The following is a 144,179-nucleotide window of genomic DNA, read 5'->3' as shown; positions in this document are numbered from 1 at the left end:
GCCCATCCGTGTGACTCAGTGGTTGAGCTTCGACCTATGAACCAGGAAATTTCAGTTTGATTCTCGGTCAGGGCACATGCCCGGGATGCAGGCTCAATCACCAGTGTGGGGCGTGCAGGAAGCAGCCAATAAATGATTCTCTCTCCTAATTGATGTTTCTATTTCTCTTTCTCTCTCCCTCTCCCTTCCTCTCTGAAATCAATAAAAATATATTTTTATATTTATAAAGAATCCTAGGAAAAGAAACTAAATAGTCTAGGACAGTGGTTTTCAACCTTCCTAATGCCGTGACCCTTTAATACAGTTCCTCATGTTGTGGTGACCCCCAATTTCATTGTTACAAATTGAACATAATTAGAGTATAGTGATTAATCACAAAAACAATATGTAACTATATATGTGTTTTCTGATGGTCTTAGGCGACCCCTGTGAAAGGGTCATTCGACCCCCAAAGGGGTCGCGACCCACAGGTTGAGAACGGCTGGTCTAGAACAATGACTCCATAACTAAAATAGGCCAACATAATTATTTAAGTTCCAGCTTTTAAGCCTTCTAATTTGTCTATCAATGCAGTATTTTGTTGTTGTTGTTGTTAATCTTCACCCGAGGATATTTTTCCATTGATTTTTAGAGAGAATGGAAGTGAGGGAGAGAGACACAGACAGAGAAACATCGATGTGAGAGAGACACATCAATTGGTTGCAGCCTGCACACACCCTGACCAGGGCCAAGGATCAAGCCTACAACCAAGGTACATGCCCTTGACAGGAATCAAACCTGGGACCCTTCAGTCCACAGGCCAGCACTCTATCCACTGAGCAAAACCAGCTAGGGCCTATCAATGCAGTATTGATTTCTGACAAATTAGGGAAACATGGTCTTTACCCACAAGCTCCTGTTTATAAATACCAGATGTTTCAGGAACCACTGCTTTTGTTAGGGAAGTTTAATTTTTGCCTTGTAATTTAATAAGAAATAAGAATTGCAATAGGTGGAATATATTCTCAAAGCTGAAGTATTCTTGAATTTGTGGGACAACTAGTAACAAGTACAGTATATTCATCTTAAAAATTAAAGTTTTGTGCTACAGGATGTTGAAAAAAGAGATAGAGGAAGACATAAACAGATGGAAGAACATACCATGTCCATGGATTGGTAGAATCAACATCATTAAAATGTCCACACTACCCAAAGCAATCTATAAATTCAATGCACTTACCATTAAAATACTAACGGCATATTTCACAGACCTAGAACGAACTCTCCAAAAATTCATCTGGAATAAAAACAGACCCCGAATAGCTCCAGTGATCCTGAGAAAGAAGAACAAAGTAGGTGGGATCTCAATACCAGATATCAAGCTGTATTACAAAGCTACTGTTCTCAGAACTGCCTGATACTGGCACAAGAACAAACATATAGACCAGTGGAACAGAACAGAGGACCCAGAAATCGACACAAGCTATTATGCTCAATTAATATTTGACAAAGCAGACAAGAGCATACAATGGAAACAAGACAGTCTCTTCAATAAATGGTATTGGGAAAACTGGACAGATACTTGCAACAAAATGAAACTAGACCACCAACTTACACCATACACAAAAATAAACTCAAAATGGATAAAGGACTTAAATGTAAGAAGGGAAACCATAAAAATACTAGAAGAATCCAAAGGCAACAAAATCTCAGACATATGCCGAAGCAATTTCTTCATTGATACAGTTCCTAGGGCATTGGAAACTAAAGAGAAAATAAACAAATGGGACTACATCAAAATAAAAAGCTTCTGCACAGCAAAAGAAACCATCAACAAAACAACAAGAAAGCCCACTGCATGGGAGAACATATTTGCCAATGTTATCACCGATAAGCATTTAATCTCCAACATTTATACGGAACTCATACAACTTAACAAAAGGAAGATAAACAATCCAATCAAAAAATGGGCAAAGGACCTAAATAGACACTTTTCAAAAGAGGACATTCAGAAAGCCAAGAGACATATGAAAACATGCTCAAAGTCAGTAATCATCCAAGAGATGAGGTATCATCTCACACCTGTCAGAATGACTATCATCAACAAATCAACAAATGACAAGTGCTGGAGAGGATGCGGAGAAAAGGGAACACTCGTGCACTGCTGGTGGGAATGCAGACTGGTGCAGCCACTATGGAAGACAGTATGGAGTTTCCTCAAAAAGTTAAAAATGGACGGCCCCAGTGAGGTTGAAATTGCCCCGGTGAGGTCGGGACGGCCCGGTGAGATTGAAACGGCCCCGGTGAGGTTGAAACGGCCCCGGTGAAGTAAGGATAGCCCCGGTGAGGTTGAAACGGCCCCGGTGAGGTGAAGATGGCCCCGGTGAGGTTGAAACGGCCCCGGTGAGATTGGGACAGACCCGGTGAGGTTGAAATGGCCCCAGTGAGGTTGGGACGGCTCCAGTGAGGTTGGGACAGATAATGGGGACCAGTATAGACTGATGAACAGGGGTAGATGCAGAGGCAGAGCAGCATTGAACAGACTGTCAAACTACAGTGGGAAGCCTGGGGAGGGTTTGGGGGGGTTAAGAGATCAACCGAATGACTTATATGGATGCATATAAGAATAAACAATGGACAAAGACACTAAGGGGTAGGGGCCAGGGGAATGTCAAAGGGGGGCGAAGGAGACATATGTAATACTCTTTTTAATACTTCAAGAAATGAAAATTATTTAAAAAAAGGGGGAAAAAGTTGAAAATGGAACTCCCATTTGGCCCAGTGATCCCACTTCCAGGAATATATCCCAAGAAACTAGAAACACCAATCAGAAAGGATATATGCATCCCTATGTTCATAGCAGCACAATTTACCATAGCTAAGATTTGGAAACAACCTAAGTGCCCATCAGCAGATGAATGGATTAGAAAACTGTGGTACATCTACACAATGGAATACTATGCTGCTGTAAAAATGAAGGGATTCTTACCATTTGCAACAGCATGGATGGAACTGGAGAGCATTATGCTAAGTGAAATAAGCCAGTCAATGAAAGAAAAATACCACATGATCTCACTCATTTATAGATAATAAAGACCATTATAAACTGATAAACAAAAATAGATACAGAGACAGAGCAGCATGGAACAGACTGTCAAACTACAGCGGGAAGGCCAGGGAGGATTGGGGGGGGAGGGGTAAGAGATCAACCGAAGGACTTGTATGCATGCATATAAGCATAACCAATGGACACAAGACACTGGGGGGTAGGGGAGGCCGGGGGAATGTCAAGGGGGAAAAAAATGAGACATGCCCTAACTGGTTTGGCTCAGTGGATAGAGCATCAGCCTGCATACTCAAGGGTCCCAGGTTCAATTCCAGTCAAGGGCATGTACCTTGGTTGCAGGCACATCCCCAGTGGTGAGTGTGCAGGAGGCAGCTGATCGATGTTTTTCTTTCATCAATGTTTCTAACTCTCTATCCCTCTCCCTTCCTCTCTGTAAAAAATCAATAAAATATTAAAAATGAGACATATGTAATACTCTTTGTAATACTTTAAGCAATAAAACAAAATTTAAAAAATAAAATAAAATAAAAGCAAAAAAGTAAAAACAAAAAAAAAAGTTAAAGTTTTGTGGATAAGCAATTCCATGAATATTAAATGTCTTTTTAACCTATAAGAATATACCACTCTTGACTGATTTTTTTGGAGGCCCTAGGTTCAATTTAAAGGATTTCAGCATGAGGTATATCAACTGATATAAAGAATGTTTTCTTATTTTACTTTCACTGCATTTTTCTATTCCTCTGTGTGTGTCAGTGTGTGTGTATATATACACTCACCAATATCTTCTCTTAGAATAGAAACCTGGATAATACCAATAAAAGATGAGCTATTTTTGCTTTCCTTGTAAAATATATTTAGTTTGTTTTTCAAATAAAAGTTAGCAACGCTATCTTGTTGAGCAGTCACAGTCGTGACGTACTGAATGACAGAAGTCATTGTGGTTTCATGCCAGCAGAGCTTGCTGGAAACCCATTCTAACTTGCTGAGAAAAAATCAGTCCTCTCAAATTCCTGAGGAGCTGTTCACAGAGAGGTGCTTCATGAGAGGTACTATGCTATAAAATTACCCAAGGTGGGCCCTAGAGGGTTTGGCTCAATGGATAGAGCATCAGCCTGTGGACTGAAGGGTCCCAGGTTTGATTCCAGTCATGGGCACATGCCCAGGTTGCGGGCTCAATTCCCAGTAGGGGGCATGCAGGAGGCAGCCAATCAATGGTTCCTTCTCATCATTGATGTTTTTAGCTCTCTCTCCCTCTCCCTTCCTCTCTGAAATATATATATATATATATATATATATATATATATATATATATATATATATATATAGTAACTACCTTACAAGTGCTAGCAAGGATGCAGACAAACGGGAACCCTTGTGCACTGCTGGTGGGAATGCAGACTGGTGCAGCCACTGTGGAGAACAGTATGGAGTTTCCTCAAAAAATTAAAAATGGAACTCCCATTTGGCCCAATGATCCCACTTCTAGGAATATATCCCAAGAAACTAGAAACACCAGTCAGAAAGGATAGATGCATCCTTATGTTCATAGCAGCACAATTTACCATAGCTAAGATCTGGAAACAGCCTAAGTGCCCATCAGCAGATGAGTGGATTAGAAAACTGTGGTACATCTACACAATGGACTACTACGCTGTGGTAAAAAGAAGGAATTATTACCATTTGCAATAGCATGGATGGATCTGGAGAACATTATGCTAAGCGAAATAAGTCAGTCAGAGAAAGATAAATATCACATGATCTCACTCATTTGTGGATTATAATGAACAACATAAACTGATGAACAAAAACAGATCCAGAGACAGAGAAGCATCGATCAGATGCTCAAACCTCAGAGGGAAGGTAGGGGAGGGTGGGGGTAAGGGGGAGAAATCAACCAAAGGACTTGTATGCATGCACATAAGCCTAATCAATGGACACAGACATCAGGGGGGGTGAGGGCATAAACGGCGGGGGGGGGGGGCAATGGGGGCATAAGGACACATAGTAATACCTTAATCAAAAAATAAATAAAATCCTGTTGTAATAAAAAAAAATAACTACTCAAGGTGGGTGCCAGGGGAAGCTTCTGGACAATAGATGCTGTTGGCATCTATGCACTGGGTTAAGGAAGGCCTTTCAATGAGTAAACTTGGTTAGGTAAGGTAGGGATCATGATATAATCATTTAGGATTGGTAATGAACACAGCAAGGGGAGGATTTTTAAGACCTAGAATTAAAGAGTCTTGGAGGGTAATGTGTCTTTCAGGAAGTTCCCAGAATGAACAATAAAGTTACTTGCAACTGTTATCTTCTTCAGCAAGCATCTGCTGAGATCATAAGTTACAGTGATGAAGACAGTGGAATATGGAGTAATGAAGGGACATTATGATTGTAGACAGCAAGCTCTGTGGGTATAGATCAGGGGTGGGCAAACTTTTTGACTCAAGGGCCACAATGGGTTCTTAAACTGGACCGGAGGGCCGGAACAAAAGCATGGATGGAGTGTTTGTGTGAACTAATATAAATTCAAAGTAAACATCATTACATAAAAGGGTACGGTCTTTTCTTTTTTTTTTTAGTTTTATTCATTTCAAATGGGCCGGATCTGGCCCGCGGCCATAGTTTGCCCACGGATGGTATAGATGGTCTTGGTTATTATCCATAACGGGTTTATTTCTTCATGGTCAAATTGAAGCATGATATGTGGCAAATTATCAATGGATTGATCATTAACCACTTTCAATATCGAGACCACGCTTAACATAATAACTAACTCTTACATAATATGTGTTCTTCACAGACTTGCTCATTTAATCATCATAACTATGAGGTAGGGGCTATTTTCATCCACATTTTATACATGGTGAAGTGATGTACAGAGAGGTTACATAACCTACTCCAAGTCCAGAGTCCTTTCTCAAGACCTAGCCTGGCTGGTTTGGCTCAGTGGTTGAGCATCAACCTATGAACCAGGAGTTCGCTGTTCTATTCCTGGTCAGGGCACATGCCCAGGTTGCGGGCTCAATCCCCAATGTGGGGTATGCAGGAGGCAGCCAATCAATGATCCTCTCTGAAATCAATAAAATATATATTTTTAAAGACCTAATTAGTATACTAATTATTCCATGTTAGGGTTTTACAGCTACCATTCCCTCAATTCATGTGCGACTCATATGAGTCAGATCAGAGAGGTGTTGCAGATCAACCTGTGTCCCAGGTCAATCAGTTAATAAGTAATGGCCTTAAACCTAAGTTTTTGGGCTTTCTTACCTGAGTAATTGTTTTCATCATCCCTCACTTGTTCTTCTATGACAACCTATTAATTTCCAAAGAACAATGAACAAATTCATTAAATATTGCCCAACAAAGACAAACACACCCCAAAATCTGGTTCTTTTTTTATATTTTTTTATTGATTTCAGAGAGGAAGGAGAGGGAGAGAGAGAGATAGAAACATCAATGATGAGAGAGAATCATCGATTAGCTGCCTCCTGCATGGGGGGCCCACAACCCAGGCATGTGCCCTGGACTGGAATCAAGCCTGGGACCCTTCAGTCTAAAGGCTGATGTTCTATCCACCAAGCCAAACCAGCTAGGTCAAAAATCTAGTTCTTTATTCAGTAGGGGTCACTGAAAGTTAGAACATTGACTGAGCTTTGATTCCTGCTATAAAATAGAATAAGAAAGCAACACAGAATTTTAATGTTCTGTTAGCTCTGAAGTGGCTTCGCTTAATGATTGTCATTAAAAGAGGTAACTAAAAGTAATACTCTTTTACTTAAAACATTTAACTCTTACAGTAGAATTGTAAATAGAGTAATGACCTGTGATTTCTCAATGTTCTTCCTTGCTGAAGAACATTTAACTACTTTTGATGTATAGTGAGGATAAATATAGTGAAAAGCTTAATTTTCCAACAATGACACACAGACAGGAAAGATAAGCCATGACACAAACCTTATTTGGAAGAGAAAAAAATAAATCATGGAGCCATGAAATGTCTAATGCTAATGATTTTTTCCATTAACTCAGAAAATAGAGCTTTATTAAAAAATATTTTTGTTGACTTCAGAGAGGAAAGAAGAGGGACAGATAGAAATATTAATGATAAGAGAGAATCACTGATTGGCTGCCTCCTGCACGGCCCACACTAGGGATGGAGCCCGCAACCCGGGCATGTGACCTGACCCCAGATTCTGGAAATCGAACCGTGACCTCCTGGTTCATAGGTCGATGTTCAACCACTGAGTCATGCCAGCGGGGCAGAAAATAGAGCTTTATAAAAGTCACTAGGGTTGACCTTTTTTGGATTGCAACAGAATAAAAACTCTTCTGTCTTTCAGTTGATGTGGCCTTTTCTTCTGGATTCTGAAGTTAATGGGCAAGTTGATATACACTGTGAGTGAAGGGGAAAAGGGTAGGTGTACAACTTACAATTGTCAACGACGATATTACCTTTCTTTGTGTTGCATTTCACAAGCAGATTACATACCTGTTCGGGATATAGCAGCAACAGCAACATATTTGAATAACATGTGCTAACTACACAGAGGTGCTTGGCTTTTTAGTAAATGTAGTTTGGAGTGAGCTTTGGTGTTCCTGTGTTTTCTCTTGGTGAGTAGAGTGGGAGATGGGAGAGAGAAGCAGGGGTGACAGGAATGCTCTGTAGGCTTGCTTGCAGAAAGGCACACACGTGTTCCCTATTTAAGCCCCCAACCCAGCACATACACCCACATTATATGCAGATGAATGAGGCTCTTTATAATGCCTTGAAAATGACTCAGCAACTGTGTATCTCTCACCCTCCCTCCCCTGTATTTACATGCCCAAAGTCATGCATAATTTCCACTTTTTATCCCACCCAAATGCCTCCTCATCCCACACTCTCCTGACATTTCCTTGTGAACCAACCATTTTAGAGGCTGTCAACTGGTTTCTAATATTGTGTACCTTTCAGACAGGTTAAAAAGAATATTACACTACAGAATAGACCATGTTAAGCAGCAAGTGAACACTTGCTGAGACCCTGCTGTGGGCCCACCCCTTTACCCAATACCAGGTAGAGCAAATACAGGAAGTGCCCTCCCAAACAGGAGTGTCTAATTCTGTCCTGTGCCAACAATGACGGATTCTCCTATTTAGACAGCCACTTCAGCCTTGAAGTTTTGCCCATCCCTCCGAAATGCAACAAATCAGCATTTTTGTCTCCACTTTAAAGAGTAAAACTTGCCCTAGCTGGTTTGGCTCAGTGGCTAGAGTGTCGGCCCGTGGACTGAAGGGTCCTGGGGTTCAATGCCAATCAAGGGCACATACCTTGGTTGCGGGTGTGCAGGAGGCAACCAATCGGTGTCTCTCTTACATTGACATTTCTCTCTCTGTGTCTCCCCCTCTACCTTCCACTCTCTCTAAAAAACAAAATCAATGGGAAAATATCCTCCGGTGAGGATTAACAACAACAAAAGAGTAAAACTTCTAGAACTGAAAGTTGGAAGGCCTGCACTTAAGTTCTGGCTTAGTTCCCTCATAACCCATACCACCTCTCTAGGTAGGTCACTCTTGTTCATGATTAATCACTCTCATTTTGATTCATTTTGGCTGCATTTCAGATCCTGACTCTTTTTCTGACCTGGTTTTCAAATTCTGAGTTCTTCAAGCTGGGCTAATAATGAAATTAACAGAGACAGATTAACAGGAGAAAATGTCCAAGTTTATTATACAAATGCACATTCAAGGATGCCATAAAATATGACCCCAAAAGGCATTGGGCAGTTGAGGTTTATATGCCATTATGGAAAAGGAGGAAGGGGGGAAGACATCTGGGATTTTGAAATAGGGGGAGGCAAAGATTCTTTTGTTTCTTAATAACCAGCTTAAAATCAATACCCCAAAAGGCACAGTTTTGGGGTGACAAAACTTTGGTCCCCTTCACCATGACACCTGAAGGGAGGATTAAGCTTCAGGGTGAAATGACATAATTGTTCATGAAAAGGTACACTTGAAACCTTAGAAAAAAAGTGGTAGCCCAGCCAGCATGGCTCAGTGGTTGAGTGTCGACCTATGAACCAGGAGGTCACGGTTCAATTCCCGATCAGGGCACGTGGCTGAGTTGCAGGCTTGGTCCCCAGTGTGGGCATGCAGGAGGCAACCAATCAGTGATTCTCTCTCATCATTGATGTTTCCATCTCTCTCTCCCTCTCCCTTCCTCTCTGAAATCAATAAAAAATATTTTTTAAAAAATAAAAGAAGTGGTATTCTTAAACAGTATGATTTTCATTATAGAAGCAATTTTTCATATTATCCCAAAACTTTTACTCCTGAATTTTGTATGGGATTTCTACTTCCAGTCAAATTGTAGTCTCCTTTTCTTTTCCTACCTAAAGTTGCAGAGTAAATTTTGTGTAAGTGTGTCTGTGTATGTCACATATATCCAACTCAAATCAGTGCTACTAATTCATGCCTTTTGTCTAGGAAGAGTGGTGATGATAAGTGTATTTCAGCAGGGGCACTGGAACGATAAAGGTTTCTCGGGAAGTGTTAAGAGCAGAGTACTGTGGCAGCAGTTTCACATTGAGGATGTGACTATTTTAAAATATCACCAGTAGATGTAAATAGGTAGAAAATCGATATTGTAGAGATTGGCACAAGATATTAAATGAAAGCTATCCACTTTCCCTTCCATCATATCATTCTCTCCAAAGGCAACTACTTTTCAAAGTTTCTTTTGTTTTCTTCTAGAATTTATTGTGTGTGTGTGTGTGTGTGTGTGTGTGTGTGTGTGATACACACCAGGGATTGTTCATGACTGGATAACTTGGTCTTATTCTCTTAATTTATTTTACAGACCGCTGTTGATTTGACATACACAATCTCATTTTTACTGGTTGCATAGTACTCCACCTTCCATCTGATGGATATTCCCAATTTATTTAACCAGTTTCCAATTAATCAATGCCTTTGTGCTTTCTTTTTCTCTATACAATAATGTTGTAATAAACATCCTTTTGAACAGACTTTGAAAAACTTTTGGAAGTATATCTCTATTCCTAGCAGTGTAATTTCTGGATGAAAAGTTGATTTTTTTTAATGTGTTTCTTTATTTTAGAGACAGAGGAAGAGAGAGGGATAGAAACATCGATGAGAGTTCCCTAGCCGGTTTGGCTCAGTGGATAGAGTGTCAGCCTGCAAACTGAAGGGTCCCAGGTTCAATTCCAGTCAAGGACACATGCCCGGGTAGCAGGCTTGAACCCCAGTGGAAGGCATGCAGGAGGCAGCCAATCAATGATTCTCTCTAATCATTTATGTTTCTACCTCTCTCTCCCTCTCCCTTCCTCTCTGAAATCAATAAAAATATATTTTAAAGAAAAGGAAGAAACATTGATGAAAGAGAAACATTGGCTTCCTCCTGCAAGCCCCCTACTGGGGATCAAGCCCACAATCCCAGCAAGTGCCCCGACCTGGAATTGAACTTTTGACCTCTTAGTTCATAGGTAAATTCTCACCACTGAGCCACACAAGCTGGAAAAAAAGTGCATTTAAATGATGGGTAGCTATTGCCAAACTGTCCTCCCAAAATCACTTTGTTAATTGACACTCCCTCCAACAAAATATGGCAATGCCTATTTCCCCAAACTCTCACCATCACTAGATATCATAATATATATGTGTGTGTGTATATATATATATATATATATATATATATATATCTTATTACTAATCTTGTAAATGATACATATTACTTTATTATTTTGATTTTCATTTCTTTAATTATGAGCAAGGTTGAGGTAATAAGACTTTTAACATTGAGTTACTCTGATGGATCATATGCTCATTTGGAGATACGGCAAATCTGTTTATAAGAAAACTAGAGGCCCGTTTGCAGGAAGATTCCTGCAAGAATAGGGCTTCGCTTCCGTCTCTGCCGCTCCTACCCGGCTCTTCTCTGCTGCTCCTACCCCGCCCATCTCTGCCGCTTCTCTCCGCCTCCACTATCTCACTCGCTCCGTTGCTTCCTTCTACAGTGTCTTCAGTCTTCGCTCCCAGCCAGTATATGCAAATTAGCCGCCATCTTTGTTGGTGATTAATTTGCATATCACTCTGATTAGTCAATGGTGGGCATGGCAAAGGTGCAGTCAATTTGCATCTTTGTCTATTATTAGATAGGATAAGTCATACCTGTATATAATCTAAAAATTAATTTGCAACTGAGAAGTTCTGTGACTTTGAGAAGTCCTTTATCTCTCTGGGCCTCAAATATCAAAATGAAACGGTTGGGCAAGATAATCTCTAAGAATACATGTAGTTCCAAGTCTACAAGTTGAGTTAAATTTTTTTTTTAAGTATCAAAAGAATCAAAAGGGCCCAGCCAGTGTGCCTCAGTGATTGAGCATTGACCTATGAACCAGAGGGTCATGGTTTGATTTCTAGTCAGGGCACATGCCCAGGTTGCTGGCTGGTCCCCAGTGGCGGGTGTGCAGGAGGCAGCCAATCAATGATTCTCTCTTATTATTGATGTTTCTATCTCTCCCTCTCCCTTCTTCTCTGAAATCAATAAAAATATTTTTTAAAGTATCAAAAGGTATCTTCTACATATATAAAAGCCAAGCAACCAGAATGGCCAGAATGATCAGAATGACCGGAACAACCGGTCACTATGATGCACACTGCGGCAGCCAACCAGCCAACCAGCCTGATTGGGACCCTGATTGGCCCCCCAACCTCCTGCGGCCCCTCCCCCTGGCAGGTCCAACCCCTGATTACCCCCCACACCATGATAGGGGGCAGGGCCAGCCGGCCAACTGCCCATGGCCCCTCCCCCTGCCTGGCCCTGAACCCAATTGGCCCCCACCCTCATTGGGAGTGGGGCCAGCCAGCCAACGTAGCATGTCTCCTCCCCACTACCGACCGGCCCCCATCAGGGCAGGCCAGCTGGACCCCACCCATGCACGAATTCATGCACCAGGCCTCAAGTCACATATAAATAGTGAATGTTTTAGCCCAGTCAGGCTGCTATAACAAAATCCCATAGACAATGGTCGCTTAGGCTTTTATATATATACTAGAGGCCTGGTGCACAAAAATTTGTGCACTCAGGGGGGGAGGGAGGGTCCCTCAGCCCGGCCTGTGCCCTCTCGCAGTCTGGGACCCCTCAGGAGATAACAACCTGCTGGCTTAGGCCTGCTCCTGGGTGGCAGAGGGCAGGCCGAATCCCTAGGTGCAGCCCTGGTCAGGCTCAGAGCAGGGCCGATTGTGGAGTTGGGGTGCCACCCCCTGTTACGCACAGAGCAGGGCCCATCAGGGGGTTGGGGCTCCTTACCCTGTCACGCACAGAGCAGGGTCGATCAGGGGGTTGGGGAGCTCCCCCCTGCCACTCACAGAGTAGGGCCGATAAGGGAGTTGGGGCACCGCCCCCTGTCACACACAGAGCAGGGCGAATCAGGGGGGTGGGGAACCGCCCTCTATCACCCACAGAGCAGAGCCGATCAGGGGGTTGGGGCGCCGCCACTCTCACACTCAGGGCAGGGCCGATGGGGAGGTTATGGCTCTACCCTGTCACACACAGAGCAGGGCCTGTGGGGCGGGGTTGGGGCACCGCATCCTGTCATACACAGAGCAGGGCTGATCAGGGGGTTGGGGTGCCTTCCCCTGTCATGAACAGAGCAGGGTGGATAGGGAGGTTGTGGCCCCGCCCCCTGTCACACACAGAGCCGCAGGGCAATCAGGGGGTTTTGGTGCTGACCCCTGTCATGCTGATCCCGGTGCCGGGAGGCCTCTCAGCTCTGCTGATCCCGGTGCTGGGAGGCATATTACCCTTTTACTATATAGGATAGAAGTCTGGTGCATGGGTGGGGCTGGCTGGTTTGCCCTGAGGGTGTCCTGGATCAGGGTGAGGGTCCCCACTGGGGTGCCTGGCCAGCCCGGGTGAGGGGATGATGGCTGTTTGCAGCTGGTCACACACCCTTCAGGGTGGGGGTCCCCACTGGGGTGCCTGGCCAGTCTGGGTAAGGGGCTGAGGGCTGTTTTCAGGCTGGCGGGTGACTGAAGCTCCCAACCGCTCCTTTTTTTCTTTTTTCTTTTTATTCTGGGCCAGCTTTAGCTCTGGCTCCTGCTCTGAGGCCTCTGCTGCTGAAAGCAGGTATCTGGTTTGTTTGGGTTCTATAATCGAAACAATGTATAACTCCAGCTCTGAGATCCCGGCTCGGCTTGCTGAAAGCAGGTTTCTGGGGTTTTGTTTAGCTTCTATATTTGTTACAATGTTTCAAACTGCAGGCTCAGAGGCCGGCAAGGCAAGCGGGGAACATTGGTTTCCTCTGTCACTGAAGCAAGCAAGCCTCATGTTAGTTTCAAGCTGCCTGGCTGCCGGCCGCCATCTTGGCTGGCAGTTAATTTGCATATTTCCCTGATTAGCCAATGGGAAGGGTAGCGGTCGTACGCTAATTACCATGTTTCTCTTTCATTAGATAGGACTAGAGGCCTGGTGCATTCATGCACCAGTGGGGTCCCTTGGCCTGGCCTGTGGGATTGGGCCAAAATTGGCTCTCCGACATCCCCCAAGGGGTTCCAGATTTCGAGAGGGAACAGGCCAGACCAAGGGACCCCACTGGTGCACAATCAGGGCCCGGGAGGGATGTGGGAGGTTGACCAGCCGGGGAGAGACTGTGGGAGGGCTCCAGGGTGTGTCCAGCCCATCTTGCTCAGTCCTGATTTTTCCAGACCCCAGCAGCAAGCTAACCTACCAGTTGGAACATCTGCCCCCTGGTGGTCAGTGCACATCATAGCGAGTGGTTCAGCAGTCTTAGCATGTCATTAGCATATTGTGCTTTGATTGGTTGAACGGATGACTGGACACTTAGCATATTAGGCTTTTATTATATAGGACTAGAATTCGTGCATGGGTGGGGTCTCTCTGGGTGGCCTGCAGGGATCAGGCGGAAACCCACAATCCAGTGCCGCCTGCAGCTCCTACTTGCCACTCCCGCTCATACTGGCTCTACTGTGCCTGCCGTGGGCTCGCACTCAATCAGTCCCAATCGGGAGAGGCTTGCACTGTCCAGCCATGAGCCCTGCATCTGGCACCCTCCCAAGGAGAGTGGCCTGCGGGATCGGGCTGAAACCAGCTCTCCGACATCTCCCAAGGGGTCCTGAATTGTGAGAGGGTGCAGGCCAGGCTGAGGGACCCCACTGGTGCACAATCAGACCAGGGAGGGACAGCGGGAGGACTCCAGGGCATGTCTGGCCCATCTTGCTCAGTCCCGATCGATTAGCCAGACCCCAGCAGCAAGCTAACCTACTGGTCAGAGCATCTGACCCCTGGTGGTCAGTGAATGTCATAGCGACTGGTAGACCAGTTGACTGTCTGCCCCCTGGTGGTCAGTGCACATCATAGTGAGTGGTTGAGCAGCCTTAGCATATCATTAGCATATTACACTTTGATTGGTTGGTTGGTCGTTCTGCCTTTTGGTCTATTTGCATATTACCCTTTTATTGTATAGGACTAGAGGCCCAGTGCATGAATTCGTGCACAGGTTGGGTCTGGCTGGCCCAGCTCCAATCAGGGCGGATTAGGGTTGGGCCTGTCAGGGGGAGGGGCCACAGGAGGTTGGCCAGCTGTCCCTACCCCCATTTGGAGAGGGGGCCCAATTTGGGGTGGGGCCAGCTGGGGGGAGGGGCCATGGGCTGATCAGGGTGGTGGGGGCCCATTGGGGGCAGGACCAGTTGTGGGGAGGGGCCGCAGAAGGTTGGCCGCCCAGCTCTACCACCTATTCAGGTGGGGGGGTGATCAGGGGTGGGGCTGGCCAGGGGGCGGGGCCACAGGGGGTTGGCTGGCTGCTCCACCATTGATTGGGGTAAGGGAGGCCAATGGGGGTGGGGTTGGCCAGGGGGTGGGGCTTCAGGAGGTTGGCTGGAAGGCCCCGCCCCTGATCGGGCCAGTTGGCAGGCCACAGTGGGCATCATAGCAACCGGTTGTTCTGTCGTTATGGCATTCTGGTCACTGGCTCTTTAGATAGATAGGTAGATAGGTAGGTAGATAGATAGATAGATAGATAGATAGATAGATAGATAGATAGATGATAGATAGATAGATAGATATCTCTCTTGCTTACATATTTTAGGTTTAAAATTTCTGTTCCTACATTTGAATTACCTTTCTCACTCATTTGTTTTCATTTTATTATTCATTGTTGTGGGAAAACATTGCATTTCTTATTATATCCATTTTACCTCAAATATTTTTATTATTTTAATTATCAAGAAATTATCTCCTTTCCACAACATATTTAAGATTGATGATTCCACTTTCTTCTAGATTTGTTTGTAGATGGCTTTTAAATTTAACTCTATAACTAATTTGAATTATATTTAGGATGTGATACAATATATTGCTATAAATTTCTTTTTCTCCATATTCATATCTGTTTTCTTTAACACATTTATAAGTGATTCATTTTTATTACTTTATGTCATTTGATTTATAATATATTATCTTAAAATGTTATTAATCTTTTTTATATCTATTCTACTTCATCATTGTATTTTCTCTACTTAAGACAGTACCAGAAAATTGCAACAATCATTTCAAAGCTTGGCAGAGTTAGTCCTATGCTGTTACCTTATTTTCTAAAAAATATCGCTTGGTTGCATGTTTTTCCATAAAATGTTCACAGATAGTTAGGTTCTGTTAAGTACTCAGTTGAGATTTTAATTGGTAATATATTGAATCTGTAAATTAACTTGTGAAATACCGCCCTTATTATATTGTCTTCCTGAACAGGAACCCAATATTTCTTCTTGTGTCTAGGAATATTGTTTCTGCTGTTAAAGTTGTCGAATCCTCCTTTATAAATTGCAGATGCCCCTCATTGGATTAATACTTAGACCATGTTTTTATTATCCCCTACATTTCTAAAGCTTGGGTGGTCCAGAATTTGTTTTCACCATATAATCACTTAACATTTTGTTGTTTACACAGTCCTTTCCCAACCATTATCTCATTTGAGCCTCACACCAACTCTATGAGACAGGTCAAGTTTCAGGCTTATGACTTCAGAGATGAGCACCTGTAAGAAGTTAGCCCAAGATCACTCAGCCAGTAACTGCTGGAAATAAGTCTCAAGCTCTGATCTAAAACACTTTGCACCTTGTGATTGGATTACATAAGAAAACAGTGAAAATGCACGTGCTTTTTTGTTATTGTTCCTTACTATCATTTCCTTCAGAATAAAAATTCATGAAGGGTCACATGGCACAGGAAAACACAAAAATCCTGGCATGGTCAATTATTACCCTTATGCTAATTACCAAGGCTTAAACTCTTTGAGCTTTGTTTTCTTATTTGTAGAATTGGAATACCACCTGTCATGTTTACTTCAAAAGGTTTCAAAGGTAAAATGGCATCATGTATATGAAAATCCCAAAGAAATGTTACCTGGCAAAGTCACCAAATTTCTTGCCCTAGCTGGTTTGGTTCAGTGGATAGAGCTTTGGCCTGAGGACTGAAGGGTCCTGGGTTCGACTCAGGTCTAGGGCACATGCCCAGGTTGCAGGCTCGAACCCCAGTAGGGGGCGTGCAGGAGGCAGCTGATCAATGATTCTCATCATTCATCTTTCTATCTCTCCCTCTCTCTTCCTCTTTGAAATCAATAAACATATATTTTAAAAAGTTACCAAATTTCTTTTAATTTAATATTTAATGTAGAAAATGAGGAGTGATTTCCAAAGTTTCTTCCAACAAAAATATTCCATCATTCAAGGCTGCTAACTTAGGGGAGCAATTTGCATTTAAGGATCTGAGTCCTACTTGATCACGCATTTTCCACCTTTTACTGAAGGTGGCAGTGCTGGTCTCTGTAGAGACCAGAATTTTTAGACTTCCATCAAGCTTAGATTTTACAAAATTCTTCTTACCTCTCCTAAATGTCATATATAGCACATGTATATGTTTTAAGTAGAAATGAAATGAAACTTTGTTTCAAATTAAAATATAGTGCTATTCTTTTTTTTTTTTTAATGGTGCACCATTAGGATGCCACTGGTACTGAAGTTAGAATTTCACTCTGGTGATTTGTGCAACTTCAAGCCAATCCTTTACACTTGAATGTTATGAAATTCTTGTGGGCTACCATCACTGCATCCACATCAGTTCTTTAAGTGGGTTAGAGGTCCTCTTGCACCTCCCTCTTTTTATTACCTATGGGAATGGCAATGTCAAGCATTAAAAGTAGAGGAGAGTCCATGGGAAGGAATTAAGGCACTCTGATTTACCTGCTAGACATTGGATTTTGTATACTTTACTAAGCGGAATTAGTCTCAGGCAAAAACTGTGAGGGTTATGTCATTTATCCTCCAGCTCCTAACTTTTCTTTTATAACCTCTCCTTGACCTTTTGCCCAGTTCTCTCCTACCAGGAGCCAGATCTGAGAAGCAAAATGTAGAGGAAAGAGCATGGCTTTGGCATGAAAAACCCTATGTTGTCACCCTTACTCTTCTACTTTGGATTTGATTGACTCCAGATTAATCATTAAACCCTGAGCCTGGGTTTCCTCATTTATAAATTGGGATTAATGATAGCTTATTGAAGGTTGTCAGAATATTTAACAAATAGGAAAGTATTCATGTAATATATACATTTAGGTTATTAATTTACCAAGATCTAAATATAAACATTTAATGTGTTGCTCCTTACAGCAATTTGTGAATAATCCCAGGGTCTTTGCTTATGCTACTGACTCTGCTAGAAAGACTTCTTCCCATTACCCTCAGGATCTTGACTCTAAAAGGCTGGTTAAGATACCCCCTTCTTGGCCCTGGCCAGGTAGCTCACTTGGTTAGTGTGCTGACCCAATATGCCAAGGTTGTAGGTTTGATCCCTGGTCAGGGCACATGCAAGAATGAACCAATGAACACATAAACAAGTGGAACAACATTTCAATGTTTCTCTCTCTAACATCAATTTTTTATAAAGCTTTCTATTCTTAGAGGCTCCAACAGTACTTATGCTTACTTCTGTATCATCTTTACCACATGTTACAATCCCCATTTACCTGTTTCCAGCTCCCTTTGCAGGGGTGGGCAAACTTTTTGACTCGAGGGCCACAATGGGTTCTTAAACTGGACCGGAGGGCCGGAACAAAAGCATGGATGGAGTGTTTGTGTGAACTAATATAAATTCAAAGTAAACATCATTACATAAAAGGGTACGGTCTTTTCTTTTTTTTTTAGTTTTATTCATTTCAAAAGGGCCGGATCAGGCCCGCGGGCCGTAGTTTGCCCACGGCTGCTTTAGAGTCTAAACCAGTGGTTCTCAACCTTCTGGCCCTTTAAATACAGTTCCTCATGTTGTGACCCAACCATAAAATTATTTTCGTTGCTACTTCATAACTGTAATGTTGCTACTGTTATGAATTGTAATGTAAATATCTGATATGCAGGATGGTCTTAGGTGACCCCTGTGAAAGGGTCGTTCGACCGCCAAAGGGGTCGCGACCCCCAGGTTGAGAACCGCTGAACTAGAGTCTTTTGAGAGAAGAGACTTTGAGGACATACATTTTTATAGGCCTAGATAAAATGTAGGATGTCCAATAGATAACTAACACAGAGGGAAGAGGAAGGAAAGGATGGATAAAACAAGTACAGTGGGGCCTTGACTTACGAGTGTCCCGACTGTTTCTCGGCCAATTTTTTGCATTGAGTTGATAGAATAATTTGAGTTAATGAGCTCCTTAATGAGCTCCTTAACGAGCTCGGTCTCAGAACGAATTAAACTTGTAAGTCAAGGCCCTACTGTACAGGTAAAATTATAATACAAAGCAGACTATGAGATGGCCTATGGATGTTAAAGTAGGAACAAGTCATATTTGCTTAAGTAATCCACTTCATGGAAAAAGTGGAATTGAAGATTGGGTTGAAGGATAAGACTAATTTGAGCTCTAACCGGTTTGGCTCAGTGTATAGAGTGTCGGCCTGCGGACTGAAGGGTCCTAGGTTCGATTCCAGTCAAGGGCATGTACCTTGGTTGCGGGCACATACCCAGTAGAGGGTGTGCAGGAGGCAGCTGAATTGATGTTTCTCTCTCATCAATGTTTCGAACTCTCTATCCCTCTCCCTTTCTCGCTGTAAAAAAACAATAAAATATATATTTTTTAAAAAGACTAATTTGATAGGCAAAAATTGAAAAGACATCATCTTAGGTGGTAGGAACAGCACAAAGATACAGAATAGGGAAAGAATGGGATGACTTTGGGGAATGGAAAGTACGCTCATTGGCAATAGGTAGAGTACAGATGGGGAAGTTGTGGGGCATGAAGCTGGAAAGGTAAACAGGAGCTTACTCTGAATTCAGAGATGAGGAAGTTGAAAGAGTTCCCACTGTTGTTTGGCCTATGTCCATTTCTTCCTCTAAGTGCTTAGAGCAAGCACCTCCCCCATTTTTCCTAACACTTACAGTCAGGCCACAACCTCCTTTTCTATCATTAGTAGCTAGATTGCATTAGGAGCCTCTTCTAGGGCTCTCAGAGTAAACCCCTGCTAATGATTCACTTCTATTGCCTCTCCCTCCTACTATCAGTTTACAGTTACTGGGTCTTCTGACCTTGTTACCCTGATTTCTACTCCTTAAACAATCAGAATTAACTATGTGGACATGGGCCTCCTCTGAATTTTGTTTTTAAAAATAGTTATATGATTGTGTGGCTCAGTGGTTGAGTGTCGACCTATAGACCAGGAGGTCATGGTTTGATTCCCAGTCAGGGCACATGCCCGGGTTCTGGGCTCAATCCCCTGTGTGGGGTGTGCAGGAGGCAGCCAATCAATGATTCTCTCTCATCATTGATGTTTCTATCTCCCTCTCCCTCTCCCTTCCTCTCTGAAACCAAAAAATATATATTTTAAAAAATAGTTATATGATTTTTCACATGATTCACACATGACAAATTAAGGAAACAGATAAAGTGAAATATGATGAATTGCCAACTGAGTCATTTAGACAAGTGGTACGGTGGGTTAAGGGTGATAGGCAATGGGTTTAGAAGACAGAAAAGGCACTGTGAGCTAGCAGGATCAGTTCATGGTTGTTTTTTCTTGCCAGGCCCTGAGTACCTTCAATAAGCTTTCATCTCTGGCCCTAGCCAAGCCTGACCAAAGCAGACCTTCTGGGGCTTGAAGTAGTCTTGTCTATTAGTCTTGGGCCAGTGCTTGCTGTCATGCTAACACCTTGCCTCTGACCTCTTTTGTTGGCCACTTATATGACTGTATATCTGTGTGGCTTTCCTGATGTGCACAGCAACTTTCTCATTCCAGGGAATATAGCTCTGCCCTGAACAACCTGGCTGGCTCTCTCCATTGTTGGGCCATGTTATGGCCTAGAGATTGCAGCTATAGTACCATATTGGACCTCCTGGAATAATAGCATTGATCAAGAGCAAGCCCATATCCATCATGTCCCTTTAAACTCTGCCACTTTGACAGCCTTAGAAGCCATTCCTATAGACAAGTTAGTTCCCGTAAGCTTGGACCCAGCTCTTTAACATTAGTCAACAACACTACCATCTCTGCTCATCCAAAAATGAGCATATCAAAGACATGAAAAGAGGAAAGTGTACTAGCTTGCATTACTGGCCCCAATTCTTCAGCCCTACCCACAGATAGACACTTGTCATGGTCTCATCATGGGTCTCTGCTTATGTCATAGCTACTATTGCTCCCTGAGGCAAAACAAGTCACCCGGTCAAGTTTAGACTAAGCAAGGTCTGGATACAAGGAGGAGTGAACACATTGGAAGCCATTATTGCAACAATATACCAAACGCTACAATGGACAGGGTGGGAGAAAGGAGCACAGGTAAAGAAGAACCTGTGAGCAAAAGCCAAAGGTCCGGGCAGTGGTATTTTTAAGGGAGTGAGTCTAAGAAAACCTTTACTTTGCTATGACTTGATCTACATACCTTTGGAAGACTACAGACTTTAATTCAGAGACTTGTGACTCTAAAGCCATAGAAATACTGATCTAAATAGTTATGAAACATACAATAAGTATCTGTAGTATTTTCACTCTCTTTGGAACATATAATCTGCCTTTCCTCTTTTAGAAAAAAGAATTTCAGTAGAATTAGCAAGGGGGAAAGTAACACAAGAATGAAAATGAAGTCTTTCCTGAATGTATTCCTCATAACAAGCTCTCATATACTTGATAGCAGAAAAGGTTCCCAAATATAAATGCAATTATAGGAGAAAAAATTATTCTGCTGCAAAACATTTCACTGGGCGTGCCACAGAAGGCACCAAACCCTTACTTGAAATGCAGCCTGTTCCTTTAAGCTTCATAACCACAGAGCTGTGAATCATAAGTTAAAAGTGATCACTCTGTTCCCTTTTCCTGAACACATGTGCCAGTCTGGGTGTACACATTGGAGAGACTGGAAGACTAGAGATCTCCAAAGATCACAGCAATATGGACTTGATCAGACCTGTGGGATATGCAGGCATCCCAAAGAGTCTAGGCATAGGCACTACATCAGATCCAATTCTCTTTAATAGGCAGAGAGATCATATCACCCCATTCAGAAGAAGATAGAGCCATGAGAGGAGAGTCAGACAAACTTATGGTTTCTTCATTGTACAAACACTAATTTACCAATAGAAGTTATTTCCCCTTTAACAAGGTTCCTCTTGCTGTGTTGCCTAACTGCCAACCAACGATTATGACACCACCTTCATTTCCAGGCAGCAGACAGATATAAACTACAAAGAAAAAAATTTCCATTTGTAGACTGTAGTGTCAGTAACCAGCAATTAGGGAAAAGGGCATGAAGGGGAGTAGAGAATTAAGGTATATTTGAAAATGTTAGTACAAAGTGTACTTGAGATCTTCCTGAAGAGCAGGAATTTGGGGGCCAACTGTTTTAAAAAGGAGAAAAAACCTCTGATCTCCATAGTTAGTGCTTTCATACTATGCCAATATTTGACAAAATATTTTCAATAGACTTAACTTTTAAAAATTATTAAATTCATAAGCTTATTTAAATAACTAAAAATAATCCTAATAATTTGATCATAATGCAAGGAAATATAACAATAAAAGCAATGTGGTCAAAAGTAAAGGAAGTCAAGGCCAGAGAATTGAAATGGCAATGGTGTTGTAATGTAGACCGCGAATCACACAAGGACGCCTCAAGAAGTTGAATTAAAGAGTCACATTTACTGCAAATCCTGGACTATGAGGGAGCATTTCGCTCTCCCACGTCTCATAGTGCCCACCCCAGCATCAACACCAGATCTATTTTTTTTATTTTTTTTATTAAATATTTATTGTTCAGATTATTACAGTTGTTCCTCTTTTTCCCCCCATAGCTCTCCTCCACCCAGTTCCCACTTAACCATCTGCCCTTAACCCTCCCACTGTCCTCATCCATAGGTGTATGATTTTTGTCCAGTCTCTTCCTGCACCCCCACACCCCTTTCCCCCCAAGAATTGTCAGTCCACTCCCTTTCCATGCCCCTGGTTCTATTATATTCCCCAGTTTACTCTGTTCGTCAGATTTTTTATTCACTTGATTTTTAGATTCACTTGTTGATAGATATGTATTTGCTGTTCATAATTTTTATCTTTACCTTACTCTTCTTCTTCCTCTTCTTAAAGGATACCTTTCAGCATTTCATATAATACTGGTTTGGTGGTGATGAACTCCTTTAGCTTTTTCTTATCTGTGAAGCTCTTTATATGACCTTCAATTCTGAATGATAGCATTGCTGGGTAAAGTAATCTTGGTTGTAGGTTCTTGCTATTCATCACTTTGAATATTTCTTGCCACTCCCTCTGGCCTGCATAGTTTCTGTTGAGAAGTCAGCTGACAGTCGTATGGGTATTCCCTTGTAGGTAACTGACTGTATTTCTCTTGCTGCTTTTAAAATTCTCTCTTTGTCTTTTGCCCTTGGCATTTTAATTATGATGTGTCTTGGTGTGGTCCTCTTTGGATTCCTTTTGTTTGGGGTTCTCTGTGCATCCTGGACTTATAAGTCTATTTCTTTCACCAGGTAGGGGAAGTTTTCTGTCATTATTTTTTCAAATAGGTTTTCAATATCTTGCTCTCTCTCTTCTTCTGGTACCCCTATAATTCAGATGTTGGTACGCTTGAAATTGTCCCAGAGGTTCCTTATACTATCTTCATATTTTTTGGATGTTTTTTTCTTTTTGCTTTCCTGGTTGGGTATTTTTTGTTTCTTTGTATTTCAAATCTTTGACTTGATTCTTGGAATCCTCTTGTCTGCTGTTGTATCTCTGTATATTATTCTTTATTTCAGTCAGTGTATGCTTAATTTCTAGTTGGTCTTTTTTCATATCCTCCAGGGTCTCACTAAATTTATCAGCGGTTTCTAGAAAATTCTTGAAAAACCTTATAACCATGGTTTTGAACTCTATATCCAGTCGTTTGCTTTCCTCCATTTCTGTCATTTGTGACCTATTTGTCTCCACATTTTTTATGCTTCCCTGTGTTGGTAGAGTGGCTTTGTGTGCTAGGCATCCTATAGGGCTCAGTGGCTCAGCCTCTCCAATTACCCGAGGTGGACACTCTTGGTGCACCCCTTTGTGGGCTTTGTGAACAGTCTTATTGTAGTTAAGCCTTGATTGTAATAGGTATCACTGGGAGGAATTGACCTCCAGGCCAATTGGCTGTGAGAATCAGCTGTGTCTATGGTGGGAGAACTTCTGTGCTGAAGACACCCTTATGGGGCAAGACTTGCTTCGTGGGGCTTTGGTGCTCACTGAGTCTGCCCCCTGAGTGTGTCCCTTATGGATCTGAGGAGTTGTAATCTGGATGGTCCCACTCTGACCACTGGGTACACTGGCTCTTGGATCTAAAGGGGTGCTAATTTAGCCTCTGCCTGAGGCTACCCAGCAGGAGGTACGAAGAGATCTGTAGATTCCCCTTCCTTGTTTGGGGTTTGGAGGTGCCCAGATGAGGCCCAGCTGTGAAGCAATGCAAGCTGCTGTGGGGCCTTGGGCCTTCTCTTGGAAGTTCTGGGTCTGTCTGGCCCAGCTGCAGTTTGTTAGGTAATTTTCAGATTGCAAAGGGCCAGGACATTCATATGCAAAAGCCTCTGCTGCAGCTTGGGAGGGGCGGGGTCTCAGGGAATCAACAGGGTGGAGCAAACAGCTATGGGTGATCCTCAGCCCTTCCTAAGAGGTCCCGCGTCTCAGCGTCCCGGTAATTGCTGCAAGCACCACTGAGGGAAAGCCGCCCTCGAGTTCCGAGTTCTGCCTACTGCCAGACAGTCCAGTTTCTCTCTGTATGAGTCTGGGTCCCCAGAGACTTCCCGGAACTGGAGTTCAGAGCAGTCGGGGGCTGCTTCCCGATTCAAAAAGACAGCCGCGTCCTCAGTTGCCAGCCCTTGCAGCTTGCGCACACCTCCGTACCTCTGCACTCCACCTCCGCAGCTCCTCTGAGCCTTAGTGTGCTTTTCTCTTTCCTTCTAGTTGTAGAATTTCCACTCAGCCAGCCTTCCTGTGGTTCTGGATGATGTCCATTTTATCTTTTAGTTCTATTTTTGAAGTTGTTGTGGGAGGCAGCGATTTCCGGTGTTTACCTATGCCGCCATCTTGGTTTTCTCCCAGGGTTCATTCTTAGTGTTTGCATTCTATGGGTCTAGAGCAGCCGTGGGCAAACTATGGCCCGTGGGCCAGATCCGGCCTATTTGAAATGAATAAAACTAAAAAAAAAAGACAGTACCCTTTTATGTAATGATGTTTACTTTGAATTTATATTAGTTCACACAAACACTCCATCCATGCTTTTGTTCCCGCCCTCCGGTCCAGTTTAAGAACCCATTGTGGCCCTTGAGTCAAAAAGTTTGCCCACCCCTGGTCTAGAGTCTAGACAAATATGTAATGACATATTCTGGAAGCAAATTCCATTAGTTAGCATAATAAATGTGAGAAGTTCATCAGATGGCTGATGGACAGCTTTAGCAGGGCTGAAAATCTGCATATATTATTGCCTGCGGCTGGAACAGCCCAAGGCAGTTCCCTCAATCTGATAATCTTTTTATTGTTTACCAAACCTTACCTTGGATATCCATATCTGCTTTGCTTGAGGGCAAAATGTATAAATAAAAGCCCTGGGTGCGGAGATTAGGACAAAGTTCCTCGAATCTCCCATGTATTCCAAATTTATATTTCATGTCTAGTCTCTTTTTTAAAAAAAATATTTTATTCAATTTTTACAGAGAGGAAGGGAGACAGAGTTAGAAACATCGATGAGAGAGAAACATCGGATCAGCTGCCTCCTGAACACCCTCTACTGGGGATGTGTCCGCAACCAAGGTACATGCCCTTGACTGGAATCGAACCTGGGACCCTTCAGTCCGCAGGCTGATGCTCTATGCACTGAGCCAAACTGGTCAGAACATCATGTCTAGTCTCTTCATTCATTTATGCACAGTCCCTTTTCTAGATTCCTGAACCCTTCTAGATGTGGATAACACCCCGGCAGACATATATCCACCTTGGTAGTATCAATACATAGTAGTTTCACTGTCCTAAAAATCCTCTGTGCTCCACTTATTCATCCCTACCCCAAAGCAACTGCTGGCAAGCACTGATGTTTTTACTATCTCCATAGTTTTGCCTTTTTCAGAATGTCATATGGTTGGAATCATACTCTATATAGCCTTTTCAGATTGCCTTCTTTCGCTTTGTAATATACATTTAAGATTCCCCCATATCTATTCATGGCTTGATAGCTCATTTCTTTTTAGCACTGAATATTTCATTGTCTGTACCGCAGTAAGTTTATCCATTTACCTACTGAAAGACATCTTGGTTGCTTCTAACTTTGGCAAATATGAAAAAAGGTGCTATAAATATCTGGTGCAAGTTTTTGTGTGGACATAAGTTTTCAACTCCTTTGGGTAAATACCAAGTAGTGCAATTGCTGGATTGTATGATAAGAGTATGTTTAGCTTTGTAAGAAACTAACAAAGTGTCTTCCAAAGTAGCTGAACCATTTTGCATTCCCAACAGCACTGACTAGGAGTTCCTATTGCTCAACATCCTCACTAGCATTTGATGTTTCAGTGATAGCTTATTTATACATATAATGTTTATATATTTACAGTATATTTACTAAAAGAGTACGATTGATTCATTGTAGGTTGTGTTTTACTCTGAGTTGTTTATTTTTTTTTCATAAATAGTGACCAATTCAGAAGATACACATTTACATCTCACCAATGATGAGAAATTTCATACATTTGAGTGACCATGGACAAGTTACCCATTCTGTCCTTTATTTTCTTCAGCTCTAATAAGTGCCATTGAGCTAGATCATCTATAGTGCTCTTCTAAAGCTTTAATTAAAAAAAATTAAATCTGCATGGTCCTTCACAAATAAGAAGTGCCCCCAAAGATACATGTGATTTCAGTCCAATGTTTCAAAAATGAATAGAGTTGCCCATTAAGAAGGCAATGAATCCTAGCCAGTGTGGCTCAGTGGTTGAGTGGCGACCCATGAACCAGGAGGTCACAGTTTGATTCCCGGTCCAGACACATGCCTGCGTTTTGGGCATGATGCCCAGTAGGGGACATGCAGGAGGCAGCTGATCAATGATTCTCTCTCATCATTGATATTTCTATCTCTCTCTCCATTTCCCTTCCTCTCTCTGAAATCACTTAAAAATAATAATAATAGTAAATAAGTCATTTTTTTAAAAAAGAAGACAATGAATATACTTGAATTAAGATCATTGTTCCTCTCTCTTTACAGGCCATTATTGAATGATAAATGATAGATTATCTTCCATTTTTTTCTAATCAAGTTTAAGTATGGGGCCTAAACAAATAAACTGTGAAGTTACCTTTACTCTTCAAGAGCATACATTTTTTAAAGAGTCTGAAAATGAATGATTGTAATCTCATTGAGATTAGTGAATTCCCTTCGTCCATGCAACATATATTCTGTGCCTACTTTGTGACTTGTCAGAGAAGGCACTGAATAATTTTTTTTGTATTATATAATGTGTGAATTGAGCAGTTGAAACATCAGTGCCCCAGGATTATAAATGTAATACAGAATTGGAATTACAAACATAATTGAACATAATTGTGATTACTTTGGCTAAGTGGGGGCGGGTAGGGAGGAGGGAGGGAGGAGAGAGAGAGAAACATGGCTGTGAGAGCCACTATCAACTAGCCACCTCCTACATGTGCCCTGGTCTGGGGGATCAAACCTGCAACCGAAATACGTGCCCTTGACCAGGAATCGAAGGCACGACCCTTTCATTCATGGGCTGATGCTCTAACCACTGAGAAAACTGGCCAGGGCTACTTTGGTTTCATTTTTGTTGGTATCCATATTTTTAAATATATTTTTATTGACTTCAGAGAGGAAGGGAGAGGAAGACAAAGATAGAAACATCAAAGCTGAGAGAGAATCATTGATCAGCTGCCTCCTGCACGCCCCCTACTGGGGATTGAGCCCACAACCAAGGCATGTGCCCTTGACTGGAACAGAACCTGGGACCCTTCAGTCCACAGGCCGATGCTCTATCCACTGAGCCAAACTGGATTGGGCAAGTATCCATATTTTTTATATATCTATATACAGTGGCAAAAGGCAGAAAATAAAAAGAAACATACATCATTGTGTCTCTGCTATTAGCCACTAGAGGCTTAGAGGTGGACATATAAGAAAAGAAAGACAAAACAAACGAGCACACAAAACAGAAAACCTGAGGAAAATAAGAGGAATGTGAGACTGGAAAGCCAAGGGGATGCTGAGGGAAGGAAATAAAAACAGCCATAGACAATGGTCCAGCCTTAAGCACCACTTTGCCAAAATAGCCCAGGAGGAAACCAAGATGGCGGCATAGGTAAACACCGGAGTTTGCTGCCTCGAACAACCAATTCAAAAATACAACTAAAAGACGGAACAGACATCGCCCAGAACCACAGGAAGGCTGGCTGAGGGGAAATTCCTCAACTAGAAGGAAAGAGAACAGCATACGAGACTCAGAGGAGGCGCAGTGCGGAAAATACAAAGGTGTGGAAGTGCGCGCGGAGTGGGCTGGTGGCTGAGGGCACGGTTGTCATTTTCAGTCGGGAGGGAGTCTCAGATTCTGAGCTCCAGTTCTGGGTGAGTCTCTAGGGACCCAGACTCAAATGGGAGAAGCGGGACTGTCTGGCTTTGGTCGGAACTCGAAGGCAGCTTTCTCTCCGAGGTTTGCAGCGGTTGCTGGGACTCTGAGAGGCAGAGCCTCTGGGGACAGGACGGAGAGCAGCCATAACTGCTCCCTCCACCCGCCCTGTTGATCCTGTGCTACCCGCCCCGCCCAAGCCCTGCACAGAGCCATTTGCCAGATAGCCTCCGGCAAAGGCCGGATTAGCACCTCCCCAGAGGACAGAAGTTTTCCCACTGCAGACACAGCTGATTCTCACAGCCAGTTAGCCTGGAGGTCAAATCCCCCTAGTATTAACTACAACAATCAAGGCTTAACTACAACAAGACTGCACACAAAGACCACTAGGGGGTGCACCAAGAAAGCATAAAAAATGCGGAGACAAAGAAACGGGACAAAATTGTCAATGGAGGATATTGAGTTCAGAACCACATTTTTAAGGTCTCTCAAGAACTGTCTAGAAGCCGCCGATAAACTTATTGAGATCTACAAGAAATCTAATGAGACCCTCGATGTTGTGATAAAGAACCAACTAGAAATTAAGCATACACGGACTGAAATAAAGAATATTATACAGACTCCCAACAGCAGACCAGAGGAGCGCAAGAATCAAGGCAAAGATTTGAAATGCGAAGAAGCAAAAAACACCCAACCAGAAAAGCAAAATGAAAAAAGAATACGAAAATAGTGTAAGGAGCCTCTGGAACAGCTTCAAGCGTACCAACATCAGAATTATAGGGGTGCCAGAAGATGAGAGAGAGCAAGATATTGAAAACCTATTTGAAGAAATAATGACAGAAAACTTCCCCCACCTGGTGAAAGAAATAGACTTACAACTCCAGGAAGCGCAGAGAACCCCAAACAAAAGGAATCCAAAGAGGACCACACCAAGACACATCATAATTAAAATGCCAAGAGCAAAAGACAAAGAGAGAATCTTAAAAGCAGCAAGAGAAAGAAACTCAGTTACCTACAAGGGAATACCCATACGACTGTCAGCTGACTTCTCAACAGAAACTTTGCAGGCCAGAGGGAGTGGCAAGAAATATTCAAAGTGATGAATGCCAAGAACCTACAACCAAGATTACTTTATCCAGCAAAGCTATCATTCAGAATTGAAGGTCAGATAAAGAGCTTCACAGATAAGGAAAAGCTAAAGGAGTTCATCACCACCAAACGAGGATTATATGAAATGCTGAAAGGTATCCTTTAAGAAGAGGAAGAGGAAGAAAAAGGTAAAGATACTAATCATGAACAACAAATATGCATCTATCAACAAGTGAATCTAAGAATCAAGTGAATAAATAATCTGATGAACAGAATGAACTATTGATTATAATAGAATCAGGGACATAGAAAGGGAATGGGCTGACTATTCTTGGGGGAGATGCAGGAAGAGACTGGACAAAAATCGTGCACCTATGGATGAGGACAGTGGGGGGGGGTAAGGGCAGAGGGTGGGGTGGGAACTGGGTGGAGGGGAGCTATGGGAGGGGAAAAAGAGGAACAAATGTAATAATCTGAACAATAAAGATTTAATTTAAAAAAAAGCACCACTTTGCCCTTAACAATATCTCAAGGGCATTTCAGGTATCATCTGGGCCCCAGAACCTTAAAAAACCTCTCAATTTGCATCAGTTTCAAGTTTCCAAACATGTTTGCAAAGTGAGAAAACCTCCGTATGCTCATACTTTGATTTTTCCCAAAAGAACCAATGCCTTCATTGTAACCAAACATGACCAAGAATCAAACTCTGTGAAGAATAGAGATCACACCAAAATGTACACATCATGTCATTTATCTGTTGCTGAATAACAAACCACTCTGAAACCAAGTGGCCATAAACAACAATTTCTTATTTATCATGACTTTGTAGACAAGCTGGGCTCAGCTGAGTGGTTTTTATGCATGCTACGTGATACTGGCTTAGGTCACTCATTCAACTAAGTTATTGGTTTAGCAGTTACAATCAGCTGGTGTTGGTCAGCTAGGTTTCCTTAAACCAGTGGTCGCCACCTTTCACACCTTACGAACCACCAGTTGCCGACCGACCACTGGGCTAGAGTGCTCCTCCACATAGCTTCTTATTTGCTAGTAGATTAAATTGGCTTTTTTACAGCAGGGCAGCTGACAGCTAGGTTCCAAGAGGGAGAGACCCACTTCTGTACATGCAGGTATCAATTTTCTGCTTGCATCATGTTTGCTAACATCCTATTGGCTATACAGGTCACAAGCCCAGTCTTCTCTGCGCCTGTGAAGGGACAGAAATGAGTTGTGACTAATAAGAGTGGTTGAGACTAGACCAGGTAGAGCAATTACAAGGAGATGGGAATGTGTGCAAGGTAATGAATGGATTTTGTCTGCTTATCAAGGGAAATGTTACTGTTTTGTACCAAAAGTATTCATATGGGCAGCCTTTGACACAATGTATTTCAAAAATCAGTTTATATTTTGAAATGGTTTTTACAGCTTAGACTTTGTAGGTACTGCCCTACTGTTGACAGTTTTATGCCTTTATTTTGTATCCAGCAGCAAAACCTACAATAAAACTTGAAAACAATAAAACATGTGTGTGGTTACAACACAAGGACATTATTACCAGAAGGCATAATTCATCAGGAGCCACCTATGTAACAGTCTAGCACATTCATTCATTCATTCAACATTACTTATATAACACCCAGACCCTAGGGTTATAATAATGATCAGGACATCTTTGTCATCAAGGAACCTAGCTCTTTCATTTGAGGGGACGGGGTAGGGAGAAGGTAGCAGGGATTTGTATCCTTAACAAGTACCCTAGGCCAGTGGTCGGCAAACCACGGCTCGCGAGCCACATGCGGCTCTTTGGCCCCTTGAGTGTGGCTCTTCCACAAAATACCACGTGCGGGCGCGCACGTACAGTGCGATTGAAACTTCGTGGCCCATGTGCAGAAGTCGGTTTTCGGCCTGGGCGAGTCTATTTTGAAGAAGTGCAGTTAGAAGAAGTGGGGGGCGGGATATGCAGCTAGGGGGAGGCGCGCGGGATTCATGCAGGAGTTGAGGATGGGAGAGTTGGAAGGGGTTGACCTCAGCGAACCTACCTCAATCAGATTGAGGACGTTTTTAGCAAAGGCCAGTTTAGGAGTACCCTAATTAAGTTAATAACAATGTACCTACCTGTATAGTTTAAGTTTAAAAAATTTGGCTCTCAAAAGAAATTTCAATTGTTGTACTGTTGATATTTGGCTCTGTTGTCTAATGAGTTTGCCGACCACTGACTGACCTAGGCGATTCTGACATAGACTAATGTTTGAGAGTCTCTGCCTTAAGCCTTTCTCTATCAATATTCTAAATAGATTACTTGTTAGCAGAGAAATAAGTTTTGTGACAAAAGAGTACTAACACATATCATAACACAGATTTCTCTAACCACGCAGTTTTGTCAACTTCTAAAAAATAGGGCCCTAGCTGGTTTGGCTCAGTGGATAGAGCATCAGCCTGAGGACTAAAGGGTCCCGGGTTGGACTCTAGCCAAGGGCACGTGGCAGGTGGGATGGAGGGATTTGCAGGCTCGGTCCTCAGTAGGGGGCGTGCAGGATGCAGCCAATCAATGATTCTCTCTCATCATTGATGTTTCAATCTCTCTCTCCCTCTCCCTTCCTCTCTGAAATCAATAAAAAAATTTTTTTAAAGAGTAGCACCCTTGAAGCTTATACTGTGGTTTTGTTTTGTTTTGTTTTGTTTTGTTTTTTTAAATAGAGATTCCAGCTCAATGGTTCTCCAAGTGCAGTCCCGGTAACAGCAGTATCAGCATCACTTGGGAACTTGTTAGAAATGAAAATTCTCAGCTCTCACCTACTAAACCAAAAGTTCTGGTGTTGGGGCCCAGCAACCTGGGCTTTAACAAGTCCTCTAGGTAGTTCTGATGTAGGTAAAGTTTGGGAATCATTGCTGTATTCTAACTCTATTACAAGTGCAACATTACATAAAGTGACACGTAATTTTAGGTCGGTACACTGAGATTTTTAACATACATGTGAGTCAATTCTCCAGTTTGCATGCAAGGAGGGGAAAGCTCCCAATTTGGCTATTTTTATCAACTATATTTAAATTCTTTAATCTTCTTTAGCCCCCTCTGCTAACTTGGGCAAATCACTTCTTTTTTAAAAAATACATTTTATTGATTTTTTACAGAGAGGAAGGGAGAAGAATAGAGAGTTAGAAACACCCATGAGAAAGAAACATCGATTAGCTGCCTCCTGCACACCTCCCCACTGGGGATGTGCCCACAACCAAGGTACATGCCCTTGACTGGAATCGAACCTGGGACCTTTCAGTCCACAGGCCGATACTCTATCCCCTGAGCCAAACCGGTTAGTGCAAGCAAATCACTTCTTATGTCTGCCTAAATCATCCCAGTCCCATAAAATAAAGGAGTGCCTGTACTTTTTATTGCAATCCTTTCCAGCACTAACTTTTTGTTATGCTTTCACATCAATATGAATCCATAGCCAAGTTGTCATTAGAATAGCAAGGAGATATTAAGAAAAGGCTAACTTTCCAAATAGACTAGACTAGAAAGAATAAATCAGGCATATATAAGACCAAGAAGCGCTAGTGGACCAAAAAAAAAAAAAATTCTCTAAAGATTCTCTAGGGAAATGTAGTCTTCTTGCTTATATAAATTCTGTGTAAATTAACAAAGAACAGGTAAAGCCAGAGGATAAATAATAAATGAAGATTAACATTGATTTCTTGAGCTTTGGGTGACTCAAACTGCTTAAATCATTTGCATGAAAGACCTCGGGTCTTCACCACTGGGTTTCTTTGGTGAAAACAAACTTGCCAGTGAGACTGCATCTTGCCTTTCGTGATTAACCATGCTGCTTGTAGAATGCTTTCACAGGCGTTAAGTCACTTGCCTCACATTAACCCATCCACATCAGTGACATTTTCCCTATTTTACAAATGAGCAAAAGGAAGCCATGGGAGGAAATTAGTTACTTAAGGTCAGGAAGATCAAGTGTTGAATGACAGGACTAAGATCAGATCAATGTCCTTAGCTTTCCAATCCAGTGTTTCTTCCACTGCTTTGCCTTCAGATCTTAGGTGGGTGGCGGGGAGATCAAGGTGGACCAGCATCCTACTTTCTTCCTTCTTATTCATTTTCCTTCCTAATTCTCCTCAGCTTCCATTCCCTCAAGCTGCTGTAAAAGGGCACTAGGCTTGATGTCAGGAGATTGAAATTCTAGTCCTGGTTCTGCCACAGAAGGAAGGAATGAGAAGGAGCAGACAAATGAGAATAATTCCAAAAGGAAAAGAGGAAATAGGTCTATGAGAGTCAGAGTAAATATTTAGGGTGTGAAGTTAAGATAGGCTGAGTTAGACTCTTCCCTTTGACCTTCCCTGAACTCTGAAAGAAAGCTGAGGCGGTGTGATTCCCGAAAGCTCAATATTTTGACCTCTCAATTTTGTTTTGGTCAAAGAAATGAAGATGTGGAATACAGACTGTTGTGGGATCATAGGATCAATGCATTTGAGCATCTCTCATGTACATCTAGCCCTACTTATTCTGAAATGTCTGAATTCTGATTCCACTCTACTGCCAAACAAATAATTTGCTCTCTTGCTAGAATCTGAGAGTCAAAAGTGTGTGAAAGTTCAAACATGGTCAGGAATTTTTTTAAATGAATCAATGTGGCAAAATTGGTGGCTTTCTCTTCACTGCCTGCTAAAGTCTCAGAAATCCTTATCTATCTATATCATTCAGTTACTGCCTTTCACGGTGTTTAGAGGCATGCTAGCCTAGTTCCTTTATCTTTGCCTATATGCCTGTCTGTGTCTTTTCCTCTTCCAGGAAATTCAGAAAGAAACGATTCATCTGCATTCCTGTCCTAACACACACCAGCTTATCAGCAGTTATCAAGTCCAGCATCGATTTCTGAACAGAGTATAGAAAAAGTTATTTGCAGAGCAAATGTGGTAAAACTATAAACACAGAAATGGACAAGTGAGGTAGTGTAGAGTAAAGCTAGAAGGGAAAAAGACAGAGCTGATATTTCAGAACACTGAAAGATTAGGGAAAGGGATTAAAAAAAGTGAGAGAGTGGGAACAGTAGACTGCTTTAGAAATTCATAGAGAGCATGGTGGTTTACAAAATCAGTTCAGTGGTTTTCAACCAGCATTTTTAAAAAAATGCTATGCAATAAAAAGGGGGAAAGTAATTTAAAAAACAAAAAAGCTATGTGATAGAATAAAACAATGCAGAATGCATAGCATGGAAGGATAAATATTGTTTTGGAAACATTTTGCAATATATGTAAATAAAAAGGTTCAGAACAGTCTTCCTCAAGGTATGCCACGTTGGCATGTACATGATTTTTTTTAATTTTTTAAAATTTTCTTTTTATTTAGGTATAGTTGGTATACAATATTAGTTTCAGGTGTAGAATATAGTGATTTGACAATATGATCACCACACCAAGTCTAGTAAACATCTATCACTGTGCAAATTTATCACAATATTATTAACTACATTTCTCTTCATCCTTTTCACCCATCCCTCCACCCCGCCATCACCCTCCCCTCTGGCAACCATCAACATGATCTCTGTTTCTATGAGTCTGTTTTTGGTTTGTTTGTTCATTTGTTTTTTTGTTGTTGTTGTTTTGTGTTTAGATTCCACATATATAAGTGAAACCATATGGTAGTTGTCTTTTTGTGACATGTGAATTATTTTTGGCTGAAGGCAATGGAGACCCTGCCAGTTCAGGAGAAACTTTTACCTCTCCCTTAAAGAATTCAAATTGGGGGTCTTGCCCATTATGAGTTATCAGAAATATAACCTATGATCTATATATAGAGAAGGGCGAACTTTGCCCTCCTTCTGAAGCCTCAAGCACCTTACCTCATCCATTGCTCAAAATGCCATAGATATCTCATTTTTCCTTTGTGTCTCTGAACCTCTCATGTATGTGGGTCTCTGACTCGCTCATGTGGAGTTCCTATTAATACGTATGTAATGAAATGTAGTTATTTTCTCTTGCTAATCTGTCTCATGTGGATTTAATTATTAGAGTAGCTGAAAGAACCTAGAAGGGTAGAGAAGTTTCTTTCTTGTCCACATAAAAATATACATAATGTATTTTTATAAATGTAACTGTAATACATATTATCAACAAATGAATGTGGTCACACATGCCTGGGTCTGTTTTTGTAAACCATTTCCTGCGGTGGGTCTTGGTCCAAAGTTTGAAAGCCCCTGAAACACAGGACCGGAAAGAATACTGGCAAGGTAAATTCAAGGTCAAACGCGAAAGCCCCTTTACTCTCCATTGGCCGCCCACAGAAGTAAAGGGAGGAAAAGGAAATGGTGTGTGAGGGAGGGGGCACCTGAGTGAGGTCAAGCGACAAGGAAGGGCGCATCCGGACAGGGAGGTGCTTTCTGCCCGGACAGTCAATTGAGGGAGGTCATTTTGAGCGCTTCCTTTAAATGCTAAATCGAAAGGACTTCCGCGTTCCTTGACCCTGAAAAGCCTACAAGGTGAGGGATTCTCCTTGCTTCTGGAGGTGACACTGCTTGAGGGTCATTCCTGTCGATTATTATTATTTTCCAGGGCGAGCAGCGGAGAGGGTGGGCGGAGCATGGGAAGCGCGGGAAGGCCGGGTCGGTCCAAAGAGCGATTTACCTCGTACTCTGCCCGGCCCTTCCGAGGAACACGCAGTTCTGCACTTTGGGACCATCCACAGGCAGTAAACCCAGGGCGCCCAGGGCGCGGGTGGGGTTGTGCCCTTGCCTAGGGCCAGTGGCCCGCCCTGCCAATGGGCGGCACCGGCCTCCGCCCCCCGGCCCTGCTGCAGGTTGGCTCGGGCGCTGGAGCGACGGGCCCCACGTGATCCACCGCGCGGGCCACCGCCCCCGCCGTTCCCAGGCCCCGCCCCGTGACGTCACAGAGTCCTCAGTCCGGACGTTCCGCGCCTTCTGCGCTCGCCGATTGGCTGGCCCGGCAGACAGCGCCCCTCCCGCCACGCCCCCGGAGTCCTGGGGAACGCTGTTGGGGCGGGCGCGGGCCGGAGGGGCGGAGTGAGCAGGCTCCACGCGCGTAAAGGGGCTGCCTGGTGCCGGGTCTGGTCGATTTGCGGTCACACGCTGCCTCGCCCTCCGGACTGGGTTCTGCGCCTCCTCCGCTGGCCGCCGTCACCCGGGAAACCAGTCGCGACCTCCAGCAGATCCGAAGCTGGTTTCATGGCAGCCGCGAAGAAAGCAGTTTTGGGGCCGTTGGTTGGGGCAGTGGACCAGGGCACCAGCTCGACGCGCTTTTTGGTGAGCCCCGGGGTGACATTTAAGGAGCTGAGCCGGCGCGGGAGCCCCGGGATGCCTGCATTGGTTGTAGCGTCCCCATCCCGGGGCTCCCGGCCTCTTGGCAAGGGAAGGAGGCCAAGGCCCCCTAAGCAGGACCTGCCACGCTGTAGCTGTCCCACGCGGACTTGGGGGACCTCGGCCTCTCGAGACCCTGGTGGCCGAACTGAGCAGCCCCCGCCTCGGTGGTGGAGCCGGGTCACCTCCTAATGGGGGAACTCCTCCAAAGGGATCTAGGAATTGCTGAGCATCCGTGCGGAGCTGCCCGCTTGCAGCCAGGGACAGGTGGTCACATGGACCGCTGCTGCGGTCTTCCCCGGAGCATTTGGCCTGTGGGGCGCAGGACGTCCTTGGATGGGGGGAAAGCTGTGTCACGGCTGTGATAGCCTAACACAACGTCCTTTGGAGCAGTAGAATAAATATAGTATTAGCGATGATGCATTGTCATCCTCTCCCACAGAAATTGTAGAAGGTACAATGCTCCGGGGGTGGGGTGGGGGGCGCAGAACATATTCGGAAAAATACAGTACTCTGTCTTTATCAATCGGAGACTCGCAAATTTCAGTTCTGATACTTTGCCTGTTACAGCCACTTCATGCTTCACAGCTTAAAGTGACAGGGAAATTCTGTTTCTCTTTTTATTTACCGTAACAGAGTGCTATTCAAGTGACTATTCCGCTAGGAATCTTGCTCTTAAAGTGATTTAGTACCGAGTTCAGTGAGATAATTTTAGAATAATTTAAATAAATGGTTGTTGGTTAAGAGCCCATGAATGCTTCAATGGATATTTGACTAACCTGGAAAGTTGATGTAAATATTTAATGATTATTTAGCTCCATCTTCACGACTTTACCTCAAATCATTTTTCATGAACCTTTTTTTTACTATACTATACATTATCATACAGTGTATATGTTGTTCCAAACTTCTGTTTAGCTGACCACTGACTAAAACCTTCACATGTGCCTTCATTTTGATACTCCTCTCTTGTCTACACTGGAAAGCTTTCAGTGCAATTTTAGTTTGAATCTTATTTCATGACTTACCCTAGTTTGTGCTGCCAAGGCATAGTTCTACAGTCTCTTACATTGTTTATCTTTTGATCACCCAGGGCAGGTTTCACTTTGTCTTATTTTCATAAATGTTTATATAGTAACCCTGAATCATAAGTAAGAAAGTCTGCCCAACTGGACTTGATTAATATATAAAATATATAATCATCAACTGTGTATTTAATCCTTACCTGAGGATATTTTTTCCATAGATTTCCACATCCCTACCACCAGAGAGGGGAAAGAAGGGGGGGGGGGGAGAGGAGAGAGAGAAACATCAATGTGAGAGAGACATTCATTGGTTGCCTCCTGCATGTGCCCCTGGGGGACAAACCTGCAACCAAGGTGTGCCCTTTGGCTGGAACTGAACCCTAACCTTTTGGTCTGCGTGCCAATGCTCTAACCATTGAGCAAACTGTCCAGGGCCATCATTGTGTTTAAAATGAAGAAAGACCATTAAGACACACATACTGAGTCATTTGTAGGTTGAGCTTTGAAGCCATACTCAAGGACTGCCCACACAAAATGCCTGCAGGGGCCAGGCAGGTAGAGGTTGGAGGGCCGACTGGAGAGAGCAGACCCAGGCCAAGGGGTTAGTCTATAGTTGCCAAACAGGAACCCAAGCCCAGTGTCGCCAGGTCTTCAGACTCTCAAAGAAAAGGTGGTCATCTCGAGTTTTCAGTGTAATCTTCCTATGGAATGTTGGCAGCTAGTTCATAAAGCACCGTGGGGGCTAAATAAACATGGGTGATTGCTTTCAAAGGCCATTGTCTTCCATGAATGCTTTTTAGAAGACAGCCTGACTATGCTTATCTTCCTTTGGACTCTTCGCTCTTGCTTTCCCTGTAGCCCAGCGATCTTTATCTACTGCAGTTTGTTCCTGGTCCCTCGGATTCTGTTGCCCAAGAGACATCTTTCTGCACTGGTGGGGAAGGAATACGTCAACTTCATATTCTCACAATCAGCTGTTCAGTATGTGACATGAATAACATGAGCCTTCGAAAGTCAGTTTCTGTTTATTGGGCTCTGTGTGGCATGATCTCAATTAACAAGCTAAGGTGCAAATTCAGGAGATACCCATCCTGCTTATAGGATGATGTGTGAAAGTGGACCAATAATGTTTTATGATTCCTGAGAAACAACTAAGAAAGAATTCTTCAGAGGTAGATAGAGGACTTAGAGATCCTGTGCAAAGTCAAAGACGGGGATGGTTATAAGGAAAGAGCTTGTTAAACCACTCCCTGCCAAATGCAGATAATAGATTTGCTGAATAAGTGCTTCAATCACAAGGTGATTCCCAGGAGTTCCAGTCATACTGTTCCATGTTGTAATTATGACTCAAAAATAATTGCTTAGTTTCTCACAAAGATTTCAGTGGATAAGAACTGTCATAAGGAAGCTTATAAAGTTAAAGGTATTTAAATAATTTCCCGGACATTTTTCATTCAATTTGCATATCCAGTTCAACTTTCACAAGACCAATAACCTGCTAGTGATGTTAACTCATGGTCTTTCATGCCATGGAAATGTCTCCTCCCCCATTCTCTATACCTTCTTAAAATTCTACTCTGCCTCCAAATTGTGGCTCAACTGCCTGCCATCCCTTAGATCAGTGGTTCTCAACCTGTGGGTCGCGACCCTTTCATAGGGGTCGCCTAAGACCATCAGAAAACACATATATAATTACATATTTTTTGTGATTAATCACTATGCTTTAATTATGTTCAATTTGTAACAATGAAAATACATCCTGCATATCAGATGTTTACATTACGATTCATAACAGTAGCAAAATTACAGTTATGAAGTAGCAATGAAAATAATTTTATAGTTGGGGGTCACCACAACATGAGGAACTGTATTAAAGGGTCGCGGCATTAGGAAGGTTGAGAACCACTGGTCTAGAGGGAACACTTTATACAGATTAACCTTTAATAAGTCAGCTGAATTTTAATTCTGGTTATCGTTTTTACCTAGTCTGAATTTCTTTTATTTTAGTAGTAGATCTGCAATTTTAAAATATTCTTTTCTTCCTCCAGTTATCAAAAGAATTACTCTTGGCAACCTATGAATGTGCTTTGTACTAAAGGAAAAATTTCCATCTTGTCCCATAGGAAAGCGAACTGCATTGGCACATGATTACTCAGATTGCCGAATAACAACTTCTTGGAAAGATAATTACTGTAACAGGTTTTAAGGAGGGGCCATTTCTTTATAAGACAAAAGTTGCAGCTTAAACAGTCAACTTCTCTCATTGGGTAACCTCGTTTTCCCCCCATTAAGTTGAATGTTAAAGAAAAAACAAAGGTTTAGAATGTGTTGTGATTTGAAATGTGTCCGGTACTTTATAGATGACTTTTCCAGCATTATCTCATTTAATCTTTATAACAACTGTGATGCTGGTAGTATTAGTAAGCTCCTTCCCACAGGTAATTAGACCGAGCTGGCGATGGTGCCCAAGGTTGCAGAGTAACTGGTGGAACTAGGATTCAAGTCCAGGTCTGTAGTACTCAGAAGCCTGTCCTCCTAACTCCTGCCTTGGCTCCCTGGCTGCCTGGAGTATGTTGAAGGGAAGATGAGGGGCTGGAAAAGGCCACATACCCACCTGTCACTCAAGTGTCAGTTCTGATTATGATCATAAATGAATCTTCACCAAAAAAATATACTTAGAGCTTAGTTTTGCAATATCTTAAAAATTTTTGCCTTTGAGTAAGTACTCCTGATTTGACCATCTTGTGACTCCCTGGGTCCTGGGCTGGGCTCGGGTGTAGTCACTGTGGATAATGGTTGCGTAACCATTTAGTTCCAATAGCCAGCATCTGCGAAGAATGACTAGAATTGTAGTTCCATGCTTGTTTTGGCAGGAAACACTGCCCTGGCCCCAGTTGTCTCATTATACTTAGAGACCTCATAAGGCTCAAGGATGTATTTCCGCCTTCTTTCTTTCATTTATTTATTCAATACATATTTATTAAGCACCCGTTAGGGGCCAGAGACTAATGAACAGTAAATTTGGTAAAAAACTAATTTGAGTCACAGCAGGAATGAGGCCACTCTTGTGATAACTAGAGCAGTGATTCTTTTGTGGGATCCCCCCCCCCCACTAAGTTGGTTTGCTTTCTCACCCATCACATTATACAAATGGCAAAAACATGTTCTCACCAGAGAGCTGCCACCCTCTTTTGTCCTCTTGTCTCTCACAAACAGAAGTGTCAGGAGCTTTCAATTTTGAGCTCCTTCAGGGACAGAATGGTGTATTTTATTCCTCCCCAAAGCCTAATACAGCATCTGGCATGTGGTCGGTGCTCATCACGTGAACAGACCTCAGCAGAGGGTCCTACAGGGCTCCATGGTGTTGATTAGAACTGGTTTGGAAGACGAGGAAGGAAAACCTTGTTGGGGTCTTGGAAAGAGGGAAATTTGGCAACTGTAGATGTATTAGATGTCTGTATAAGCTATTTGATACAATTTCATTTTGAAGAAAAATACAGTGCTGTTTGCTATGTTCTGTGGGCTTATTGGAATATGCCATTATGCCTTTTGTGAAATTTGCAATGTAACATATTTTTATCTTCAGTCATTCACATTTATGTAGTAGAGTGTCCTAAAGAGGAACTTTACATTCCTGAGAATTGTCTTATCACATAGTAGAGTTGAGTGTGGCGTAAAAGAGTAGGCTGATGGGGAAATGAATGTGCATGTTTATGATGGGAATGGCTGACATTTTACAATGAGCGAGGTGGGCCTAAAGGACAGTTACTGGGTAAGGACAGCATTTTGTGTCTCCACTACTCTTCTAAGACAGAGAAGACATGTGTTGTTTCAAAAAGTTCTTTTTAATAAGAATAACTTTGCTTCTTTCTTTAACAGTGTCTCAGTATTTTATCATATTTGGAAATGATCTGCATATTCAGTGAATTTAACTTCACTCATCATTAAACTTGGCAAAACTCTAAGGTTTCAAGTTACCAAAAGATTTTGGGAAACTAAGTAAACTTACCATAAAACGTAACTATTGCTGAGTTTACTAAGAAACTTTGTAGCCCATCTACATCTATTTGTTTGACTTGTTCTCAAAAATTATCTTTAGTTACTTATGAAATTTCATCACACTGAGTTATTTTCCTTGGTGACAAATTTTGTGACAGAGAACACATGGACTTATTGGACCAATAAGCCTAGGTAGAATAAAAGTATTATACTTAAAAATGATACTCTAAGGACATGACTATTCAACCAAACCAAACTCAAACCAGCTTTCATATAAAATATTTTCTCACCCTAGCCAGTGTGGCTCAGTTGGTTGGAGCATCGTCCATATACCAACCGGAAGGTTATGGGTTCGATTCTTGGCCAGGGTACATGCCTAGGTTCGGGTTCAATCCCTGGTCGGGGCTGTACTGGAAGCAACCAATTGATGTTTCTCTCTCACATCAATGTTTTCTCCCTCCCCTCTCTAAAGTCAATAAGCCTATCCTTGGGTGAGTATTAAAAAATACATATGCATATTTTTCTTGTATCACATGATTCTGAAATAGCATTTGGATTAGTTTTCTATTTTTGAGAATTTTTTTAAAATATATTTTATTGATTTTTTTACAGAGAGGAAGGGAGAGAGATAGAGAGTTAGAAACATCGATGAGAGAGAAACATCGATCAGCTGCCTCCTGCACATCTCCTACTGGGGATATGCCCGCAAGCCAGGTACATGCCCTTGACCGGAATCGAACCTGGGACCTTTCAGTCCGCAGGCCGACGCTCTATCCACTGAGCCAAACCGGTTTCGGCTATTTTTGAGAATTTTTAATATAAGCATTTAATTTCATTAAGCCAATTAACTCTATAAACCAATTCTAGTAATATTCTCTCAGAGGTAGACATACATACACTAATACTAGATGTTACCAGAGACCTGATAGGTTTTCTTTTTAAATTTTAGTCATAAATAAAAGTTTAGCCATGAGACAGGTAAAATAAGGCAAAAACCCCACTCATTTATAGCAGTTGTGAGACCAGACAAGCAGTGAGTGTGGGCTGCCTGTCACTACTTGAGCCAGTTAAGCAGATACAGGGTTGAATCATATATGAGCATTTATTCCAATAATCCCAGCAGTGTTGGAGAGCAGCAGGTCATCCACAAAAATCTGCTCTGCACCCCACCATGAGTCAGCCGCTTATGTGAGGTAGGAGGACAAAGTTTACTTGGGGAAGTAGGCAAAAGGAATAAGAATGGGTATAATGGTTACAGATTATAGGCAATGTGGGCTGGGGGATTGCAAAGGGCAATGACAAGGTTAATCTTTCCATGATCATAGGTAGTTCTAGGATGTGAATAGACTTCATTCCAAGGTTAACTTCCTTGTCCTGGGGCATACTACTCTCAGGTTAGAATGTGCTTTCTCTAATCAGAACGGAATAATCCCGGTTAACAGAGCATGATTAATATTTCTTATAACTACAGCCAACAATCACGGTTAACAGATCATGATTCATATTTCTGCCCCAACAGTTGGAATAAGTTTATTTGTTCAGATTTTTTCTTATTAATATTTGTGGAGAAGATGATTAAGATTTGTATTTGTTCTTGGCAGGGAGCCTTGGAGCCAGAGTAGCAGTTTGGGCTTTAAAAATCAAACACATAAATAACTGCCACTTGTCTTTTTATTTTGATGGTAAAAATAGGTGGGCTCTGAACTACTTCTTGAGTTGCATTTCTGGTTTCACAAAGATTTGTAAGATATGGACAACTGCTCTCTATTCCCCCAAGAATTTGTTTGTAAGTCAAGTGACATCATAGGTTGACCTACTGGCCCAACTACGTCATTCCACATTTGCTGCTTTCCCTCTGGATGCATAATTTATTTTACCTTGGGGGAGGAGTCTTTCTACAAATTTTATTAGGCCCTGAATCTTTAGCTCCTAATTTTGCCAAGTTTCTGATTCAAAGTTATTAAGTCCTCTCAACTATGTTGTCAGGTTTCCGGTAGGAGAAACAGTGAGAAATTTTAAAGTGCCAGTTCAGATGCTACAAGTTCCTTTAGGATCCTTAGAGCTGTTTTGTTTTTTAAAGTCATTTGTCTCAGAAACTTCTGCATATCAATCAAAGCGCGAGATTCCTTGTCCCTGGGAGGTTTGGAATCCTCCTCTTTAAGGGGGATGGGGGGTGCCTTGAGATCAACTTAAAGGTCTCCCTTTAAGTTTTAAATTGTTTTGGCTAAGTTGGTCCATTTTATTTAAAAAGGCAAAAGAGGAAGGACAAAAAATGTTTGTACATATAACTTAACTAGCTAGAGTTCCCAAGGAAGGAACTTTTGGGGATCTTTTAGAGCAGTGGTTCTCAACCTTGGCTGCACATTAGAATCACCTGGGAATCTTTTTAAAATCCTGATTTCTGGGCCTCATCCTCCGGAAATTCTGTTTCTTTGTTACTAATGTTGTGGCCCCACCCCATAACAAAGAAACAGAATTTCCGGAGGATGAGGCCCAGAAATCAGGATTTTAAAAAGATTCCCTGGTGATTCTAATGTGCAGCCAAGGTTGAGAACCACTGTTTTAGAGGGTGAAGATCCATGTTCAAGATAAATTCCCCTAAAAGCTGTCAGGGGACCCCAAAAAGACAAAAGAAATGATAATAAAAGCCCCAGGTAGTTTGACTGCAGGGTTCAAAAAGCCTACTCTTAGATGAGAGGAAAATTCTTGTTTTTGTGTTTTACATGGACATTAACAGCTTTAGCTAAGCCTTGGGTCTGTTGGAGCCAGACTAATACCTAAGGGGGATGTGCCTCTGGGGTGGGGATTGTGTGCCATTTTACAGCATTCCTGGATGCAGGGAAATTTTTTCTGATGTTGGTGAGTGACCTGAAGTCAACCTAGGTCCTAACCAGTTCTGTGGCCAGACTTCAAAGACTTGATACTAAAAAAATGTAAAAGCTCCCATTAATAATTTTTATCTTGATCACATATTGAAATGATAATTTTATATTGGCTTAAAATGTTATTAAAATTAATTACACCTGTTTCTTTTTACTGTCTTTTTTTTAAAAAAGTTTTTAATTGGTTTTAGAGAGAGAGAGGAAGGGAAAGGGAGAGAAACAACGATGTCAGGGAAAACATTGATCAGGTACCTGCCACAAGCACCCCTACTGGGGGTAGAACTCACAACCTGGGTATGTGCCCTGACCAGAACTCGAACCAGGGACAACTGAGCCATACCAGCTAGGGCTCTTTTTACTGTTTGTTTGTTTGTTTTTTTATGAGAACATTTAAAATTACATATGTGGCTTGTATTGTATTGCTATTGGATGGTGTTGTACTAAGAAAGTCACAGAGTCTAAAAACATTAAATCTAAAAAGTGTTGACAAGTTTGGGAGTGGTGCACAGGATCAAGTCCTAAACAGCTAAAGGTGGTGTCTGTTAGGTCGAAGCCAGAATGGTGAGGGATTACGAATTTACTCGATCATCTGCACACCAGGTGGCTGAGCCTGGATGGCTCCAGCCCCCAATGACGGGAGTCAGCAGCTTTTAAAGGACTTTTGGTGGGCTTTTTCTGGGCGGAGACTTCTTTATGCATACCCGGAGGGAGATAATGGAATGTAGCCACAGCAAATAAAATGTAGTCTCAGCAAAGGGAAGGGAATGTCCATAGTGAAATGACCTGAAAAGTTCCTGGGGGACGGGTATCAATTCAATTACTTGATCAGAGGTGTTCTAAAGAAGTAGGAAGGTCCAGGCTCTTTCCTGTTATATCCAAACTAGAGGCCTGATGCATGAGATTCGTGCATGGGGGGGAGGGGGCGGGGCCCTCAGCCCGGCTGGCACCCTTTCCAATGTCCGACTGCTGGTTTAGGCCCTATCCTGAGAAATCAGGCCTAAACCATCAGTCAGACATCCCTCTCAAAATCCAGGACCGCTGCTTCCTAACCTGCCTGTTGTCCTGATCCCCCTAACTGCTTTCCCCTTCCTGCCTGATCATCCCTAACCACCTCTCCTTGGGCCCCCCACCATGTCTTTGTCCCAAAGGTAGTCCGGAAGATGTTCGGTCTAATTAGCATATTACCCTTTTATTAGTATAGATGCTGTGTGATCAGATGGCATCATGCTCCACATAGCAAATAGAATTTACCCAAATCTCTGCCTATTTCAAAGGTCTGTAAATCCATTTTTATTGTGAGGGTCCTGAAGCTAGTCTAGTTAAAACTAGGTGATGGAAGAAGGGTCGCACTCCATTCATAGCTCCAGGTCTGCTATTGAGGTTTTTCTAAATCCAGCTTGCAAAAAAGGGACATCTTGTTATGATATCAGTCCCTTGGGGATTTGAGAATAGACCCTGGGAGCAGCAGTAATATGAATAAAAAGAACACAACTGTGATTTCCTATTAGAGTTTAGGCCACATAACCGTTTCTCAATGATAATTCTTCTCCAAATAAGTACCTGATAGACCAGCGGTTATGTTCAATTTGTAACAATGAAAATACATCCTGCATATCAGATGTTTACATTACGATTCATAACAGTAGCAAAATTAGTTATGAAGTAGCAACGAAAACAATTTTATGGTTGGGGGTCACCACAACATGAGGAACTGTATTAAAGGGTTGCGGCATTAGGAAGGTTGAGAACCACTGTGATAGACCATATTTTTTCAGACATGCAACACATTTATTGAGCATTAAAACTGTCAGAAAAAAAAATTAAAAAAATAATACTCTGTCAGGCACTAGTCCAGGCCCTAGAGATGCTTCAGCAAATAAAATAGGACCAATGGAGCAGGCATCCTAAAGATACTCTAATGCTAAGTTGTGAATTACATGGGCTTCTGCCAAGTGCCCTTTACTTATGATGTGTTAAGTTAACCTTTGACTTGTAAGATATTTTATCTCCTCAAAGGGCTTGAGAAATTGCCTTCTTGCTTTCATTATGTTTATCACTTCCTCCCAAAAAGGAGGTGTATGTGTGGTGGGAAGAGAGTGGAGCAGCAATTCGCCGTGTATTTTCTCTTATTTCTTTCTGTTTCTGAGTTTTCATTGAGCAGATAATCTTTTCCCACAGGAAACCTAGGCATGGAAACACTTCTTCCCTAATTGGATAGGACTCCACTGCTGCAATTACAGTGATTTGGGAAGTTAACTTTAATGAAACTACGAATCTTTACTCTAAAAGACTAAGTACTTTGGTACTCAAGTATAGGTACTCCCAGGTGAAAACAATATACAGTTGACTCCTGAACAACACGGATTTATTTTAAAGTGGCAGAAGTTCAGTTAACCCGCGCTGTTCAAACCTGCGTTGTTCAATGGTCAACTCTGTGGTTGAGAATCCAACTATGTGGGTGTAGTTATACGTGGATTTCCCACTGCACGGGGAGCAGGGGCATTACTCATGGGTCAACAGCAGATGAAAAAAGTTTGCTAAGGTTTTTTTAAGTGTTTCAGTAGTATTAAATTTGTGGAAGATTGTAAAGCCCTTTGTCAGTTTTCATCCCTTGGGTTTTACTGTTTTATATCAAGGGTCAGCAATTCATGACAAGTATGTCACAGAGAGCCCTCAGCTGGTTGCCAGGATACACTTCTCCTATTTGTCTATTATAAGAGCTAGATGCATTTGCTGCACTTCCCTTCAAAGGAATTCCCACAGTATGCTTCCCTGCTTAGGCATCTGTGACTCTTTCTGTCTCCACATCCCAGATGGATGCTAAATGGACCATTTACGCCATCACTATCAGCATTTTGCCAGCTCTTTTATTCTTGGTTTTCTTATTCTCAAGAAAAATCTATGCTATTAATTGGTCAGCTCCTACATCTGGAGCCATTTTTGTTTTTTAAAAATAATTGCCTCTTTAGCTTTATCTTCAAGAGTTTTTTATTTATATAAAGGGAAGTTATTTCTGAAGCTACCTTATAACTCTTATGTTTCTATCTGAAGAGAAAGTAGGACATCTTATGGTATTTCATCTGATTGGGCTTTTTCTATCCGTAAATAAGAACTTCAGTTGCTGAATAACTTTAACACCTTTGCTCTTTGCCTGCATTTTGAACACAATATTGCAATATATTTTTCAGGTTTTCAATTCAAAAACAGCTGAACTACTTAGTCATCATCAAGTGGAAATAAAACAAGAGTTTCCAAGAGAAGGGTATGTTTCCTAATTTAATATGTAAACATATATCGCATTTCTTGGGCCATCTCACCCCACCTGCCCAGGGGCTTTTTAAAGTAAACTTGACCAAACACCTTCCTAAGAAGACTTGAGAGATGAAATAGGTATTAGTCAGGAAAATGAACAAAAACGTGGTAGCTCAGCAAAATATCTGGGTACTTGATGGCTTAGGAATTCAGTGACAGAAAAGAAGTGGATGATAAAGTAATAAAGCAATGATGTATTAAATATCAGAAATCCTACATTAATTTTGAAGTCATTTAATTCTGGGTCTGCATCATTGCCCAACCGCTGTTTGCTCATTAGAGTGTATGTGTTTTTTTAAATAAAGATATGTTTTTCTAAAAAGCACTCACATATCTAATACTAAAATTGTCCTTTTTTACAGTAATGTTCATATGTAGTAATTGTGATTAAATAGAATGTTGAGTATATTAAACAGCCATTTTCAACCGGCGTGCTGCAAGACTTTTTAAAACATGAAATACCTGACTATTTAGTCAATGGCACTGACCTCTTTTCCCTTAGATTGTCAAATTAAAAAATGACAACAACCAACACAATAAATGAATCAAAATCATACCTAATTTTTTTTCTCAGATTGGCAAAAAATATTTATTGGCGTGCTGCAGAATTTTAGTAATTAGTTTATGTGTGCCATGAGATGAAAAAGGTTGAAAATTGCTGGTTTAAAATTTTATGATATGTATGATACAGCCACTTTGAAAAACTGTGTGGCAGTTTCTTATAAAATTAACCATACTTCTGTAGCATTGCAACCTTAGGAGGATTTAATCCAAGAGCAATGAAAGCATATGTTTAAAGAAAGACTTATAGATGAATGCTTATAGCAGCTTTATTCATAATAACCCAAACTGGAAGCAACCCAAATGTCTGTCATCAGTAGAACTGGTAACAATGAAATACTATTCAGCACTTTTTAAGCAGTGATCTGATACATGCTACAGCATAGATAAATCTGTTGATATCATGGAAAGTGGAAAAGGCTGTACATGAAAGAATGCATGCAGCATGGCTATATCTAAAATTCAAGAGGCTAAACTAATTTAGAATGGCAAATCTAAAAATTTGTTGCCCATGCAGTATGTGATTGACATAAGAGAGCCATGAAGGAATTTCTAGAATGATGGAAACTTTCCATATTTTGACTGGGGTGTTGGTTAGATGAGTTGTATACATTTGTTAAAACTCAACCAATTGTGCACTTTAGATCTGTTCATTTCACGATAAAGTTTCCTTCAATTTAAGAAAGAGAAAAGATTGGTGTCCTACCAAATTTTATAATTTCTTTCTATGAATTCTTTCTGTTTTAAAGAATTCCTTTGTTTCGTAATAAAAGCTATTGATATGTTAGCTGCATTAGAGTGACTCTCCACAGGCCCGATCCCAGTACAATTTGGAGAGAGGATACATGTGTCTTGGAGGGACGAAAATTAGAAATATGTTGAGAGATTGGGTTTCTGGAAAAAGAGTTTAGAGACAGAACTCAAAGCTCAGGGAAGCTAGGCCAGCCTGATGAAGGCAGAGAAGAAAGGCATTTAGAACTCTCTTGCTACTTGCAGATCCTAGGGTAGTATTCTTGTAACTTGTGTCATTTCTGCTTTTGGGGTTTCCTCAATCACCATTGTTTCTCCCAGGTTTCTCTGCCTCATCATTTATTATGAGCCTTTCGGCCTTCCGAGGCCCTGGTTCCTTACCAAAATTGCACTGGGATTGGGTCTGACCAATTGCTTGTCTACTTGACATAGTTATTAGAACACATTTCCAATTTTCCCTAAATACTAACAAAACATTTTGAGGGGAAAAATGGCAAAATAGATTAGTATACTTATTTGACTTTTCAGAATTCCTTTTAATAGGTAGGTAGATATCAGTCTACTTAGAAATAACTAAGAAAAGAAAGAAATAGTGACTAATGAAACATGCAGATAGCTTTATCAATTTATCAAATCCACAGGATATAAAGAATTGGGGAACTAATTTCTGACTGGATTTGAAAAAATAATTTTAAAATAGGTAGAATATTTGTTATTTTGTGACCTGTTATTACTTGCTTCCTTTCAAATGATTGATTACTATATGAAGAATAATCAAAATGCAAATGAATATATGCAATAGAAAGCAAGTCAGCAATTGGCAGGGTAGGAAGGAGGGATTTCAAAGGGGCATGAGGCAACTTTCGAGCATGATGAATATGTTAATTATTGGATGTGGTGGTGGTTGTGATGGTTTCATGGGTATTTGCATATGCCCATGGTACATATGAAATGTCCACAGCTTACTGTATCAATTATAGCTCAATAAACTTTTTACATTAAAAAAAAGGTAAGGGAAGTAAAATAAGCTTTTCTTTAAATCATTTCTTTAGAGTATTGAATACGCTTTGCTTTGCTCATTTGATTTTAATTTATGCAACAGCCACACTGTCTTAAGTGAACATTTCTAGAGATATAAATGTATTGCTTTCTTGTGGACTAACCAAATGCATTCTTTTGTTCAAAGATGGGTGGAACAAGACCCTAAGGAAATTCTGATGTCTGTCTATGAGTGTATAGAGAAAACATGTGAGAAACTTGAACAACTCAATATTGACATTTCCAACATAAAAGGTATTTTTAATAGAATATTTTTCTCCGTGGTATGATTATCTCAATAAAATCTATTAATTAATTCATTTCATTTATTCGGCGCATAATTGAGTACCTATCCAGTGTCAAGCAGGTCCCTGTTCTCATGAAGCTTTTATTTGTGGGGGGAGGGAGGTTTTGACATCAACAATAAGAGCAAATACAAGCTAATTTCAATTTGATAAGTTCCATGCAGAAAATGAAACTGTTCTATGGTAGGGTGTGCCTAGAGAGGCTTTCTTTAGATTGGATGGCCAGAGAAGGCCTCTTTGAGGAGATGACACTGTTACCGAGGTCTCAAAGGCCAAAAGGGGCCAGCCATGCAACTATTTGGGGGAAGAGTAGTTGAGAAAAAGGAAGCAGCACATGCAAAGGTCCTGAGGTAGGAATAAGCTTGTGGCACATTGCTGGATCAAAAAGAAAGCCAGCATGTCAAAAGTGGAGTAAAAGATGGGTGAGGGGTAAGGGTGGGTATATAGGTAAGAGGTTTCAATAGCAGTTGAAACCGGGGAAGTAGCTAGGGCTTTAGGAGTTTGGATGTTATTTTTTCCTCACTGAGGCTATTTTTCCGTTGATTTTTAGAGAAAGTGGAAGGGAGGGTAAGAGACAGAGAGTGAAACATTGATGTGAGAGAGACACATCAATTAGTTGCCTCTTGCATACACCCTGATGAAGAGGCCAGGACCTAGCCTGCAACCAAGGAAGGTGCCCTTGACCTGAATCAAACCTGAGACCCTTCAGTTCGTAGGCCGACACTCTATCCACTGAACCAAACCGGCTAGGGCTTGGATGTTATTCTTAGGATTACAGAGAGCCATGAAAAGGTTTCAAGGGATGACAGGATCTGACTTGTGGTTTAAAGACAGCTTCCTGACTGCTATGTGAAGCCGTGTGGAGAGTGGATAGTAGAGGCCTAAGTTGGATACAGGGAGACCACAGTAGAGCTTGCTGTGGAAGTTTTGAGAGAAAGGATGATGGCAGTGAGGGTGGGGAGAACGGGCCAGAACTTCTTGATGGATTGGCTGTCAGAGTAGTAAAGAGAGGATGGGGAAGATGGGTCAGAAATGATGCTTGGGTTTTTGCTAGAGCTTTTAGATAGATAGGGATGCCATTTCCTGAGGAGAAAGACTAGAATGAGGAGCAATAGGAGGGAGGGGAGGTTGTTTGAAATAAAAACACTTTGCTTGTAAAATCTCCCTAAAAATAATGGTTTGAGTGTATTAGACTATTACAGATCTCTTTAATTCCTAGTAGTTTTAATAGAAAAACTACCTGTTTGGCTTTGCATCATTTATACAGTGAGAACAAAAATAACCCAGTCATCCAAAATTGAGAAAGTAGTGTAAAGGGTAGAGCATAATGTGGTAATCGCCATATCTTTGTAGTTTAAACTTTTCAAGTTCATCATCCAAGGGCTATTTTTTTCATCAACTCAAGGTGGATGAAACCATCAATTGGTGATGGCAGTGTCTTGAGATTCACATTATCATTCTTGGCACTGAGATTTACCAGCATTCCTGAGATGAAACTTTGATTTTTTTTTCAGACTTTCCCCTATTGGTATATTTTTAAAACTCACTAAAAAAGACAAACATAATCAAACCATTCATTCAGCAAACCTATGGAGTGCCTACTGTGTGCTGGGTGTGCTAGGGAAACAATGGAACACAAATAGTGTTGTGCAGCTAACCGTCAAGTGGAGGAAACATGTGAATCCAATAATCAATAATTATAAATTAATGGAAAGTTGTAACAATAAGATAGTTATGTCTGTTATTGTAGACTTTTTAAAGAGAAACAAACACCCTTGTGTAGATTTGCTATTTTGTTAAAATATATTTTAATGATTTCAGAGAGGAAGGGAGAGGGTCAGAGAAATGGAAACATCAATGAAGAGAGAGAATCATTGATCGGCTGCCTCCTGCATGCCTCACACTGGGAAGGAGCCCACAACCCAGGCATATGCCCTAACTGGGACCTCCTGGTTCATAGGTCGGTGCTCAACCACTGAGCCATGCTGGCCAGGTGACATTTTTTTAATATCTTACCCTCATTTTATCCCTCTAAGTGGCAGTGTTTCAGACTTTTTGGAGTTGCAGTCATTAAGTTTCAGATGAGTTGTGCATCGAAGTGATTGTTGGTCATTTCCTTGAATTGTTCTCACAGCTTTCATAGTCTAAACAGGGCGAACATATAAGAGGCATTCAGCAGCACACTCTGATGTCAAAACATTCAAAATCACCTAGGTGGCCATGCATTGGATATAGATTCCAGGGCGATTGGCCATGGTTTTGACATCATTGTACCTCCTTTAAAGGTAAGGTAGGCAACTTATTGGCCCCCTGTTTTTTGTTTTTATTATTATTTATTTTGTTGATCCTCACTTGAGGATATTTTCCCATTAAATTTTAGAGAGAGAAAAGGAGGAAGACAGATAGAAAAACATCGTTGTGAGAGAGATACAGTGATTGGTTGCTTCCTGCATGCACCCTGACCAGGGCCAGTGATCGAGCCTGCACCCTAGGTACATGCCCTTGACTGGAATCATACCTGCAACCCTTCAGTCTGCAGGCCGACACTCTATCCACTGAGCCAAACCAGCTAGGTCTTCCTGGCCTTCTGTACCCACTCAGGTACCATTCCCTTTTCGCTTGTTTGTGGTGTATGTGAAGATGACATACAACTCCAATCCAAGTGACTTGTCTTTCACTTGCAGTAACTGATCTGGAAGAACACTGAACATGCTTCTATCTGCTCTACACTCCTGTCTGGCCAGTGAGAAACCCATAGCTGAGCCAAAGTGACCCAGCACTTTCTTCTCAGCACTATCAGCCTACGGCCAAGGAAGAGAATGTCCCACAAGCCCCTCCATACCAAGCCAGTTATGCTCAATGACCCACCCCCACCCCTGCCAGATAATTTATTAATTGGCTCTGCCAAGGACCAAGCTTTTGCTTGCCTATATAGAACAATACATCACAGAATGCTAATGCTATAGGATCTTCGGTTACTAAGACCTAGCTGCAAATGAGGGAAAGGGACTTATTGCAGGTCATGTGGCTGTGCAGTGGTTAGATGACATTAAATCACAGCTCCCCTGTCTCACGGTCCCGTGCTTTCTTTCCTGAGCCACACTGATAACCTCACAAACTTTGTTTTATTTTTTTAATATATTTTTATTTCAGAGAGGAAGGGAGAGAGAGAAACATCAATGATGAAAATCATTGATCAGCTGCCTTCTGCATGCCCCCTACTGGGGATTGAGCCCACAACCTGGGCATGTGCCCTGATCAGGAATCGAGCCGTGACCGCCTGGTTCACAGGTCAATTCTCAACCACTGAGCCACGCTGGCTGGGTATGAGAAGCTATTTCACTGGACTTTGTAAGAAAAACAATTTCACTTGGCACAAAGGAATTAAGATAGAGGGAAAAGGAGTGGTCAGGGAGGAACCTGTGACCAACGAATCAAATGGAAATAGCTCCAGATTACATTCTGAATCCTAGTTAGAGTGAGCCAATAAAGGTAATATGAGGGACACAGAATAGTGACTTATGGATTGTGGCTAAGGGAGCAGCCAGCCTGTAGTGGGGAGCAGTGGGAGATTTTAGTAGACCATGAATTCATTCCTAGCCACCATTGTAAAGTTGTCACATTCACAGTAGTACGCTTTAGCAACCTGTGACTGAGGTCCCACTGAGGTCTCTAGCCTCTATTGTGCCCATAGTACTATCAGGGAATTCATTCCTCCTTTGCCTAGTCCCCATTCTCTGTAACTCTTAATCCACTCGCCTCAATAATGATGATGATGAATAGTAGCAGTAAGTAACATTTATTGAGTGCTTACTATGCGCCAGGCACTGTTTTAACATGCAAATCCTGTAAAGTGGGAACTGTTATGCCCATTTAACAGAAGATAAAACAGACCCAGGGTCCCCTTGCTAGGAAGCAGAGGAATTAGAATTTCAACCCCAGCAGTCTGGCTTCAGAGCCTGAGCTCTACTGAATAGTGCCCCAAACTTGTGATACAGCTTTTTCTAGGTCCCATTTGAGCAAATAACCGTAGCCTTCTGCCCTACTTGAGGCTCCTCCCTCCACCTGTGTATTAATCTCATCCCCTCCTGTCATTAAGAGGATCAGAGCTATGTCCCATTGATTCCCAGCCTTGCTCCTGCTCCCCGTTCTCCTTTCTCTCTTATTTAAAATATATTTTTATTGATTTCAGAGAGGAAGGGAGAGGGAGAGATAGAAACATCAATGATGAGAGAGAATCATTGATTGGTTGCCTCCTGCATGCCCCATGCCCCCTACTGGGGATAGAGCCCACAACCCAGGCATGTGCCCTTGACTGGAGTCGAACCTGGGAGTCTTCAGTCCGCAGGCCAACGCTCTATCCACTGAGCCAAACCAGCTAGGGCCGTTATCCTTTCTCTTAAGTCTTGTAAACATTTGTGCTTTCTAGTTTAAAAAAAAAAACAACCCCAAATCTCTTCCTTCCTTGGAGTAGAATCTCATTCATCTTTGTCCCTTTAGAAAAGGTTCAATAAAGTAAATCATTGGATAAAGATTATTTAGAACAAGGGAGCCGCTGGTCCCCCTCAGCTCTGTGTTGTTCAGAATGTTCCTATTGTGTTTTATTCTGGATGGACAATTTGAGTAATACAGATCATTGTATGTTCCTGGAAGAGGAGGAATATTCCATATAGAGGTGGGGCAGTGTAAGGAAATTGGGTTGTTTAGACTAGACGGGAAGAGAAGATTTGAGGGACAAAGTAGCTGCTTCAAGTATGAAAGAACAACATGGAAGAAAGATTAACCTAATTCTGTATATCTCCAAAGAATATTGCTAAGACCTAAAAGTGGAAGCTACAAAGAAAATGATTTGATTTTTTAATAGCAAAGCTATGCAGTAGACATCTTCTGCCTGGAGAAGAGGTAGTATCTTGTCACTAGACGTGCTGTCTGAATGGTCACATGATAGTGATTCTATAAATTGCCTTTAAGGTCTGTCCTTATCTTAAATTCTGGAAGATCTTGATACATATAATATATATCTATATATCTATATCTATCTATATATATATATATGCACACACACATATATACACACATACACACACACAGTGGGGCCTTGACTTACGAGTTTAATTCGTTCCGAGTAACTCAAATTACTCTGTCAACTCAATGCAAAAAATCAGCTGAGAGACAGCTGGTATCTCAAAAAACTTGTTAGTCAGGACACTCGTAAGTCAAGGCCCCACTGTATATATATTTAGCCCAGTGGGTTCAACCTGGGCTGTACAGTAGAATCACCTGGGAAATTTTAAGAAAAAATATTAATGCTCAGATTCCCCCCTAGGTCAGTTAAATCAGAGCGTTTGGGCCAGGGTCTGAGCATTGGTATTTTTTAAAAGCTTTGCAGCCGATTCCAATGTACAATCAAATCTGAGAACCTCTGATTTAGCTGAATTGAAAAAGATGGTATGGATTTGTATTTTACTTATAGTAACTTACTGTAATTATAGCACTTGAGTTGTAACTATAGGTCAGTATAATGTAAATGCCATTTCATATTGTATTTATGCTGATTAAAATTCATATGGCCCATATTATATTATTAAAAGACAGAAATAAAATTGAATTACAAACTAACCATAATGTGCATCTGCCCAGCATGAGGGATCTAATCTGTGGCTATTTTCTTAAAATGTAGGTGTGTGTACACACACACACACACACACACACACACACACACACACGGAAATTTCTTGTACCAGTTAGTAAATAAACGAATGAGGTGATTGTTGGTCTCCTTAGAATAATAAATTGGGTATTGTAAATTTGGAAAGGTACTGCATTCCCTTTTTAAGGCAACCTGGAAGCCTTTCATTTGGATATTGATCTGGGGTTCATGTCATCTTGTGCTGGGAATGAAGCAGGAAGCAGTCTGTAGCAATAAAAAGAAACACTTAACATTGGGTGTTCACTTTTCCTGGGGCCACTTAAAGAAAATAAATTCAGTACCACTACAAATGTTCCAGATATTTTTGTTGTTGTTGTTCCAGATATTTTTTGAATTGTTATGTTTAGTTGTGCCTGTAAAAAGAGAGAGAGAGAGAGAGAGAGAGAGAGAGAGAGAGAGAGAGAACGATTCTAAAGTTGTTTTCTTCTTGTTTAATTTCTGTTCCCTTCTGTTTAACTTTCTCTTTAAAGCTATTGGTGTCAGTAACCAGAGGGAAACCACTGTAGTCTGGGACAAGATAACTGGAGAGCCTCTCTACAATGCTGTAGGTAAGCTGTTGTGCATGGATGTCAAATGCAAGGCCTTTCTCCACTTGCAAATGTTGTCATACTAAACTATCTGGCTAAAAAAAAGCATGTGGTCATGATTCCTATAATTGGATGGGATGGGCAGAAGAGTCCTCTAAGAAAATTATTGTGAGATATATACACCATTTTTAGCTATTTATTCACATCTTGAATTAACTCTTTCCCCATTTTCTGATTATTTGTATTATACAAATGGGTTGATGTTGCCAGGACTGTTTGATAATCCCTGCTGTTTCTGACACCTAAAAGAGATCTCCACTCCTCCTCCTCCCCTAAAACATCAAAATTACAAGTGTTCATAGTTATATCTCTGTAAAGCATTTGTGTACTTGGGTCTTCCCACCTAGAGGAATTTCAATAGATTTTTCTGAGGTTATGAAAATTAAAATTTTAGCTCACTTTGCTACAAACTAGGCTATTTCAGTAGGAGTTCAAAAACTCAAATCTCAAGTAATCATTAGATATCACATCTCATTAAATGTAAATGACCATGAGTATATTTTGTCATCACTCTTAGCACATGACAATGGAGCACTGAATGAGTATGTCACTTGCTAAAAGGAAAATTTCTTTCTAAATATATAATCACTAAAAGGCATCATTCTGTCACAAATAGCAAAGCACACTTTTTGTCAATCAAATACCAAGGTGTGGGGTGGGGAATGGAGGCAAAAATTGTCAGAGATGGGATGATTTCTAGAGTGAGCTATTTTTACTTTACAGTGACTTTAGTAATATAGTTACTTTAGCATTAATTGGAAGAAAGTGATAAAAAATATACTAAAAAGTTGCCTTGTGAAGAGTAGCATGAATCCTTTGGAAATAATTTTTTTATTAAAAAGGAAGGCATTTAACATTATTGTGTTATAAGAAAGCATTTAGTATGTCTTCTGTGTTTATGATTTTTTAAAAAGACTCAAAAACTCTCCAAGAATTGCAGCTAAAGATCCTATTACTCAAAAGTACATCTTTTACATCTTTATTTTGTCCTTATTCTCATTCTGAATATAAGTAAAGCAGGATATTACCATTTCAATGGCTAGTACCTAAGAGAGTATTTTAGATCAAGTTTAGACAACTTCTTGAACTAGTTAGGGTTTTCCTTTTTTTGTTCTCCTAGTGAAAGGAAGTGGCTACTCAAAGGAGCCAGAATGTTCCTGTTAAACTCTAAACTTGAATTGTAAAAGTGCAACTTTGGACTTTGAGTTGTCATTTTTAAATAATGCAACTAGGTTAGTTGAAGTTATGCTTATAGTGAAGGATTTCCAGTAAATATTTTACCAGAAAAACTTCCTGTTTGTGATGTGCTTGTTTACTCATTTCCTTGTCTTCTACCTGTGTCCCTCTGCACCCCTCCCCCATTCTCTGTGCTTTAGAGGATTAATTCCAACCATACCTATGGAATATGAAGATCTTCTCTATATTGAACCAAATGCATGTTTTGAGGTCTTTTTGCATGTTTAGTACTATCCTGGGTATGTTACACAGGACAGGACTTATTGGCTGTTTTTGTAAGCACTTTAGAATCTAGTTTTGAAAGAGACTAACAAAATTAGGGAATAGTTGATATTGTGTATTGCTAAGTTGAAGAGGAATTAGAGCAAGTACAGGTTAGTATGGATTTTGAATTTTTGGCGTCTCTTGGGGGAAGGATGAACTCCATTTTAGGCCTGGATGAATGTATTGGGTTACATTAGGAAAAGGGAGAATTAAAGGATAGTGTAAACAAGCTATGAAGGTGAAAATATGTATATTTATTTCACCAAAGAGTGAAGACACTGATCAAATTTGAGCCTAGAGTGGCTTATTTAAGCGTTTTAATAGAACTAGCAGTGATAATAATGTTCAATAAGTGCTAACTGCTATTACTGTTGATTAGGGATTGTGCTAAACACTTTACCCATATTATTTAATCTCAGTGTCCCTGAAATAGATTTTACTAGCCTCATTTTCTAAATTAATTATGGAAAAGCTATATAACTTGTCCAATGCTGTGTAGCTATAAGTAGAGTAAAGCCAGTTTGAAGATAAACCTCTCTAACCCCAAAGTCTGTGTTCTAATTTTGATAGATAGGGGTTGATGAAGATAGAGAGAGCCTGAAAACCATGCCCTGGGCAACATGGGGCAAAATGGGACAAAAGTGGTGGAATGGGTTATTTCAAATGCACCTGTCTGCTGAGAACATCTAGAGAAGTGGAACCAAAGAAAACCCCCAAACACCCAATTATCTGAAGGACTGGACAGCTACCAAGGCAGTGAGGAATTGTGGGACCAATATCCAGGAGAGAAGGAAAGCCCAGAGAGATGGGCCTGGCATTTGATGTCCCTAGAGATAACTGTCAATTCAGAAAGGAATATCTGAGGGCTAAGCAGCATTGTCATAGGTTATGAAGACAGAGAGACAAAGGATAGAGTCAGAAGCTGCCAGTGGTGGGGTAAATATTGGTAAGATCACAAACTTTTGATTGGGACTGTGGAGGGTCAATCCTGGGAGTAAAGTGAACTGAAAATAAACCACAATCTTCACAGAAATTAAAGCCCAGATTCAGATAACTTTAAACCCTGATTAGATTAAGATGTTTTGAGGTTGCTAATGCTCCTCATCTAACTTCTTTTCAGAGTGTTCATATACAATTTCTAGTTTTCTATAAAAGAATAGTCAAGCTTACAAAACAACACATGACTAAAAACAGAGGCAAGTGACATTAGGAACAGACCCATAGGAAATCCTGATATTGGAGTTACCAGGCTTTAAAATAATTGTGATTACCTGGCTTGTGTAGTTCAGTGGATTGAGCCTCATCCCAGGCACCAAGAGGTTACCATTTTGATTTTTGGTCAGGGCACACGCCCGGGTTTCAGCTTGATCCCCAGTAGGGGCCGTAGGAGGCTACCAATCATGTTTCTCTCTCATTGATGTTTCTAGCTCTCCCTCTCTATTCCTTTCTCTCTAAAAAATCAATGAAAACATTTTTTAAAGTAAAATAATCGTGATCAGCATGTTCAAGCAATTCATTGACAAGATGGATGACCTTAGCAAAAAATTAGAAATTTAAAAGTGGAAATTCTAGATAGAAGTAGTGAACCATAAGAGGGATCAGAAGTAAACAGATAGACAAAGGTTTAGAAAATACAGAAGAAGAAAAAACTAAGAAAAATATGGAATAATGCGAGGAGGTTCAATGCATTTGTAATTGGAGTCCCAGAAGAAATGGAAGAGAGATATTAAAGTTTCTGAAAAGAGATGAAAGATATCAAGTCCCAGAATCAAGAAGCACTTTGATCCCCAGGGGAAGATGAATACAGAAAGCCATACATAAACATATGCTGAGACCTAAAGATAAAATGACAAATTTTAAAGTAAGCAGAAGTAGGAGAATTTCCAGGTACTGTTAGTTGGACATGAAATATACTTGCTGAAGAAACTGAAGACTGAGAAAGGCTATTTGTTTTTGCTTGCAATAAAGGTGTGTTTGTATACTGACATCTTTTATATCAGATACAATGATAGGCATATAAAAAAGTTCAAATGGGTCCATTGAGGCACGGATGGCCCATGTTAGTAGTTTCGTATACTTTTAGAACTTGTGTGTTAATTTTCTGACCATGGTAAACATTGGTGTAGTATCTAAAATGAAGAAGTGTCACTTTGCATCACTGCTTCCAGTCACCGTGCCATGATGCAACCGTTTACTATTATGACCTCACAGGTAGATTGTAGGAGCTTTGTGGCCTGGGATCTAAATCAGGCCTTTGGCTGCTCTCGTCTGTCTTCACTTATCCTTGTCCCTCTGGTACTTTTCTCTCTCCCTCTAAGCATTATTCTTTCATCAATATTCTTTTCCAAAGAGTCCCCACCAACCCACTCCCTGCTATTTTTCTAGACCCTTTTCTTCTAAAATCAACTTTATAGTGGTCTACATACCTTGGTATCTAAATATTATTGACAGAAGGTTTGGGTTTATATATACACCACAGGCTAAACTGATAAAGACAAAGCTACCCAATTGATTCCAGTGTAGAGTGGGGAAAGTCTGGAAACAATGAAATGTAGTGTGTTAATATGCACATTTCACTGATGCCACCAGTGGAATGTTCTGGCCTAACTAGGATAGAACATAGTAAGGACTAATATTCAGGGAGGCAAGAGCCATTGATTTAAGACCTTCCATGTATTAAAGAGAACCATCAACAAAAATATTTGTCTCTGAAATAATTTTCCTTATTTAAATTGTATTGTGAACAATTTTTCCTAAGATGTTGGATTTAAAGTTCCCTATGACACACAACTTTTTAGGCAGAGTATGCAATTTTAAACATTGCTCATCCTTTTTGCCTTCTTAAATTTTTACATATTGGCTAACCCTGGGCCAATTATTAAACCTGTGTAATCATCTGTTGAGATCGGAAAGAACCTTGAGCTTATTTTTTTTAATCTTTTCTGGACTGAGTTATGTTTCAAAGTATCAGCACGAAAGAAAACCATAGATGGCAAACGACTAAAACTCCTAAGTACGCTTGGCCTTAAACAACAAAAGTGTGGTTTTATTTTGATTGTTTTGCAGACTTTTTACTTTTGTAAAATCTAGAATAGCCAGCTTTATCAAGATCCACCTATTTTTCATTATTTCAAGTCTTTTATGACAGTTCATTGAATGCCTTATGTCTCCTTCAATTCTGGGTGAAGGAATACTGCCATATTTTGCAATGACTGAATTCTTTAACTCTGGGCAGTTTACATTTAAAGTAACTGAATTCAAATAATACTGAATATAAACTGTAATTGGAAAATAAAATTTAGTCCAGTGGGTGTGGCTCAGTGGTTGAGTGTCGACCTATGAACCAGGAGGTCATGGCTTGATTTCCGGTCATAGCACATGCCCAGGTTGCAGGTGCCATCCCAATGTCGGGTGTGCAGGAGGCAGCCGATCAATGATTCTCTTTCATCATTGATGTTTCTCTCTCTCTCTCCCCCTTTCCCTTCCTCTCTGAAATCAATAAAAATATATTAAATTAAAAAAAAACTTTAAAAATATATTTTAAAAAAGAAAATTTAAACTTTAAAAATGCAAAATAAAATAATTGCATTAGATTTTGACTTTGAAGTCTCCAGTCTTTAGTGTTTCTTCACGTTCTGTTTACTACTATGAAGTCATCCTGGCTATACCTATGTCATAGAGGTTTAATTCTGGATTCAGACTCTGGGTTCAAATGGTGACTTTTCCACTCACTACCATTCTGTGCCTGTTTCCTCGGGAGCTAAACTAGAGAAATTAAAAGTGTTTATAATAGGTTTGAAGTAAAGATCAGTGCCTTAGTACATGTAGGGTATGTAAAACAGTGTGGCTGACTAGATGGCCACTCATCTGAATTGGCTGATAGCTTTTCTAATTCAGGAATGCCAGATGAAAAGATTGATTTATACATGACAGGTGTCAGGGGAAATGCAGAGCCTACCTGGGGCCACACACTTGTCTCAGTCATTGGCATTTATACACCTAACACTGAAATAGGTTTCAGCCCCCCACATTCTGGCATATACATAGATGTATTTTAATTCATCCCCTCCCCCAACCATTTGAAACTTTGGCCTCACCTGATTTCTGAAAAATGTAATCAGGGACAGTCATCACTATAATCTCTTCTTTGCAAATGACCTTTTACCCAGCTTAATTAATAGCTTACCTTTTGGCAAGTGGTAACACATAGCAAATAAATCTGGTTTACTATTGTGTCTCTTGTGGGGGAAACTCAATAACCCTTTGTGTAGCTGTCAGCAATCCTTGCTTAGGGTGTGTTCCGTAACCTGGATCCTCCCATATTCATCTCACTTCCTGTCAGGCCACTAGCTCCTCATAACAAACCATGTCAGAGGAGATGTATTATTTGCCTTTGCTTCTAGTCAACAAAATAATTTAGATTATCTCTAGTGTATTTTTTTCCCTTAGGTACTTTTCCTTTCTATTGTTATGGCTAACTCAAAATAACACAAATTTCTAAATATTCTCAAAATAACTTTTTCCTTCGTGCTGTTACTACATCACTAAACTAACCCTGGTCCATGGGCACTGAGGCAACTGCATTTCTCTTCACTCTTAAAACTCTTAAAACTTTGTTTTTCAGCACAAACCAAATTTATCAGATATACTGGAAGTGGCTTTATTTAATATAAATGAAAGTTTCAGATCATCCAAGTTTTTTTATTATTATTATTACTTTGATGGTCTGAACCATTTAAATCCAATTTACTTGGTCTAAAGCAGTGGTTCTCAACCTTCCTAATGCTGTGACCCTTTAATACAGTTCCTCATGTGGTGACCTCCAATTTCATTGTTACAAATTGAACATAATTAAAGCATAGTGATTAATCACAAAAACAATATGTAATTATATGTGTTTTCCGATGGTCTTAGGTGACCCCTGTGAAAGGGTCGTTCGACCCCCAAAGGGGTCGCAACCCGCAGGTTGAGAACCGCTGGTCTAAAGGGAAATGGCCTCTAGAAGCAGTGTGTATAATATTCCAGACCCCCTAGTGTCTATTTTTCTTATTTTCAAAAAAATCACTTTGGAACTTGGCTTTTTCCTGTTCCCTCTGAACATGGTGTTTCTTTTTGTGGCAATGGCCTTCACCTCCTGCCACTGTAGCAGGGAAGTGCTTTCTTGGGGACCTGCCTTCCCAAAGGGGCCCCTTCATCCCTTCCTGTGGATGGCCCCCACACAGATCATGACACTTCCTGAGCATCCCTTCCTAACATCCCCTGTGGGTGTGCTCGCTCACTATATCACGCAGCCTTTCCCTTTCAGTGGTTGGGTGAGCAGCCAGTAACCAACTGAGCCACTTTTCCAACTAGGTCACAAATATGTGGCCAGGTAGGAAAGAGTCATCCTGAGCAAAATACAGGTCTACACCTGGTCTTGTTCTGATGGAAATGCCATTGAACCAGAGACTCTGACTGGACTGCTTTTGTTCACCTTCTACCCCATGTCTCTTCTTTTTCTGCACTCACATGTGTAGAAAAACATTCATTCTGATGAACTTGCCCAAGTGAATGAGCTACCATTCCTTAAGTGGTCAACAAGAGAACACAGACTTTGAATCTGGCCATCTCTAGCATGAATTGCCATTATTTCTCCTAATGCTCCAGCCGCTCCAGTTTCTCCTGGCCCTTCAGATCCAGTTGCCGTTGTTCCCTCTGGCTCTTCAGTTCCAGCTGCTGGCCCTTCCTCAGGTATTGGTGCACTGGCTGTTGCTCACTTCCCGGCCTTCCAACTCAGGCATACTGGGGGAAATTGACCACTGCCGCTGGACCTGGATCTGGCACTTCTTCTGATCATTCTCAGAAATTACCTCCACAAGGGGCTTAGACTTCCAGCTTGGGGTCTTCTCTTCGGCTTTGGGTCCTTTACTCTGCAAATCTAATTCTGCCATCTTAGCTTCTTTAATGAGTTCTAATTTTTGTGTGTTCTTAATTTAATTAATTTTGAGCATTTGTGAATTGCTTGGTAGTATACCAGCCACTGACATTTTCTTTTCTCTTTGGCAGTCTTACTAATTCATTGTATGTATTCTAATTGTCTTAAGCTCGTGGGCCATAAAAAATCACACAAAGGAAATATTTGGCCAGCCCTCTGTGATCATGGAATAATGGAACGAGAGGGATTTTAGAGAGCATCTAGTTCAACTAACTTATTTTATATTTAGGAAATCCAGGTCACATAGCTTCTTGGTGGCAAAGCCAGAAGACATAGAACTTTGATCTCCTGACTTCACACCCAGTGTTTTGACTCTTTGAAGGTGGGGGGGCAGGGAGTACATTCTGTGGATACTTCAAGCTTTCAAATGTAAAGTGCCCAGTTACTTAAGTGTTCCTTGTCAAGGAGCACCAGAGTCACAGAGCCACTGGGACTCAGGGAATTGCCTGATCATCATTACCTGTCTTAGTTTTGTTTTTTAATAAATGACTGAAACAAATCCAGTATGCTAAAGAACATGCCCTAGAGAAGAGGTCCTCAAGTTCTAGTGTAATACTGAAGAACATGGGATGTGGTTTTTTAAAAGTATATTTTTATTGATTTCAGAGAGGAAGGGAGAGGGAGAGAGAGATAGATACATCAATGATGAGAGAATTATTGATCGGCTGCCTCCTGTATGCCTCCTACTGGGGACCGAGCCTGAAACCGGGCTTGTGCCCAGATCGGGAATTGAACCAGAACCTCCTGGTTCATAAGTCGATGCTCAACCATTGAACCACACTGGCCGGGCGAACCTGGGATGTTTATAACAGAAGTAGAAACACTCAGGCCTTCCTTGCCTAGACCTGCAACCAGAATCCTGCAAGGTGGGGCCTCATATGTGTGATTTCCAAGTTTTCCAGGTGGTTCTGGTGTGCTTTCTGAGTAAGAGCAACTGCTGTGGAGTCTAGCAGTGTTTCTTAAAAGAAGTGTATTTCTGTGCCCTCTTCCCAGACCTATTATCCTAGAATTTCTGGGTATTGGGGTCATCTTTAAGCTCCCTAGTGATTGTTATATCCATTAAAATATAGAAGAATGCTGATCTAGAAGTCTTTGAATCATTCAACAAAAGGCCCAGAGCAATGGCTTTCATTACTCTTGTTCATTTCCCTTGGCAAGAAATATATTTTGCATCATGATTCAGCAAACCCACAGAACTAAAACAAAAGTTTCACAAGTCAATACTTATCCTACCAAGTTCAGTGAGCTCTGATATTTTCAACTCTAATCCATCCTATTTCATTATTTAAAGTAGGTCATCCAAACTCATTAAATTGCTTTTAAACCCCTAACCCACTATAGTTTAAAAAACTGAGGGTCAAGGTATTAATTCTAACTCACAGATTTAATACTTTTCCCTCAAATTGCTCTACTTTTCCCAATTACTCCTGTTGAGCCATTAATACCTGCTTGCCCCATGAGGAAAATCCACTTTTGTCACAGTCATACAATACTTCCACTGTGTAAAAAGTGGACTGCCCTTGTTCCCTGGACATGGGACATCTTGCCAACTCCATGCTGCTGCTGCTGCTAATGGCTATATTAATCACAGTGCAAGTAATAGAAAACTCAGCCACACTAAAAGAAAAAAAAAAAACTTAAGTAATTATTTTGCTCAGGGAACCAGCAATCCAAGGGTAGCTTACTTAGTTCAGGTGCTCATTTATTCCAGACTCAGTCACCTGGATCCCCACAAGTCTCTTCCTGGGATGGCTCCAGATGTGGCCGATTAAATTCTCTCTTCATGTGGGCAGCCAGCCCCAGCCACACACTGCCAATCTGAGCTCAGAAGAGGGACTCCTGCATACTGAGCACAAATCTCAGTTGGGCTGATTAGACCACTTGCTCTCTCCTGAACCAACCACTGGGGTCAGGACAGGATACTGGAGCTGGAGGTGGGGTAGAATCTCAGGCAAACCACATGGCTGAGGATGAGAGAAGGGTGATTGCCTAAAGAGAATTGGAGATACTTCTCCCAGAAGCAAGATGAATGGACGCTGGGCAGCAAATGCAGATGTCATCTGTAGGCCGTGCATGTCCATGGTTTCCTGTTTGCCTCCCGTTTCCTTGATTGTGATGAGCCTTTTCTTGATGTGTTTCATACCTGTGGAAACCAGTAGAGTGTCCTGAAGTTCCTGGTTTAAATCTCACGTACAGTAGCCACTGTCAAAATCTAGCACAGATGGCACTCAAGGGAAATGACAGTTTAAGTCATTAGAAATAATTGATTAAAATTCATTACCGGAATTTCACTGGTATTTAAATGAAGAGAAGGAAGGAGTATAGTCACAGGTGACCCAAACTAGACAATAACTGTCAGAATTTGAAGGTGTAGTGGACCAGCCTGTATAATCTTCCCTTGTGTCCTTTAAATAGACTATGGGAGTAATCTGAGCACAATCAGTACCTAAAAATACCTAGTAACCACTAACACATTAAAAGTTAAGTACAAAACTTAAATCCCTCAAATCTCAGCTGATCCTACTGGTTACCTTTCACAATTGCTGTATGTACCATTTAATGCTTTCTCTTTCTCAAGCCTTTTGTCATGAAGCAGAACAGAAATGCTTTCTAATAGGGGATCAGAAAGTGAACAATAGTTATTTAGTTAAAAATAATGTTGTTCTGTTAAAATGGAGATTTTTTTTTTTTACAATCCAGCATGGACAAAGAATGGTGAAATAATTATCTTAATGATTCCAGGTTCTTGTCTACTTTGAAAGAATTTAATGTAAATAAGAATTTCATACATAAGAGAATGAATCTTATTTTTCCCTCGATAATAGTATCAGGTTCTCTACTTTGTAACAAATTGTTCTGAAGTTTTCAAACATATGTGCTTTATACACGGTATGGTGATCCTGGGCCGTGCATTCTGCCTTGGCAGCTAGCCTGCTTAGCATTTAGATGTTCTCTGCACTCATGTATGCTTAGAAAATCCATATCCAAAACATTTTTGGTTTTTTATTCTATAAAATGGATACAAAATAAGCAAAGAGCACCCTAAGGTTTGTATTTTTCTCCTAACTGGGTTTGTGATTTTGCATAATTAAATTCTCCCTCTTAAATTTATCCTCTAACAATATGCCCATTCATTTCTAATTTTCTAATTTCTGTCTTTTGAAAGCTATAGCATTTTAATTGCTTATGGAAACTAATCAGTCTCCTATCCTTGACAGTGATTAAGAACTGATTTGTTTTTAATGAAGTTTTTCATGTATATTAATTTTTTTATCTATAGTGTGGCTTGATCTAAGAACCCAGTCTACCGTTGAGAATCTTAGTAAAAGAATTCCAGGAAATAACTTTCTCAAGGTAAGAGATCTCTTCAAAAGTATACTATAAGAATGCTCATTTAAAAATGAGAGATTTCACCAGAAGGACTATTTGGGCCTTACATCTGACTGCACCATAGTTATTTGACACAATTTATAGAGTATTGCTCTGCTGATAAATGAGGACAAAACAAGTCATTTCTGTCTTCCTTGCCCTGTGATTGATTGGAGCAATGATATTCCAAGATTGGTTGGCTGGAGGGGATTATAAAGTACCCCTGTGGTTTAAGCCATATTACCCAGGGGGTGCTTCCTGTCATTGAACCCTGCCTTTCAAATCCATCCCTCTTGTTTTCTACTATCCATCAAAGAAAATTCTGGGCGCTTTTGAGTGTTTAGGCATCTGGATTCAGAGAGAAAAAGTAGAAGACCATTTTATTGACCTCTTTTTTTATTGATTTTAGAGAGAGAAATTGATTTTAAGGGAGGGAGAGGAGAGAGAGAGAGAGAGAGAGAGAGAGAGAGAGAGAGAGAGAGAGAGAGAGAAACATCTATGTGAGAAAGAAACATTGATGTCCTCCTGTACATGCCCCAACCGGTAATCAAACCCGGCACCTTTTGGTGTACTGGACAAAGCTCCAACCAACTGAACCACACTGGCCAGGGCCATTTTATTGACCTTTTTTTTTAAGCTAAATATTTTTTAATTGATTTTTAGAGAGAGAGGAAGGGAGAGGAATAGAGCAATAGAAACATCGATAGGCTGCCTCCTGCATACCCCTTATTGGGGATTAAGCTCAAAACCCAGACATGTGCCCTGGCAGGAAATCAAACTGGTGACCTCTTGGTTCATGGGTCGTATCTCAATCACTGAGCCACACCAGCTGGGCTATTGACCCCTTTATTGAACACTTCCACTCTCTTCATATGAATATGGCTAATAAAAAATTGCCTAGTTTCCAGTCCTTATGTTGATCTCTCTTCAGGTAACTGAAGGGAGAGAGAATTTTTGAAACAGGCAATTTGTTAGCAAGGTCAAGATCAAATTCCCCTAGTATTCAAAAGGAAGGCAGCTATGCTCACCACTATACCACCAACGCCGCACTCCCCTAGTATTCAAAAGGAAGTTCTGTTTTTTATTTATCCCCTTTATATTTTTCCTTATGACAACTTCCTGTGGTTCTTGGTTTTGAAACTGATGTTCGAATCCTATTAATTACAGGATGCATGGATCCGACTGACAGCTCTCAGGGGGTGGGGGGAACCGGATTAAAGAAGATGAAGGGATTAGAGAAAGAACATATGCATAGCCCATAGACACAGATCACAGTGTGGTAATGGCCAGAGGGAAAGGCGGGTGAGGGAAAGATGGGTGGAGGTGGGCAAAGAGAGGGGAAATGGGGATATCTGTAATAGTGTCAACAATAAAAATAAAAGTTTTTAAAAATTCTATTAATTACAGCAGTTTAACAAACCATTCTCTGCCCACCACCCAAATAACTTCTGGCTACTCCTGAATATACCCTTACCATTTTCTATTTTGTTCTCTTTCTCACCCTGTCCAATCTTCACCCTTATATCCAGCTACATTTTGCTCCCAGGGATGCATGTTTTTCTCTCTAATGCTATTTTAGGCAGTTTTTACACTTTCTACCTATGTAATGAAAATGAGATAATGCATAGTACCTGCACACCCCTTATTGGTTTTAGTTTTGTGGGAGAATAATCCCATAAATTATTTCTTTTCATAATGTTTGACCATTTATCTATTTTTTTCTAAGGAAGCTAGAAGCCCTAAGTTAAGATTCTTAACTTACAGGTTGCATTAAAGTATTAAATCCTTTGATTTGAATTTCCTTACCAAACATACCCATAGGAGATAAGAAGGAAAAAATATCACTTTTTGTAGTTGGGTGATGAATGAGGAGACCTGGATGGGGAGGGAAAAGATAGTTGGCATTATTTTGATGTGTGTATTTTCTTAACCACTAATAAAAATGTTGGTATTTAATATGCAAACAAAAATAAGAGTTGGACATGATCCATTCTCAAGATTAAGCCATATGTGTTTTATTATTACACTTTAACCTTTATTGGAGTCACCCTCCCTTTGTTTAATTTATTCGCTAATCTAGGCAACTACTTCCTAACATAGAGCAGCTCTGTTTTGCTTTAATCTGTGTGTCTTTGAGCTCTACTTTATTCTCCACTAATTTTATACTCTATTATTTGAATATGAATGTGTGTAAATATATATTTATAATATACAAATATACACATAAGCATAATATGAAGTCCTGTGTTTTAGAACAAATTTTTCTGGTTTTGGTCATTAGTTTATAATTTGATATACAGTACCCTATGATATACAGTACCCTATGATTACCGATAGATTAAAGATCACTTTCAAGGAATATAAAATAAAAAGCAGAGCTTTGGACTAGGTTAATACTAAGTCATCACAAAAGTCTAGATTACAGGGTGTCGTATTATTTCATTTTTTCTTTACCTTGCTACGTGGATGCTCTTTGAACTGCAAACGTATCACTCTGATCTTTGTTCATGAGTATGCTTTCCTGTGCCATAACACCATGCATGGAGTTGCCTATTTAGGGCAACTGAATATTTTGTGATTTGTGGGGGTTTTGGGTTTGGTGTTTTGTTTTATTTTATTTTAAACTGTTATGAATTTAATTTGCAATTCTTTTAGTCCAAGACAGGCCTTCCACTTAGCACTTACTTCAGTGCTGTGAAAGTTCGTTGGCTTCTCGACAATGTGAAAGAAGTTCAAAGGGCTGTTGAAGAAGATAGAGCTCTTTTTGGGACTATTGATTCATGGCTCATTTGGGTATGTTTAAATAGATGCATGTATGGAAAAAATTTTAAAGACCTTTTTTTTTAAACTTCCTTGCCTACTATCTGTTTTCTCCTAAGAGTTCAAACTTTTCTGTTGTCAGCATTATTCAGAAAAGTCACTGAAGAAATAGCAGAACATTTCAGCCTTCATTCAAGAGGCATTTTTGCCTACTTCATCTCTCCCCCCCCTCTTGCGTTATATCAGTAAAAATGGAGGATGATTACCCAAACATCTCATCTGTTATCTTTAGAATAAGTAATTTAGGTAATTAGTAATCAGTAATTTAGGTATCCTTTTTCTCTTGTCTATCATAAAGTTTTCCACTAGGCACTTCTTAGAAGAAATAATTATTTAACATAATAAAATGCCTATGTCTGGGATTTGTCCAGGCCCTGGTCAGGGCTTCTGCAGGAGGCAACCCATCAGTGTGATTCTCTCACATCAATGTTTCTCTCTGTCTTTTATCATTTGCTTTCAATGTTACACAGCTGTCTGTCTTTTATTTAAGTAAGTGGTAATATGAAAAATCATAGTGGAAATTTCTGATATATAATCTTTTTGCCTAAGCTGAACATGGATAAATAGAAGCTAACATTTCAAACATTTTCCAGATATATCTTTAAAGTACATGATCTCTCTCTCTCGTTCTCTCTCATTTTTATTATTATAAGTATTTTCAAATATACCATAAAGTAGAAGGAATAGTATAACAAACCTCTACAACAGTGAGCCAGCTATGGCCAGTCTTGTTTCAACTATATTCACATATTCTTTCCCCCACAGGTAAGTGTAAAATAATTGTAAAGCAAATCCCAGACATACAATTTTATTTGTAAATACTTCAGTATTCTCTAGCCAGTTTGCTCAGTGTATAGAACATTGGCCTGGGGACTGAAGGGTCCCGGGTTCGATTCCAGTCAAGGGCACATACCTTGGTTGCAAGCTCTTCTGCAGGAGGCAACCCATCAATGTGATTCTCTCACATCAATGTTTCTCTCTGTCTTTCCCCTCTCTCTTCCACTCTCCCTAAAAATCAATGGAAAAATATCCCCGGGTAAGGATTAACACAAAAAAAAATAAATAAAAATTCAGTATTTTTTTAATCCTCCTGAAGATATTTTTCGTCCATTGACTTTAGACAGACTGGGAGGGAGGGGGAGAGACAGAGAGAGAGAAAAACATCCCCCACACGCCCCCCAATTGGGGCCAGGGATCGAACCTGCCACCAAGCTACGTTCCCTTGGCTAGAATTGAAACCCAGACCCTTGAGTCCAAGGGCTGATGCTCCAACTACTGAGCCAAACCAGCTAGGGCCACTTCAGTATTTTTCTTTTTTTTTAAAATATATTTTATTGATTTTTTACAGAGAGGAAGGAAGAGAGATAGTTAGAAACATCGATGAGAGAGAAACATCGATCAGCTGCCTCCTGCACATCTACTGGGGATATGCCCGCAACCCAGGCACATGCCCCTGACCGGAATCGAACCTGGGACCTTTCAGTCCACAGGCCAACGCTCTATCCACTGAGCAAACCGGTTTTGGCCACTTCAGTATTTTTCAATGTTCAGGGAGCTTCAAGGGAATATTGTCCTTATTCATACTAGCCAGATCCTCACAGCTGGTCTTGAAAACCACTACACTGTTCGAAAGATCACTTCACACACACACACACACACACACACACACACACACATACACACACACACCCTGTGTTAGCAGGATATGCTTTGTGCTCATGGCCAGCAGTTTTCACATGTGTCAGTCACAGTTGAAATAGTTCTGACAGTTTGACAATGGCCTGGAAGCAGAGTAAGGCACAATTTGGGAACTGGGAACTGCAGGGCACTTAAGGAAGCATATCCCCCACCGTGATGTCTTTCTCCACTTTTATTCTTTTCTTTCTCTTTTTATTTATTTATTTTTTTTGGGGGGGGCGGTTAATCCTCACTCGACATTTTTCCATTACTTTTTAGAGAGAGTGGAAAGGAGGGGGAGAGACACATCAGTTGGTTGCTTCCTGCATGTGCCCCCACCAGGGCCAGAGATCAAGCCTGCAACCACAATCAAACCAGAGACACTTCAGTCCGGGGGCTGACACTCTAACCACTGAGCCAGCCAAACTGGCTAGAGCCTATTATTCCTTTTTTTAAAATATATCTTTATTGATTTGGGAGAGGGAGAGAGAAAAGCATCAATGATGAGAGAGAACCATTAATTGACTGCCTCCTGCACGCCCCCACTGGGGATCAAGCCCCCAACCTGGGCATGTTCCCATGACCGGACTCTAACCCGGGACCCTTCAGTCCACAGGCTGATGCTCTATTCACTGAGCCAAACAAGCTAGGGCTATTATTCCTTTCTTACCTCATTGCTTCCACATAAAATAAAGCATCTATATAATAAAGAGCCAGGGTCCTAACGACTGCTGGCTCAACCAGACTGGAAGTCAGTGTTGGGTTGCCATGGCAACCCAGCACCAACTGGGGCTGCTGCGAGTGCCTGGACCCAGCACTGACTGCCTAGGGGGCTGCAGATCATGCCCAGAGTGGGGCCTGCAGAGAAAAGGGCAGGGTCTGATCTGAAGCCTCTGTGGCAGCCATTGATCAGAACTTGCCTCTTTCTCTCCCGTCCTGACAAACAGCCATACCTCCATTTCTCTCCAGGGCTCCAACCAGGCTGCTGATCAGCCCTGCCTTTCTGATCAGGCCCCAAGTTGATAGGCCCAGAGATGCTGACTGGCATAGAAACTGACCAATCAGAACCAAATTGGCCGGTAAAGGAGGGCAGTTGGGGGTGAGATCAGGCCTGCAGGGGAGGGCCATTGGGAGCAAGATCAGGCTGGCAGGGGAGGGCAGTTAGGGGCGAGATCAGGCCAGCAGGGTAGGGCAGTTGGTGGCGAGATCAGGCAGGCAGAGGCAGTTGAGGGTGAGAGGCCAGCAGGGGAGAGCAGTTAGGAGTGATCAGGCAGGCAGGCAGAGGCAGTTAGGGGCAATCAGGCAGGCAGGCAGAGGGGTTAGGGCAGGGGTGGGCAAAGTTTTTGACTCGAGGGCCACAATGGGTTCTTAAACTGAACCGGAGGGCCGGAACAAAAGCATGGATGGAGCGTTTGTGTGAACTAATATAAATTCAAAGTAAACATCATTACATAAAAGGATACGGTCTTTTTTTTTTTTTTAGTTTTATTCATTTCAAATGGGCCGGATCCGGCCCGCGGGCCATAGCTTGCCCACGGCTGGGTTAGGAGCAATCAAGCAGGCAGGCAGAGGGGTTAGGGGCAATCAGGCAGGCAGGCAGGTGAATGGTTAAGAGCCAGCGGTCCCAGATTGTGAGAGGGGTGTCTGACTGCCAGTTTAAGCCCGATCCCCTGAGGGGTCCCCAATTGGAGTGGGTGCAGAATGGGCTGAAGGAATCCACCCCACCCCACCCCCTGTGCACGAATTATGTGCACTGGGCCTCTAGTCAATAATAATAATAATAATTGTAATAATAATAATGATAAACATTTACAATCATTTTTAAAAACTAAGAAAAATAACAAAGCATCAGTGCTTTCCATTCCAGGCCAAGGGTATTAACATTTGAGTTTAAAACCTTTAAGATATGTGGTTGTATCAGCACAAGCACAGCCTGATGAGAATTGTTCCAAAAAGAATAGCAGCAGCACAGGGTTTAGTCAGATCCTGAAGAGGCAGACATTTCAATGTATTTCACTTTGCCAGATTTAGTAAGACACTGCATTTTCCAAAGATAAATGGGTGAAGACAAAACTGACTTTTTTTTATCGATTAACTAGTACTGTGCTAATATGGTAGCCACTTGCCCTGAAATGTGGCTAGTCTGAATTGAGATGTGCTGTGAGTGTAAAATACACATTGGATTTCAAAGAGTTAGTATCCAAAAAAGGGTAAAATATGCCCAGCTGGTGTGGTTCAGTGATTGAGCATCTGCCTATGAACCAAGAGGTCCCAGTTCAATTCCGGATCTGGGCACATGCCTGGGTTTTGAGCTTGATTCTGTAAGGAGGCAGCCAATCAATGATTCTCTCTCATTATTGATGTTTTTCTCTCCCTTTCTCTTCCTCTATGATGAAATCAATAAAAATATATTTAAAAAATAAAAAATCTATAATAATAAAAGCATAATATGCTAATTAGACTGGACGACCTTCCGGATGAAGCTGGGGCTGCGAGGGAAGCCCGAGCCCCAAGTGCCTGCTGGTGGCTGGAGGGAAGTTGGGGCCGGCAGCAAGGAGGAAGGAAGGCCTCCTTTTGCACAAATTTCGTGCATTGGGCCTCTAGTAAAATAAATAAAAATTTAAAAAGGGGCCCTAACTGGTTTGGCTCAGTAGATAGAGCATCGGCCTACAGACTCAAGGGTCCCAGGTTCAATTCCAGTCAAGGGCATGTACTTTGGTTGCGGACACAGCCCTGGTGGGGAGTGTGCAGGAGGCAGCTGATCGATGTTTTTCTCTCATTGATGTTTCTAATTCTCCCCCTCCCTTCCTCTCTGTAAAAAATCAATAAAATATATTTTTAAAAAAGGGGGGTAAAATGTCTCAGTAATAATTTTTTTATGTTGAAAGGATATTTGGATATATTGGGTTAAAAATATGTAGTATTAAAATTAATTTCACCTGTTTCTTTATGCTTTTTAAGTGTAGCTGCTAGAATAATTTAAATTACAAATGTAGTTCACATTATATTTCTATTGGACATTGCTGAAAACTAGAAAATTAAGGAGTTAAAATGTGTCATTCTGCTTTATATGCTCTGCTGCTGATTATGGCCCTTAACAAAATGTAAATTAAATTGCAGATAAGTACAAATTTAACATGTCCTTTTTATTCTGTCTAGTGTCTGACAGGAGGAACCAATGGAGGCGTCCACTGTACAGATGTAACAAATGCAAGTAGGACAATGCTTTTCAACATTCATTCTTTGGAATGGGATAAAGAGCTCTGCGAGTGAGTGTTTTCCCCTAAGATAGTTTTCCAAACATGTTACATATTTATAAACTTATTATTTTCCGACTCAACTTTCAATGTTGGTATTTCAAGTACAACATGTAACATAGACTTGCTGTGTAGTCTTTTAAGAGAGACTATTGTTGCATGTACAATAAACATGCCATATTAAGTAATTGCCTTGATTATTCTCCAAGGAAGATTGGGTTCTTTTAGAAAAGTACTTCAGTTTCTGTGTGCTTTTTATTTTTTATTAATTGGCTTGGATAAAATAGAATGTTAAATATCTAATCATGCATCTATGTTCTGCTGGTTTATTTGTTACTATTTCATTTTATACTCAAATACATTCACTAATTTTTACTTACATTTTTACCTTTAAATGCATATAAATGTTTCCAGATATTTATTTAAAACAGTATTAAATACCCAGTCTTATCTTATTGTTGTTGTTTTTTTCTTTCAGATTTTTTGAAATTCCAATGAAAATTCTTCCAAATGTCCGGAGTTCTTCTGAAATCTATGGCTTAATGGTAAATATAAATTTCCATTTTCAAAACTGTACTATTCAGAATTTAAAAGTCAATTGTGTAACATTTGATAGTTTGAGGGTTGTGACTTCTCTCTGAACGTGGGTAGTATGTACCTTAAAATTTTAGTATTTAAATGGTTTTATAACTGAAAATCATCAATTCCTTACCAATTCATTTTATATTTTATAAACTTGTATTGGCTTTTCTTTGAGTATTATACTTTTGAAGTATTACTGGGATCTTCTAACTACAGAGGGTGGCATGGAAATATTTGATCTATTTTATTCTTTTAATCCAAATAACTGTTTAGTAGTTGTGGTGTCTGCTTTTAATTTATAGGAAGGTCTCTTCACATTTTAGTGGTGGTCTTTTTTTCTCTTGAATCTCTTCTTTTTCAATTTATTTTTTATTTAAATATAGTAGGTATACAATCTCTTTTAATGGCCAAACCATGTTTTAGATTACATTCTTTGTCAGCCTAAGCAAAACTTTAGCAAAGAAACTGAAAGCAAAAAGAGTCTGTTTCTGATATGTGATGGCTAATTAAACTGTGTTCCATAATGGACATTTTTCCTTTTGCTTTCATTGAAACTCAGAGAAAAAGTAGTTTCAGCAAAAAAAATGCGCTTAGCATCATTGAGTATCTCTGATTACACATCAGGGATGAAAAGCTCTAGGAGGATTCGAACTGATGTTTGAACACAGAAATCTGGAATTTATGCTAAAAATTAAGCATACATCTAAGAAAAATTGCAAAAAATAGACATGACAAATATTAGAAACTTTTTTTTTGTAGTTTTAATAATAATTGAGTTGAATAAGTGCTCTGGATAAAGCTTGAGCAAGAATTCTTAAATGTTTCATTCATAAAAAGCCTTTTACAGCAATATGCGGTTTTTTAAATATAAATTTTATTGATTTCAGAGAGGGAGAGAGCGATAGAAACATCAATGATGAGAGAATCATTGATCAGCTGCCTCCTGCATGCCCCACACTGGGGATCGAGCCGCAACCCGGGCATTGTGCCCTGACCAAGAATTGAACTGGTGACCTCCTGATTCAAAGGTCGATGCTCAACCACTGAGCCATGCAGGTTGGGCCAACGTGCATTTTTGAAAGGATTAGTCACTGCTTGTCTATAGTAAAAATGCTTTGATGCTTTTATAGCTGTCTACAAAGTGACTTGAGTCAGTGGGGAAAAAATTATTCTTGAGAAACCGTTGCAGAGGAAGGTTGGAAAAAACAAACAAACGTTTAACTGGCCTAGTTTTCTCTTGCATTTAAAATATTATGCTTCTGTCCCCCTTTTTCCCCCTTTGCTGACTATAGAAAATCTCTCATAGCCTGGTGAGTAGGTTTCCCACCAATTATTCTACCCATTCATTCGGAAAAGATACAGTGCACTTCCATTTAGTTTTAAACAAACGGAAGTCCATTTACTAAACAGAGATATCTAGGATCATGACTTCAAATTATTATAAGCTCTAGTCAAGCTTTAGATTTTTAAAAAATTTTTAATCTTATTTGTTTGTTTTTAAGTTTTCCATAAGACTGGAAGTAATGTTTCAAAATAAAAGACATGGGTAGTTTCCTGACATAAGAAATTCTGATGGCCTCCATTACAAAGTACAGTTGTGATGTGCTTTGGCTTTAGCATAATAGGTAAATTAGATGTGGCTTTTAAATGTCCTAAACATCTACCTTGTCCAACCTTTCAGACCAGTTAGTTGGAAATGCACTGTCGCTTTTTCTGCATGCTTCACCAGAGGATGTTCCCAGAAATCTTCCAGAAACACCTCCCTGCGAAGAAAATGGAACTCTTTCTCTGCCTGACCTCACATAGTAGATCCTGCTGGTAGTTTGATAATAATATAAGCAATAGTATAAGCAAAAGCTTCTTTTACTATTTAAATATATTAAGATATACAGCCTCTAGGTTTCCTACTGGTTCACTTTTAGCCTTTTATGAAATTTACTCTTCACTTAATATCCAGCTTCAATAAATAAAAAATAGCAGGTCTTGAATTAATAGGAAAGCATGGCAGAACTAGAATATCCACTCTCTGAGGATGTTTTCTAGTCTGTAAACCAAGCATGTCAAACTCAAAGGCTAACACGGGCCAGATAAACAAGGTTTAAGTTTATGTGGGCCGCAAAAAAAACAACAAAAGCTTCAATTTTCATAGAAACGTAGGTTTATTTCAATAGAGACATGCTGAATACAAAGAGCTGAAATAAATGAGTCATTGTTAACATAAACTAATGGAACATTTTAATAATTTTTTTTCTTGAACATTAATTTACCAGACACTGAATAACTGCTCAAGTTAATAAGTGTGATGCAAATAAACCTATTTTTCTTCTCCGAAAGCAAAGTGTTTCCTGTTGTGCACACCAAACAAGTTAGTACTAGACTAATGATGTGGCAACTGCCTGCTAAAATATTCGCTGTTAGTATTAGTGGAGAGAAATGGTGCGCCTGCGTGTAAGGCGCGTAAGGGAAATGAATGCAACAGGATTACAGTAATCAATCATTCATTGTAGTTCGTTATTAATAATTATGTATAATAGGATATTGTAGAAATTAAGTTATGAAATTTTTATTAAAACGTTTCTTACATACTGTTATATTGGCTGGGCCACAAAAATATTCATTGTGGGCCGCATGTGGCCTGTAGGCCACGAGATTGACATGCTTATAGAGGGTTTCCACATATTATGCTATTTCCTTATCATCAGAGCCACATGAGGTGGCTTCTGTTCATACCCTCACTCTAGCAGATAGGGGGCCCAAGGTTCCCCAGAGGCCAGGAATCTGGCCCACAAATGGTAGACTAAGGGGTGAGTCCAAGCTTTTGTTTGGTACACTTCCTACTATATCACACCTACCTCAGGGAACACATTCCTTTCCTTAATACTAGTACAGATTGCTTTGTGTTAGTGCATCAGCCATTTAAATCTTGTTTTTATTCCTGGAATGCTGGCTATGCTTGATCAAAATAAAAACCACTGCTCAAGATATAAATTATCTCTTGCTTATCTAAACTTAAGGAATGATGTTGGCTATGAACAAGTAGTACCCAATACCTGAACACTGTTGGTAAAATGCAGCCTTCCAAAATAAATAAGTTCTGTGCTGGTTTCATAGCTATTAATATCTTCATTTAAAAGAATGCGTTAGTCTTTTGTTAGTAATGGCGATAATAGCAAAGAGCTAATGATTTTCAGTGTTCATGTAGCCCAGGCCCTATTTTGTAGATAAATAAATCGAGGCACAGAGAAGTTTCAGCGGCCTGCTCAATGGCTTAATACTAACTAGCCAGGAGTAGAGCCCACGTCTCCTGAGTCTCAGTCCAGTGCTTCATGTCCATTCTCCAATGCCGTGTCTCTTCTTGTCATTTTAGGACTATGTCTCATGTCTATCTCTGAACCACTCATGTAGTTGAAACACTTGCTTTGTCTTGTCTGCCCCACATGCTCTGGCATGTCACTGTTCATGTTCATTCCCATTGCAGTTATGTTAGTAGAGCCAACAGTTTGTGATTTACTCATAATTCGTTTTTAAATTTTTAATAGAAAGCTGGGGCCTTGGAAGGTGTGCCAATATCTGGGGTAAGTTTCACTGCCTAACATCTTCCTGCTGCCTCCCCACCCTCACCCCTTCCTTCTTAAGGCTTTCCTGTAATATCTTAATCTATCTGCCCCTTCCTAAACTGTGAGAATGAAGTAAGAGCAGCAAAATCAACTAATTCTTGTTCTCATGTGGGTCAAGAATCTTTTGAATAAATTAATTTTTACGGTCCCTTCCCATACCTATTGTCTCGTAGGAGTATTAACACATGAGAAAATGGCCAACTGAAGGCAATGCAAAAGCATAAATCAGTTCATTCCTTGATAAATAAAAAAAGAAAGATAAATTCTGTGGCTCTTATAAAAAGGAAATTAATGATATTGTCTTAGTGTCCTTTATTGTCATTTACACTTTCAGTGTTTGGGGGACCAGTCTGCTGCATTGGTGGGACAAATGTGTTTCCGAGATGGCCAAGCCAAAAATACGTGAGTAAGAAACAGACCTGGGAACCAATGGTGTTTTGTTTTTCCCTTTGGTGCTTTGAATGAGGAAAAGCTTTTGATGTTTATCCAAGCTGAAAACTAATAGCTTAAGAATTCCAATAGGAATATGTAAATTTTTGCCATTTGTTGTTTTTTTTTTTTTTTAATCCTCACCCGAGGATATTTTTCCATCGATTTTCAGAGAGAGTAGAAGAGAGGGAAAGACAGAGAGAAATATCGATGTGAGAGAAACACATCGATTGGTTACAACCAAGATACTTGCCCTGAGCCGGAATCGAAGCCAGGACCCTTCAGTCTGCAGGTCGACACTCTATCCACTGAGGGCCATTTGTTTTTCTTTACCTCCTTCAAATAAAATATACTACGCCTTATGTAAACACATAGGTGAGGCTTGTGAAGACCTTAATTTATAACATTCAATTTCATTTCCAATCCAGAAACTAAATTTTGGTTTACAGTGTCCATGCCTCTTTTGGAGAGGTTGGCAGGGAGGTCTGAGCAGAGGCGAGGAAGAGCCATGTTTTAAACTACAATTTTCAACATTGTTCCTGCCCTAGACTTTCTCACTATAACCAGAAAGTCACATTTTTGTGGAACTTTCAATGCTATTCTCCTGGCACTGCGTTCTCTCCATTATCTGGAGTTTCCCCTTTGACAAGAGGCAGAAGGAACAATAGAAGTAGAGATTTGGTGCATTTTTCTCCTGATGTCATCTCCTTACTACTCACACACATAGATTCCAACAAGCCTCATATCTAAGAGTAATAAGATTACTCCCACTTTAGGATGAGGAAACAGATGTTCCGAGAGGTTAAGCTAGTTAGTGACAGAAGCGATCATTGCGCCCAGATGCATCTGATTTGACTTTGCCAGGCTCTTAACTCTCTACAGTTTATTGTCCCCGGCGTCATAAAGATTTCCATAGGTCTGGCCAGAGACTATCTACGTTTAATTGTTCTTTTCTTGAGAATTTCCTAAATCTCGCGGCAATGTTTAACTTTAGTGATTAAGTTCGTCTTTTGTGACTACTGGAATGTTTAACATTTTAGATGACATGTTCTTGTTGTCTAGCGTGTCAGCAGTCCTCATGCAAGAGTGAGAGGTTTTTGGGGGGTGGGGAGGGGAAATAATGAAAATTCTTTGCAGGTCATGATATCCTGGGCTTGATCAGCATGGGTCTGGAAACATATTCTTTGAATTCTGGGTTTCAGGCAGCTGAATCAGGAGTCAAGAAAAATGATAGAAACCTGGGCTCTTCTCCCCACCCCACCCCCCACACACACACCCCTTCTTTCCTCTGTGACAGGAACACTAATGCTAGTAAATCAGATGCTATCTCCCTTTGTCAAGTACTTAACATAATACCCAATAAAATTGCTTGGTTTTCTTCTTCCTGTTCCCCTCCCCCTTAAACATTATCAGACAAGCCCTGAAAATGATAAGTTTAACTAAGAACGGACTAGTTGAGTACCTCTGCAGCCACTGCAGTTTGGAAAAGGGAAATAGCAAATTAGAATATCTTTGGGCACATATTTCTCTTCCTGGGGGCAGGGGAAGAACACAAATATACAGTTAATCATATTATAAATGAGAACTTCAGTGCATAAGAAACTTTGAAGTATGGTTGTTGCGTTCCAAAGGGAGGGGAGAAAACTCACAAAAGATTATGTTATCAATAAGATGTTTTTATTTTTTATTTGTTTTTGATGGGACCATCTATCTTTTTAAAAATCTTTATTGTTCAAAGTATTACAATGTCCCCATTTCCCCCCCATTGACCCTTTCTAGCCCCACCCCAGGCTTTCACTCTATTGTCTGTGTCCATGGTTATGCATATAAGCATACAAGTTCTTTGGTTTATCTCTTCCCACCCCACCCCACCCCTGCCTTCCCTCTAAGATTCCACTCTGTTCCATCTTCTACATCTCTGGATCTATCAATAAGATGTTTTGAGGAATGGGCGATATTGGCAGGTGCATGGAACACTGAACAAAATACAAAATGGGGAAATGGAAGACTTTATTTAGAGACTACAGAACATGCAGGTTGGGAAGTAGTAGAAAATAAGGCCAGGATCATGTTGTGAAGCCCTACATTCCAGACTGAGGAGTTTTTTTTGTTTTTTTTTTTCTTCCCTATTTTTAAACAAGAGAACACATCCATTTTACTTATTTACTTTTCAGTAAGTTGAAATCCTTGAGGGGGACAGCATCACACGGATTCTGTGTTCAGTGGCCTTAGCAGGAAGGTTGCTTCAGAATTTGGCATGAACCATGCCTCTGTTTCCATGAGCACAAATTACCTTTCCCCTGATGACTCTGGTTTGGTTCACTTTGCCACCAGTAGTCACTGTGTTGCTCTTTGCTTAGTACACATAAGCACTTCTCTTGCCCAGATAGAATTCTGTTTCATCTCAAGTATAAACACCATCCATTTTAAGAAGATCTGTGTGCTCCCTCTGGTTCCGGAGACTCCGTTATAGCCAGAAAAAAATGGCCTTGGACCATAGCCTTCCACACATATTTGTCCTTATAGAAGTCCTGTTCCCAGCAGCCTCCACTGGCTCCAAGATGGTGGAAAGAGCCTGAGGACATTTTTCTTGATAGGCAATGGGGCATTTCTTTTTTTAATAAATATATTTTTATTGATTTCAAAGAGGAAGGGAAAAGGAGATATAGAAGCATCAATGATGAGAGAGAATTATTGATGGTCTGCTTCCTGCATGCCCCACACAGAATCAAGCCCGCAACCCAGGCATGTGCCCTGACCGGGAATTGAACCCTGACCTCCTGGTTCATAGGTCGATGCTCAACCACTGAGCCATGCTGGTCAGGCAGCAATGGGGCTTTTTTGAAGGTTTGTGATGACTGAAGGTAATGAGAGATGACTAGAGCTGTTTGTTTAATAATATGGCAGTCCTAGGTCAAAGTGAGGAGACACTAGAGCAGTGGTTCTCAACCTGTGGGTCGCGACCCCTTTGGAGGATCGAACGACCCTTTCACAGGGGTCGCCTAAGACCATCGGAAAACACATATATAATTACATATTGTTTTTGTGATTAATCACTATGCTTTAATTATGTTCAATTTGTAACAATGAAATTGGGGGTCACCATAACATGAGGAACTGTATTAAAGGGTCTCGGCATTAGGAAGGTTGAGAACCACTGCACTAGAGGCAAAGAGGCCATGGAGAAGGCCAGTACAGTATACTCATAAGAAGGGCAAGGACTAAGAAGGTTGGGGACAGAGCAGAGAGTGGCAGGTGAATGTACATGGCACCGCAGAGGGACAAAATACAGGAAGTAAGTATGGAATTTAGTCACCTGTGCCCAGTAGTTGGGCTTAGCCAAAGTAAGGAATGGGTCCAAGTAGAGGAATTTCTGTTTGGGAAATGTTTGTGATACTGGTAGGCTATATATTGCACATATTTGGAAATGTGGAATGAGTTTAGTATAGAAGTAGAGATTTTGAATTTCCTCGGTTTAGAAATGATTTTTTTGAAACAATAGGAAGAGATGAAATTACCAAGAAAAAAATACACAGGTAGAGGAGATACTTAGAAGTAAGACAAAGAGAGAGTATTCAGGAAAAAAAATACAATGTAGTTATTCATTTATGTGGAAATCCAGGGTAGAGATATTTAAGAGGGAGGCTTGGTCAATAGTGTAAAAAAACTAGAAAAAGATCATGGAGGTTGAGAATGAGAATAGACCATTGTACATAGAAATTAGGTCTTCAGTGGGACCTCCAAGAATGAAGCTTTAGTAGAGTGCTCAAGATGGAAGCCAGGTTGCAAATGGTCAAATATGTGTTGTGGGCAGGTAAAAAAATAGAGACAACAAGACAGAATGTGCTTTGCAAAAGTCCAACCATCCAGGAATGGTGAGTGAAGTAGGCAGTTTGTTAGGTTAACAAGATCATACCAAGTTTGAAGAATTTTGTTGGTGTTTTTATTTTTTAAAAAAATATATTTTATTGATTTCAGAGAGGAAGGGAGAGGAAGAGAGCTAGAAACATCATTGATGAGAGAGAATCATCAATCGGCTGCCTTCTGCATGCCTCACACTGGGGATCAAGCCCGAAACCTGGGCATGTGCCCTGACCAGGAATTGAACCACGACCTCCTGGTTCATAGGTCCACACTCAACCACAGAGTCACGCTGGCCAGGCTTGTTGTGTTTTTAGTCACTGCAAGACCAGAGGATGTTTCTTTGGAGTCTGAGCAGAGAACAGATGGAGGTTGTAAAATCAACAGGAGATAAGTGATTGATGAGCAGAACAAACTCCTAAGAAGTTGGAGAGATTGGGACTGGGAATTTAGTTAATCTTTCTGAAACTCAGCAGGGAACCTGTGACAGTCAGCTCAGAATTCAGTGGAAAGCCCATCTCTGTTTCTGGGTGGAAGACCAGATTATGGGTGATGCTGATTTTTCTTTATTTGTATTTTTAAGGGTTTTTTTTTAAATGAACATGAATTATTTGACCATGAATTTTGCTTTAAGAAAAAGAACCTAAGATAGATACCCCCTCTCCCCAGAGGCACTAAGGGTAATAAATGAGGCCTTTTACCTCCTTCACAGCTTCAGCCAGGGCCACTCCCCGTCCCACAGTGCACCATCTTTGGCACACTTCTCCATGAAGGATAGCAAGCAACCTTTACCTTCACAGAAGTTAGGAAGGGCAGGCATCTTTTTGTGATGTTTGAACACAGGACAATCTTGAGGAAGACCACATGAATGCTGAAAGCACCATATCTGTTGGATGACTTGGAAGAAAGAATAATAAAATTTAAGAGGAAAATAATTGCCCGTGTACTGCTTTGAAAGCTGTGGCCTCAGTGTAGCAAGGGAGTCTCTTCATACATTGCTAATGCTCATTAATTACTTAGTAAGTGTACTAACTTAAGGATTCACTTTTACTAAGTGCTTCGAGCCTTCGCATCAATTTTGTACTTTTGAGACTTGTACACCAGCGTTCATAGGAACAATGTTTATATGAGTGCTAAATTGATGTAGATTTCTCCTTTAAAAGTGTGAAACATCATAAATTTCCATTTTATGAATATTTATTAAAGTGTAGAACTTCGGACATATAGCCTTTTCAGTGTTGTAGAAGAAAAAGGTATAAGTGATTTAGGTGTTTAACTTGTAGATGTATTACTACTGTACTTAATGTTATTTGATTGGTGTCTTTAAAAACATAGATATTCATTAATCCCATGCTCCCTGAAAGTGTCAGCTGTGCATCAAACAGGCTGAGAATATGTTGCGTGTCCCCAAAAAATGTATATACACTTAACAACTGATAGCTCAATTGATGTTTCTTCCCTTTCAAATTTAACCCATTGGGATTAATAATTATTCAAAGTGTGGCCCTAGCCGGTTTCACTTAGTGGGTAGAATGTCAGCTTGTGGACTGAGGGGCCCCAGGTTCAATTTTGGTCAAGGGCATATGCCCAGGTTGTGGGGCATGCAGGAGGCAGCCAATCAGTGATTTTCTCTCATCATTGATGTTTCTATCTCTCCTTCTCCCTTCCTTTCTGAAATCAATGAAAATATATTGAAAACTAAACAAAAAATTAATCAATAACAAAAAATAATATTCAATGTGCATATACATTTGGGGGGGCACCCTGTATTTGGGTGAAAAGAGATAGAATGTCTTGGGCTAATTCATATGTGTGTGTGTGTAAATATATATATATATATATATATATATATATATATATATATATATATATATTTACTCCCTTTAGAGAGTAAGGGAGAGAGACAGAATAAGAGAGACAGAAACATCTAGATATATAGAAGGCTAATATGCTTTGTGTCCATCTGGGTAATGACATCACGTAACAACACCTGTCTTCCTCTCCCTAGCGACTAACCGCCTTGGAGTTTCTTCAGCCCAGGAACATGACTTGCTTTATAGCCAGGTGCAAACAGTTTACAGTTTAACCAAATGTCTGTGAAGCATTTTCCCCTGCCTCATCTAATTTGATCCTCACAGAAGTCCTGGAGTAGGTAGATAGGAGACTCGGTGGAATCCTATTTTCTTTTCATTAGCCAGAAAACGGAGATTTAGAAAGCTTAGAAACTTGACCCAACTTAAAAGAAGTAAGAAATGGTGGACCTTGATAATGACTTCAGGTTTTCTCACTGCACAGAATATAGTCACACACTGCTGCAGTTAAATATTTTACCCTTTGTTCTCCCTTCGTGATCTACAATAATAATCTGCTTCGTGTTGATATTTACTGCTGTGTTGCTGACAATTACCTGAAAGAGAAGTTGGGGTGCTTCGCTGGGCTGGAAAAGGTTTTGCTAAATCAGAAAGCAGGTCTAATTAAGCAAATTTATTCTATATCTATAAAAGGCTAAGTTGACTCGTGCATGTGCGATACATATAAAGCTCTTGCTGGCACCAATCACACACGTGAGTTTTGATCTGTCATTGTTGATCGTGAATTTGGTTGACACTTCTATTATAGAGAAAGGGCAAATAACGGTATTAAAATATTTCTTCTAATCAATTTCCTTTCAATGTGCATGAATTTGTACACCAGGCCACTAGTCAATGATAAAAGAGAATCATGAATTGGCTACCTCCTGCACACCCCCTACTGGGTATAGAGCCCACAACCCAAGCATGTGCTTCAACCAGGAATTGAACTGTGACCTCCTAGTTCATAAATTGATGATCAACCACTGAGCCATGCTGGCCAGTTTGGGCTAATTCTTATTCAGAACAATGGTACCTGGAAAAATGTTGATGGGGACAAAATTGCCCTCGGTTTCTGTTTGCAGCGGGTGGGGCCTGTTGACATCGTGCTGACTGGATAAGCTACTGCTGAGATCCCTCTGTGACAGAGCAGAGCAGCCGGGCCCATGGGGAGGGAATCCTGAGCCCAAGCAGGATAGTTTGTGGAAAGCCAAGGGTGACAATCACAGCCAACTCAGTTAAAACTGTTTCCCTGTGACCCTTACTGGTATCAGTTTATGCTGCTTATCTGCCCGGCACAAGTCAAAACTACTCACGTCCACATGCCAGACTTGTTGCATAGTCCAAAGCTTATGCTGATAAAGCTGCCACAGGATAAATTCAGTTCTTCCATGGCAGCCCTGTTGCATCTTGGCCCTGACTCTCCCGGCGGCTGTTAGAATGCACAGTCTTGCAGAGGGAACGGGAAAGCTAGGCCTGAGTAGCCTTTCCCTGTATGCCACTCCTGTCCCCACAGTCCAACTACACTTTTCGATACTCTGCACTTGGACTTCTCTTTGTGCCAGAAGAGAGCGGTGTTACTGTTTGTGACTGTTCTAATTATGGAGCTAAGCTGGCCTGCCCCATTGATGAATGGCCCTTAATCACAATGCTTCAGTCCACATGGATGAGTAGCAATGTCACTGTGACTGAAAGTGGAATTAGTTGTAATTCAGTGATATTTTATAAACAGCCTTGGGCTATGACTGACTAAGTACCGGATGCCATTCCTGCCTTTTCCCATTAAGATTACACTAGGCACATTTTCTTCTAGACTGACCTTTAAAACATGTTTCCAAAAGGAGTATGTGGTATTTGTTAGCTGTTGGAACTCTTCTAGTTTATTTCTTCTAAAACTTTATTTTTTAATGTATTTTTATTGATTTCAGAGAAGAAGGGAGAGGAAGAGAAAGATAGAAACATCAATGATGAGAAAGAATCATTGATCAGCTCTCTCCTGCATGCCCCACAATGGGGATCGAGCCCCCAACCCGAGCATGTGCCCTGGAATCGAACCGTGACTTCCTGATTCATAGGTCAATCAATGCTCAAACATTGAGCCATGCCAGCTGGGCCTAAAACTTTAATATAATGACTTTTATTGTACTAAGTATCAATTTGAGTAATTTGTATTATTAGTATTTCACTACTTACTTTTAATAAAATTGTCATACTGTTTATTCTTCCCCCAATTATAGGTATGGAACAGGCTGCTTCTTACTATGTAATACAGGCCGTAAGGTGGGTGTTTTTTTGTCTTTTTTTTTCAAATTAAAAGATTGAGCATCATTTACCATTAAGTTACTTTTAAGCTTCAGCTTTTACTTAATCTTTATCAGGGTTTAATTAAGAACTCAATGATGAATATCACTAAATTTGAATGTTTCGAATAAGAACCATTCTAAGTTATTTGAATTTTATATTTTTTTATTGTGTTGGGGGGATATGTACATTAGGACCTTGTTAGATTCTTAATGCAAACCTAATTTGGAACAAGAGATAAACTTTTTGTACTGTTTAAGTGTATTGCTCCTAATACTGGAATTTTGACTAAGATTGATTTATTTTTAAATTGTTATATTTATTGAATTATTTTGTACCTAGGTTATTTTAGCTTTACAAAATAAGCTATCTTTTCGTTTTCCTGAATACTGAAGTCTTTTTCTCTTTCCTATAGTGTGTATTTTCTGAACATGGCCTTCTGACCACAGTGGCTTACAAACTCGGTAGAGATAAACCTGTATATTATGCACTGGAAGTAAGTATTTTTCAGTTAATATAGATACTATGTCACACAATCAAAACTAAGAAAATTGCAGTCTTTTCTAACATCTTTTCTGGTAATTCTTAATATATAGGACTGAAAAACTCTGTTTTCTTCTTGACATTTGGTTGAGTGGAAGGAACCTGGGACAGAACTGGGGGTCAGGACTCCCAGGAGACCTTGAATATATTGGTTCCTCAGTTCTTTTGCCAATTAATTGTGGGACCTTAACCACATTGCTATTATTTAGCTGCTTCACAATGTAAGATTTTTCTATTTCTAAAATATAATGAGGCATTGATTTGCTCTAATATTTCTTTCAGCTTGAGTATTCAGGGTTTGTTTTTTTAAATATATTTTTGAGGGGGAGAGAGAGAGAGAGAGAGAGAGAGAGAGAGGGAGAGAGAGAGAGAGAGAGAGAGAGAGAGAGAGAGAGAGAGAGAGAGAGAGAAACATCAGTGATGAGAAAGAATCATTGATTGGCTACTTCCTGAACACCCCACACTGGGGATTGAGCCTGCAACCTGGGCATGTGCCCTGACCAGGAATCGAACCAGGACCTCCTGATTTATAGGTCGATGCTCAACCACTGAGCTATGCCGGCTGAGTGAAAATTCTTTTTTTAAAAATATATTTTATTGATTTTTTTTACAGAGAGAAAGGGAGAGGGATAGAGAGTTAGAAACATCGATGAGAGAGAAACATTGATCAGCTGCCTCCTGCACACACCCTACTGGGGATGTGCCCGCAACCAAGGTACATGCCCTTGACCGGAATCGAACCTGGGACCCTTCAGTCTGCAGGCCGATGCTCTATCCGCTGAGCCAAACCGGTTAGGGCCGAAAATTCTTTTTTTATGACTACTGTGCCCCAGTGTTTCAAAGAGAAATACTGGGCAAAAAAGGCAGAGCAGCTTTTCTTCATGTGTCTCTCCATAAAAATACTTTGTGTCACATTTTGATGTGGGAAATGAAGTGAGAAGATTTATGCCATATTTCACTGAAAGCATTTGTTTTAAAACATGTTTGTAGATTCTAGTAGGAATGTCAGCCTAAGTCTATAGGGCTTTATGGTAGGTTTGTATTAAAAACCTTAGAAACATTTACTTCAAAAGTCAAAGAAGCAGTACCCTTTGTAAAATCAGATACATTTCTGCCTGGCCAGTGTGGCTCAGTGGTTGAGCATCGACCTATGAACCAGGAGGTTGCATGTGCCCGGGTTGCATGCTCTATCTCCAGTGGGGGGCGTGCAGGAGGCAGCCGATCAGTGATCCTCTCTCATCATTAATATTTCTCCCTTCCTTTCTGAAATCAATAAAAAAATATATTTTTTAAAAATCAGATACATTTCTCTTTTTTTAAATCATCACCCAAGGATATTTTTTCCATTGCTTTCTAGAGAGAGTGGGGGGGACAGGGGGAGGGAAGAGGTGGGAATAGAGAGAGAAACATTGATGTGATGTGAGGGAGACAAATTCACTAGTTGCCTCCTACACGTGCCCCACCTGGGGCTAGGGAACTTGCAACCAAGGTAAGTACCCTTGACTGGGAACTGAACCTGAGACCCTCAGTCCACAGGCTGACGGTCTAACCAGCCAGGGCAATGCAATTCTTAAAAATACTTCTTTACAATTAATTTTAAATGCTCCCGTTTATTACACAAATATATTGTATGATCTGAAAAGTTACTGAGCCTTGTTTCCTGGAGTATCTATCTATCTATATAAAAGCCTAAGCGACCGGATGGTAGCTATGATGCACACTGACAACCAGGGGGCAGACGCTCAACACAGGAGCTGCCGAGCCGTGGTGACTTGGCAGCTGCGGTTCTTGGGTGACGCACCCGGAACCAGAGAGGAGGGAGCCCGATTCCTGGGTGCGTCACCCAAGAACTGCCCTCTCACACTCCATGACCCCTCGGAGGATGTCAGAGAGCTGGTTTCGGCCAAGGGACCCCACTGGTGCACGTAAATTGGGCCTCTAGTCTAATAATTTGGTCAAAGTATTAGATTTGCTTTTAGTTAAAACATTTTTTTAGTTGTTAAGCCTAGAGCATGTGGGGTTTTAGTTTATTTCAGTTATTTCTTGCCCTCCCCCTATATAAGTACTGTAACCTCTGCCCCAACCCCTTTTCTGTGGATAATAGGAGCATTTGTGAAACACTTGTTCTGTGTATTCAAGATATCCTAATACTTCTCAGAACGTAAACTCTTACAAGCCCTCTCTCCCTTTGTTTCCACTATGGAAAGCTCAGTGGATAGAGCATTGGCCTGTGGACTGAAGGGTCCCAGGTTCGATTCTGGTCAGGGGCGCATACCTTGTTTGCAGGCTCCTCCTTGGCCCGGGTCCTGGTCAGGGCTCGTGCAGGAGGCAACCAATCGATGTGTTTCTCTCACATCGATGTTTCTCTCTTTCCCTCTCTCTTCCGCTCTCCTTAAAAATCAATGGAAAAATATCCTCGGGTGAAGATTTAAAAAAAAAAACTTCCGCAGGTCACATGATTTCTAAATTCTTTTTGGTTCTGGGCTGCCTTCATTGCATGCATTCCATTTTGCCACTGTCTTCCAGAACAGAATAGAATATTCCATATGCAACCTGATGTGTATTCGAGAGAGTGATTTGGGCATCTCTGACCATAAACACTACTTTGGCTGCTCTAGCCTGAGAGTTCATTAATTTGATCTGATAACCTCATCATATCCTTGGCTCCAGGAGCTCATGCTAAAATATCTAGTGCTTTTCCAAATGAGTCATTGTCAAGACAAGTCCTGCTCCATTCTGTACTTGCACAGATCTTTTGTTCCTCTAAATTCTGGTCTGCATTTTCCTTTTAAATTTCATGATAGTGATTTCAGCCTATGCCAGCCAACACAGACTCTATTCTGTTACTCTTCCAGTTTTGGCTCATCTGGAGGCTTAATAAGCATATGCTCTCTGATTTTGTTTCAATTCATGTAACTTTGTTTAGATTCATAAAATTTTAAAGCAGAGAGGGATAATAGATTAGGTGACAACAGGCTTTGCTACACCCTCCTCTCCCTTGTTTTACACACATGAGGAATCTGAGAGTAGACAAGTGAAATTGGAGTCACTTGGCCAAGGTAACTTTTGACAGCCAGTAAGTAGCTGATCCAGGAGGCAAATATCCAGGTTATTGGGCTTCAAAGTCTAGATGGATAAGCCACCCCACTATGCCTTCTCCTTCCTTGTAAATCTGGATATTCAGGACTCCAGTCTCCCAAGTCCAGTATTTTTTGTTTGTTCGTTTGTTTTTTATTTACTGAGAGCAAAAGAGGAAGAGAGAGATATGAGACAGAGAGAGAGAGAGAGACATCAATTTGTTGTTCCACTTTTTTATGCATTCATTGGTTGCTTCTTGTATGTGCTCTAACCGGCCATTGAACCCACAACCTTAGCATGTAAATGATCAAACAATTTTTTAAAAATTAAATCAAACATGCCGTAACCGGTTTGCTCAGTGGATGGAGCATTGGCCTGCGGACTCAACGGTCTCAGGTTCAATTCTGGTCAAGGGCATGTACCTTGGTTGCGGGCACATCCCCAGTAGGGAGTGTGCAGGAGGCAGCTGATCCATGTTTCTCTCTCATCGATGTTTCTAACTCTCTATCCCTCTTCCTTCCTCTCTGTAAAAAAAAAGTCAATAAAATGTAAAAAAAAATTAAATCAAACAAACAAATTAACAAAAAGGCAGGGATTAAAGCTAGATTGTTAAAATTTTTTCTAACAAATAAGTTCCTGCTTATTGCACTTGGTCATACTGCTTCCTTTTTTCTGTAAGTGCTCACAAAGCATATATTCAATACTCATTTTTTAATTTGACAGATTATTGTTAGGCTTGGCAATTTTAGGTATTAAAACTTTACTTTCATCCTGGCCGGTTTGGCTCAGTGAATAGAGCATTGGCCAGCAGACTGAACAGTCCCAGGTTCGATTTCAGTCAAGGGCGCAATGCCTGGGTTGTGGGCTTGGTCCTCAGTAGGAGACGTGCAGGAGGCAGCTGATCAATGATTCTATCTCAACATTGATGTTTCTGTATCTCTCTCCCTCTCCCTTCCTCTCTGAAATCAATAAAAATATATTTTTTTAAAAAGGATATTTTTAAAAAATATTTTTCCCTTTATTGAATAAGATATTACAAATGTGCCCTTATCCCCCCCCCCAACGTCCCCTCATCCCCCCAATTCTGCCCTCACCCTCACCCCCTGTTGTCCACATCCGTCACTTATGCTTATAGGCATGCATACAAGTCCTTTGGTTGATCTTTCCCCCTCACCCCCACCCTCCCCTGCCTTCCCTCTGAGTTTTGAGCATCTGATCGATGCTTCTCTGTCTCTACATCTGTTTTTGTTCATCGGTTTATGTTGTTCATTATAATCCACAAATGAGTGAGAGCATGTGATAGTTATCTTTCTCTGACTGACTTATTTCACTTAGCATAATGCTCTCCAGCTCCATCCATGCTGTTGCAAATGGTAGGAGTTCCTTCCTTTTTACAGCTGCATAGTATTCCATTGTGTAGATGTGACAACGTTTATTAATCCATTCATCTGCTGATGGGTACTTAGGCTGATTCCAAATCTTAGCTATGGTACATTGTGCTGCTATGAACATAGGGATGCATATACCGTTTCTGATTGGTGTTTCTGGTTTCTTGGGATATAGTCCTAGAAGTGGGATCACTGGGTCAAATGGAAAAAAAGGATAGATGATTACTATTATTAAAAAATAAAAATTAAAAAAAAAAACCTTTGCCGAACCGGTTTGGCTCAGTGGATAGAACGTCGGCCTGCGGACTCAAGGGTCCCTGGTTCGATTCCGGTCAAGGGCATGTATCTTGGTTGCGGGCACGTCCCCACTGAGGGGCGTGCAGGAGGCAGCTGATCGATCTCTCTCATCGATGTTTCTGACTTTCTATCCCTCTCCCTTCTTCTCTGTAAAAAATCAATAAAATATATTTAAAAAAGAAAAAGTTTTTTTAAAAACAAACAAACAAACAAAAAAACCTTTACTTTCTATCCCTTTTAAAAACTGAAACTAACCTGGACCCTTAATTAAAAAAAAAAAAAGGAAGAAAAACAACAATAAAAAAGCCTCACTAAAAAAAACCAAAAACAAAAAAACTGAAACTAGCTATCCATCGTAGTTTTTAGTCTTCTTTTATTTCCCTGTGATTTGGAAGCTACAAAATGCATTTCTAATATTTTGTTTTGTTTTGTTTTTCTTTTGTAGTACTTTTAAATTTAAGGTATTACTTAATTACACATTTTCCTAAGTGTTTTTAGTTGTTTAGTGTTTTTAACCTCCTGGCCATTTGAGGACCCCACCACCTTCACCAGCAATCATGTTGTTGTGCTTAGTTTTCATTTCCCCTTTTTCTTGAACATGCAATAATTGGTCCTATTTTCTTTTCAGTTGATAGTAAATCGTATTTATGAGTCTGGGTTGGTAAACCTGTTTCTTTTGCCCTCTAAACAGAGAGAAACATTCACTTGAGAGAAACACATCAATTGGTTGCCTCCTGCAGGAGCCCTGACCAGGGCCCAGGCCAGGAAGGAGCCTGCAACCAAGGTACATGCCCTTGACTGGAATCGAACCCGGGACCCTTTGGTCTGCAGGCTGATGCTCTATCTACTGAGCCGAACTGGCTAGGGCCAGTATGTACTTTTTGATCTGGCTTGTTTCATTGAACTTTTGTGTTTGTGAGATTCATCCATATTGTTAAATAGAACTATTGTTTCATTCTTTTTTTATTACCACATGAAAATACCACCAGCAGCGTCTGGGAACACTAATTTACTCATCATCTCTATTCTACAGTTTGTTCCATCTATTACATTTTTAAATTTCACTCAGTAATTTCATTTCTTCATTTGTTATTTTTATTTCTCTTTTGGTTCCTAATTTTATTAAATTTTTAATGGAAATCCTATTTTTTCATTTTATTACTTTTAGCACATACTTATTTTAAAGTCTTTGTCAGACTGGAGTGAATTCTATTCCAGCTGTTAGGTTTTGTTGACTGATGTCTTAATAGATTTCTTGTATTTTGGAATTTTCACTTCCTGTTTCTTCTATGAAGCAGTAGCCTTAGGCAACAAGTGGACAGTTGCTTGTTTGCAGGCGTTCCTACACTGGTAGGAGATCGCCACCTAGCCCCTGGCTTCAAGCACTGAAGCTGATTCTATTCCTTGTCTTTTATACCAAGCATTTTGGGTCCCTTTCCTCCAGAGGAACCAATTTTCAGCCACCACTCCTGCTCCCAGACATACAGAGAAATGAATCAGAATCCATCATGCTGTGACTTTAAGTCATGCATTTCTGTTTCTGTCCACATCTTTTCTATATATGAGTCAGCGTGTGTTATTTCAGTTTTCTCTTGTTACATTTTGCCTGTGATCCTCTGTGTTTACACATCCTCCTGGCGTGTGATTCATCTGGGCCTGACATGGTTCCCATTTTCACTCTCCGTGAAAAGGAATTGGGTCACATGACCCTTCCCTTGCTCTAAGACTTTAAACGCGTATTTAACTGCTTAAATTTGTCACGCTGTTTCTAGTTGGAAATTTTTTCTTAGTGGTGGAAAAGACAAGTGAAATAGGACAGTTGAGTGTTTCTGCTTTCCTTGTGCTGTCTATTAATAGCGCATTATCTTCCAGAAGTTGTGTTTCCTCCCTTGTTCATCTGTTTATAAATATTACTTCATAAAACAGAATCCTTTTGGGGGCTTTAATATGATTATGAACTAGAGCTTATTTAGGATCTGTGCCTTCTGTGTGCTGTATTCTGTCACTAGGATATAAATACCCTGAAGCCAGGCTACTTGTCTTTTTTATCACGCCACCTCAGCCAGCTGACATGTAGTAGAAGTAGACACTCAATAAATATTGTTTACATTACCAAATCCTATGTTATGCCATTTTTTTCTGCTTAAATATGAGCTTCAAAGGGGGTTTCCTGTATCCCCCACCTTGGTTTATTTAAATGTCCTTTCTCCCATCTCTTCTTTTACACAATTTATGATTATAGTGTTAAGATTTTAGAGTTGTTATCCCTCTTGAGCCAGCTATCCTATTTTAGGTATAAGCCTATGCATTAGTTAACGATTGCTGTATAATGATATCACCACAAATGTCAGTGGCTTAAACCGTGCCCATGTATTTATTATCTCACAATTCCCATGGGTCAGGAGTTCCAAAGCTGAAATTTTTTAAATTTTATTCATCTGGTAGTGTCATACACAGAGAATATGCGCAGTAAAACTTTTTATAGTGATAGCATATACTTCTCTTGGATTCCTTTTTTTTTCCATAGGGTTCTGTAGCTATAGCCGGTGCTGTCATTCGCTGGCTAAGAGACAATCTTGGAATTATAAACAGCTCAGACGAAATTGGTGAGTATGTTCTAACAAAGGGTTAGAAGCTGAATAACGAAAATGTTAAATATTTTATCTTTGCAATCTGTTAGTCTTTGCGCTTTTATCCTATGTGTGATATTAACATATATGGATCCCTATTATTAGTTTCATTTATACATAAAAGACTAGTTTGTGAAGATTTGTAAAACAATGAATTAACATATTTAGAGTTGGTTATTATTAAACTGGCAAAGTAGGGCATAAAATTTAATCAAGTGTAAAATCGAACACCAAAGATTTGCCAGAACCTTCAGGGGAAGTAGTCCAGTTAAATTTATCCGATGAGAAAGAGCTTTAACTCTTGAATTAGAGTGAGAATTAAAACTCTAGTAACTATAATTAACTCCATTAATTAAGTATTAATGTGGCTATTTTCGATTTATGGATAATTATTATTTTTAAAAAATATTTTATTGATTTCAAAGAGGAAGGGAGAGGGAGATAGAATGATGAGAGAGAATCATTGACCAGCTGCCTCCTACATGCCCCCTACCGGGGATCAAGCCTGCAACCCCTGCATGTGCCCTTGACCAGAACCTTGACCAGGACAGCACTATATCCACTGAGCAAAACCGGCTAGGGCTATGGATAATTATTTTGAACTCACCTACCCACACTTTCATCTGACTTGTTTAATTTTGCCCGAAGGTGAGATAATCAGAAACACATATTTGATTATGGATGCATTGGAGGCCACTTCTTCTTATTCCAGTCAACAACCTTAAAAATAGTGGAAATGAGCTGAAGTACCTTAACGAAACGAATCCAGTTCTTTTATTTTGGGGGGCTAGGTTACATTTTAGTTGTGGTATTCAATGTGGAGCAATTTATTTTGGTTCCTTCTAGCATACTGCTATAATTAGGAACATTTTATGGTACTAATGAATATTTATGGTACTAATGACTAGGAAACAAAAAGTCCTGTCCTCCTAATTTTTTAATGGATGTGTTTATTGACTAAAGTAAATAGAATATATTAGAGTGACTTTTATTTTTCTTTTCTTTAATGTTAGAAAAACTTGCTAAAGAAGTAGGTACTTCTTATGGCTGCTATTTCGTCCCAGCGTTTTCAGGGTTATATGCACCTTACTGGGAGCCCAGTGCAAGAGGGTAAGAATTTAAAATAAGGTATGCTTTTGTGGGTTTAATATTAGTCAAGAGTTTCCTACCTATTTTCAAATTATTTTGAATCATCTGCCAATAAGCCCCCACCATGTTGATATGTATATTAGTGTTATTACCTTTTTTTATTATTGACTTCAGAGAGGGAAAGGGAGAGAGAGATAGAAACATCAATGATGCGAGAGAATCGATGATTGGCTGCCTCCTGCACACCCCACACTGAGGATCAAGCCTGCAACCCAGGCATGTGCCCTGCACTAGAATCGAACCTGGGACCCTTCAGTCCGTAGGCTGTAGCTCTATTCATTGAGCCAAACCAGTGAGGGCTTATTATTTTTTATCTTCAAGGCATCTGCAAGTTCTGTATCCAAGGGATATCATCTCGATAAATGCTGATTTGGTTTTATATTTTTGTCACCTATTTATATGGATCATGAACTTTTTCATATGTGGGTGCAGGATTTTGGACCACATTGACTTTCTAAGCTACTTAATGTTTATGTCCAGTGTTGGTTTTAATTTATATATTAAATTGGGGTGACATTGGTCAACATGAATATATAGGTCTCAGGTGTGGGTTTCTATGTCACAAGATCTGTATATTGCACCCTGTGCCCACCAACCAAAGTCAAATCTTCTCCTGTCACCTCATATTAGGAGCCCTTCTCCCCCCCACCTCTGTTGTTGTTCTTAATTTCTATTTTTCCCCCTGCACATTCCTAACAAATTCAGCCTTTCTGTATTCAGGATATTTCAGACTGATGACTCATTTCTTATCACTCTAATCTTAAAAATATTTGTGTTTTTAGGATCATCTGTGGGCTCACTCAGTTCACCAATAAATGCCATATTGCTTTTGCTGCATTAGAAGCTGTTTGTTTCCAAACCCGAGAGGTAATAAATATGGGCTTATTTTCTTATGCTTAATCTGCTTTTATCATTCTTTTTTTTTTTAATATATTTTATTGATTTTTTACAGAGAGGAAGGGAGAGAGATAGAGAGTTAGAAACATCAATGAGAGAGAAACATCGATCAGCTGCCTCCTGCACATCTCCTACTGGGGATGTGCCTGCAACCCAGGTACATGCCCTTGACCGGAATCGAACCTGGGACCTTTCAGTCCGCAGGCCGACGCTCTATCCACTGAGCCAAACCGGTTCCGGCTGCTTTTATCATTCTTAAACAAATTACATATGCGTGTCAGAAATTTTGTGCATTTTTAAATACTTATTAAATACTTAATCAAAAATTAAACCTGCTTAAACACTAATGTGATGAATGTAAGTTTTTGTTCTTTTTGCCAGCTGGTATTACCTTCTGAGTTCCTGTCATCTGCCAGGCACTGGGCATTTTATGATTGGGGGGACGCTCAGTGGGACACATTGGGCAAAGGGAATAGCACTAACAGTCATTGAGGCGGGGAACCTGGGCATAAAATAGAGTTTTTTGGTTTGAGTGAGTACAGACGTGTAGGGAGAGAAAAGGTTGATTGTGACCAGAACAAAGAGGGCTTAGAAGACCATAATAAGAGTCTAAATTTTATTCTATAGGCTTTGGGAAGCTCTTGAGCATTTTTTTGGATAGAAAATCAACATTTTTAGGGATGTTAATATGAAGTGGTTTATGTTCATTACGTTGGTTTATTTCAGATTCTGGATGCCATGAACCGTGACTGTGGAATTCCACTCAGTCATCTGCAGGTAGATGGAGGAATGACCAACAATAAAATTCTTATGCAGCTACAAGCAGACATTCTGTATATCCCAGTAGGTTAGTAAACCTTTATTCCTTTACATTATGAGACTAATGTTTCTTTTGGAGGAGCTGGTGTTTAGGCATCTGTAAGAAATACAAAGTTGTTGATGTTACTTTCGATGTCCTTTGTCCTCTCAGTGAAGCCTTCCATGCCAGAAACCACTGCCCTGGGAGCCGCCATGGCAGCAGGGGCTGCAGAAGGAGTTGGTGTTTGGAGTCTGGAACCTGAGGATCTGTCAGCTGTCACAGTGGAGCGGTTTGAACCCCAGATCAATGCTGAGGGTACATTTGAAAAAATGAAACTTTTCATGGTGTACTGTGAACAGAGAGCTTGCCTTTCTGTGTATTCATAAATTAAGGGACTAAGGACAATAACAAAAGCTACTGCTTCAAGTTTGGCTACTAAGCGTATTGGGCTTAACTGAATGAGTGTGCATGAGAGAAATCGTTTCTTATTAAAAAAAAAAATCTAGCCCAGCTGGTGTGGCTCAGTGGTGTTGAGCTTCAAGCTATGAACCAGGAGGTCACAGTTCAATTCCTGGTCAGGTCACATGTGCGGATTACAGGCTCAGTCCCCAGTGGGGGGCGTGCAAGAGGCAATGATTCTCATCATTGATGTTTCTATCATTCTCTTCCTCTCCTTTCCTCTCTGAAATCAATAAAAATATCTAAAAAAATATATAAAATCACATCTTTACTCTTCACATTTTTACAGTTCTTTTGTATAGAAGGATAACACTACCACACCATCAGTTCTAGCTTGTTCGAATAGCCTTTTTTATGAAAGGGAGAAGGAGATCTATCAGCCACCCACCCCTAATGTGTACACAGGATCATCTTTGGTGCCAATAGCCCAGTTTTAGGACATGATTAGCCAAGCTATACGATATTCTGGTAACTCATAAGCACAGCAGGGTTAGCCAGACAAAAGCAGCAACAGTTTAAATAAATGAGCATTAAATGTCTTACTCACTTTCTTTCTTTTTATTTCTTTATTGATTTCAGAGAGGAACAGAGAAGGAGAGAGATAGAAACATCAACGATGAGAGAGACTCATTGATTGGCTGCCTCCTGCATACCCCCTACTTGGGATTGAGCCCGCAACCCAGGCATGTGCCCTTGGCTGGAATCGAACCTGGGACCCTTCAGTCCGCAGGCTGACTATCCACTGAGCCAAGCCATCTAGGGCTCTTATTCACTTTCTAACAAACTAAACTAAGGCCCAAGTTCTGAATGACACCTTTATTAAAATAGTATAGTGATTCATCTCTTAAATTGAAACAAATTTTAGTACAATAATATGCTTTCATATATATATTGAATTTGGTTTTATAACTTAAAAAAAAAACCTAAGTGGGCCCAGCCGGCATGGCTTAGTGCCGTGGTCGGCAAACCACGGCTCGTGAGCCACATGCAGCTCTTTGGCCACTTGAGTGTGGCTCTTCCACAAAATACCACATGTGGGCACGCACATACAGTGCGATTGAAACTTCGTGGCCCATGCGCAGAAGTCGGTATTTTGTAGAAGAGCCACACTCAAGGGGCCAAAGAGCCTTATGTGGCTCGTGAGCCACAGTTTGCCGGCCACTGGAGTGGTTGAGCATCAACCTCTGAACCAGGAGGTCACGGTTCGATTCCCCAGTCAAGGCATATGCCGAGGTTGCAGGCTCGATTCCCAGTGTGGGGCATGCAGGAGGCAGCCAATCAATGATTCTCTCTCATCATTGATGTTTCTATCTCCCTCTCCCTTCCTCTCTGAAATCAATATATATATTTGAAAACCTATGCATAAAAATACCATCAAAGTGAATTTTGAGCTATTGGGAAATAAGCTCTAAATTTATTTTAATTTTCTAGAAGACTATGTCAGTGCTTTTTAATTTCATTCACTCTTTTCCGTATACAAGAAAATGGACTGTAATACTAATTATTTTAAAGTCAAGCAGTATGCCATGTACCATGATATAGAAATGTGTTACAAAATCTGATATTCTATCTGTAAATAATTTTTCACTTTTGCAATATTGGATAAAATATGAAGTTGAAAAATTTTTTACACTTCTGAAAAAAAATCAACTTTTTAATAAGCAAATAATGTTCACAGCAAGTATATGGTCTTGAGATGCTAATCCCACTCTTAAATCTAGGAAGTGTTTTGTGCAAAGAGTTGAGGATCACTGTTTTCCTGAAAAGAACTATCTTTGCAATTTTTAAGGCCTTACCCCAGAGTTGATCAGTTATGTCTGTTGTCCTTGCCTTCATCAGTCCCTCTGGTCTTCCCACAACATGCACATGCACACATGCATGCATGTGTACACGCACACTCACAAATGGGCAACTAGATGCAGATAGTTTATTTTGTATTTGTTTTGTTTTTAAAAATATATATATTTTAAAAGATATTTTTTTTGATTTTTTTATAGAGAAGAGGGGAGAGGGATAGAGAGTTAGAAACATCAGTGAGAGAGAAACATCGATCATCTGCCTCCTGCACACCCCCTACTGGGGTTGTGCCCACAACCAAGGTACATCCCCTTGACCGAAATCAAACCTGGGACCTTTCAATCCTCAGGCCGACGCTCTATCCACTGAGCCAAACCGGTTAGGGCTTTAAATATATTTTTATTGATTTCAGAGAGTAAGGGAGAGGGAGAGAGAGAGAGAGAGAGAAACTGCAATGAAGAGAGAGAATCATTGATTGGCTGCCTCCTGCACGCCCCCTACTGGGGATCGAGCCCACAGCCCAGGCATGTGCTCAGACTAGGAATCAAACTGACCTCCTGGTTCATAGGTCAATGCTCAACCACTGTGCAACACCGGCCAGGCAATAGTTCATTCTTACAGCAAATATTTGTTTAGAGCTTACAAATGGCCTAGTCTCAGCAGGCAGCCTGTCTCCCAGTCACTGGCCATCACTATCAACCGTACTCTCAAATCGGAGTCCTGGTAAAGTCCCACATTAGTTTAATATGTGTAACAATTTGTCAAGGATTCTGAGTGAACATAAGTATAGTGCTTAAAACATCTCAGTAAACAGCCTTTCATGTGTGTGTGTTGTTCCTATCTTCTATTTCTAGAAAGCGAAATTCGTTTTTCTACCTGGAAGAAAGCTGTGATGAAGTCAATGGGCTGGGTTACAGCTGAGTCTTCGGAAAGCGGTAACTATGTTTTTATTATTATTACCACTTTGTCTCACTATGTTTTAAATAGCTTATTTAAGCATCTGACTATTTATACTTACCAAAGCTGTATTACCATATATCTAGAGCTTCTAACATTCTGAAAACACTTTAAGTTCTAAACATAGTGTAAATTATCAGGTTGCTATGCACACATCCTGCCATCTTATTAGTTTATTTCTAGTACTTTGATTTATTGCTTTGTTTTCTAAAAGTAAAATTATTTCTAGTTCCTACTTGTTTTTCTAGTTTCTCCTTAATGAAAAAACAATCAACTACAATCTTTGTTGTTTTTTTTCCTCCTAATGTCTTACTTTACCTTTTTGGGGGGCCGTCTTCATGACCTGAACTAATAATCGCTTAGGTAGGAAAGTATTCAGTTGAAGTAGTAAACCATCTATATATATATAAAAGCCCAGCCATCAGAACGGCAGAATGAATGGTGGCTATGACACGCACTTTGGCAGCCAACCAGCCTGCTCCAGGCCCCGATTGGCCCCTCCCCAGGCGACCAAGCCCCCAATCAGCCCCCAACACCCAAATCAGGGGTGTGCTGGCCGCCAACTGCCTGTGGCCCCTCCCCCCAGCAGCCTAGCCCAATGGGCCCCCATCCGAGTGGGCCAGCCGGACCCCACCTGTGCACGAATTCGTGCACCAGGCCTCTAGTTTAGTTATAAACAGCCTTAAGCTTCCTTTAATATGCCTGTGCTATTTAAACAGCCTTAAACAGGCCTTTAATATAACAATATTTTTTTTATTTGCTAAATATAAGATTTGGAACGTAATGAAATTTATTTACAGAAGCATATACTTTGCTGAAGAAGAGTTTATAAGTGAAATATAACCTGCCTTCCAAACCAAAGTAGGTATAGAACCACTTTTTTCCCCACCTCCACCCCTACAACCACTTTTTATTTGTTTTTTGTTGATTTGAGAGAGAGAGAGAAACATCACTTTCTTGTTCTACTTATGCATTTATTGCTTGCTTCTTATTTATGCCCTTACCGGGGATCAAACCTGTAACCTTGATGCTCTAAAAACTGAGCTACCTGGCCAGGGCCAAAACCACTTTTAAAGCATCTGGGTTTTAGGAGAAGCTTCTGGAACTGTTCACTCCCACGGATCACTATGATCTGTATTTTTAGTCTTGGATGTTCCTACTTGAAGATTTGCTTTTTCTCCTAAGTAAGTGTAATACCCTTTTTTCTCCGATCTCTTATTTTCAGTTAGAAAACATCAAAATAATCATGTACTCGGACAATTTTTTAGAATGTACATTAATACAATTTAGTTTTCAAATAAGAGTAATATTAACAGTCAGGTGCATTTACTTATATGCCGAATTCTATTTTTTTTTAAATAAAAGAAAACAAAACCAATAAGGTTTGAGATTTATTTATAGTAGGTTAATATAATTTTTCTGATAGCCAAAGCATCTATAATTTGAATTTGGGGGGAATTGGATTGCTTATTTTGTAACTTTTGGGGAAGAAAGCTAAAATCAACAGCCTCCCAAAAAGTTCTCCATTGACTTTCTCTGGCTTTGCCAGTGGAAGGCATATGGTCTACATTATGTTCTTGGCTACTTGTGGCATGCTCTCTGTATTGTCTGTTAATTGTTACAAGCTTTAATATTGATTATATTTTTGAAGTAATAACTCTTTGCTAGCTTTTATGAATATACTATTTTTATAACTTATTGTGTTTTGCTATCATGTGATTCTTAACACAAATATTGTAATTATGTGTCTCTCTTTTGGTTTGCTTGACGGGAAATCCCTTCTACTTGGATGACCACAGGTGACCCTAGTATCTTCTGTAGTCTACCCCTGGGCTTTTTTATAATGAGTAGCATGATAATGTTTATCGGAGCAAGGTACATCTCAGGTCAGTTACTCTTTAAATTAGACAATTTTATTAGTTAGCATTAATATGTTTGTATATAACGCAGCAGAAAGTTTTCAGTATTTTTCATTCTTCCTATGCTTAGGAACCTGGATTATCCATTAAGGGTCTAACTAGACTAATTAATGTTTTGTGGCAGTCAAAATTAAGGACTGAGGCATTGTGTTGTCAACTATAGCAATGAGCAGAAGTGAAAGTACTACTTTTAATGCTAAATGACAGGACTTTCAGAATATTAGCAGAGTATCTGTAAAACCAAAACTGGGGAAAATGTGTAGTCACTTTTGCTTTAGTTTAAAAAAATACATTTTTTGAACTGAAGTTTTAAAAATTATTGCTTAAATAAATGGGTTGAATTAAAACTGAATTATTATTTTTACACCTTAACTTTTACTGAATATTTTTATGGAAGTAAAATTGTTCAGCATGTGATGAAATAAATTGTGTAACCTATATTCATTTAAAGATAACCATCATTTTGGAAGCCATTCCTCATGATAGCTCAATTTTTCTTCAAATTAATCACTTAAATTGAAACAACTTGTTCCATACGTTGCCAAGAAAGTGAAGCATTTTAAAAGTCTTCATGCTTAGAGAAAGAGTTCAATTATTTCTCTTAATTAATTAGATGATGACCTAGTTTTAAAATTTAAGCTTTATTGATATGGGGGAAACATCTGTTTGTAGAAATCTGATAAGCCTTAATTTAGCTTGCCATCATCAGTTTAGTGCTATAAATAAATATGGAATGAAAATTATATCAGAACATTAGATTATTTTTTATTAATCATAAAATATGGGTTACTTGCATGAGAGTTTAAAACTAAGATTGCCTTTTTCTGTATTCTTCACATATGGGATGAATTTGTTCGAATCTTTTGTTTCCATAATAACAATACCTTATGTTTGTATTAATGCTTTATACCTTACAGAGGTCTTCTGTATATAAACATCTTTTTTTTTTTAAATATATTTTATTGATATTTTACAGAGAGGAAGGGAGAGGGATAGAGAGTTAGAAATATCAATGAGAGAGAAACATCGATCAGCTGCCTCCTGCACATCCCCCACTGGGGATGTGCCCGCAACCAAGGTACATGCCCTTGACCGGAATCGAACCTGGGACCCTTGAGTCCTCAGGCTGACGCTCTATCCACTGAGCCAAACCGGTTAGGGCTGTATATATACATCTTGACTGAATTAGCAGATATCTATTTTCTTGGTGTAAGACGCAAATATTCCTCAGAAGAACTATAATTTAAATTTGTAACGAAATGTATATGCTGTTCGGGGGAAAGTTCTATAATTTTTTCAGTATCCTGCCATATTTTTGGCTGCGTAATGATCATCTGGAAAAGGAAAGAAAAGAACATTGCAACTAAAAGTTTTCATTGATTTTCTTTTCCCCCTGTTTCCCCTTTGGTACCATGACAGGATGGAAAGGGCTGCTGTCTATGAAAATTGAGCCATGTAGCATATCTCTAAGCTAAAGGTTACATTAAGTTTCCAAATTCCTAGGCTTCCAAAATGAATATGGTAGCATCTTTAGGTTCTCTGTTGGTAACATAGGCTGAGATTTGATAACAGTGGAATTGTTTGCCTTGGTAAACATTTAGCAATAGTGTTAATATTTGCTAATTCTGGAATTGGCCGTTATATTTGCTGCATTTTTAACTGTGAAGCAATTTTTAGAAACCATATGGAATTTCTAACTCTATAAATGATTAAATAGTCTTCATTGCTTTAACTCCTGAATTGCATGTATGTTATTACTGACATGGTTTTTGTCCCCCATTTTAGGTATCCTATAAATAATAGAACTCATGGATTCCAATGGTGCGAGCTCTTTACCTAACAGACTCCAGCGATTCTCTTACTCTGATGACACTATTCATAGACTCTGATTTTATTTATAAGCCATTTGCTGCATGACCCTCGAAGTTGACCTGTGGCTCGAAATAAAGAAAATGCAGCAGAAAGAATGCTATAGAAACATGGGTGTGTTTTTTAACATCAATCATAAGATTGGACCAGCCATCTTTGGAGCTGACCCCTCCTTTGCCATCACTTCCTGCCCCATTTCCTCTAAGATGTAGGAAGAATCCAGATCCTGTCCATTGGCAGCTTTCCTCAAGCACAGTCAGATGCTGGTGGGCCAGGATTTGATTCTCTGCACTACACACACTTGATCAAGGGGTTATTGCTAACTGACTAAAAATGAGCAACTTTGTGTTTCTTTTTAGCAGAACCCCGAAGTTCTCTTTTCTGCATATGCAGGAAGCCCACAGAATCTTCACTGATTGTTTAAGTGGAATTCTCTACTAAATCCTTAAAATGAAAATTTAGTATTCTCGTAGCTTAGCTATTTTTCTGAAAAGTATTTGCCAAAATCAAAATTCTTCAGCCATTTTACATGGTATCACTAATTATACTGCATTGCTGTCTGGATCTTATAGGGAAGGACACTTTTTTTCTTTTTTTTCCCCATCTCTCCTTTTTATATTTTTTACTTTATATGTATAACATACATGCCTATATATTTTATATACTGAGGGTAGCCCATTTATAAACTAAGAGTACATTTTACATGGCCTCACTAATTACACTGAATTTGTGTCCGGATCTTGTAGAAAAGAACACTTTTTTTCTTTTTATATTTCTTACTTTGTATGTAGTACATACATGCCTATATATTTTATATACTAAAGGTATCCCATTTATAAATTAAAAGCACATTGTATTCAGTAGGTTATAATGGGGCTGGTCTTAAGTGGACCACTATGTGTATAAATATTTTGGGGAAAACAGCTGTATATGTTTTGGGGCAGCAGTTATACATATTATTTACCAGGAGAAACTTTTTCTTAAAGAGCCAACATTTGAAATTTAAAGTATGTGTTCTATGTCAATAAAAGAAAATAGACTTTATTGTGACTTCAACTATGTTTCTTATACCTTACATTTTTATTTAAAATTTTTAGCCGGATATATGCTAAAGAGAGAAAACTGTGGAATGCTATAGTAAATACTGTTTTCAAACACAAGTACTAGTCCATATGAAGTTATTTTCATTTAACATAATCTTAAACATATTTGGGATCCTTTTGAGGGGATGTCAAAAAAGGTTAAAAATTTAAGTTAAAAAACACACACCGTTAGAAATAAAGCCAAGATCACTTTCCACCCAAATATGTTATTAATTGCTGATAAGCAATTATAATTTCTATTTGGGATGACAATTACCTCTGCTTACTGTCAAAACTTTAAAAGGTTTACTATTAGAAATGGCTTCCAATGAAACCAAGAATTTCTCAAAATATTTAGTATTGCGTGTGCCTAATGTAGCTTCTTAATGTCAATTTTAAAAACATCCTAAAATTAATTGCTGTTTACTGCAAGTAAGAATATACTGCCTCCTAATTATTTTATTCAATCAGTGCTGAAAATGGAAAAATATTTATATGTTAATATGAAAAGTTTTGTTTGGAATCAATGCTAACTTGAATTTGCAGTGCTCGTTGTGCTGTTTCTAAATTGTTGAATCTGCTGGGTTTTTATTGATGCTGCTGCCACTTTCGTGACATAAATATTAAAGAAAGGTACTGTGAAATTACTACTTTGTGGCAGGGTACTTTTAAACATACTGATGTTTCTACAAAGGTAGTTTCAGTTCATTGTAAATAATTGTGAAAATCACTGTTCAGATAACATTAAGATTACATTAATTTTCTATAAATGGCAATATTTGTAAATGTTTGAAATTGTACACATTGATATTTCATGATAAATGTGCTTAAAATAAATTGACCCCTCATTCTTACTTGCATTTCTCATTTGCAGTCTATAACTTAGTTCTAAATCAAATGAAAAAAGATGTTTAGGAAATGAGAAACTCGGCTATTAGCACTTGATCAGGCACATTCTGCAGAAAGAACCAACAGTCGAGGAAGTCGTTTCTGGAATGATGAGCACCTCAATCATCCTATTACAAAAGACTACACTGTCTATGCAGAAAATACCCCAGCAAGGTTAGCAGCCTTTATCAATAAGGGTCTCTCGTTGACTGACAATGACTTCCTAGTTTCATTCTATGCTTATTTTTCTCTACCTGCATTAGTTGGTGGAGTCAAGTATACCATTACTCCCTCAACTCAATACCCCACACCTTAATCTTTTTTTCTCTAACTGATGGGTAAAATAATGGATCTTTGCTTCTGAATTTTTTAGTGTGTTTCTTTTGAAGTGCCTGAAGCTCAGTTCTTTGGTTTATGGGTGTTTGATATCATGCAAAAATGAAAAATGATACCTATTTAGAAGAAATCACCAAATGAAAGATGTCATAGCAAAGAAACAACATTGGCAGTAGAGTAGGTGGTATTTACTTCAGAGTGTCTACCTAATAGTACAACAATTATTTTTATAGCTTTAATGAGGTATAATTGATATATAGAAAACTGGACATATTTCATGCATGTAATTTGATGAGTTTGGACCTATGCATACACCTATCATACCATCACCACAATCAAGGTAATAAATCTTTCCTTCACCTCCAAAACTTTCCTTGTGTCCTTTTGCTGTGTGCGTGTGGTAAGAATGCTTCATACAAGATCTGCCCTGTTAAATTTTTAAGTGCACAGTATGGTGTACGAAGAGCTCCTTAAAGCCATTGGAAAACTCAGCATAATGTACTCTACTTCTATCCATAAATTGTGGTACAGCCACAAAATAGAAAATATAGCTTCAGAAAGAATGAGGATACTGTCTAGAAACATGGAAACATCCAGGAAAAGAGGAAAAGCAAGGTGCAGAGGATTGCATGTATTACCTTTCCATTTAAAAAAGATGGCTAGGATCTTTGCCCATGCTGGAAGGACATAGAAGAAGCTGTTAATAGTGTTCACTTGTGTTACATGCCCTTGCGTCCCGCTCCAATTCCTGGCCACCCTGTGAATGATGTCTGCAATGTCCTGTCCTCAACAGCCCTGCTCAGCTCCTGAAGACTCATTCCTATGACTTTTTTTTTCTTTATTGGTTAAGGTATTACATATCTGTCCTTACCCCCCCCCCATTGCTCCCACCCCCCCGCTCATGCCCTCACCCCCCTGTTGTCTGTGTCCATTGGTTAGGCTTATATGCATGCATACAAGTCCTTTGGTTGATCTCTCCCCCTTACCCCCACCCTCCCCTGCCTTCCCTTTGAGGTTTGACGGTCTGATCGATGCTTCTCTGTCTCTGGATCTGTTTTTGTTCATCAATGTATGTTGTTCATTATATTCTCCAAATGAGTGAGATCATGTGATATTTTTATTTCTCCAACTGACTTATTTCTCTTAGCACAATGCTCTCCAGGTCCATCCATGCTGTTGCAAATCCTATGACTTATTTTATGGACCCAATCCATCTCATATTTGGTCTTCTTGTTCTGCTGCCTTTTATTTTTCCCAGCATTATTATCTTTTCCCAAGGACCCTTCACATGGTTTGCCCGAAGTAGGACAGCTTCAGGTTTGTCATTTTTTGCCTCCCACAATGTTTCAGGCTTGATTTGCTCTAGTTCCCACTTGTTTATCTTTCTGGTGGTCCAGGGTACCCATAGAGATCTCTAATGCTATCTTTAAAATGAATCATTTTTTTCCTACCCTATTCCCAGATATTTTTCTTAGTAAATTCCGTCAAACATTTAAGGATGAAATAATACAAGTAATCTGCAATCTTTTTCAGAAAATATAAGACAGTAGCATGCTTAATTCTTTTAGTGAGGCCAGCATTACCCTAAGCCCAAAGCCAAGTAAATATATTACTAGAAAAGTATAGACAAATATTTCTCATGTACATAGATTTTTAAATCCTTAAAATAATAGCAAAAATCCAGCAGTATATAAGAAGAATAATGCCTTATTATGAAGTGGGGCTAATTTCCAGAATTTACAAATCAACACTGATAAATCAATTAGTGTACTTCATCATATAATAGACTGAATTAAAAATGATCATATCAATGGATGTAGAAAAATATTAAAAAATTTTATTACCCATTTATGTTAAAATCTGAAAATTAGGATTAGAAGGGAATTTCCTTAACCTGATACAGGGTACATAAGAAAACAGCTAATATTATGCCTAATGATGAAAGAGTGAATGCTTTCCTCCTAAGATTGGAAACACCAAGGATGTCTTATTACTCCTATTCAGTGTTGTAATGGAAGTCCTATCTTGTGCAAGACTACTTTGGAATTAAGAAATCCAAATTAATTTTATCTAAGAGAAGCAATGATTTTTTTTTTTTGCATTGTACTATTAGCGAGAAATATAATTGTGGATGTATAGATGCTAAGGCATAGTGAAACATTGCCTTGCTTCCAAAACTTCTTGGAGCTCTGCTGTAGAAAGACATTTACAAAGTTTTTATCCAGCCCGGCCAGTGTGGCTCAGTGGTTGAACCAGGAGGTCGCCTTTAAATTCCTGGTCAGGGAACAATAGGCAGTGTGCAGGAGGCAGCCAATCAATGATTCTATCTCTCCCTCATCCTCTGTGAAATCAATAAAAATATATTTTTGAAATCAAAAAGTTTTAATCCAAAACAGTAAGATGCTAACTTGCAATTATGTGAATGGTCTCAGAGATATACTGTTCCTTTCTCTGCCTTAAGGTTTCTAGGTTAAGGAATAATGAGTTCTGTTCCTAAAATTGCTTTTAGTGGTGCTAATTTTAGTCCCCTTGGGGAAGGTATTGGAGAAAGGAAGGTAGAGTTTGTCTTACATGCTTTAGTGATCAATTGACTTTAGTATATCCAAATGAACTTAGCCATTTTAACTTAATGTGCTTAAAGATTTTCTGAGATCAAAAGGGAAAAGGGATTAAAATTCAATTCCAACATCAAATATTTGGTTACTAAAGTAAAATATACTTAGGTTGTTAGCTTTATGTAAATACCTTCTCAAAACAATAACAAAAAGTTAGGTTAGTGACTTTTTTAACATCAAATTTTCAGTTTAGGGTAGTTGTAGTTTTTGATAGCTGGGGATATCAGTTATCTATTGTTGCATAGGACACTACCCCAAAACTTCATGGATTTACACCATAACCATTTTATTGGTCACAATTTTGTGACCATCAATTTGGTCTGAGCTCAGTGAGGGCAGTTCTGTTGGTCTTGTCTGGATCACTCGTGGGCATACTGTCAGATGACAAGTTGGCTGGGGGCTGGCTGGCCCCAGTTGACCTCACTTAACCATCTGGCAGTTAGCCGAGGCTGCTGGCCTAAGCACCTAAGTTGTTTTCCATCTTGCCTAGCCAGCAGGGTAGCTCAAACTTTCCCCCATGGTTCCAACAGGGCAAAGTGGAAGTTGTAAGGCCTCTTGAGGCCTTGGCTTTGGCAGTTCCACAATGTCACTTCCATTGCTCTCTGTTGGTCAGAGCAAATCATAAGGCTGGCCTAGATTCAAGGGAAGGGAACACTGACTCTACCTCTTCATAGGAAAAACTGCAGATAGTCTATTGAATATTTATCTATCATACTAGCTTATTTAGATAAACCCGCTCATTCAAAAATGTCAAAATAGCCCTGATGGTGTGGCTCAGTGGTTGAGCCTTAACCTATGAACCAGGAGGTCACGGTTGGATTCCTAGTCAGGGCATGTGCCTGGGTTGCAGGCTCAATCCCCAGTGTGGGGTGTGCTGGAGGCAGCCAATTAATGACTCTTTCTCATCATTGATGTCTATCTCTCCTTTCCTCTCTGAAATAAAAGTATTTTTTTAAAAAAAAAAAACAAAATGTCAAAATAGTAGCCCTGGCTGGTAAGCCTGGATTGGGCCGGTGCACCCAAGGTTTGCTGGTTCAATTCCCAGTCAGGGCACATGCCCTGGTTGTGGCTCAATCCCTAGTCCCCTGCAGGAGGTGATGCTCAGAGGTGGCAATCAATGTTTCTCCTCCCCCCTCTCTCTTCCTCTCTCTCTAAAAATCAATTTAAAAAATCTTTACCTTAAAAGTATTGAAAAGCTGAAAAGACAGTAGTGAACCTCCAGGCTAATTTTTAATTTGGAAATGATAGCCTGTAATCAGAGATATCCTATATAATAAAAGGCTAATATGCAAATTGACCAAACGGCAGAATGACCGTTTGCTATGACACGCGCTGACCACCAGGGGGCAGATGCTCAATGCAGGAGCTGCCCCGTAGTGATCAGCGCGCTCCCACAGGGGGAGCACAGCTCAGCCACAAGCCCTGAGTCAGGCTTATGGTTGGAGAGCACAGTGGTGGTGGCAGGAGCCTCTCCCGCCTCTGTGGTAGTGCTAAGGATGCCCATGGGGAGCAGGCCAAGCCATCAGTAGGACATCCCCCAAGGGCTCCTGGACTGCAAGAGGGTGCAGGCCAGGCTGAATGATGCGCCCCCCACCACCACCGCCCAGTGCACAAATTTCGTGCACTGGGCCTCTAGTAAGCTATAAGAGCACCAAAGTTGAATAAGCTTCACACTTGGAATCCAGAAGTCCAGAATTAGGGCTCATTCAAAATAAAGGAAGTCTTATACAAATTTCTCCAGCATTACAGGAGGATCCAAAAAGACTATACCTCCAGGATAAGGACAGGATCTACTCCCTCACCCCCTATCCCAGGAGACTACAGAGAAGGCTGCCTTGACTCTGAGTGAAAGCTAGAGAAGAAAGAAAAAGTGATGATCTTGAGCTCTGCCTGGGTTTGACAGTCATTAGTTTTGTGGCCTTTGTCTAGTTGTTTAACTTGCTTGCATCATTCCGTCATCTAGAAAATAAAGATAAGAATCTCCACCTTTTAAGAGTTGTGAGGGTTAAGGGAAACAATACAAATTGCTTAGAATAGGTGTCATGAGCAATTGCTCAATAAATGTTATTTAATAGTTAGGAAAATAGTCATGATAAGATAAGGTGTTACAAAAGCAAGAGGGTTGCCTGGCTGGGCTGGTGTGGCTTAGTGATTGTCAACCCATGAACCAGCAGGTCACTGTTCGATTCCCGGTCAGGGCACATGCCTGGGTTGTGGGCTCGATCCCTGGTCAATGATTCTCTCTCATCATTGATGTTTCTATCTCCCTCTCTCTCTTTGAAATAAAAAAGAAAAAGGCCTTAGCCAGTTTGGCTCAATAGATCGTCAACCTGCTGACTGAAGGGTTCTGAGTTCAATTTTGTTCAAGGACACGTACCTCAGTTGCAGGCTGGATCCCTGGCACATTTGGGAGGCAACCAATTGATGTGTGTCACATTGATGTTTCTCTTTCTGTCTCCCCCTCTCCTCTACTGTTTCTAAAAATCAGTGGAAAAATATCCTCCTGTGAGGATTAACAATAAATAAAAATTTTAAAAAGGAAGAGGGTCTACTGGTGTTTTACTTTTTCCGTCTGGATCCTCCTGGTCCCTTCATGCCCTATGCCCAGGTTGAAATGTCAAATGCCCACAGAGGCCAGACAAGAAATGTAAAGAGGTGAGAGAGAAAGTAAAGAAAACAGGGAGAGCCCTAGCCGGTTTGGCTCAGTGGATAGAGAGTCAGCCTGCGGACTGAAGGGTCCCGGGTTTGATTCTGGTCAAGGCCACATGCCCGGGTTGTGGGTTGGGTCCCCAGTAAGGGGTGTGCAGGAGACAGCCCATCAATGATTCTCATCATTGATGTTTCCATCTTCCTCTCTCCTCTGAAATCAAAAATATATTAGAAAGAAAACAGGGAGAGACAGACTCTGTAGCAAACAGACCACATGCCCTATGTGAATGAGGATTATTGCCATAGGAGAATGCAAGCCCCTGCTACAATATCTTTTTGTTTGTTTGTTTGTTTGTTTGTTTTTTGAAGAAATCAAATAAATATTTATTGAACAAATGCAAAATAAATGAACTCGAGGGTGTTTTAACCTGAAAATACAATAAACAACTTCAAATATTCAGAGGGCTATCACACGAAAAATGAAAGACTTGTTCAGTATTTTTCCAAAAGGCAGAACTGAACCGAGGGGTAAACACAGCACCCAGCAGGCTGCAATACAGCAGTACAAAGTGTTACTCATCTCAATAGCTTCTTCCCAATACACGTTTCCCTCGTCTGAGAAGAAACAGCACAACATAACACTTCTCATAAGCGTCTAAAGTGTCTCAAGTCCCACTTCCACGGCACGCCCTCCACTGCCAGCAACGGATGCACTCACACTAAGGGAGGAACCCAACAATCTGGTTCACTAAGGAAACGTCTCTTGTTCCTCATCATCCTATATCAGTGACTCGTGGGAGCGGAGGAGAAAAGAGAGCATATTCTCCAAAGAGGGTGCCTCAGGACCACCCCCAATTCAGACAACGCCCCCAGGGACAGCCTTCCTCAAACCGGATGGGATAGCACCGGGTGCGGGTGGGACAGACGCTGCCATGCACTGTGCTGCGTGAGGCGGGGGGCTGCGCCTACGAGTCCCGGAAATATAGGCTGACTGCGTCGTCCTGGCAGCCTCACCCACACTGCCAGCTGCCACCAAAGGAGAACTGTCTCACCACTACTCAGCATGATGTGCAAGGACAAATATATAACATGCTTTATATTACATCTGTATTTTATCACATACTCAGTATGGAGCGCCGAGGTGCTTAATCCATCCAATAAACTGAAAATACAAAATTACATTTGTCAGGATACGGAACGCTGATGAGGTGTCATCGTAAAGCAGATGAGGCGTCAATTTTCGAGGAAAGCCACGTAATCGGTGAGCCTGGCGAGCTGCTGTTCGTTGGGGATTGGGGATTGGCGGAACTGGGGCAGGCTCTGATAAGGGAATAAACCTGTTAAAGGAGACATCCAAGGCCCCTGCAACTGGCTTTTTGGGCATGACCATTCTTGTGGTGGAGTCAGCTTGCCATCCTTGCTCCAATATCCCTTTCACAGCCTCTTCCACAGGGAACCCAACAAACGCTGCGAAGTCGTCCGCGATGATCGAGGTGTAGGCCTGAGAGACCAGGGCGAAGGCCCGTCTCCTCGTTGCCTCTCTAAGTGCTTCCATGATCGGCTGGACCGTCTCAGACCACTGGTGAGCGTTGATGGTCGTGTAGATTCCAGGGAAATCTCTCTGCCAGATTCTCTGTCCTACTGACCAAATGCCCCCAAGTTCAGAATTTGCAGATTTTATAGCAGGTGGTATTCTTTTCCAAAGATATCTTGCATTATTCATGTCATTATGGAGCAGATATAAAGCTAGAAGCTGACCATACACTGGGGGTGTAGCAATTCCTCCAGGTGCCTCGAGCTCCTGGTTCTCGCACTGATCTAGCAACTTTTTGAAACTAAAGGCACCTTCTGCCATGACGGCCACGGGCATCTTCCCTGCCGGTCCCACTCCTGCACCTTACAATATCTTAATTAGCACAATCCTACTCATATAAAGTAAACATTTGGGAAATAAGAATAGACTAAATTAAATTCAGAAGCTCTTGGGAGGCAGGTTACCAAAGTATAAAAAACACTGCATGTCCTTGAGAAGGAGGAGCCAGAATTTTAATCTAAATCTGTTTTCAGGGGGAAATGCCTGCAAAGTTTAATATAAAATATTGACCCTCTGGTTTATAAAATGTTGCTCATGTGAGGTGATAGTTAGGCAATAATAATAATAATAATAATAATATTTATTGAGTTGTTGCTATATATCCAGCTTAACTGCTTTACATACTTTCTCATACATTATCACATTTAATTCTCAGAAATACTCTTTAAGTTAGTTGATAATATTTCCACTCTGCCTAGATAATTTATTTAGCTATTACAGTAAGTTTTGTTTCTGCTGTATTTTTTTCCCCTTTTAACCCTTTGAGGGGGAGAAAGAGATAAATGCTTCTAAGGGCAGTGAGTGAGGAAAAAAGGAGACAGAGCACGGAGTTTCCACCACAGGTGACACTCAGGTTCTTCTCCCTACAGAGACTTGGCAAGGGAGCCTCAGAGGCCTCTCAGGTGAACAGGAGCAGACGATGGAGTGGTTCGTACTCAAAATTGATTTCAGAGAGGAAGGGAGAAGGAGAGAGAGAGAGAGAGAGAGAGAGAGAGAGAGAGAGAGAGAGAGAGAGAGAGAGAGAGAGAGAGAGAAAGAAACATCAATGATGAGAGAGAATCATTGCTCGACTGCCTCCTGCACAACCCCTACTGAGGATCAAGCCTGCAACCCAGGCATGTGCCCTTGACCAGAATCGAACCCAGGACCCTTCAGTCCCCAGGCCGATGCTCTATCCACTGAGCCAAACTGGCTAGTGCCCAAAGCCAATGTTCTTAACCAAACTTCTTAGCATCCTTGACTCTCTTCTGATCATGATTAACTATTGTTCTACCAGGTGCATTTCTGGGGCCAAAAGCTGAATAATGTACACTTCTAGAAATGGTAGTGGGCCCAGCTGGTGTGGCTCAGTGGTTGAGCTTTGACCTATGAAGCAGGAGGTCACGGTTCTATTCCCAGTCAGGGCATATGCTGGGGTTGCGGGCTGGATCCCATTGTGGGACGTGCAGGAGGCAGCTGATCAATGATTTTCTCTCTTCTTTGATGCTTCTATCTCTCCCTCTCCCTCTCGGAAATTAATAAAAAATATATTTTAAAAAGATGGTAGTGGAATAGTAGTGACGTGGAATTCAGCCACTTACCCTGCAATCCTACGGTGTTAGCTTTGATTCCACATTCTAGTGTATGATACAGACTTGCTTCCTAGAAGTGTGGCCCACTTTCACTCAAAGTTGCTATGATGACTATTTGCAGATGTATTTACTTTCAAGCCTTTATTTTCTACTTCAGTAACCTCTGCCATTCATATTTATTATTAATCCATAAAGCATACATAATTATACCTAAGTAGGGGACTCTAAATTAGCAAATTCCTATCCCATCAACCACAGAAGATTTATCCGTTCTAGGAGTAATTAATCTTTTTCATCACTGATTCTCTGGAGGGATTTCAGAACTTATTTTCATGGCCATTGCTTCTCCGATAACTGGCAAAGTAGCCTGAGCAGCCTTTGAAAGTGCTGGATGTTTGATAAATGTCTAGAACTTTCATTTAAAGTTGAGGACAGAAGGTAATTCTTCCTCTGTGAATAATAACACCAGAAAAGGAAAGAGCGTCTTCATATACTTAAGACAAAAAGGGCACAGTGAGTGATACACTTGATAACTTAGTTTAGTGAAGAAATTTCTTTCCCATCTGTTCTGGCAACTGACAAGTATAGAAATAATAGACAAACTAAAATGTCTCTGTTAATTTCATAAATAAAATGGATAAAAGAAAAGGCATCTCGCCATAGCTGGTTTGGCTCAGTGGATAAAGCGTTGGCCTATGGACTGAAGGGTCACAGGTTCGATTCCAGCCAAGGGCACATGCCTGGGTTGCAGGCTCGATCACCACTAGGGGGCATGCAGGAGGCAGCCAATCAATGATTCTCTCTCATCATTGATGTTTCTATCTCTCCCTCTCCCTTCATCTCTGAAATCAATTATATATATATATGAAATATAAGTCATTGAAAATCCTTATTAGCTAACCCCATACAGATAAAGGACAGTGAGAAACACAGGGAGCTGACCCAGGTTCACCTTAGATTAGCAGACTCCCCAGCTGCCCCACAGACATGTAAGCAAAATCAACATTTATTGTTGTATCCATAGAAATGTGTTTTGTCATTCCATACCAATAGCTGATTGATATATCATAGTGTCTGTTAGAAAGAACATTTTTTAAAATGGAAAGCTTACATAAGCAAATGTATAGTGATCCATGAAGTACTTGAAGTCAAATACAAGATATTTGAAGCCAGAAAATAATTCAAAATTTCCTCATTAGATGCACCAAAAAGAAATCACAAAGAAGTTATCTTGCAGTGGCCAGAGAGCTGGCTTGGGAATTGATGCATCAAAACCATGGCAGTTCATGCCTTGGCCAGTTCTGCTCAATGGATAGAGCATCTGCCTGCAGGGTCCTGCAATTGATTCTGGTCAAGGGCATCTACTTCAGTTGCAGGCTGGATTCCTGGCTCTGGCCGGGGCACATGGGGGAGGCAACCAACTGATGTGTCTGGCATCAATGTCTCTCTGTGCCTCTCCCCTTCCCTTCCACTTTCTCTAAAAGTCAATGGAAAATTATCCTCACATAAGGATTAACAATATCCTATATAATAAAAGGGTAATATGCAAATTGACCCTAAAGGCTGAATGACCAGGAACAACTGGTCGCTATGATGTGCACTGACCACCAGGGGGCAGACACTCAACGCAGGAGCTGCCCCCTGGTGGTCAGTGTGTTCCCACAGGGGGAGCTCTGCTCAGCCACAAGCTGGGCTGATGGCTGTGAGTGCAGCAGTGGTGCCCACATCCTCGGCAGTGCTAAGGATGTCTGACTGCCAGCTTAGGCCCGATCCCTCGGGGATCGAGCCAAAGCTGGCAAGTGGACATCCCCCAAGGGGTCCTAGACTGCGAGAGGGTACAGGCCAGGCTGAGGGACCCCCCCAAGTGCACAAATTTTTGTTCACCTGGTCTCTAATATATATATATATATATATATATTGGTTCAGAAGGACAGCCAAGGCCTGAGATGAGCATCAATTAACTATGCTCTGGTCTTAACCACTGAAAACATACATTATGTCACTACAGCTAGACACTAGGTCAGGAACACTAGGTCAAGCCCAGCCAGCATGGCTCAGTGGTTGAGCATCGACCTATAAACCAGGAGGTCACTGTTCGATTCCAAAGTTGGAGCACATGCCCAGGTTGTGGGCTCCATCCCCAGTGTGCAGGAGGCAGTCAATCAATGATTCTCTCTCATCATTGATATTTCTATCTCTCTATCCCTCTCCCTTCCTCTCTAAAATCAATAAGAATCTATTTCTGAAAAAAAGAACACTAGGTCAAATAGTGGTTGTGCCTAGATAATAATCTATTGTGTCTATATAAGGTAAATCAATCCCTGAGATCATAGGAAATCTGTTAGGGGCAGAAATAGAATATTGGGGACTAGCTACAGTTATAAGAAATATTAATCATGCTCTGTTAACTGTGATTGTTCTGTTCTGATTAGAGAAAGCACATTTTAACCTGGCTGAGAGTTGTATGCACTGGGAACTAACATCGGAATCAGTCCATCCTAATTCCCAAGAACTGCCTATCATTATGGAAAGATTTACAACCCAGTGGCTGAAACAATCTAGTCCTAGAGGCACCCTCCCTTTGCAACCCCCAGCCCATATTGCCTGTAATCTGATCCTGGAAGTGCCCAGAGGCACCAGTCCTCTGGATCTCCCTCACCCCCCAGCCTGCATTGCCTGTAACCTGTAACCATCATACTTTGCCTACTTCCCCATGCCTGTAATTCTTATTCTCCCACGTAATCTTTGCCTTCTACCCCATATAAGCAGCTGGCTTATGGTTGGGGGTGGGGCAGAGAAAATTTACATACATGACCTGCTGCACTCCCATACTGCCAGTATTATTGGAATAAATGCTCATATATGATTTAAACCTGTCTTTGCTGAATTGACTCAAGTAGTGACAGCGGCCCGGACCCATTGGCTGTCCGGTTACAAATCCACCCCCGAGTTTTGAAGTCACTCATAGTTAAAACAATTTAACCATGTGTGGCAGGTTGTTTCAGTAATTGTCCCCAATTTGGTCAGAGCTCTCTATATCCATGGCCCTGAGAGATCCTCTTGTGCAATGACTCAGGGAGAGACAATGTGACTTGCTTTGTCCAATGAGACAACAGTAAATGAGGTGCAAGCAATAGCTTGAAAAGTGATAGCACTTAGGGAATTGCTACTCTTGTTATTCTCTGGAGCCCTGAGACCACCAGGTAAAGAAGTCAGGCTTGCGGACTGAAAGGTCCCAGGTTCGATTCCGGTCAAGGGCATGTACCTGGGTTGCGGGCACATCCCCAGTGGGAGATGTGCAGGAGGCGGCTGATCGATGTGATGTTTCTCTCTCATCGATGTTTCTAACTCTCTGTCTCTCTCCCTTCCTCTCTGTAAAAAATCAATAAAATATATATTTAAAAAAAATAAATAAATTAAAAAAAAAAAAATTCAGGCTTGCCCTAGCAGGTTTGGCTCAGTGGATAGAGCATTGGCCTGCGGACTGAAGGTTCAATTCAGGTCAAGGGCATATGCCTGGGTTACAGGCTCGATCGATCCCCAGTAGGGGGCATGCAGGAGGCAGTCGATCAATGATTCTCTCATTATTGATGTTTCTATCTCTCCCTTCCGCTCTGAAATAAATAAAAATATATTTTTAAAAAAGTCAGCCTTATCCAGTGGAGATGAGATCACGTGGAACAATCAATAAGTTCTCAGCTGAGGGCTTTTAGGCAGCAGAACAGACAGCTGACGTGTGTGAGCCCACAGGCTAGAAGCAGAGGAACCACCTTATACAGTAAATCATTGTTGTTTTAAGCTATTGCATTTTCGGAGTGGTTTACAGCATGGTAAAAGCGAACTGATAGACCATGTGAACAGCCTCATGGATTGCCTTTGCAATTCTTATCCAAAAGAAAGTGTGCCTTGTTTCCACCTTTAACTAGTTGGTAATGTGATATTGTGATTTGTAATAAGAAATATATATTTGGTCTTTGTCCCAGTTCCTGGCACAGGGCTCCTAAAACCCTTGGAATTTCCTGTGTTGAGAGCCTTAAAGGTGTCTTTTGTAATGTTAATGAGGTGACTTTAGGAAAGTCCCTAGGTCTGGTAGGGATGGGGGCTGGTTGCCAGGGAAACCAACCACATGATTAGAGGGTTGGAACTTTCAGTCCCACCCCCAAATCTTTGGGATGGGAAAGGGCTGGAGGTTGAATCAATCACTAATGGCTAATGACTTAAGCACTCTTGCCTGGGTAAGGAGGCCTCTATAAAACCCCAAACGGAGGGGATTTGGAGAGCTTGTGAGTTGGTGAACAAACGTGTGGAGGTGCACAGAGAATGCTGCTTCGAGAGCTTGGCAGCCCCGTGCCCTTTCCCCAGGCCTTGATCTACTCGTCTCCTCCATCTGGCTGTTCCTGAGTTACATCTTTTTATAATACGCCGGTGATCTAGTAAGTAAAATGTTTCTCTGTGCCCTGTGGCCACTCTAACAAGTCAATTGAACATTGAGGAGGGGGTCTTGGGAACCTCTGAGCTAAAGCTGGTGGGTCCAAAGCATAGTAACAACTTGGACTTGTGATTGGCGTCTGGAGTGGGGGCAAGGGGGCATTCTTGTAGGACTGAACCCCTAACCTGCGAGATTTGGCGCTATCTCCAGGTAGACAGTATCAGAATCGAGTTAAATTGTGCCCAGCTGGTGTAGGAGATAACTGCATGGTGGTGGAGGAAAACCCACACCTTGGAATTGTGTAGAAACCGTACTAAAGGTATTATTGAACCATTTGGGGACCTAGAAGTCAAGTCAATTTTGATACCTCCTTCTCTCTCAGCCTGCATATACCCATCACCAAAGTCTGTTTTTACCTCCTATAAATCTGAAATTCATCTCCTGGACCAAATAGGGAATCCTCCTGCCCATCTCCCTGCATTCACCCTGGTCCCACTCGGATCTGTACCCCAATGTAACAACAATCATTTTAAAAACCAATCTGGCTATGCCTCCCCTCTCACTTAAAACCCTTCACTCACTTTCATTTATCCCCTGTATTTCCCATGACCTACAGTCCCTCACAGTTTGAGCCACCCCCACCCCCCACTGCCAGCCTCATCTCCACAACTTCCCATATTTGTGTCTGCCCCAGCCCTTCCTTTTGTTCTGCTAATGGGCATTGGCAAGCACTCCTCCTGCTGGAGCCTTTCAGTGTGCTGTTGTCCCTACTCTTGCCCCTGCCCCCCACTGACTCTATCCAACCTTCTCGTCTTACCTTAGGCATCACATATTAGGGGAGCCTTTTTCTGGGCCCCGAGTGCAGGTTATATTCTTTTCCTTTATTGTACTTCTCTCTTATTTCATTTGTGATTGAATATACTCATGTTTGTGTGATTTTACGGTTAATGTCTATATTACAAACTACACTATAAACTCCAGAAAGTAAAGAATGCCAAGCTTTGCTCACCCTGGGACCTCTGATGTCTAGCATACTGCCTGGCACAGAACTGATAGTATATACATTTGTTGACTGAATGGATGTGTGGATGAAAAGGGGCCATGTGCTAACCTGACTAGCTCAGGGAAGGCCTGTGAGGTGCCCTTGCAAACTTGGAGACCTAAAGTTACCACAAAAGGTGGTCTGAAATTAAAGCTTTAATTAAAACACAGTCTATGGTGGGTAGTCATGTCCTAAGCTGATATCTTCCCTGAAAAAGATAAACTTTGATATTTACTGAGCCTATAGTCTTTTTGAATCTACCATAAACATACCTTTGGAATGTCAGGGTAACTTGTAACTTCCCTTTTTCCAGACCCCTCAGGGCACAACAAATGGGCGCCAGGGTACAGACCACAAAATTCCCTCATTGTTAATTGTTGACGGCTAGCTATCCCGTACCCACCTAAGTAAAAGAAGCACGTATCTATCATTTTACTTTTTATTCAATCACAGAGGTTTTTCCCACTTTGCTTTCTCCCACCTCCCTAACCTATCACCACTGGATTCCATCTGACCCACTTATGCCTCCTCCTTTAATTGTAATTTAAAAACAAGGTAAACAACTGTGATTCTCTGGAGCATTATCTTAATACACTGAGATTCTGCTCCCAGTCAATGGCAATTGTCAACAGTTTGGCTCAAATAAACTCACAAAAATTCTTTACAGGTTTGAATGTTTCTTATGTTAAACGAGTTTGATATACAGAGCTACACTTGCACTTGACATATATAAAATATACTCAATAGATAGTTGCTGAATGAATAGGGAATGAATGAATAAGCCCGAGTTAGAAAGAGGATAGCAATAGGAAAAGCCATATGTTACATAGCCTTGTATTCCTTGCACATAAGAAGCTAGGTATTTTTTGAATGTATGAATAATCTATTTTTTTAAAATATATTTTTATTCATTTCAGAGAGGAAGGGAGAGGGAGAGGGAGATAGAAACATTAATGATGAGAGAGAATCACTGATTGGCTGCCTTCTGCATACCCCCTATTGGGGATGAAGCCTGCAACCCAGGCATATGCCCTTGACCGGAATCGAACCCGGGATCCCTCAGTTCGCAGGCCCACACTCTATCCACTAAGCCAAATTGGCCAGGGCTGAATAATCTAATTTGAGGATTTTGAATGGATAAATAAGAATATGGACAAAAGGAGAACAAGAATTTGTTTCCTTTATATTTGAATGAATCAATTAAATGATCTTTTGTGTAGTCATGGAACTAATTTGTAAACAAAATAAATTTAAATGGGTACTTTCTGGATGTAGATCTATAAATAATGGTGCAATTCTATGGGAAAACATCTTGCGATCATAATTACTTAACATTTTTACAGTCTACAAGATGAATTCTCTTGGTTTGTAGAACACTAAACTTTCCCAGTTAAAAAAAAAAATTCCCACTAGAATAATGAGCATCAAGTCAACTTTTTTTAAAATTAAATCTTTATTGTTCAGATTATTACAGTTCCTCTTTTTTCCCCCCATAGCTCCCCTCCACCCGGTTCCCACCCCACCCTCTGCCCTTACCCCCACTCCCATTGTCCTCATCCATAGGTGTATGATTTTTGTCCAGTCTCTTCCTGCACCCCCCACACCCCTTTCCCCCCTGAGAATAGTCAGTCCACTCCCTTTCTATGCCCCTGATTCTATTATATTCACCAGTTTATTATGTTCATCAGATTATTTATTCACTTGATTTTTAGATTCACTTGTTGATAGATGTGTATTTGTTGTTCATAATTTGTATCTTTACCTTTTTCTTCTTCTTCCTCTTCTTAAAGGATACCTTTCAGCATTTCATATAATACTGGTTTGGTGGTGATGAACTCCTTTAGCTTTTTCTTATCTGTGAAGCTCTTTATATGACCTTCTATTCTGAATGATAGCTTTGCTGGGTAAAGTAATCTTGGTTGTAGGTTCTTGGCATTCATCACTTTGAATATTTCTTGCCATTCCCTTCTGGCCTGCACAGTTTCTGTTGAGAAATCAGCTGACAGTCGTATGGGTACTCCCTTGTAGGTAACTGCCTTTCTTTCTCTTGCTGCTTTTAAGATTCTCTCTTTGTCTTTTGCTCTTGGCATTTTAATTATGATGTGTCTTGGTGTGGTCCTCTTTGGGTTCCTTTTGTTTGGGGTTCTCTGCGCTTCCTGGACTTGTAAGTCTATTTCTTTCACCAGGTACAGGAAGTTTTCTGTCATTATTTCTTCAAATAGGTTTTCAATATCTTGCTTTTTCTCTTCTTCTGGCACCCCTATAATTTATATGTTGGTACGCTTGAAGCTGTCCCAGAGGCTCCTTACACTATCTTCGTATTTTTTTATTCTTTTTTCATTTTGCTTTTCCGGTTGGGTGTTTTTTGCTTCTTCGTATTTCAAATCGTTGACTTGATTCTTGCGATCCTCAACTCTGCTGTTGTGAGTCTGTATAATATCCTCTATTTCAGTCAGTGTATGCTTAATTTCCAGTTGGTCCTTTATCATAACCTCAAGGGTCTGACTAGATTTCTTGAGGATCTCACTACATTTATCAGCGGTCTCACCAGTCTTCTCGAGGGTCTTACTAAATTTATCAGTGGCTTCTAGAAGGTTCTTGAAAAACCTTAATAGTGTGGTTTTGAACTCTATATCCAGTAGTTTGCTTTCCTCCATTTCTGTCATTTGTGTCCTGTTTCTTTGTCTCTGCATTTTTTATGCTTCCCTGTGTTGATAGAGTGGCTTTGTGAGCTAGGTGTCCTGTAGGGCCCAGTGGTTCAGCCTCCCCAATTACCTGAAGAGGACACTCTTGGTGCATCCCCTTGTGGTCTTTGTGCACAGTCTTGTTGTAGTTAAGCCTTGATTGTTGTAGGTATCACTGGGAGGAATTGACCCCCAGGCCAATTGGCTGTGAGAATCAGCTGTATCTTCAGTGGGAGAACTTCTGTGCTGGAGACACCCCTCCGGGGCAAGACTTGCTTCAGTGGGGCTTTGGTGCTCACTGAGTCTGCCCCCTGAGTGTGTCCTTTAAGGGTCCGAGGAGGTGCAAACTGGATGGTCCCACTCTGACCACTGGGCACACTCGCTCCTGGTTCTCTAGGGAGGTGCTAATCTAGCTTTTGCCTGAGGCTACCCAGCAAAAGCCTCCCTGCAGGGCTTGGGTGGGGTGGGTCTCACGGGATCAACAAGGTGGGGCTAGCAGTTATGGCTGTTCTCAGTCCTGCCCTCAGAGGCTCCGCTTCTCAATGTCCTGGTAATCGCTGCAAGCACCTCCGAGAGAAAGCTGCCCTCGAGTTCCGACCAATGCCAGACAGTCCTGCTTCTCCCGTATGAGTCTGGGTCCCCAAAGACTCACCCGGAACTGGAGCTCAGAGCCTGAGACTCCTTCCTGATTGCAAAAGACAACCGCACCCTCAGCTGCCAGCCCGCTCTGTGTGCACCTCTGTACCTTAGTATTTTACTTCCGCACCGCTCCTCCTCTGAGTCTCGGTAAGCTTTTCTCTTGCCTTCTAGTTGTAGAATTTCCACTCAGCCAGCCTTCCTGTGGTTCTGGATGATGTTCGTTCTGTCTTTTAGTTGTATTTTTGAAGTTGTGTGAGGCAGCAAACTCTGGTGTTTACCTATGCCGCCATCTTGGTTTTTTTCTCTCTTTTTTTTTTCTTTTTGTTTTTCCAGTTGGGTGTTTTTTGCTTCTTTGTATTTCAAATCTTTGTTTTGATTTTTGTGATCCTCTAGTCTGCTCTTGGAACTCTGTATAATATTCTTTATTTCAGTCAGTGTATGCTTAATTTCTAGTTCGTCCTTTTCCATATGCTCGAGGATCTCACTAGATTTCTTGAGGGTCTCACTAAATTTATCAGTGGTTTCTAGAAAGTTCTTGAAAAACCTTATAACCATGGTTTTGAACTCTATATCCAGTAGTTTGCTTTCCTCCATTTCTGTCATTTGTGACTTGTTTCTTTGTCTCCGCATTTTTTATGCTTCCCTGTGTTTATAGAGTGGCTTTCTGTGCTAGGTGTCCTATAGGGCCCAGTGGCTCAGCCTCCGCAATTACCTGAAGTGGACACTCTTGGTGCACCCCTTTGTGGGCTTTGTGCACAGTCTTGTTGTAGTTAAGTCTTGATTGTTGTAGGTATCACTGGGAGGAATTGACCTCCAGGCCAATTGGCTGTGAGAATCAGCTATGTCTTCAGTGGGAGAACTTCTGTGCTGGAGATATCCTTATGGGGCAAGACTTGCTTCAGTGGGGCTTTGGTGCTCACTGAGTCTGCCCCCTGAGTGTGTTCCTTATGGATCTGAGGAGTTGTAATCTGGATGGTCCCACTCTGACCACTGGGTAAACTGGCTCTTGGATCTCTAAGGAGGTGCTAATTTAGCCTCTTCCTGAGGCTACCCAGCAGGAGCTATGGAGAGATCTGCAGGTTCCTCTTCTTTGTTTGGGGTTTGGAGGTGCCCAGATGAGGCCCAGTGGTGAAGCAATGCAAGCTGCTGTGAGGCCTTGGGCCTTTTGGATGGTCTGGGTTTCTCTGACCCAGCTGCAGTTTGTTAGGTAATTTTAGATTGCAAAGGGCCAGGCCCTTTCATATGCAAAAGCCTCTGTGCACAGGTTTGGTGGGGCAGGGTCTCAGGGAATCAACAGGGTGGAGCAAACAGCTATGGCTGATCCTCAGCCCTACCCGGAGAAGCCTGGGGTCTCAGTGCCCTGTGGTAATCGCTGCAAGCACCTCTGAGAGAAAGCTGCCCTCGAGTTCTGCCAGATGCCAGACAGTTCAGTTTCTCCCCATATGAGTCTGGGTCCCCAGAGACTTGCCCGGAACTGGAGTTCAGAGCAGAGGGGAGCTTGAGACTCCCTCCCGATTGAAAAAAACAACCACGTCCTCAGTTGCCAGCCCTTTCTGCGTGCAGCTCCGTACCTCTGTACTTTACTTCCGTACCTCCTCTGAATCTCAGTGTGCTTTTCTCTTTCCTTCTAGTTGTAGAATTTCCATTCAGCCAGCCTTCCTGTAGTTCTGGACGATGTCCGTTTTGTCTTTTACTTGTATTTTTGAAGTTGTTGTGGGAGGCAGCAATTTCCGGTGTTTACCTATGCCGCCATCTTGGTTTCTCCTGAACTTTATTTTTTTATAATTTATTTATTTATTTTTAAATATATTTTATTGATTTTTTTACAGAGAGGAAGGGAGAGAGATAGAGAGTTAGAATCATCAATGAGAGAGAAACATCGATCAGCCGCCTCCTGCACATCTCCTACAGGGGATGTGCCCACAACCCAGGTACATGCCCTTGACCGGAATTGAACCTGGGACCTTTCAGTCTGCAGGCCTACACTCTATCCACTGAGCCAAACCGGTTTCAGCTATAATTTATTTTTATTGATTTCAGAGAGGTAGGGAGAGATAGAAACATCAATGATGACAGAGAATCATTGATTGGCTGCTTCCTGCACATCCCCTGCTGGGGATTGATCCCACAACACAGGCATGTGCCCTTGGATCAAAATCGAAACTGGGACCCTTTAGTCCACAGGCTGATGCTCTATCCACAGAGCCAAACCAGCCAGGGCTGAAGTCAACTTTCTTAAACATAAATAGAAATCAAAACAGAACATATTATCCTGTCCCCTGATCATCCTTCTTATTAACCTTCTTTAAATCTTCCTCATCTCTCAAATGTACACAAATATATATATATATATATATATATATATATATATATATATATATATACTTTATTTATTTCAGAGAGTAACCAAGAGGGAGAGAGAGAAACATCAATGATGAAAGAGAATCATTGATTGGCTGCCTCCTGCACGCCCCACACTGGGGATTGAATCTGCAACTGGGCATGTGCCCTGACAGGGAATTGAACTGTGACCTCCTGGTTCATAGGTCAACATTCAACCACTGAACCATGCTGGCCGGGATATATATATATTAATATGGACATCACCTGGGCCACAGAAAATCCACCCCCAAGTTGTAAAGTAATTCAGATATGACACAATTAAACCAACTCTCCCAGTCTTGTGGCTCTGAGTTATCTAAACATGAACCTTGATATGTCATTCCACTACTTACAAGCCTTCAAGATTTGCCCTGGCCGGTTTGGCTCAGTGGGTAGAGCATTGGCCTGTGGACTGAAGGGTCCCAGGTTTGAATCCGGTCAAGGGCACATGCCCGGGTTGTGGGCTCGATCCCTGGTTGGAAACGTGCAGGAGGAGACAGCTGATCAATGATTCTCTCTCATCATTGATGTTTCTGTCTCTCTCTCCCCCTCTCCCTTCCTCTCTGAAATCAATAAAAATATATTAAAAAAAAACCTTCAAGATTCAATTGCAGCCTTGAGGAAGGCACCCTTAGCTCAGGGATCAGGGGCTCGATAAGGAGGTCTCTCAGAAGAGAAGTCAAGACTTATTCAGTGGTTTGGTCAGATCCGTGTCTTTGATTGGGTCAGGGAAAGGCTCAGTGTCCATCAAATTACATATGTTTCTGTAGAGTCTAATCTAGGTACAGTTTTTTCACCTTATTTTGAAAATTTGAAAAGAGTCTCAACTATGGAAACATGGATTGGGGATTTTTTTGCCACACAGGACCCTGACCGAGAGTTAAGCATAGGGAAGGAGAGGTGTAGGCAGTCATTTCTCCTTGTTGGATTCCTTTGCCTTGCAGACTCAGCATCTTAATGCCTGCTCTGGTTAGGATGCAGTCCCCTTCACATTGTTAAACAGTGATAAATAGGGCCAGATGCTTTGCATTAAAAGGACATTTTAGTTAATGTTCCTTGAGGAAAAGCAATAGTAACCAGTGTTGCCCATTTGTCTGGTCATTCTGGGCTCCAGATGGCCTCATCAGTACTTGAGGAAATAGGAATGTTTTATTGAGCTGGAAGATTAAGTAATATGTGTTGAGCCACTTCAACCACTTTGGGAGGGGTTTTAAATGTGAGCCTACAGCATTTCTGGTAAGGTGCACACCAAGTGCGACAGAGCAATCAAAACCGCTCTCTCTTACAACAGGATGAGTGAGCTGTTACTGTCTTTTCCACAAACAACATTTTATAGAACTGTCCCTCCTTGCTTACTAGCAGAAAAGCACTTTGGAGCATTATTAGCTAAATTTACAAAGGAACTAGTTATATGTACCGAGCCAGCTCAGCCAAGGGTTCGAAAGCCTGAGTGAAGGAGGAAAGGATGAAGAAATGACAAAGAGAATAAGCTGGGTCTAGGTGGATCTTCTGTGCCTGGCTAAGGCCACAGAGAGAGATCCAGAGGCAAGCTGAGCCTTTATTTTATAGCCAGAGGTAAACAAGGTAGTGGTCACCATAGTTACAATGTTCTTGTGAATTTCACTTGTTTTGGCAGCACTTGCTGCACCTCCCACAGCCCATTAACTACCTAGGAAGGATCTAGAGAGCATCATAAAGTCTAGCCTAATTATGCTAAGAGGACTGTGCCCTCTAAACTGGGACTTGTTTGTGGCTTTGCCAACAGGTCAGTCCGAGGCTTAACCCTATAGCCACGCCCTACAGTTATATAGTGTGTCTTTTAAAAATATATATATATTTATTGATTTCAGAGAGGAAGGGAGAGGGAGAGAGAGATAGAAATATCCATGATGAAAGAATCATGGTGGATCGGCTGTCTCCTGCAATCACTGGGGATCGAGCCCACAACCCGGGCATGTGCCCTTGACCAGAATGGAGCCTGGGACTTTTCAGTTCGCAGGCCGATGCCCTATCCACTGAGCCAAACCAGCTAGGGCTATAGTGTGTCTTTGAAATAATTAAATATCCTATCCAAAGTCTTTGAAAATGGGATTTTACCCTGTTAAAATTCCAGTAGAAGATTGCTTTGAAGTCACTGTTAATTTATAAACTTAAAATATATTTATTGTAAAGTTTGCCTGATTAGTTATGGAACTGTTGTGCCAGTGAGATATGATTATAAACATTATCCCACATTAACACTTTTTTTAAAAAATATATTTTATTGATTTTTCACGGAGAGGAAGGGAGAGAGGCAGAGAGTTAGAAACATCGATGAGAGAGAAACATCGATCAGCTGCCTCCTGCACATCTCCCACTGGGGATGTGCCCGCAACCCAGGTACATGCCCTTGACTGGAATCGAACCTGGGACCCCTCAGTCCGCAGGCCGACGCTCTATCCACTGAGCCAAACCGGTTTTGGCATCTAACACTTTTTAAAATGTTTTGTGTTGATTTTCGAGAGAGAGGGAGAAAGAGAAATATCAAATCAGTTGCCTCTGCACTGACCCTGATCAGGGGCAAAACCTGTAAATCCGGCATGTGCCCTGATGGGGAATTGAATCAGGGACTTTTTTTTTTTGATATGTTTTTATTGATTTCTTAGAGAAAGAGATAGAAACATCAATGATGAGAGAGAATCATTGATTGGCAGCCTCCTGCATGCCCCCCCCACCCCCTGGGGATCAAGCCCACAACCTGGGCATGTGCTCTCAACCAGAATTGAACCTGGGACCCTTCAGTCCGCAGGCCAACGTTCTATCCACTGAGCCAAATTAGCTAGGGCTGAACCAGGGTCCTTTTGGTGAACAGGACGTCACTCAGCCAACTGAGTCACACTGGCCAAGGCTCATTGTACACATCTTTTACTTCCTTGGTTAAATCTATTCCTAAGTATTGTTTTTGAAGCTATTTTGAATGGGATAGTTTCCTTTATTTCGTTTCCAGATGTTTTGTTAGGGTAGAGAAACACAACTGATTACTGTGTGCAGATTTTTATTTTTTGCTTTTTATTTGATGATTTTATTCACTTGGAAATATGATTTAGTATCTTCAAGTAAGATTGATGAGTGTGTGAAGATTAAGGAGAAAAAAATAGGAGAACAAAATTACTGGAGAAAGTCAAAACTATTAGGGACAGTTTGGATGCAGGTGAGGAGTAGGCAGAGCCTTGGAGTTCATCAGTTTTGTGCTGTTCTCTAACTGGGTTACTTCAAAATTTCTATATTCTCATTCATTCTGTCTTTTTATAATATATATATATATATATATATATATATATATATATATGACATATTTATTGATTTCAGAGAGAAAGGGTGAGGAAGGGAGATAGAAACATCATTGATGAGAGAGAATCATTTGATCGGCTGTCTCCTGCCCCCCACTGGGGATCTAGCCCACAACCCAGGCATATGCCCTTGACTGGAATCAAACCCAGGACCCCTCAGTCCACAGGCCAATGCCCTATCCACTGAGCTAAATATATTTCATTGTCTTTTATTTGCTCTGCTGTACTGTAGATGCACTGTATTGCATTTAAAAAGTTTTTTTACTCATTGATTTCTTTAGCTCCAGAAGTTTTGCTTTTTTAAAAAAAAAAAAAAAAATTCTATCTCTTTGGTAAATTTCTCATTTTGAACATGTATTTTTGTGTGTGTTATCACTGAATTGTCTGTAGTTTCTTGTAGTTCCTTGAGTTTCTTCAAAACAGCTCTTTTAAATTCTTTACTAGCTAGATAGCAAAATTTTGTTCTTTTCAACGGTTATTGACGAATTCTTCTTTTGGTGATGACATGTTTCCTTGCTTTTTCATGTTTTTTATAGTGTTGTGTCACTGCTTTCACACTTGAAGCTGCAGATACCGCCTTAAATCTTTTTGAGTTGCCTTTATGTAGTTGGGGAATTCCACTCACTGGCATTGCTCTTTTCTGGGGTTTTCTCTGCTTTTGTGTGAGGACTCCAGCTCCATTCTTCTTGCTCCCTCTTGTGGCAGAATTCTTAATTAAACATGTCTTTTCTGGTTCTTACAATTTAGCAGGCTGGCTGCTAAAAACCTCTTTTGTTTTCCAGAAGGTGGTGCTACAGTTCAAGTTTGTGGTTTCTCCCTTGCCCATAGACCCCATTTCCTGAGCACACTCCTTATCTACCAGATCTTGCTCTGGCTGCTGCTCTAGCTGCTTGCCCTCTCTGCACAGGAAGCCAGCAGCAGAGTGCGGGGAGGTGTTTGTTTAGCACTCAGGGTAGGGGGTGCCAGCAGAGCTTCTCTGGATGTGGTACCCCCCAGAGGCTCTTGGTTGGACTTCCTCCTGAGTGTAGTCAGCAGAATGGTGTCCCTTTAATGAGTTTTTTTATTTTATTTTTATTTTTAAAATATATTTTATTGAGTTTTTACAGAGAGGAAGGGAGGGGGATAGAGAGTTAGAAACATCGATGAGAGAGAAACATCCATCAGCTGCCTCCTGCACACCCCCTGCTAGGGATGTGCCTGCAACCAAGGTACATGACCTTGACCAGAATTGAACCTGAGACCCTTCAGTCTGCAGGCCGATGCTCCATCCCCTGAGCCAAACCAGTCAGGGCCCTTTAATGAGTTTTTAAAAAAATATATTTTTTATTATTTTCAGAGAGGAAGGGAGAGGAAAGAGAGAGAGAGAAACATCAATGATGAGAGATAATCATTGATTGGCTGCCTCCTGCACACCCAACATGGGATTGAGCCCACAACCCGGGCATGTGCCCTGACCAGGAATCAAGCCTGACCTCCTGATCTCAACCACTGAGCCACACCGGCCGGGCTCTTTAATGCAGTTTTATGTTCTGATCTGCCTCTTTCTTTCGCTACACTCCCGGTCATGGAGATCCCATTGCTGTACTCTGGGTGCTGCTTCAGCTGCATCCTGCACCACCGGAGCAGCTGGGCACTCACTCACTGCTCTCCTTTTCTACTTACTAGTAGAATTTAAGAGCTTAGAATTTAAGAGAGGTTGGTACCACCTGATAGTACAGCCCTGTGCAGTGTTGCCTTAAGCGAGACATAGTCCTGGTAAAGTTCTTACAATCTCTCATGTGTCCAAACTTGTACCGTATATATATTTTTGCTCCAGTGGCATGGTGGACTCTCCCCTTTGAAAGCTGGGCTTCTGTAATTTCTCTTTTTCATGGGGATTTTCCCAGGTCAGCACTCTCCAGTTTTTTTTCTCAACTAAAGAGAGGGGTTAGGGCAGGTTTGCACAGGTGGGCAAGAATCTTCCCGGGTCCTTGGTGTATGGGTGTTGGACCCCACAACTCCTACAAAAATGCATTTGTTCAGGGATAGATGTCCAATTCTTTTTTAAAATACATATTTTTATTGATTTCAGAGAGGAAGGGAGAGAGAGAGAGAGAGAGAGAGAGAGAGAGAGAGAGAGAGAGACAGACATCAATGATGAGAGAATCATTGATCAGCTGCTTCCTGCACGCCCCCTACTGGGAATCAAACCCGCAACTCATGCATATGCCCTGACTGGGAATAGAACCGTGATCTCCTGGTCCATAGGCTGATGCTCAACCACTGAACCACACTGGCTGGGCTCAGATATATTAATATTTTAAGGATTTTATCACTGCATTTCTGTAAGCATGAATACTGTTGTTATTAAATGGAAATGCACTCCTTTCTTTCCAAATAATGATTTGGAAAAAAATTATAATGGTGAGGACAGCTATTGGCTGGTACACTATCTTCTGTGGCCAGAATTCCAGAGTACTGTTTAAAGTACTTCATGAATATGTTAATACTTCACAATTATGTCAAGTGGGGCTATTCATAGATCAAACTACCTTAGGGGGGAAGAGGTGCAGCAGAAATTTATCATCTCATATACACATGATTCATGAACACAAAGGTATCAGTAATGCTCACCCCCCCAACATACACACACACACACACACACACACACACACACACTCACTCATTCACTCACTCACACTCACATTCACACTCACACAGACTATATTAATTCTTCTTCTCTGCCTGGTGATCTCATTTTCTCCCACTGCAGAGAAAATTCTCCACAGAGACTACCTGGCCTGCCACATGGAAGCCCGACTGTGTTCTGACTGAGGAAAAAAAAAATTCCTCTGTAGCTGCAATCCAAAATAGTCTGGGAAGAACTTAACTTTGGCCCTGCTGGGGCCATTCACCCACCACTCAGGCTACTTATTATGGATAAGGAAAAGGAGGGACTATGATTGGCATTTCCAGAAACACCCAGATGAAGTGAGGAAGGAGCAGTTCCTTAAAGAAGATCATTGTTTTGATGAGTTAATGTTCTCCAAGTAGTTTATAATCCAGTTGTGAGCCAATAGATCTAAACACAGAGAACAGAATATAATGCAAAAAGCCTTACCAAAGATTATTTTGAAACTAGTGCCCCGGTGCGTGGATTCGTGCACATTGAAAGGAAATTAATTAGAAGGTGGCCAGTGGGGCGGGACTGGGAGAGACAGGCCAGACATGCCCTAGAGTCAACTTCCTGCGGTCCCTCCCCAGCCAGCCGCACCTGGGTGGCACTGAGGCTCAAAGGGTATCTGTGGAGTGAGTGGGGCCCCTCTGTCAGGTGAGGTCCCTTGGCCTGGCCTGCAGGGATTGGGCCAAAACCGGCTCTCCAACATCCCCTGAGGAGTCCTGGATTGAGAGAGGGTGGTTCTTGGGTGACACACCAGAATTGGGCTCCTTCCTCTCTGGTTCTGGTATTTATCACCTGGGAACCACTGCTGCCAATTCACTGCAGCTCAGCATCTCCTGCATTGAGTGTCTGCCCCATGGTGGTCAGTGTGCATCATACCTACTGGACAGTTGGACAGTTGGATGGTCACTTAGCCTTTTATATATATAGATTATCAATATGTTATGATAAAGGTACAGTTTACATTTACCAAGAAGTTATCCTATATAATAAAGAGCTAATATGCAAATGGTCATCACACCCTCATGCCATAAATGGCTCAGACACTCAACACTGGGAGAGAGGAATGGGGACCAGCCAGGTACAAATGAGCTCGCGAGAGTAGAATGGGAAGCAGCCAGGCACAAATGAGTTTGTGAGAGAGGAATGGGGACCAGCCAGGCTGTGGCCGGAGAAAGGGATAAGCCGCCCACCCCGCAGTCCTGGCTGCCAGTGGCTGCGCCTGCGCCCTGAGAGAGGGACAAGCCACCCGCCCCATGGTCCTGGGAACCTGTGGCTGCGGCCCAGGCAAAGCCGCCCTCCCATGGTTCCCTGTGGCTGCGGCTGGCCCTGGCAAAGCTGGCCCAGGTCCTGGGTGCCTGTGGCCAGCCAGAGGGAGGGAAGCCCGAGTCCTGGGTGCCTGCAATTTGTGGGAGGAGGGAATCCTGGCTCCCAGGTGCAGGGCGAGGCAGAGGTGGTTGGGCGATCAGGCCAGCAGGGGAGCAGTTAGGGGCAATCAGGCTGGTAGGGGAGCAGTTAGGGGTGATCAGGCAGGCAGGCAGAGGTGGTTAGGTGTGATCAGGCAGGCAGAGGGGTTGGGGCAATCAGGCAGGTAAGCAGGCGAGCAGTTAGGGGTCAGCGGTCCTGGATTGCGAGAGGCAGTCAGGGTTCCAGATTGTAGAGGATGAAGGCTGGGCTGAGGGACCCCCCCCCCACCCCATGTACAAATTTTGTGCACCGGGCCTCTAGTAACAAGTAATACATTTATGCATTTAATGCAGAATCCTATATAATAAAAGCCTAATATGCTAAGTGTCCAGTCGACCAGTCAGCCATTCAACCAATCAAAGCATAATATGCTAATGATATGCTAAGGCCACTCAACCGCTCGCTATTACATGCACTGACCGCCAGGGGGCAGATGCTCCCACCAGCAGGTTAGCTTGCTGCTGGGGTCCAGCTGATCGGGACTGAGCAAGATTGGCCAGACATGCCCTGGAGCCCTCCCATGATCCCTCCCTGGCTGGCCAACCTCCTTCATCCCTCCCCGGCCCTGGATTTTGCACTGGTAGGGTCCTTGGCCTGGCCTGAACCCTCTTGCAATCCAGGACCCCTTGGGGGATGCCAGAGAGATGGTTTTGGCCTGATCCCGCAGGCCAGGCCGAGGGACCCTACCTACTGGTGCATGAATTTGGGCACCAGGCATCTAGTCCAATATAATAGAGTCCAATATAATAAACTATATATATATTCACTATATTACATAATGTATAGGGTTGGGCAAAACTAGATTTACATTGGGAGTATGTGAAACAGTTTATTCTTGTATTATTATTTATTAAATAGAGGCTCGGTGCATGAAATCTGTGCACTGGGGGTGGGGGGGGGAGTGCCTGAGCCCGGCCTGTGTCCTCTTGCAATCTGGGACCTGTTGGGGGATGTCTACCTGCCAGCTTAGGCCTCATCCCCCTGAGGATCAGGCCTAAGCCAGCAGTCAGACATCTATCTCTCTTACAGTCCGGTGCTCTCGCAGTCCAGGACCTCTCGCTCCTTACCATACACCTGCAGCAGAGGCGGGAGAGGCTCCTGCCACTGCCGCTGCACTCGCCAGCCGTGAGTCCAGCTTCTGGCTGAGTGGCGCTCCTCTTGTGTGAGCACACTGACCACCAGGGGGCAGCTCCTGCATTGAGCATCTGTCCCCTGGTGGTCAGTGCACATCATAGCAACCGGTTATTCCACCATTGGGTCAGTTTGCATATTAGGGTTTTATTATATAGGATCATTATACTATTTTTCATACAAACAACTGTAAACCTACTTTTGCCCCACCCTGTATCTTTTCAAGTTAGTGATTTCATTTTATTTGTATGTATACTCAGAAATGGAATTGCTGCATCATGTGATAGTTGTATTTTAATTTTTTTTTGGTATTTTTAATTTTTTGAGGAACCTCCGAACTGTTTTCTACAGTGTTCTGACTGGGAATTGAACTGGTGACCTCTTGGTTCATGGGTTGATGCTCAACCACTGAGCCATGCTGCCTGGGCAGAAGTATTTTTATTATGAAAGTATATGCCTAACCTGGCCCCAGCCAAATAATTCCAAACAGTTGGCCAAAAGAAAAATAAAGGATTTTTACCTAAAATTAATTCTTTTTTTTCTTTTTTTTGTATTGTTTTATTGCTTAAAGTATTACAAAGGGTATTACATATGTGTCCTTTTTTTCCCCGCCCTTCCTAAAATTAATTCTTGTCTATGATCCTACCCCTTTGGCTACGGGGACTCTCTGAACCTATCCTATCTAATAGTAGACAAACATGGTAATTGACCGTACCTTTGCTACGCCTCCCATCGGCTAATCAGCATGATATGCAAATTAACCCAACCAAGATGGTGGCCGGCAGCCACGCAGCTGAAGCGAGCACGAGGCTTGCTTGCTTCAGTGATGGAGAAAGCCAAGGTTCCCCGCCTGCAGCGGCCCGGCTCTGAGCTCTGAAAGCAACAAAGTTTCAATTATAGAAGCTAAACAAACCCCAGATACCTGCTTTCAGCAGGCCGTGGCCACAGAGCTGGACCCGGCTCTTAGCTCCAGTGACGGCAACAAAGTTTCAATTATAGAAGGTAAATAAATCCCAGAATAAAAAAGAAAAAAGAAAAAAAGGAGAGGTTGGGAGCTTCAGTCGTCAGCCAGCCTGAAAACGGCCCTCAGCCCCTCACCCAGGCTGGCCAGGCACACCAGTGGGGACCCCCACCCTGAAGGGGGTGTGACCAGCTGCAAACAGCTATCAGCCCCTCACCCAGGCTGGCCAGGCACCCAAGTGGGACACCCACCCTGATCCAGGACACCCTTCAGGGCAAACCAACCGGCCCCCACCCGTGCACCAGGCCTCTATCCTATATAGGAAAAGTGTAATATGCAAACTGACCCTAACAGCAGAACGACTGGGAATGACTGGTCACTATGACACACACTGACCACCAGGGGGCAGATGCTCAATGCAGGAGCTGCCCCCTGGTGGTCAGTGCACTCCCACAGGGGGAGCTCTGCTCAGCCACAAGCCAGGCTGACTGTTGCTAGTACACAGCAGTGGTGGTGGGAGCCTCTCCTGCCTCCTCAGCAGCGCTAAGGATGTCTGACTGCAGCTTAGGTCTGCTCCCCGCTGGCAAGTGGACATCCCCCAAGGGCTCCCAGGCTGCCAGAGGGATGTCTGATTGCCATCTTAGGCCCAATCCCCCGGGGAGCAGGCCTAAGCAAGTGGGTGGTCATCCCCCGAGGTTTCCCAGACTGCAAGAGGGCACAGGCCCGGCTGAGGGACCCCCCCAGTGCACAAATTTTTGTGCACCAGGCCTCTAGTCCTATATAATAAAAGACTAATATGCTAATTGTCCCCTCGACTGGGAGTTTGACTGGGAGTTCGACCAGGGGATGGGGCCAGCTGGCCAGCCTCCCATGTCCCCTCCCCCCGGCCAGCCTGACCTGATTGGTCCCAAAATGGGCAGGCCAACTGGACCCCACCCATGCACGAATTCATGCACTGGGCCTCTAGTTCCATCATAATTGTGATGCTGAAACTGAGTAGTCCTAGCTCACTTTGTTACCTTTGAAAATTCATTCCAAAAAGATGCATATCCTATCTAATAAATAGGGAATATGCTAATTTGACCCTCACACTGTTGCAAAGATGGCGGCCCCCACAGCCTATAAGGAGGGAATATGCTAATTGACTGTCCCACCCTCAACGATGGCGGCACCCACATCCACAAGATGGCGGCGCCCAGTCCCCTCAGTCTTGCCATGCGCCTGCCTCTGGAGTTTCCCAGTCCCCTCAGTCTCCCTAGGGCCAGCCCGAGGTGCAGGCAAGCCGCTGGCCCCAGGTGCAGGCAAGTCTCGGATGGCGGCTTCCCAGCCACCCAGAGCTACCCGAGGCTTGTGCTGCCGGCAGTGGCAGCAGCAGAAGTGTGATGGGGTGTCACCTTCCCCTGATCACCGGGTCACCTCCCGCCCCTGATGGCTCCCGGACTGTGAGAGGGGGCAGGCCAGTCTGAGGGACCCATCCTCCAGTGAATGAATTTTTATGCACTGAGCCTCTAGTCTATATATAAAAGCCTAAGCAACCGAACGACCGGTTGACCGGTCGACCAGACGCTATGATGTACACTGACCACCAGGAGGCAGACACTCAATGCAGGAGCTGCCCCCTGGTGGTCAGTGTGCTCCCACAGTGGGAGTGCTTCTCAGTGGACTGGCGGATACCAGTCACCAGGCAAACAGCTGGCAAGTGCAGCTGCAGAGGTGTGAGCCTCTCCCACTTCCACAGCAGCACTACCTAGTGGCAGTGGCTACCGAGTGGCGGCTGCAGGTGTAGTGGGGCTGGGATGAGCGGGAGTGGTGTGGTGCACAGCCTGGGCTCAGGCTCCTTCCTGGCCGCCTGCCGCTTCACGCACTACTACATCAACATCCCCTGAGGGGTCCCAGATTGCAAGAGGGTGAAGGCCAGGCTGAGGGACCCCACTGGTGCACAAATCCATGCACTAGGCCTCTAGTTTACATATATAGATGTAGAAAGATGACCTAAACCTTCATGATGGGAAGTTAGAATTCATTTACTAGTCCTTCCTCCTCCTCCCCTCCTTCCCTCTTTCCTTTCATTAACTTAGTGAGAAACGTAATGCCTCTGAAACCATCCTATTTAGATTAGTGGCAGGTCACTAAGTCAATGATGGATTTGTCATTAAGGTAAAGTTCTTTCTATTTGCCAATGTTACTTTTTTAACCATGTGTAAAGGCTCAATAATGAAGTAGAAATCTGGTAAATTGAAACAATATAAACTGCATTCATGTGGTTCATGCGTATTTGTAACAATTTTGAATGGGAAAGACCCCAAGGACATACCAATACACTTGTTGAAAGTTCAACGAGAAAGTAAGTGGGAAATTGGTCAAGGAAGCCAAGAGTTGAATAAGGAGCACATGAAAAACCAGAAGCTGCTGAAAGAGTAGAATATAGTCTGTGTAACAACAAAACCTCTTTTAAAAAGTGAAGTTGCCTTTCACTCTTGTGTGGAAGAGGTACTCTTGGCACAAGGCCCTTGTAATGAGTCAAGTAAAGGAAATGTTTTTGATTATATGAGGATTTTTTTAAAGAAAGAAAATAAAGTATATTTACTTAAAACTTGTCAGTAGTTGTTAGTTTTATGGCTGTAACTTTTTATTTGCTGCCAAACAAGCAAGTGAATGTTTTCTGTGTTCTGGAGATCTCCCAACCACCATTCCTTGTGCCCTATTAACAAAAATTAAATGGTATATCAGTTAAATTGTTTTTTTCTTTCAACACACAAATGCTTTGTTTTTTAGACATGCCTCCATTGATTTTTGTAGAGAGAGAGAGGAAGGGAGAGGGTGAAAGCAAAACATCAATGTGAGAGCAAAACATCGATCCTCCCCTCCCCCCACCTCCCTACGTGCCCAGACTAGGGATCAAACCTACAACCCGGGCATGTGCCCTTGAAACTAGACAACAAATGGGTCTGGGCTGCCTGTCACTACTTGAGCCAATTAAGCAGAGACAGGGTTAAATCATAAGAGTGTTTATTCCAATAATACCGGCAGTATGGGAGAGCAGCAGGTCATCTATGAAAATCTGTTCTGCCCCCCACCATGAGCCAGCTGTTTATGTGGGGTAGAAGGACAAAGATTACATGGGGGAATAGGCAAAAGGAATAAGAATGGGTAAAATGGTTACAGATTACAGGCAATGTGGGCTGGGGGTTGCAAAGGGCAACAAGGTTGTTAATCTTTCCATGATGATAGGCAGTTCTCCAGTAAGGAGAATGGACCACATTTTGAGGTTAACTCCTGGGTCCAGGCCATACAACTCCTAGCCATGTCAGAATGTGCTTTCTTTATTTTATTTATTTTTTTAAAAATATATTTTATTGATTTTTTACAGAGAGGCAGGGAGAGAGATAGAGAGTTAGAAACATCGATGGGAGAGAAACATAGATCAGCCGCCTCCTGCACATCTCCTACTGGGGTTGTGCCCACAACCCAGGTACGTGCCCTTGACCGGAATCGAACCTGGGACTTTTCAGTCCGCAGGCCGACGCTCTATCCACTGAGCCAAATCGGTTTCGGCAGAATGTGCTTTCTTTAATCAGAGGGGAAAAAAAAATAATCATGGTTAACAGAGCATGGTTAATATTTCTTGTAACTATCGGTAGTCCCCACTATTCTATTTCTGCCTCTAATACCCTGATTTTACCTTTGGTTGTAAACTATTAACAAGATTGAAATCTATAGAAAACAAGGCTGAAGAGGAATCTGATGAGATGTTAAGAGTGGCTCTCTCTTAGGAATGTCATTTTATTTATTTATTATTTATTTATTTTTTAAATATATTTTATTGATTTTTTACAGAGAGGAAGGGAAAGGGATAGAGAGTTAGAAACATCTATGAGAGAGAAACATCGATCAGCTGCCTCCTGCACACTCCCCACTGTGGATGTGCCCGCAACCAAGGTACATGCCCTTGACCGGAATCGAACCTGGGACCCTTGAGTCCGCAGGCCGATGCTCTATCCACTGAGCCAAACCGGTTATGGCAGGAATGGCATTTTAGTTAATTTTACTTTAATCTTCCTATTTCCCTATATTTTTCTACCCTGAAGATATACTTCAAAATCAGGAGAAACACAGACATTGAAATGGAAAACATCTCTGACAAAGGCCATGTCAGAACTAGTCCTTTTCTCAGGGCAATTATTTCATTTATATAAACAGCACATGTTTACTGACATCCTTTGTTTATCTTTGTAGCCTCCACAGTTCCTTGTAAGGTAGTGTAACAAAGGATTTAAGTGTAAGGTACAATGCTAAGCACTGCAAGTGATACAAAGAATTAATATGTCAATACATATGAAGAATTACACATTATTTATCTTGCCCTGCCAGCATGGCTCAGTGGTAGAGCGTTGACCTATGAACCAGAAGGTCATGATTTGATTCCTGGTCAGGGCACATGCCTGGGTTGTGGGTTCAATCCCCAGTAGGGGGCGTGCAGGAGGCAGCTGATCAATGATTCTCATCATTGATGTTTCTATCTCTCGATCCCTTTCTCTTTCTTTATGAAATAAATATATATTAAAAATTATCTTTACTAAGACTTTGTGATATAAATAGTATCTGAATTTTACAGTTTAAAGAGGTGAAAACTCAGTGGGGTAAGTGACTTGCCGATTGTCACATAACCAGGAAGTGTCTGGGCTAGACTGTTGCAGTAGTGGTCCCCAAAGAAGTACATCTTGTATACACACACTTTTGTCCACACTGACCGTAGGCCATGTGACCTGCTGTATCCAATGGGATATTAGCAAAGAAGTGCAAAAGCCCTGTGAGAGGTAGAATTTGGGCTTGAAGATCATGGTTGAATAAGCTTGATCAACACACTAAGAACGCATTTGATTCAATAGAAAACCAAACATATAGATTTCTAAGCCAAACTGTAGTAAGATGGCTCAAAACACAAGCAATCAGAAGAAAAGAGATGGGGGATAATTGCAGCCACTTAGGGAAGAATCAAGATGATGGCCACAGTGATGGAAAGGATGCACCAGATTCAAAAGCTGAATTGTCAGGACTAAGGAGATGTAGGGTGAAATCAAGGAAGAAATATGGGTGACTAACATTTTGAAAAGTGTATGAAAGGGGAAGTAATTTTTGGTGTCTGCTGTGTGCCACGCACTTCACACTCCATGTCTCCTTTAATTTTGACACCAATCCTAAATGAGGTGAATATTATTCTTCCCATTGTACAAAAGAGAAAACCCAAGCTTGAGATAGTTTGAAAAATGTGCCCCGTTTCAAGTCAGAATTTGAACCCAAACCTGTGTAACGTCTGGTTGGGTGGGGGGATGGTGGCATCCTGAACATGAGACAGCGTAGAGGGAAGAGTTGAGGTGAAGTTGAAGTCTACTGTATCCGAGGCACGGGCTAGCATTCAGGTGTGAATGTTCAGCCACCAGAAGGAACAAGCACTCCTGAGGGTTTTGGGAGAGGCCAGAAGCCAGGAGGCAAATTGGGGCCAGTTGCACATGACTTGCCTCACACAATATCCTCATACATACAATGATGTATTCTTTTGTTTAAACACATTAAAATTTAATTCTAAGTAAAACTATGCATATCAATTTAGGGAAGTTATCCAAAAATTGCACCTAAGCCAACCAAGTCAGATGTGAGTTCGTTCTTTCTGACTCAAAACTAATGCCTGTTAGTTGAAGCATTTATTTCATTTATTTTTAATAAATATATTTTATTGATTTTTTACAGAGAGGAAGGGAGAGAGAGAGTTAGAAACATCAACCAGCTGCCTGCCGCACACCCCCCGCTGGGGATGTACCTGCAACCAAGGTACATGCCCTTGACCGGAATCGAACCTGGGACCCTTCAGTCCGCAGGCTGACGCTCCATCCACTGAGCCAAACCAGTCAGGGCAGTTGAAGCATTTTTTAAAAAATCTTTATTGTTGAAAGTATTACATATGTACCCCCATTGACCCCTTCTAGGCCAGCCACCCCCACCCCCTGCCATACGCCTTCACCATCCTTTTGTCTGTGTCCATGGGTTATGCATATATGCACACAAGGTTTTTGGTGGATTACCTCCCACACACCCACCCTCCCCCACCTTCCCTCCGAGATTTCGTACTCAGTTCCATGCTTCCATGTCTCTGGATCCACTCCGTTCATCAGTTTATTTTGTTAATTTGATTTCACATATGAGTCAGATCATGTGATACTTGTCTTTCTCTGGCTGACTTATTTCACTTAGCATGATACTCTCCAGGTCCCGCTGTGCCAGTGGTTCTCAGCCTTGGCTGCACATTAGAATCACCTGGGAATCTTTTTAAAATCCTGATTTCTGGGCCTCATCCTCTGGAAAGTCTGTTTCTTTGTTATGGGGTGAATTTAAAAAGATTTCTAGGTGATTCTAATGTGCAGCCAAGATTCAGAACCACTGATTTAGATAGTATGTTTCTTTGTTACTAATGTTGTGGCCTCACCCTATAACAAAGAAACAGAATTTCCGGAGGATGAGGCCTAGAAATCAGGATTTTAAAAAGATCCCCAGGTGATTCTAATGTGCAGCCAAGGTTGAGAACCACTGCTCTATGCTGTCTCAAAGGGTAAGGGATTCTTCTTTCTTATTGCTGCATAGTATTCCATTGTGTAAATGTACCACAGCTTTTTATCCATTCATCTACTGATGGGCACTTGGGCTGTTTCCAGATCTTAGCTATTGTAAACTGTGCTGCTATGAATATAGGTGTGCATACATTCTTTCTGATTGGTGTTTTGGGTTTCTTAGGACATATTCCTAGAAGAGGGATTACTAGGTCAAGTTGAAGTATTTTTAAAATATTTTCAAAGCAGCAGTGGCACAAGTAATCAAGATCTTACGTTACTGATGTTGATTTACTGTCTTCTGAATTTGCAGGGAGCAAAATTGAGAGTCAAATGCAGGTAAACATTTGGAGGACAGGATG

At 41.3% G+C, this 144,179-nt stretch overlaps 2 protein-coding genes and 1 pseudogene across 8 annotated transcripts; 1 reads left to right on the top strand and 2 right to left on the bottom strand.

Annotated features, from left to right (window-relative positions):
- Positions 1-36,232: 36,232 nt before the first annotated feature.
- On the top strand, positions 36,233-107,693 carry GK (glycerol kinase). Of its 7 annotated transcripts, XR_004966847.1 has the most exons (23): positions 36,233-36,515; positions 47,664-47,737; positions 50,285-50,391; positions 56,622-56,699; positions 63,885-63,968; positions 67,493-67,566; positions 70,237-70,374; positions 75,238-75,347; positions 75,814-75,880; positions 77,210-77,227; positions 79,457-79,492; positions 79,869-79,936; positions 87,912-87,954; positions 88,391-88,471; positions 95,809-95,887; positions 96,925-97,021; positions 97,843-97,927; positions 98,684-98,804; positions 98,928-99,071; positions 101,867-101,947; positions 102,770-102,830; positions 103,769-103,855; positions 105,674-107,693. XR_004966847.1 is itself a non-coding variant. In XM_036304282.1 (22 exons), the coding sequence occupies exons 1-22, from the start codon at positions 36,438-36,440 to the stop codon at positions 105,682-105,684; spliced, it is 1,761 nt and encodes a 586-aa protein (XP_036160175.1). In that variant the 5' UTR covers positions 36,233-36,437; the 3' UTR covers positions 105,685-107,693. The 7 variants fall into 7 exon arrangements, 6 of the variants coding, with proteins under 6 accessions (XP_036160175.1, XP_036160179.1, XP_036160177.1 ...); XM_036304282.1 differs by lacking the exon at positions 102,770-102,830; XM_036304286.1 differs by lacking the exons at positions 102,770-102,830; positions 103,769-103,855.
- On the bottom strand, positions 81,972-82,475 carry LOC118653657 (annotated as a pseudogene).
- Positions 107,694-114,404: 6,711 nt separating the features above from the next.
- LOC118654605 (COP9 signalosome complex subunit 8-like) lies at positions 114,405-115,220 on the bottom strand. Its single transcript, XM_036305990.1, is given in 2 exon segments — positions 114,405-114,629; positions 114,631-115,220. Coding segments are annotated over 2 exon segments (636 nt in total). The 5' UTR covers positions 115,198-115,220; the 3' UTR covers positions 114,405-114,560.
- Between the last annotated feature and the right edge of the window lie 28,959 nt (positions 115,221-144,179).

This window comes from Myotis myotis, unplaced genomic scaffold (genome assembly GCF_014108235.1).
Source record: "Myotis myotis isolate mMyoMyo1 unplaced genomic scaffold, mMyoMyo1.p scaffold_m19_p_4, whole genome shotgun sequence".
NCBI lineage: Eukaryota > Metazoa > Chordata > Mammalia > Chiroptera > Vespertilionidae > Myotis > Myotis myotis.
Note: the sequence above shows the minus strand (reverse complement) of the source record. Positions and strands in the feature narration are given on the sequence as shown.

Bases quoted from the DNA above. Each gene is read 5' to 3' on its own strand.
- GK (XM_036304282.1), top strand. From the start codon at position 36,438: ATGGCAGCCGCGAAGAAAGCAGTTTTGGGGCCGTTGGTTGGGGCAGTG. The intron at 63,969-67,492 runs GTATTGGTGCAC...TTTTATCTATAG, and splicing joins AGCTGCTGGCCCTTCCTCAG to TGTGGCTTGATCTAAGAACC. The intron at 95,888-96,924 runs GTGAGTATGTTC...CTTTAATGTTAG, and splicing joins AAACAGCTCAGACGAAATTG to AAAAACTTGCTAAAGAAGTA.